At 46.9% G+C, this 144,179-nt stretch overlaps 3 protein-coding genes across 6 annotated transcripts; 1 reads left to right on the plus strand and 2 right to left on the minus strand.

The window, feature by feature from the left end:
• Positions 1-3,012: 3,012 nt before the first annotated feature.
• On the minus strand, positions 3,013-6,523 carry DNAJC28 (DnaJ heat shock protein family (Hsp40) member C28). The gene is made up of 2 exons (XM_088461668.1): positions 6,473-6,523; positions 3,013-4,993 (listed from the first exon to the last, which is right to left on the minus strand). Exon 2 carries the CDS (start codon positions 4,954-4,956, stop codon positions 3,814-3,816), a length of 1,143 nt encoding a protein of 380 aa, XP_088317794.1. The 5' UTR covers positions 4,957-4,993; positions 6,473-6,523; the 3' UTR covers positions 3,013-3,813.
• A 5,967-nt stretch (positions 6,524-12,490) lies between these two features.
• On the plus strand, positions 12,491-86,686 carry LOC148453795 (trifunctional purine biosynthetic protein adenosine-3-like). 3 transcript variants are annotated; one of them, XM_088461706.1, is made up of 22 exons: positions 12,491-12,574; positions 18,254-18,402; positions 26,003-26,098; positions 31,012-31,186; positions 35,442-35,553; positions 36,668-36,736; positions 39,692-39,805; positions 41,140-41,227; positions 45,780-45,865; positions 49,341-49,479; positions 53,528-53,717; positions 53,853-53,932; positions 54,528-54,646; positions 55,254-55,452; positions 57,395-57,649; positions 63,937-64,089; positions 76,125-76,328; positions 76,482-76,613; positions 82,480-82,610; positions 84,164-84,305; positions 85,136-85,239; positions 85,420-86,686. In XM_088461706.1, exons 2-22 carry the CDS (start codon positions 18,258-18,260, stop codon positions 85,615-85,617), a joined length of 2,931 nt encoding a protein of 976 aa, XP_088317832.1. In that variant the 5' UTR covers positions 12,491-12,574; positions 18,254-18,257; the 3' UTR covers positions 85,618-86,686. The 3 variants fall into 3 exon arrangements, with proteins under 3 accessions (XP_088317832.1, XP_088317833.1, XP_088317834.1); XM_088461707.1 differs by having other exon boundaries at positions 84,164-84,318; positions 85,420-85,507; XM_088461708.1 differs by lacking the exons at positions 12,491-12,574; positions 18,254-18,402 and adding an exon at positions 19,228-19,267.
• Positions 86,687-90,678: 3,992 nt separating this feature from the next.
• Positions 90,679-118,474, minus strand: GART (phosphoribosylglycinamide formyltransferase, phosphoribosylglycinamide synthetase, phosphoribosylaminoimidazole synthetase). 2 transcript variants are annotated; one of them, XM_088461669.1, is made up of 22 exons: positions 118,329-118,474; positions 117,813-117,959; positions 114,209-114,304; positions 111,726-111,900; positions 111,254-111,365; positions 110,412-110,480; positions 109,601-109,726; positions 107,991-108,078; positions 107,598-107,683; positions 106,947-107,115; positions 106,490-106,721; positions 104,746-104,840; positions 104,117-104,226; positions 103,589-103,787; positions 103,202-103,453; positions 102,614-102,766; positions 102,264-102,467; positions 101,315-101,464; positions 94,949-95,079; positions 94,473-94,614; positions 92,590-92,705; positions 90,679-91,579 (listed from the first exon to the last, which is right to left on the minus strand). In XM_088461669.1, exons 2-22 carry the CDS (start codon positions 117,955-117,957, stop codon positions 91,367-91,369), a joined length of 3,063 nt encoding a protein of 1,020 aa, XP_088317795.1. In that variant the 5' UTR covers positions 117,958-117,959; positions 118,329-118,474; the 3' UTR covers positions 90,679-91,366. The 2 variants fall into 2 exon arrangements, with proteins under 2 accessions (XP_088317795.1, XP_088317796.1); XM_088461670.1 differs by lacking the exon at positions 118,329-118,474 and adding an exon at positions 118,188-118,288.
• Between the last annotated feature and the right edge of the window lie 25,705 nt (positions 118,475-144,179).

Below are 144,179 nucleotides of genomic sequence, written 5' to 3' on the forward strand. Positions count from 1 at the left end.
TGTACCGCTGTTTTCGCAGACCTGCAAAAACAGCGTCCTTATGTTGTGCTGAGACTGCGTGCGTAATCGCTATTGCATTCGCAGTTGCGTTCCTTGCTAAATCAGGCCCGGAGTATGTGAATCACAGCCCCAGATGTTCCACTGGGGAATTGGCCCAGATCCGGTGCATGGAAGACTTTTCGGAAGAGTAGAAAGTACACAATACTGTTCTTGCCATGCTTAAATATATTTAAGTAGCAAAGTGTCGTTAGCTGAAACTCCAAGCTAGCTAGGGGCCTGGCAGCAGCATATTATAAAGGGAGTTATTGGTATTATAGCCCACAGAGACCCATAGTGTCATCCCATTCAGCGTAGGGAAATGCAGAGCTGGATTACAGGTGGGTTGAGGGGGAAATGAGGAGCGACGGTGGCAGGTGACTGTGCACATCAGTTGCTTCCTATTGCTCTGCACGAGCAGACCTACTAGGCTGCGCACATAACCCTCTTTGCCATGATTGCACTCACATAACAAGATGCAGTTATTATCCAGAATGGTGCAACTTGGGGTTGTCCAGCGTACATTGGCCGTGATTCAGAGCCACTCGCGAGCGGCTGTCCACTCGCAAGTGGGTCGATGGTATGCACTGCGCATGCGCACGACGGAGGGAGCTCCGTCATGCGCATGCGCGAGACGCGACGAGCGAAGGACTTTCCTTCACTCGTAGTGTCTCATCAAAGGGGGCGTGCTGTCGATGTTGACTGACAGCACACCCCCTTTGGTGGGCGTGCTGGGGGCGTGCCTGCCAGACGGAGGCGTTCCCAAGGGAACGCCTACCGTCTGAAGCCGGCCCCACTGACATTACTAGTGATGTCCGTGGGAGTGATTTTGGCTCTGATAGAGCCAAAATCACTCCTGGCCTTGCGGTTGAGAAACTCAGCCGCAGGCTTCTGCACGCAGTTTCGATGGTCGTGATGGTCAAGACCATCGCGATCATCATCCTGCACGCTCGTATATGCTGTGGGTGGTGACCCACAGCTATACGAGCGTCCAGAAGGACGCTCCATATTTATGGAGGTGGGCCCTGATCCAGAGCGAGCGCTCTGGTCAGAGTGTCCGGCTCTGAATCAGGGCCATTGTGTCTGCACCAATCCAAAAATATACTTTAGGTGAAGGAAAAAGAAAATAGTGCCAACACATTTTGCAGTTTAAACATTCACATCAGTCCTTACCACAATGGAGCTTACAATCTAATTTCCTCACCACACATACACTGGGGTGAGTCATTATCGTCCAAAGGCCAGTGCATTCTTTGGGACAGTGTAAGGACACTGGAGCACCTGGAGTAAACTCATGCACAAGAACATACAAACTCCACACAGATACTGCCCAGGGTGGAGTTCCATCCATGACCCCAGTGCTGTGAGGCAATCATAATCATCACTATGCAAACATGACACGCATTCATCACTATACAATGCAGCCCTGGGAAGAGGAGACCCTGGGGCTTATGTAGAGCTGGATGGAAAGAATTACTAAACTCCCAGGGGTAAATTTAGTAAGATGGGAGTTCTATTAAGCGGTGATGTTGCCCATAGCAACCAATCAGATTCCAGGTATTATCTTCTAGAAAGTGCTAGATAAATGAGAAGTACAATCTGATTGGTTGCTATGGGCAACATCATTTTTTAAATAGAACTCCCATCTTAGTAAATTTACCCCCAAGTGCTCCAGATAAAAATGACACATTTAGCCTATAGAGCCGGCTGTATACACACGATGCGCCCAGCCAGACGCTTTTGTAGCATATACATTACTCCAGGAGTGAACACTACTATATGTGCTTCATTTACATCAGGAGATGGGGCTTCAAGATGATATTAAAAAAGGCTAAAATTACAGTACACACTTCATACACAATATAGTACAAGGCTGGACACTGTTATACAGTAAGTAATAAAGTCGCATTTATCATGTAAAAAGAAATCTGATCAAGATGCACAGACAAAATTTTAGTTTTAATTAGATACAAACCAATACACACCTCCATTGCCTTCCCCTTTAAAAGACCAAATGGTAATATGCAAGAGCTACAGATCAATTGCAAATATCACTGTGATAATGCTGTTAGTGTGCAGCACTATAGTAATAAGCTGAAGGGATTCAGGGCCAAATTTATTAATTAGTAGAATGACACCCTCATTGCCGGCTTTTGTGATCCGATGCTGCATCTGAAGATGCAGAATCGGATCATCTGCGTGGACATCGGTCATCTGAGAAACCCTCAGGTTACTCAGGATTGCCGCAGTTTTCACGCTGCCTGGGCCAGTGACGCTACGTCCAAGGACACGGCACCTGGCCTCGCCACGCCCAGAAAATGGGTCCGCACACGCCGGAATGCTGGCCATCACTGCTTGTCCCAGCCCCCGAAAGGCCGCACGTCAATCTGCACACGAGCAGGAAAGACCCTGCGCAGATCGCTAAACATCGGAGATTTACGAAACCATCGGGTTTGCGTACATCTCTGAATTAGGCCCTGTACCCATATGGGTTTGTGTGCAGTTTGTATGTTCTCTCCATGTTTGTGTGGGTTTCTTTCATGTACACTCATGGTAGGTTAACTAAATTCTGACAAAAATTAATGCGTGTCTGTATCTGTGTATTAGAGAATTTAGGGGCATATTTATCATAATCCACATCTCAGACGCAGATTGGCTGTAATAAATTCACCCAATATCGCAGTGCAATGTTTGAATACATCACAAGCATATATCGCTGTACTGCGTGCTCTGTCCCTGCGAATCCACGTCACATACTTTTCCAGTGAGTATGCGTCCGCGCATGGGTCACCGACAGCTGCTGCTACCCCCCCCCCCCCCCCCCCTGCGATGCACCTTCCCCAGCTTACACTTACCTGATCGGTGCTCCGGTAAGGTCCTCTCTCTGGGACTCCAGTGAGCTGGTCTCCGGGCTCCTGCACTGTGACCCTGGTCAGCTACTCTATGCAGCAGCTGACCGAGGTCACAGTGCAGGAGCCCGGAGACCAGCTGACCGGAGCCCCAGAGGTCATCACCGGAGCACCGATCACCAGTCCCCACGTGCAGATAAATGTTTTTTTTTTAAGTGATCAGCTTGTAGTCTGTTTAGACCACACAACTGATCACAGGAGCCGGCTTCCCTGTTCTTCTCTGCCTGTCGAAGCAGACCAGGAGTCGGGGAACCGGGGGAAAGCCCTAATAACACCATCTGAAGGTGGCGTTATTATCACAGGGCTTCCCCCGGGATTTTTTCATAATATATTTTTAGTAAATCTCAGCAGATCACATTTCTCATTACAAGTATGGGAAATGCGATCTGTTTACTAAAAATATGTGAATTGAAGAGATTGGGGTAGTTTTTCACGAAAACTACTCCAATTGCCCTTTAATAAATTTATGTGACACCCATTTTCACATTATTTTATTTAAAATAATGCTAATAAATATGCCTATTAAATTGTAAGCTGCAATGGGCAAGAAATTATGTGAATGACAAATAGTCTCTCTACATTGCTGCAGAAACAACAATTATAATAATATTAATAAAAGAACAGTAATACAGAGTGCCCCTTTTTCAGTAGGCCGTGCCTTTAAAGTGCAGAAAATTGTGACTGTCTCTTAAAATCAGGACTGCAGGTACTCATCATAGTCATTATTAGGAGGAACTGCTGGTGAAAATAGTCTGCATAAAAGTCTTAGGATGACCGGACCTCACATCTAAAGCTTACTCATCTCTAATCCAAATAAATAGATCTTTGTGCTCCAAAAATAAATACAGCTTTGTCTATTATTACTTTATTACTTATATTGTTTAATGAAATTTCCCAGCTTTTTCAGCTGCACTATCCAACTGATTAATAATTCCCTAATGTCCACCTGCTTATTGTCCACGTGCTTATCATCTTCTACCTTCTTTACGGTCTGCATTTCCTCTCGCAGGCAAACATAGGCCTGCTCTGCTCGTGACAGCTCTTTATCCGCATTAAAATGGACCATTTGTCTGTTCAGTAGGGGTACGACAAGGTTAAAATCATTGATTTTCTTGTTCAGCTTTGTTATGTCTTCTTTGAAATGCTCACAGACCTCCGTCCATTGGTTCTCCTTAGCATAGGTCATGGGCTCTCCTAGTTTCTTGCGAGAGGCCACTAACTCGTTTCTCAGCTTATCAATAGTTTCTCGGATCTCCTTCTGCAAAACAATCCACTCGGGTAGGTAACCGTTATCTATCAATATCCTGTTGAGATTATGAGTCATGGGGTCGACATGTGGACAAGAGGAAAACTTGTCTATAGGTTTTCCTTTTCCGCGGAGGTTGTCAAAGTCTCCCTTTGCCATGGATTCCTGGATGAGGTCCTCTACCAAACGCTCAATGGCTTGAGTTATTTTCACCTTCTTGCTCTGCCTTATGTCTCTTGCCACCATTGAGTTCTCGGTGTACTGCTGCTCGAACTTCTGCTTACGAAAATCTAATACTTGGTCGGTGGCCCGATTGACACGGAACTGTACGTACTGTCTCTGCCTTTGACTCGGCGTGCCGTACCCAACTCCCTCATAACTCAAGTAATGTCTGTGCTGTGGCACTTTGTAGTTTGAGGTCTTCTCGTCATCATCATCAAGAACTTGTCCTTTCTTAGACTCTCCTTCCAAGTGTGTCAGCAATTCCCTGTAGGCCTCATCGACCTGCATGAACATGTTGACGTCGGCAGTGATGGAACCACTATCTGGATGGTATTTCTTTGCTAAAGTCCTATAGGATTCTCTGACCTCATCTAATGAGCAGCCCTCAGGAACATTCATAAGGCTGTAGCAGTCCGCGATGCTCCTATTGTGCTTATGGCTCGAATACGAACAGTCTGGGAACGGACGCCACGGGTTCAGGAGAAGTGGAAATCTAAGTGGCAATCTTAGATTTTGAGCTAGGAAGATTCTTGAACGTTTCATTCTGGTGGTGTTATTTTAATGCTAACAAAGAAGTAACCTGTTAAAAAAAATAAAAAGGAGGAAATGTAAACAAAAAAAAAAAAAATCACATAAAAAAAAGTGCAAGAAACAAAAAGTTAGAGGGATGGGAATTATATAATAGCATTAAAATGAGACCACTATTGCAAATTGGCATTTAAGCTGGCTCACTGGCATCCCAGGGGTATATATTGCCTCAGGGATATCACTGTTTTTGAGTGAATTTTTTACGCCATCATTATTATTGGTAGTACACACAAAATGGCTGTACTCTGCACCCCCCCGGGTATAAAGCGCCCACACTTTGTGTGTGGAACCAATATCAATTCTTAGCGAATTGATAAGGTGAATTCTCTTAGTCTGGACAATAACTGGTCTCCATGACAACTGAACACACAACCTAATAACATGGTCATGTCCCCACTTTTCACTCCACACGTTAACAAGACGGGTCCTGCTGCAATGCATGTACAGAGAATTGCTACATCATGGCGTGTATAACTTGCAGGCTTTTCTATTAAAGAGCCCTGGTCCCATATTATCCAGAAAGCTTGGCGACACCTTGACAAAAGGTTTCAGAGAGGGGGTTGACTTCTGTAATGAGAGTGATGTAGCTGTGGGTGGGGGGCACCCACCCATAGCTACATCACCAGCGTTGGGGGCACTGGCATATGAGAACTGGCCTTGGAGAGAGATAAAGTGGACAGAAGTAAAGTACCAACCAATCAGTTCCTAACTGTCACTTTACAGGCTGTGTTTAAAAAATGACAGCTAGGAGCTGATTGGTTGGTACTTTATCTTCCTCCAAGGCTTAGTACATATGAGTATTTGGGGCCACTACAGTGTGTTTAACACATCTGAGGTGCTGGGAGTATACACAGTATACAGTAACTGAATCCTAATTTGTACCAGTTTATCCAGGCGTGCGGGTGTCCAGAAAATGGCACTGTCCAGGGTATAGAGCTGTCACTAATTAAAGTTTTTTGACAGGAAGTGCCATTTGGGGGTGGTGACGGGGGGTTGGCTGGCGAAACGCAGGCGTTCCAGTGCGTTCGATCGCCGTTGCAGGGGCGTGCATAAGGTCTGAGCTTGAGCAAGTGTGCGTGAGGCTGCGATGGTACTCGATGTTACCGATGGTTTTGCAGTCTTGCTAAACATTACGGATGTGTGTAAGGTAAGGTGGGCGTCCCTGTGTAGTGCTGCGACGGCACACCGATCGCAATGGATTAGCATATCATCGCAGCCAGACTGCGTGCGCGATCACATTTGCGATCAGTAGTGAATCAGGCACTATGTGAATACTGACTGGCTGAGGATAACAGGTATGGGAGCTCACTAAATAATACTGTACAACCCAGAACTGGCAGGAGAGGGTCACAGTGACACTGGCAGAGCTCGCCATGCTAAAACCCACAGCCCTGTGGTAAAGTAGCAGAGCATGCATCTGATGATATACTCACAGCTGTGTGTGCCATACAACAAATCTGCAATCTCTTACCTTATGGTTACACAGTTCAGCTGTGTGAGTGTCCTCCAACAGACATATTTGTTGTGCAGTGAGGGATTCTGGGAGTTGTAGTTCTATATCACAGGTCACAGTGCCCTCTGCTGTCCACTATGTAAAAACTTATTCAGTTGATTCAGAACTTCCAGAAGCTAAATTACGGATTGTTACCATAATAAAATCATGTACTTCATTTTTTAATTTTTTTATGTATATTTCGTGTGGCTTTTGTTTTATTTTCAAATTTATTTATTTTTTGAGATAATAAAAACAATACTAACCACATATAACATAGTTGCCAACATTTATTTATTACCAGTTATTTATACAGCTTACAAATATTCTGCAGTGCTTTACAGAGAATATTTGTCCATTCGCATCAGTCCCTGACCCAGTGGAGCTTACAAACTATGGGCCTCATTCAGACCCACTCGCAAGCGGCTGTCCGCTCGCAAGTGGGTCGATGGTGTGCACTGCGCATGCGCACGACGGAGGGAGCTCCGTCGTGCGCATGCGCCAGACGCGACGAGCGAAGGACTTTCCTTCGCTCGTTGTGTCTGATCAAAGGGGACGTGCTGTCGATGTTGATTGACAGCACGCCCCCTTTGGTGGGCGTGCCGGGGGCGTGCCTCCCAGACGGAGGCGTTCCCAAGGGAACGCCTACCGTCAGAAGCCGGCCCCACTGACATCACTAGTGATGTCAGTGGGAGTGATTTTGGCTCTGATAGAGCCAAAATCACTCCAGGGCTTGTGGTCGAAAACCCTGACCACAGGCTTCTGGTCGCACTGGCGATGGTCAAGACCATCGCGACCATCATCCTGCACGCTCGTATGTGCTGTGGGTGGTTACCCACAGCTATACGAGCGTCCACTGAAGCCGGACCAATCGGCCAGCTAGCAGCACACTCCAGGTCATCGGGACCCGGAGTGCGCTGTTCTCACAGCAGGGTTTCACGGGCTACGCCCGTGTTAAACCCTGCTATTTACCTGGGTTGGATTGCCGGGTCACTCGATCCAACCCTCTCCCCTTTTACACCGGGTAGCTGCCTGGGTTAACCCTGCAATAACCCGGGTTTTAGCTCCGGTGTAAAAGGGGTATAAGTAAGCTGCCATGAACTACACGTTCCATACTGACATATTTTTCAGAACAGGAACAGATAATGGTGATTATAGTCAGTAAAAAGCAATAGTTCTCATTTATACTGTGCAGTTGGTAAATTTGTATAAAATAAATAAAAAAATTTCCAGGCAATAAAATTATTAGGGGCACTTGGTCATTGGGAAGATAATACGAACACAACAGAATTGTTCCAATGTAATACCCTTTCACACTAAAGCCCCGTGTCCAACCTGGGATACTGAACATGGGTAGAAGACGAGGCTTCAGATGACTTACCCCATTCAGACTGCCTGTTGGACACGGATTATTCCTGGGTCAACGGCCTTCATACAGGACACTTGGAGATGACGTCAACACCAAGCGCCCCTCAGCCGGCCAATCAGCAGACTTTTAGGCAAGAACCTTGTCAAATGACCTGGGTCATACCTTTCACCCCACCGGCTACCCTGCTAGCGTTCTTGGTAGCGGACTTGGGATGTACGACCCGGGTCGACCCTTTCACACCGAGCCAGCACCCTGGTCGAACTGGATTGCCATTGCAGTAACCCGTGTTCTCTGCTCGGTGTGAAAGCAGTATGATATTGATGCAGAGTGTACATTGACTGTAATGGGAGTTTAGAAAACGGTTGCTGAAAGCCATATTGTGTGCAATGATGTTATAAATGTATCAGGCATTAGATAATGGTCAGACATTAGGAGGTGGTCAGACATTGCATAAGGTGTTTTTGACAGACAAGCAAAGGACAAGGGAGCCAATTCAGACCCGCTCGCTAAGATGCATACTCTCGCTGCTGCCGATGGTGTGCAGTGTGTATGCATTGTGCGTATGCTCATACCTTAGCGAAAGTTCACAATGCATTCGTTCGCTACGCATAGACAGCCCAGCAGAGTGAGTGACAGGGGAAGCCGTTTGTAGGTGGTAACATGGGGCTGGCCATTAAAAACGGGGGAGTGGAGGTGCAAACGCAGGCGTGCCTGAGCATCTCAACTGCGTTTTAGAGGTGTGCATAATTATAAGACAGCATCATAGTACACGTCACCTGGCTGGTTTTACACTGAAGTGCTCGCAGTGCTTGCGGCAGGGTATGGTCAACCTCAAGCGCTGCGATAGCATCCGATGTACCAATGGTTGCATACACTTCCTGGACATGACGTGCACAAGTGGGCATCTGCATACACTATGTGATCGCTTACTGGGCGTGCTAATGCATTGCTGTGCGGTAGCACTGCCTACGCAATTTGCATACACATTGTGCGAGCGATCGCATGTAGCGAGCGGCTCTGAATCAGGCCCAAAGTTCTCTGTGGCCAGACATCCTTAATCCTGAGTCAACATAGTGTTACCTTCAGTTTATCTGAGTACATACACGATAATCACCCCTCATAAGTAGTTGTTCCAACATTCATAATTGAGGCAACAGTGCCCCCTACTGTCTATTAATATTTATGTATATTTCCAAACATGACCTTTATACTTGTTTAAATGCTGATGTAGGAGTTTTCCTCCTATATAAACTGTAATTTGTCAGTATACAATCAGCCTAAACCTATGCCTATGCTCAATGTATTGGAGAGGTGTTGGAGAGGCTCCTGGGAACAAGCAAGTTAAGTGTTTATTATATTTTACTCTTTTACTTTGTAATAAATGTCTTTTTAACTGATATTTGTTGTGTGGCTTGATTAATGTCTTTGGGCCGTATTCAATTAGCGACGAAAATGGCAGTTTTTTTCACCATTGGCGAAAACGGACGTTTTTGAAAAAAAAAAGGCGACATTTTCTAAAAAAAAAAAGCTGGCGACATTTTCGAAAAAAAAGGGCAAAATTTTCGCCAAAAAAATAGGCAATAACGGTAACAGGTGAAAACAAACTGTAGAAAAGTTTTCTCTATCCCAGACCATGTTTTTCTTCTTTTCCGCCCAATATTTGCGCAGACGTTTTTCGACAAAGTACACAATTTACAACTATTATCAGGTAATTTATCATTATGGGGGGTGTCCAAAGGGTTCTGAAAGAGATCTCAAAATTTTTAGCTAAAAATAGGGATTTTACATTTTATTTCGCCTGGTCTGGGATGGAGAAATCTTCTCTCCAGTTTTTTTTCTGCCTATTGCCGTTTTCGCCTGTTTTATAGCGAAAATTTTGCCTTGTTTTGGCAAAAACATCCGATTTCGCCATTGGCAAAAAAAAGTCAGTTTTCCCCGCTAATTGAATATGGCCCTTTGTGTTCAAAGAATCTTATCTCGTTCCACCGAGAACAATTGACCAATCTATTATATTCTGTAGCATCAATTATTCACATAAATGTAAGGAGGTTGCTTTGGTTATCTGAAATATTTAGCAAAGTAATAAATCTGAAATCATACAGAGAAATGATCAGACTCTATTATACGCCAATTGGAGCCTCCAAAACCACCATGAGACATTGACTATGTCAGTGGTTCTTAAACTTTTTTTGTTTTTAATACCTGGGTAGCCCTGGCAGCCCCTGTATGTTATTTGTTCCCTTCAATAATTAACATTGTCCAGAAAAATAAGATGCCTACTAATAGGTGACATTTTACAGAATCATGGGCCTGATTCAGAGCCGGACGGACGCAATTAGCGCTCGCTCATCCTGAAAATAGGGGTGGCTATTCAAATGAACTGTTCGCTGTTTGCGGTCTGTTCACGCCTCTAGGTCTGAACGAGCGAACAAAACTCGCGGTCGTTTTTTGGGAAACTACGCCCCGTGGCCGCTCGCATCCTACGTCATGTCCGCTATTTATTAGATTAATCGAGTACATCGAACAGGGTATGAGCTGCTAGCTATTCTTGTGGTTGGTTTTTGCTACCACAATTTTGCGAGCAGTTCTGGTTTAAAAAAAACCCAGTGACGTGGTCAATGACGCTGCTGTTTTAAATATGCACACCCATAAAACGCCCGTTTTGACCTTTAAGCACGCCTGCGATCGGATCTCCACTCCCCGTTTTCAAGCACCTTCCCCTGTTACCACCCACATACGCCTCATCCTGTCACTCATATTAGCAGGCATTTGCTATTTTGCGAGCACATGAATTTCGGCCGCACTGACTGGTTCGCGCATGCGTATAACGATCCGTATGCATGCGCAGTTGGGCAAACATCGCTCGGAGCGAACGAGCTGCCGCTTACGAGTGGCTCTGAATCAGGCCCCATTTGTATAATATAAAAGTGGTGATAAGATCTTAGGCAGACCAGTTACATACCCTGCTGCAGAATGCTTAAGCCGGGTACACACTAGACGATATATTGTCCACATCGCCCAGTGTGTACCGGCTATGTCACTGACAGTGCGCAAACAGGTCCGTCAGCTGGGGGCCATGCTGCGAAGTGTGTATGCACTTGCCGATACCGGCACCCCGCCTGGTCCCGCTGCTGCCAATATCGTACACACAAGACATCGTCTAGTGTGTACCCGGCATTAGACTCATATGTCCGCCTGAATGGAAAGCTACGTATGACCTCACCTGGCGAGGCCAAGAGCTCTTCGAGCCGTACTGCAACAACAGACAGGAGGAGTATGCTGCCTTCAAATTCACATCTCTCCGCCAGGGCCGCGCTCTTTAGGCTGGTCCTGGTGAGTACGGGCAGCCTGGCCCCATCCACCGTTAAAAATATACTTTTGAATACCCCGACCATTATTGCACACGTACACTAGGTTGTGTGAGCAGTTGGACTATGTGATTGTATTCACGGTCCTGTCGTAGTTGTATGATAATGCACAGCTGCTGCACCATTTGTATGCTGCGCTGTGCAATACCGTACAGCGAATATGCTAATACCGCAGGAGGAATCTAAGGGCAAAAGGCGTTTACTGCCGCCATCACAGATCCGAGTGCTGAATCCAAAGACGCAGCATCAGATCACCATTGGGACCACCAGTCGTGGCATCGGCCATCTTAGTAAGCCTAAAGGGGCCTATCCATTAGCAGATCTTTCTGAAAGACAAAAGATTTATCTTTTGAAAATTCCTGGGGCTGCGGTGACAGATATCTGTCATGTACATGACAGATTTTTGCAAACGACGAACGATATTGCATGACATCATTCTGGGAGTGGATTTTATTTTATGTTTCTATTCATTTTCATTAAAGAAATCGTTCGACGTTCGTCGTTCGCGACAGATATTTCTAATATCTGTCAGCGATAAACAATAATTGACCAACATGTTGGAGAGACAAAAGACCCAATTTGTCGGCCGCGGGAGTGCGCATTTTTATCGTTCAGAGCCTATCCATTAGCAGATAAATCGTTCATCGTTCAAGGGCGCCGGCCACTGGAGGGCGCCGCTGAGTCCACAAAAAAAAAAGGATGTCTCTTTCCAGTCTCAGACAGGTTGATTTAGTGTGGATGTGTGGCATAATGTATTGGGGGAACAAATGTGTGGCATATTATGTATTGGGGACACAAACATGTGGCTTATTATCTATTGGGGGCTCAAACGTGTGGCATATTATGTGCATTCATGTGTAGCATAAATATGAATTGGGGATACAGCTGTGTGGCATATAATGAATTTGTGGAACAGATGTATGCTATATTATGATTTGGGGGCAGTGTTATGAGGCACAGTATGATTTTGGGGCTCTGCTGTGTGGCATATTATAAATTAGTGTCACTATTGTGTGGCATAGTATGAATTGGAGGGAGCAGGGACGGTGGGTGAAATGTTGCCTAAGGTGCCCAGACACCTTGCACCGGGGCCCTGTCCTAACTTAAACTAAATGAAGAGTTTAAACCTAGAAGGCAGTTGCATAGGAGAGTGTGAGCCCTGAGTGAGCGTGGTATATCCCATTACCCCCAGGCTGTAATAGAACGGCTTCTAAAGGCTATAAAACAGCTGCAGTCAATTCTCTTCTGATATTTCCATCAGCCAAAGCAGAGCCAGTGAGTGACGGGCAGCTCTTCCCACTGATTATATAGAGGCACCTAGTGATGAGCTACTGAGAACCTCTGGTAAGTATATATGTCAGTCTGCCTGCGTCTAACCTCTGATTTTATTGAATTGCTCCTAAATTGCCCTGATTTCACCCCTAAATGTGGCATTTTCGTTTGCATCCCACATGCATATTACAATGTGCAATGTCGTTGCTACCTTATATATGTCTGATGTGCACTCTGCACTGGCATCATGGGCATGGCCCTTCATTGACCCCTTAGTGTATGAACTTCACCTTTCCATGTACGTGGCTGCATCTAACAGTGGCCCTGATTCAGAGCCGGACGCTATTTGCGCTCGCTCGTTCATTAAAAAGGGATGGCTATTCAAATGAACCGTTCGCACTTTGCGGTCTGTTCACGCCTCTAGGTCTGAACGAGCGTACAAAACTTGCGGTCCTAACTTTGAAAGAGACGCCCCCTGGCCGCTCACACCATACGTCATGTCCGCTATTTAATAGATTAATCGAGTACATCGAACAGCATATGAACTGCTCGCTATTCTTGTGGTTGGTTTTTCCTACCGCTATTTTGCGAGCAGTTCTGACTATAAAACAACCAAGTGACGTGGTCAATGACGCTGCTGTATTAATTATGCACACCCATAAAACGCCCGTTTTGACCTTTAAGCACGCCTGCGTTCTGATCTCCACTCCCCGTTTTCAAGCACCTTCCCCTGTTACCACCCACATACGCCTCCTCCTGTCACTCAAAATAGCAGGCATTCGCTATTTAGCGAACAAACGATTTTCGGCCGCACTGACTGGTTTGCGCATGCATATAAAAATCCGTACGCATGCACAGATGTGCGAACATCGCTCATAACGAACGAGCTGCCGCTTACGAGCGGCTCTGAATGAGGGCCAGAGGGCCTGATTCAGACCCGGTCGCAAGCGCTGAGCGCTCGAAACCGGGTCGATGGTGGCCCACAGCGCATGCGCACGACGGAGCCGGCTCCGTTGTGCGCATGCGCGAGACCCGGCTAGCGACGGGCAATCCGTCGCTCCAGGTCTCGCACCAAAGGGGGCAAGCTGTCGATGTTGAGTGACAGCTCACCCCCTTTGGTGGGCGGGCCGGGGGGGTGGCTGTCCAAATGGAGGCGTTCCCATGAGAACGCCTACTGTTCGGGGGCGGCCCCACTGACATCACAAGTGATGTCAGTGGAGAGCTTCCGGCTCTGTTTGAGCCGAAAGCTCTCTGGGGCTTGCAGCCACGAGACCCTACCACAAGGGTCTCGTCGCAAGCCCGATGGTCGCGATGGTCTTGACCATCATCATCATCATGGCCGCTCGCTATAGCTGTGGGTGGTAACGCTTTTTTTTAATGGGCCTATTTCAGAGATTTACGCAATTTTTACGCAGTTGAGCGTTTATCGTGGAGTGCGCTTGCATCAAAATGCGCATGCGCCAAGCCCCCTCAGCGATCCCCCGCGCATACCTTCAGGGATTGCAGCGTGAGGAAGGCACAATTGGGGGAGTCAACGGGGGAGTGGTTGACAAAAACCAAGGTGGATGGGTGCCGTTTTGGGGGCAGGTCGCAGCAGGCGTCTGCGATTCACTACGCACACAGGACGGCTCCAGCGTCTCATTCCAAGTACCCATGCTGCAAGACCATAGGGTTACTGACATCGGCGATTTTTCTGAGAACCTGCGTATGGGCTGCGAATGTGTGCGTAGTTGCGGAGCTATTTGTGACCGCTCCGGGGGAGCGTCTCAGTGCTGATAGGGGAGGGAGCTATTTTACAAACCATCTCATCTCCGCAGCTTTCAAAGTAGCAGCTGCGATTGCAACACCTTAGGTCTCTGAATAAGGCCCAACGCTATATATGTATATTCTGCTATGTTTATGTGTGGGCTCGCAAGCGGGTTGATGTTCCTCCACTGCGCATGTGCCGCCTCAGGCATGCGCGAGCCCCAGCGGGCAACGGTAGCTCTGTCGCTCCGGGGCTCACTACAAGACGGGTCGGCTATTGATGTTGATTGACTGCTCGTCCCATTTTGTAGGCAGGGAGGGGGGGTGGCTGCACAAACGCAGGCATTCCCTTAGGAACGCCTGCTGTTTGTGGGCGGCCCTACTGACATCACTCGTGATATCAGTAGTGGACCTCCTGCTCTATTAGAGCAGGAAGTCCACTCGGGCTTGCGGGAGCTGAGACCCTCCCACAGGGTCTCGACGCAAGCCCGATGGTCACGATAATCGCAACCATCGCCAGGCCGCTTGCAGTAGCTGTGGGTGATCACCCACAGCTTTGCGAGCGGCCTGGAGGCCGAAACAAAAAACCCCAGAAATGCCCTGATTCAGAGCGAGCGCTCACAAACAGCGAGCGCCTCTGAATCAGGCCCACTGTGCATAGGTACAAAAGGGGTTTTATTGTTATAGTCCGCTCTAGTCAATCAGTTGTATTATGTTATGATGATTATAGAATTAATTACAAAAAAACAACATACTGGTCTTAACTAATATAAATTAAAGTAAGACTTATTCTATAGTTGGTGGTGCTACCAGATAACATTTGTGAGAGTCACAATTTAAACTGTTTTTGCAAAGGAGCAGAAGAACAAATATTGGCCCTCATTCAGACCCGGTCGCAACCGGGTCGATAGTTAGCCCTGCGCACGCTCTCTACAAAAGGGGCAGCTGTCGATGTTGATCGACAGCTCGCCCCGTTTTGTAGGCGGGCCGGGGTGGTGGTTTCCAAAACGGAGGCGTTCCTTAAGGAACGCCTACCGTTTTGTGGGCCGCCGGACTGACATCATCAGTGATGTCAGTGGGGAGTTTCCTGCTCTTTCAGAGCAGGAAGCTCCCTGGGGCTTGCGGCTGCCGAGACCCAACCTTAGGGTCTCGTCGTAAGCCCCGATGGTCGCGATGGTGTTCACCATCGCGACCATCAACCTGGTCGGTCGCTAAGCTGTGGGTGGTAACCCACAGCCTACCTAACGACCAGGAGGCCGCACTTCAAAAATTAAGTGGCCGCCCTCATTCGCCCTCATTCGGAACGATCGCTCTCTCTGAATGAGGGCGGGCGCTTCTTTTTTTTTGTGCGGCCTCCTGGTCGCTAGCTAAGCTCGCTCCGGGGCTTGCGCACGCATAGTGCGGCCGCTGCGCGTGCGCAGAGGTAACCATCGACCTGGTTGCGAGCGCATCGGCGTTGCGACCGGGTCTGAATGAGACCCTATATTTGTTCTTCTGCTCCTTTGCAAAAACAGTTTAAATTTCCACTGTACATAGGGCCTGCTTCAGAGACGTACGCTAATGTCCCCACAGCTGCCAATTTGTATGTAACGGTTGTGCGATAAATGCAAATGTCGCAGATGCAGGGAATAGTACTGAGACGTCCACCGGCGTCATCACGGATCCAAGCGGCTCGCAGATCATTCGATTATCGGAATCCTGAGTAGCCCTATGGCTGTGAAGAATGGGCGCATGAAGATACCGGAGCCATATTATCGGCCATTATTTTTGCCACCACTCCCGTTACTCCCCTGCCTGTCAATCCCCTTGCAAAGAAATTATCTCTGAGGCCGCCAATACGCAAGACCATCGCGGCAAATGTGCTGTGGGATTCAGACGCATGCGCAGACCACCGATGATCTCTACATTTCATAAATATCGGAGCAGCGTACATCTTTGAAACAGGCCCATAAATGCGATATTGTTTGTTTCATACAATAAATATACAGTCAATATATAAAAGCTGTTCTGGAAATGAAGGCATTTATTTGAGCATGGAATTTGCATTACCCTTTACCAAAGTGTTAATAGGACACTAGTGATTTATCTAAACTGAGATTAGACACAGTGATTTCCGTGCAGCAATGACACCAGGGAGCAGATCATAAAGGTCACATTCATTAATATTTATTTACTGTGCTAGGCTTTGGTTCTTCTATGCAGAACATTCTCCCGTGACACTATATAAAGGGACAACATGCTGCAAGAATACGTGTAGCGCTCTCCTGAACTAGATGCAGAATGTAAAGCGTCTTGCAGTGGGTTATTTTTCCTGAGAAATGCTCTATTTACATACCAATGTTATACACTCTGCACAGATCACTTGCCCAGTAGGGCTAATGTTCCGCTGAAGCATGCTTTCCATTGTTTAAATGGCTGCAGCAGATCTCTGTGGGGGGCATAATGCCGCAGATCATGGGTCCGTTGAAAAGGTAAGAGGTAGGGTCTAGATGACGTGTTCCTCTGGGAATCAAACCCCCGCCAGACCATTTCCACACCCTGCAGCATGTCCCGTTCCGCCAGATACACAGTGCTCTGCTGCTGAACTATCTACTTCATTTATAATTGCCCTCACTCACCTGTGTTAAAAACACCCTTCTCATCACTTAAGCTGGCCATACACGCTACAATTATATGGGCGACCCGCCCGATATCCGCGGATCGCCACGATAATTGTAGCGTGTGGGGGGGTGGCAACCGAGGGTTAAATATTGCTCGGTCGGGCATGCCGGATTGTCCAGCATGCCCGTCCGATGCGATATTTACCGGTAAACTGTCGGCCGCATCGGGCAGTGTATGGCCAGCCACGGCCGACAGACATTTCCTGTGTTCCTTCCTACGGAAGGAACAGGGAAATGTCTCCTCCCCCGGGGGCGGAGCACAGATGTCAGGGCGAATACACTGAGAAATCTCACAGTGTATGCCGCGGACATATGTGGCTGGCAGGCTGCCAGATAAAATGTCTGTCGGTCTGACAGACATTTTATCTGGCCGTGTATGCCCAGCTTTAGTTAGTTCAGCACAGGTGACTACAATTATAAATAAGTGTGTGACGTCTAGGAGCAGAGCATTTTGTACTTGGTGGATGGGGTCATGTTAGAGGGTCTGCTTTTCACTAGGAAGTGGGCAGGATGTGAGACTGTAACCTGCTTTTCTGGGAGTCAGTGTAATGCCCCAAATATTTGTGAGTACCCTATTCTGAGAGAGTAGACAAGTGTGCACTGAAGTCTACTGGAAATATTTAGTTTTACACTGGTCAAGCAAAACTGCATGGAGAGAGGCCGCAACGGCGTCCGGAGGTGAAGGAGTTGGGTCACCACCCCCTCTGATGCCCCTGTTCCCCCCTCCCCAAACCTCTGCGGATGCCACTTCTGAACAGCGCTAATGCCAGATGTGCAAGCTCAATGCAGAGGAGGTTAGAGCCCCCTGCCCAAATTTTGCTATAGTACCCAGCGATGCACAGTTCAGCCCCTGAAATTCCAAAGCCGCCCGTGCTTATGTTAATAAAAGTAAATATATAGATGAAAATTAAATCTTAAGTAAGTTTGCGTCTCAATTTGTTAACATGGCAGAGCTCTTAGCCAAATGGAGGGGTGGGGTTGGGGTGCGGGTAATTTTTTAATTTTAATTTCTTAACCCATAATTCCATGCAGAGAACATGTGTCAGGAGATTTCTAAGAGAATATAATACACATGCTAATATTTATGTTACTTGTTGTGCTTACCACTCTGCCACCATGCTCACATTATGCCATCAGTGATCTGATCAGACCAGGCTCTATACACTGTGTGCATATGGCAGTTGTTTCAGATGAGCTGACTGATTGGTAAACATTCGGATCCTTAATGTACAATAATCTATGACAGTGTGGCCAGCTTTGGATATCACCTAACTGATGAACATAATAACAAGGGATGGGGTTTGAATGACCTCCTAAGCACCTTCTATCTACCTCTCACACACAGAAATATGGCGGACAGGATACTGGTGATTGGCAGCGGTGCCAGCGAGGAGAGTCTCTGTCAGAAGCTGGCACAATCTGATCACGTGAAGCAGGTGCTATTCGCTCCAGGGAAGAAGGCCACGACTGACAGCGGAAAGGTATGTAAATCAGGTAGGTAGGGTACCATCTTTAATGTATAATTTATGTTATTATTATAAACTAGTATATTGGATGTAAGATATGCCAGGCCACCCTCCGCCCCGCCCCCATTTTATCTGGCTCCGCCCCCGCGGTGCTGCAGCTGCTCTTCCTCTGCCTCACCCTATATGTCCAGCTCCACACTTACCCCATTCCTGGTGGCCTGTCCTCCTCCCCCAGGTCTGTTCATCTCCCTAGCAGTAAGAGCCATTGCCCAAGCTTCCACTGTGCACGCATTGAGGAAAGGGGACACAGCTTCTGAAATGATTATATAAATACTGTTATAAATGTAACAGTATTAAATGGAATCATTGGATTGCATTGAATCACCACCAGATATCTGGGATCTTCATTGCATCACTGCCAGAAGGAATGTTGCGTGGTGACTATAGCCGAGTCATATAATATGTTACTAATGCAATCTCCTACAATAAAAATTGAACAGTACTGTTTATACAATACTGTATATGCTATAGTTCTAATATAACGTTTGAGAAAACAATACCCAAAATATATAGATCTTTAGACAAGATTTTAATACCTTAACATTATTTTTCAATGTTTATATTATCTGTTTTCTGCAAAGCAATGTTATATTATTGGTCTCTGGTAGGAATAGTCTCTAAATGAGGAGTAACAACTATTGGAAATATTGTGCGTACAGGTGCAGTGGTATGGTACTCACCAGTGGATGCCCTGAGACAACGAACAGTCCAGTTACTTAAGCAGTGGAGTGGTTTATTGAAGGATAATGAGGTACAGCTGTACTCACTGTTACACACTGATTCTGGATGGAGAGGAGATTTAGTGGAGCAGGTGACATACAGCTCACCAGGCGGTGAGTGTATGTAGCTAGCAGGTAGCGGTGCAGGATGCTGGAACAGCGGTAAATACCAGGTCTGGATGGAGCTAACTAGGAGACGTCCGTGTCCCACCATGTTACTCTTACACAGTGACAAGATGGTGCCGCGTATGAGCAGTACTAACTTTGGCAGCCGTCTTGGTACAGGGAATGAAGCCTCCCTGGAACAAAATGGAGTCTGCGCAGAAGTGCACTCCACTTCCAACAAGAACATAGAAATGGAAATAAACTATACTTAAAATTGTATTAAATGAACTCCATATTCTATTAAAAAATGTTTTTTTTCTTTTTTTAAATAAGTCTCATGCAAATTAGCAGATGGAAAGTCCAAAAAAGCTATTTCATAATGTGAATTAAGCAAAGTGATATTATAAATGATTCTCAGCTGCAAAGCAACTTTTCAAGACCCCCTTACAGTTTAAAACAGATTTTCTACTTCAGGGTCCATAGGGGGTCCACAGGGTTGACCTTGGGGTATAGCTTGGATCTGGATCCACGGGCACCATACAGTTAAAGCTTTAGCTCCCAGGACGCACTTGGGTCCTCCTCTATACCCCGCCCCCGAGCCACAGGCACCTCAGTTTCAGTTTGGTGCCGGCCGAAGTCGGTTGCACTGTGCAGTGGGGCTGCAGGAGCAGCCCCTAAGCTTTATTTTTACAGAAGAAAAGTTTTTTATTTTTTCTCTTGTTTTACACTTAATGCAGCAGCATAGGACTGTCCTTCTGGACGTCCATGCTGCCGCTTCAACACCCCGCTGGCGCTGCGACGCCAGTACTGATGTGGCGATCGCAGCGGGACCCCGAAGTTAGTCCTAGCATGGCTCCGGGACCTCCCTCTGACTGCTGCCGGACTCTACGGGGAACAGGTAAGCCGCGAGCAGCGCTCTTAGCGCCGCTCGCGGGGGTAAATGCAGTCAGTTGCCGCCGGTCTCTGGGGACAGACCGGCGGCTCTAGTAGCGGCGGCGGGCTCCCCCTCATGCAGGCATACCCCGCGCTCCGCTGGACCACCAGGGTATAAGTTCCGGAGGGGAACCGGCATCCCTGGGGTTAAGTACTAGCCAGGGGAGGCAGCCTTCCCTGGTTTAGCGGCTCCTCCCCTCAGCTCAGCGCGCCTTTTCTCACGTGTACTGGCGTCGCTGAGCTGCTCCTCTGCTGGCCACTCCTCAGAGCTCTCCGGCTATAACGCAGGCTCCCAGGCAGGTGCATGGTCAGGTCCCCCTGTGTACCGCTCCCCTACCTAAAGGACAGTGTACACAGCGCTATAACTCCCCCCAGACACTGAATCTGGGTGGTTAAGGGTAGCGATTGGTGCAGTAAGTACAATCTTCCTGCATTGTATGTGACTTTGCTAGTGCTGCTGTCTGTACTCATTTTCTACTTGCTGTCAGCTTATATCTATCCCTTTGCTTCTCCTACAGCCCGAAGGTGTGTGGTGGAGGGGCGTTTTTCTATTAACCTCACTTTTATAAATCATGTATTTGTGAGGTCAGTCACATACTGTTGTGTGCTACACAGTACCATATTTTTGGGCCTGTTTGTGTTGCATGCTGGTGAGTGCGAGGGTGTTAACACCATATGTCCTCTGCTGATAAGTATTTATTGTATAATTACTGTATCATGTATGATAAGAAGACTGAGCACTCCGGGGCTCCTGTGTTGCTTTCCTGCATACGCTGTTCTGCTGGTGTTAATGGGAGGATTTATCTTAGGATGGTCTTTGCGGGCAGTGCCAGCTGGCACCAGGCCCCTCTATACCCCCTATGCAGCAGGACCCCCCTTGGGCGATGTTTTCACAAGTGCTGACATCTATTGCAGATGTCGATCCCTACAGTGACCCCTTCTGGGGCATTGTCCCAGCACTCTGTCTCCCATTCCCCGGATATTCCGCAGGTATTGCGGTCTCCCTCCGGGGCCCAGACTGTGAGACGGTATTCGGGGCTGCCTGTGTATGTCCAGCCTCCCCCTGTATCACAACAGTCTGTGGTGCCTTTTCAGGGCTTCCCTCAGTCGGCTCCTCCGCCTTGGGTGGATGTTCTCTCCAACTCGGTACAGAGTTTGGCGGTTTCATCCTCGGCTTTTCAGTCATTTTTGCAGGGTGATGTGCCACAGAAGGCGACTAAGCGGCCTGTTGTGAGTTTACTCACTGCGCAGGTATCAGAATCGGATCCCTCTTCAGATGATGGAGAGGTCAATGAGGATTCTGATTTGGATGCTGTGGGACAGGAGGTTGAGCCTAGGTCCTCCATTAATGTTCCAGCATTAGTTAGGGCGGTGCGGGCTATTCTCAATATAGAAGAGGAGGCACCGGTCCCTAAGTCGAAGTTTCCTGACTTCAAGAAAGCAAAGGTTACTTCTAATGTGTTCCCTCTGTCCGATCAGTTGGCGGATCATATGGCGGCGGCCTGGCAATTACCCAGCAAAGAGATTCCAACCACAGAAAGGGTTGGCTTCTCATTATCCCTTTCCTGAGGATCATTGCAGGAAATGGGAGACTCCACCGGCGGTGGATTCACATGTCACTCGCTTGGTTAAAACCGCTACGCTACCATTGCCGTCTATTTCCTCTTTAAAGGATCCAACGGACAGGAAAGGGAGACTTGTTTGAAGTCCATTTACTCGCTCTCCGGAGCGGTGGCGCGCCCGTCCATGGCCATTTTCTGCGTGGCTAAAGCCATTGAGAACTGGGCCAAAGCCTTGGAGGATTCTCTTACGGACGGTGTTCCGGATGTTCAGAGAGCATTAGTGGCACAAATGAGGGATGCCGATTCCTATATTGGGGAAGCGTCATTGGACGCAAGCATGTTAACCTCTAGAGTTTCGGCTGTGTCTGCTCGGAGATCCTTGTGGCTGCGGTCCTGGAGGGCTGATGCGGACTCTAAAAAGGGTCTGGAGGTCTCCCCTTTAATGGAGATTTGCTATTAGGTCCGGATTTGGACAAAATAGTGGATACCTTGGCTAAGTCCAAGTCGGTTTTCCTCCCTTCGGCTTCTGCGCCGGCTAAGGTGAGGAGCACTGCCTTTTCGGTCCTTTCGGGTTCAGGGTAAGGCCAAGGGCCAGTCCTTCCCGAGACATTCAGCGACCAAAGCCTCATCCAAAAGCAGGCATGGAATGCTCGTCGCCCCTCTTCCAAACAGGAGGATAAACCTGCTGCCTGACGGGACGGGCCTCTCTCTGGGGGACCCCAGAGTGGGAGGCCGACTTCTCAGATTCGCCCAGTCTTGGTTCAGTACCACCACGGATGCTTGGGTTCGAGAAGTAGTCTCTCAGGGGTACGCCCTGTCGTTTCGGTGCAGGCCGCCCCACCAATTTTTTTGCACGAGTCCTTCGCTGGACGAGTCCAAAGCTTCCTATCTCTGCTTCTGGTGCAGAAACCCAATGGGTCTCATCGCCCTATTCTGAATTTAAGGTCTCTGAACAAGTACCTCAGAGTTCCCAAGTTCAGGATGGAAACATTGCGGTCCATCATCCTGGAGATGGAACCGGGGGACTTCATGGTCTCCCTCGATATCCAGGACGCCTATCTCCATGTGCCCATAGCACCGGCACATCAGCGGTACTTGAGGTTTGCTATCCTAAACCATCACTACCAATTTCGGGCGTTGCCTTTCGGTCTTTCCACGGCTCCGAGGGTTTTCACCAAGGTGATGGCAGTCATGGCTGTCCACCTTCGGGGTCAGGGTATACGGATGCTGACGTACCTGGACGATCTGCTGCTGCTGGCGAGCTCCCCGGAGGTGCTTCTTCATCATCTCCACCTGACAATTGCTTGTCTTCAAGCACACGGGTGGTTAATAAATTGGAAGAAGTCGTCTCTGATCCCATCTCAACGGATGGTCCATCTGGGAGCACTTCTGGACTCCAGTCAACAAAGGATTTTCTTGACTCTGGAAAAGGTATCCTCCCTACAACTGAGGATACACGGTTGCTTGAGCAGTGGCAGGGTGTCAATACATTCACTGGGGTCCATGGTGTCGGCATTCGACATGGTGGAGTTCACCCAGTTCCATTCCAGACCCCTGCAGGGGCAGATTCTTGTGGAATGGAACGGGTTGTCCCGCCGGATACGATCCCAGATGCTGGTATTGTCCCCGGAAGTGCGCCGGTCCTTGGCGTGGTGGCTGCAGTCAGCTCATCTCAGCCAGGGTCGCCCCTTTTGGATTCCGGACTGGGTTCTGCTCACGACAGATGCCAGTCTCCGGGGTTGAGGGGCAGTGACCGGCTCGTTGTCTCTTCAGGGCCGTTGGTCGGTGGAGGAGGCCGTCCTTCCCATAAACATTCTAGAGCTACGGGCAGTGTACCGTGCTCTTCTGGCGTCAGGCACCGTTCTTCTCGGAAGAGCAGTTCAGGTGCAATCAGACAACGCCACCACGGTGGCATACATAAATCACCAGGGAGGAACTTGCAGTCGAGCTGCGATGTTGGAAGTGTCCCAAATCCTGACTTGGGTGGAGTGCCACCTTCCAGCAATATCGGCAGTCTTCGTCCCGGGAGTCCTCAATTGGGAGGCAGACTTCCTCAGCCGTCACGACGTGCATCCCGGGGAATGGTCGCTTCACCCAGAGGTGTTTCAACTTCTCGTGGACAGGTGGGGACTGCCGGAATTGGACCTGATGGCCTCTTGTCACAATTACAAGTTGCCCATATATGGCTCAAGGACAAGGGACGCAGGCGCAAGCCTAGTGGATGCGTTGTCAGTGAAATGGTCGTTTCACCTAGCGTATCTGTTTCCTCCAGTCTCCCTGCTCCCTCGGGTACTCAGAAAGATCTAACAGGACGGAGGCACGTTTCTGCTGGTGGCTCCAGCTTGGCCCAGACGTCCTTGTTACTCCGATCTCATGGGCCTGTCTGTAGACGCTCCGTACCTTCTGCCTCAACGTCGGGATCTACTGTCTCAGGGTCCCTGCCTTTACCCGGATCTGGGTCGACTGTCTTTGACGGCGTGGCTCTTGAGACAGCCGTCTTAAGGTCCCGGGGCTTTTCAAGCTCTGTCAACAGTACCATGCTTAGGGCACGTAAACCTGCCTCTGCACGGATTTACCACAGAGTGTGGCACACTTACTTTCAGTGGTGCGAGTCTAGAAGCTATGACCCTCGGGTGTTCAGAGTTTTCTAGGATTTTGGCATTTCTGCAGTCAGGTCTTGACCTGGGCTTACGGCTTGCTTCCCTAAAAGTTTATGTATCGGCCCTGTCAGTGTGGTTCCAACGAAGGATTGCCACACTGCCTGACGTTCACACTTTGTTCCAAGGTGTTCTGAGGATCCAGCCTCCCTTTGTGCCTCCAGTGGCTCCGTGGGACTTGGCGGTGGTTCTTCGGGTCCTGCAGGGACCTCCTTTTGAGCCTCTTGAGTCGGTTGACCTCAAGTGGTTAACACTTAAGACTGTGTTTCTCCTGGCTCTTGCTTCGGCCAGGAGGGTATCCGAGTTGGGGGCACTTTGCTGTATCCCCCCCCTTCCTGAGTTTTTGCCTAAAGTGGTTTCTAAGTTCCACATAAATCAGGAACTTGTGGTGCCTGCTTTTCAGGCTCCGGGTCTTACGGCTGGCGAGGCTTCGCTGGACGTGGTCCGGACTCTCAGAATTTATGTTGAATGGACGGCCTCTGTTAGGAAGTCCGATTCGTTGTTCATCCTCTTTGGTTTCCATAAGAGGGGTTGGCCTGCCAACAAATAAACTTTAGCCCGTTGGCTTTGTTCTGTTATTAGGGAGGCTTATATACAGGAACGTTTGCCTGTTCCAGCCTCGGTTAAGGCTCATTCCACTCGGTCTGTAGGCCCTTCTTGGGCTGCTAGACGTGGTGCCTCCGCTGTTCAGCTGTGCAAGGCAGCCACTTGGTCTTCAATTCAGACATTTTTGAGGTTTTATGCGTTTGACACCTTTGCCTCCTTTCTCCTTTCTGCTCAGGAGCATCCCCGCCCTTAGTTGAACTGCTTTGGGACAGGATTCTCCTTTCTGGATTCTCCTTTCTGCTCAGGAGCGTCCCCGCCCTTAGTTGAACTGCTTTGGGACATCCCCAAGGTCAACCCTGTGGACCCCCTATGGACCCTGAAGTAGAAAACAAGAGATATGGTAAGAACTTACCTTTGTTATCTCTGTTTCTACGAAGTCCATAGGGTCCACAGGGCGCCCGCCCTGACGCACCTGGCTTCAAATGGGCTGTGGTACTGGTCACCGGTATTTCCGTCTCCCATTTCTGTGAGTATGGTTTCTTGTGTGTTCCAGTCTTCCTTCTCTCTGTTTAGTCTCCTCCTTCGGCCTAGGCTACTTACCAACTGAGGTGCCTGTGGCTCGGGGGCGGGGTATAGAGGAGGACCCAAGTGCATCCTGGGAGCTAAAGCTTTAACTGTATGGTGCCCGTGGATCCAGATCCAAGCTATACCCCAAGGTCAACCCTGTGGACCCTATGGACTTCGTAGAAACAGAGATAACAAAGGTAAGTTCTTACCATATCTCTTGTTTTAAAACTCTTATCAACAATTTAATTAAGGGCGTTTCAACAAAACATTTTCTAGAATAAGGTGTATTTTAAAAACACTAACATCTAAAAAAACATCTGACCACATTTCATTACATTTGACCCCTTCTTCACTTTTATAGAATAATCCCACTAAAGCAAACGTTGGCCAGATTATGTTGTACTTTATGTAGAATTGTAAGGTGTGTAACTATAAATAGTGGGACATTTTCATTCTTTCTTGTGTTTTCTTTACCGCAGCTGTGCTAACCAGTAATCCGACCATCTTAAAGCAGTTCTGCAAAGACCATAACATTGGCCTCGTGGTGATCAGCCCAGTTTCTCTTCTCACTGCTGGTAAAATAATTGATTATATAATAATAATTAATACTTCTAATCTAGTGATTCTATTGTCTTTAACTTAAGATCTTTCTAGGAAACGTGTAGGATGTAGACAGCATAGCTATTAGAGGAATTCAGCTTCTGATTTCTGCAGAGCCCAGCACAGCACTATCATATCATAGAATTGTGTATCAGACTGGACCAACCCTCTTGTTATATATGCATATTAATTTGCAAATTATCTAATTACTAATTATTTGTTAAAAGCTGCAATATATCTTGACACCACAAGATGGCGCTTATATAGATACACTTTACTAATCATTTAGGGGGAGATTTAATAAAGCTTGTAGAGAGATACAATTGGAGATAAATGGCACCAACCAATCAGCTCCTAACTGTCACTTGACAGGCTGTGTTTGAAAAATGACAGTTAGGAGATGATTGGTTGATGCTATTTATCTCCAATTGTATCTCTATCCAAGCTTTATTAAATCTCACCCTTAGCTAGCACCTTCTAGAAGACAATAGCTAGAATCTGATTGGTTGCTATGGACAACATCTCCACTTATATAAACCCGCACTTCAGTAAATATACCCCCTCGGGTCTGATTTTGACCAGGGGGGGTATATTTACTAAAGTGCGAGTCACGCAAAGGTGCACGCATTATTTATTTATTTATTAGAGCAGGAAGTCCACTGGGGCTTGCGGCAACGAGACCCTACCGCAAGGGTCTCGTTGCAAGCCGGCTGGTCACGATGGTCTTGACCATTGTGACCATCACCTGGCCGCTCGCATAAGCTGTGGGTGGTAACCCACACAGCTATGCGAGCGACCAAAAGGCTGCAACTAAAAAAAGAAGCGCCCGCCCTGATTCAGAGCGAGCGCTCGCTTTTTGCGAGCGCCTCTGAATCAGGGCCTAAGGACATTAAGACGTGATACTCACTGGGCCTGATTCAGAGTTGTTCACTTATGCACACAGCACTGCTATGTACATATATGCTAATGCTGCAAGAGGCATCTGAAGGAAAAAGACCCCTCCAGGCAGCATTTCATATCCAATGCCTGCACCCGACGCAGGATCGGATCAACATTGTGACCATCGGTTGCGATGTTTGCAGCATCAGCCAGCTGCCTAATCTTACTCAGAATGGCCACCTCTGGCAGAAGCAAACACTAGCCTTGGCACTCCCAGAAAATGGGTCTGACACATATCAGTATTCTGGGAACGCAGGCCGCGCCGTCCCATCCCCACCCTTAAACGCACGCAGCATGTCAATCATGGGGGACTGCGACAGCTGTCATAGTCAGTGATTGGAACATTTGCAGTACAGATCCTGCACTTTCACCGATCATTAAATATCAGAGTTGTATGCAAACAATCGGGTTTACATGTAACATTGAATTAGGGCCAATATATACATATATATATATATATATATATATATAATAACCAAAGAAGAAAAGGCGACACTCACATATAGAAACCGTTGTAATTCCTACACCGTTCACCTGATTTGGATGTAATTACCCTCAAATTAAAACTGAAAGTCTGCAGTTAAAGCACATCTTGTTTGTTTCATTTCAAAGCCATTGTGGTGGTGAATAGAGGCCAAAATATGAAAATTCTGTCAATGTCCCAATATTTATGCACCTGACTGTATATTGTACCAGTTAAGCAGACATCAGGAGTGCTGCTAAAAATCCAATAGGTAGCACAAGGGTTAATATCTGACTTACAAACTCACTAAAAAAGTAGCGCAGATGTCAGCACTATCTACAGGAATGTGCACCAACACTATGACAGCACTATCTAAAGAAATGTGCACCAGCCCTATGGCAGCACTAGCTACAGAAACTCCCACAGCCCTAGAAACATGCACCAGCCCTATGGGAGCAATATCTACTGAAACGTGCACCAGCCCTATGGGAGCACTATCTACAGAAACTCCCACCAGCCCTAATGCAGCACTATCTACATAAATGTGCACCAGCTCTATGGCAGCACTATCTACAGAAACTTGCACCAGCCCTATGGCAGCACTATCTATAGAAATATGCACCAGCCCTATGGCAGCACTATCTACATAAATGTGCACCAGCTCTATGGCAGCACTAGCTACAGAAACTCCCACCAGCCCTATAGGAGCACTAGCTACAGAAACTCCCACCAGCCCTAATGCAGCACTATCTACATAAATGTGCACCAGCCCTATGGCAGCACTAGCTACAGAAACTCCCACCAGCCCTATAGGAGCACTAGCTACAGAAACTCCCACCAGCCCTAATGCAGCACTATCTACAGAAGCTTGCACCAGCCCTACTGTATGGCAGTACTATCTAAAGAAATGTGCACCAGCCCTATGACAGCACTATCTACATAAGCTTGCACCAGCTCTACTGTATGGCAGTACTATCTAAAGAAATGTGCACCAGCCCTATGACAGCATTAGCTACAGAAACTCTCACCAGTCCTATGGCAGCACTATCTACAGAAATGTGCACCAGCCCTATGGCAGCACTAGCTACAGAAACTCCCACCAGCCCTATAGGAGCACTAGCTACAGAAACTCCCACCAGCCCTAATGCAGCACTATCTACATAAATGTGCACCAGCTCTATGGCAGCACTATCTACAGAAACTTGCACCAGCCCTATGGCAGCACTATAAATAGAAATGTGCACCATCCCTATGGCAGCACTATCTACAGAAATGTGCACCAGCCCTATGGCAGCACTATCTACAGAAGCTTGCACTAGCCCTACTGTATGGCAGTGCTATCTAAAGAAATGTGCACCAGCCCTATGACAGCACTATCTACAGAAGCTTGCACCAGCTCTACTGTATGGCAGTACTATCTAAAGAAATGTGCAATTATATTACCAGACACTTAGTGAGTTATTTACCCCTAACACCTGAATGGGCAATATTCGGTATTATGCCCATGGGCACTAGAATGGCACAAGGGGTTAGAAAACTACTAGTTATTCTATCGGCAGTAGCAAAAAAATGTATTTTACAAATATGGCTGCAACCCAATGCTCCTACACTAGCCTTATTCTTGGGAAAACTTTTTAATATTTTCCGAATGGAATGGTTGGGAGCCTCGCTACAAAAAGAAAAATTCACAGAGAAGTTTTTTGAAACCTGGGAAAGTTACATAGACACATTGCCTCAGTCAATTAAAGACCAGGTATGGAAATGTTTCAGACAGACACTTTGGTATGAGACACGTGTTAACGAACAAGACCCCCCGATTTCCCTTAATGCTATATGATCTAGATATGGGAGTTGGTGTTGGGGACTCGGACTCGCACTATTTTGTTTTATCTCATTTTATTATATTTTATTTTATTTGTTTACCATTGTAAAGTAAGGGAATTCTCTGTAAAACATTTTATCTACAAATCTATGTGCTTATGTTTGACTTTCTGTCATATGTTTATTATGCTTCAATAAAAATTTTGTTGAAAAAAAAAAAAAAAAAAGAAATGTGCACCAGCCCTATGACAGCATTAGCTACAGAAACTCCCACCAGCCCTATGGCAGCACTACAGAAATGTGCACCAGCCCTATGGCAGCACTATCTACAGAAGCTTGCACCAGCCCTACTGTATGGCAGTACTATCTAAAGAAATGTGCACCAGCCCTATGACAGCACTATCTACAGAAGCTTGCACCAGCTCTACTGTATGGCAGTACTATCTAAAGAAATGTGCACCAGCCCTATGACAGCATAAGCTACAGAAACTCCCACCAGCCCTATGGCAGCACTACAGAAATGTGCACCAGCCCTATGGCAGCACTATCTACAGAAATGTGCACCAGCCCTATGGCAGGACTATCTACAGAACTCCCACCAGCCCTATGGGAGCACTATCTACAGAAACTCCCACCAGCCCTATGGCAGCACTAGCTACAGAAACTTCCACCAGCTCTATGACAGCACTATCTACATAAATGTGCACCAGCTCTATGGCAGCACTATCTACAGAAACGTGCACCAGCCCTATGTCAGGTACAGTGTCTCTGCCTGACCATCCTCAAGTGCTTGCGGCTGTGTGCCTGTAAATGCAGCCACTTTCACTGAGAGGCCCACGACACTCCCATAATACGCCCACTGAGAGGACTATTGTTGTCTGCACTACTAGCCACCTCCCAGTCACCGCTCATCACTATTCCACCACATTTCTGATGCCATCTGACCCGAGCGCAACAGCACCTCTGTGTGTACACTCTGGACCTCATTCAGAGCCGCTCGCAAAATGCGAGCGCTCTCTCTGAATGAGGGCGGCCGCATCTGTAAAAAAAGCCGGCCTCCTGGCCGCTCGCTAAGCTGTGGGTGACCACCCACAGCTTTAGCGAGCGGCCAGGTTGATAGTCGCGATGGTCAAGACCATCGCGACCATCGGGGCTTGCGACAAGACCCTTGTGGTAGGGTCTCGTCTGCCGCAAGCCCCAGAGAGCTTCCGGCTCTAATAGAACCGGAAGCTCTCCCACTGACATCACTGGTGATGTCAGTGGGGCCGCCCACAAACGGCAGGCGTTCGTTTGGGAACGCCTCCGTTTGTGAAGCCACCCCCCCGCCACACCTACAAAACGGGGCGAGCTGTCGATCAACATCGACAGCCGTCCCTTTTGTAGTGAGCCCCAGAGCGAGAGAATTTTTCTCTCGCTCCGGGGCTTGCGCACACGCATGTGCGGCCGCTGCACGTGCTCAGAGCCCAACATCGACCCGCTTGCGAGCGCTCAGGCGCTTGCGAGCCGGTCTGAATGAGACCCTATGTGTAATGCATGCACCATAGGATTTGTCAGAGTTTTTATCGTATGTGCACTTGCAAATAATGGCTGAACTATAAGAACATTGGCATTGCGTGCAACTCAGAATCAGGCCCATGATGTTTATACTTTGTTTTTATCTTCAAGGACTCATCGATGATCTGTCAGGATCTGGAGTGAGGTGCTTTGGCCCAACTGCGAAGGCAGCTCAACTGCAGGCTAACAGGACTATCGCCAAAGATTTTATGCACAGGCACGGCATCCCGACTGCAAGATGGAAGTCTTTCACTGACCCTCACAAAGCCTGCAGCTTCATTACCTAGTAAGATGCTGGTGTTTGCTACATAGCTATAGACAAAGTACTGTAACTATTCACTAACCAATGAAGTAACCACAAGCTCATGTGATGCCGCCATACATGATAAAGGAATAATTCAGCAGGGGGGGCACAGGGAAATGTTTACACTGAGGAAACACGTCTAGCGGTTTGTATAGACACAATACTATCGTCATTACCAGGGACGTACAATCAGGGTAGACAGAGCCGCCCCTGTCATACTCCCTGTCATGCTCGAGAGTTTTGAAATAAAATCTGTTTTTTTTATACATGCGTGCCTCCCCAGCCATTGACCTCACCACACGTGTCACTGGTAGTTACACGATAGACGGAATGGCTGAGTACATAACTGTCTGTACTCCTACATATGACATTACCCTACACAGACACACACTCCTCACAACACCAGAGAAATCCCAACACATTTCACTAATCTGTGTTCTGGTAGCAACTCCAATAATAGCAGTTGCAGGGAGTGGTGGCAGAGTAGGTAACACTAGCCCCATAACGCTGCTCTCAGAAGAGGAGGTAGTCTGCATCTTGGCGCACACAATGCCGGCAATCAGAATCACCGCACCGGAATCCCGACGGCTGCGATCCCGACGGTGGGTGTTAGGGGAGGCTTAGGTTTAGGGTTAGGGGGAGGGAGGATTATGCTTAGGCACTAGGGGGAGGGTTAGGATTAGGCTGTGGGAGGGGAGGGTTAGGCTTTGGAGGGGGTTGACGGTTAGGGTTAGGGGTAGAGTTAGGGGAAGGGTTTGAATACTTACCTGCATGTGTCGGGATTTCCACCATCGGGATTTCGTTGCCTGGATTTTGACCACCTGCATTATCAGCGCCATGATCGCGTACACAACCCCTCAGAAGTGAGAACACTGCCCTCTCCTGAGCATGTGCCGAGGAATGCACCCACAGTGTATTTATCAGAGATGAACAGTTCGGTTTTGCTGAACACACCCGAACTTTGGTGTTCCGTGTGGAACTGAGTCCCGGCTCACGTCTTCTTGCCAAGTTAGTAACTCGGATCTAAAAACTGGATCTTGCATGTTTTGAATTGCATTGGAGACTCTCCCTCATGATTTCAGGTGCTGTGAGGTAGTTAATATTGACTGGAAATGAAAGGAAATGAATGTTGTCGATGTTAATAATACTATAGGAACATAGGCCCTGATTCAGACCCACTCGCGAGCGGCTGTCCGCTCGCAAGTGGGTCGATGTTCTGCACTGAGCATGTGCACGACGGAGGGAGCTCCGTCGTGCGCATGCGCCAGACGCGACGAGCGAAGGAAAGTCCTTCGCTCGTTGTGTCTGATCAAAGGGGGTGTGCTGTCGATGTTGATTGACAGCACGCCCCCTTTGGTGGGCGTGCCGGGGGCGTGCCTCCCTGACGGGGGCGTTCCCAAGGGAACGCCTCCCGTCAGAAGCCGGCCCACTGACATCACTAGTGATGTCAGTGGGAGTGATTTTGGCTCTGATAGAGCCAAAATCACTCCGGAGCTTGCGGTTGAAAACCTCAACCGCAGGCTCCGGCTCTCAGTTTCGATGGTCGCGATGGTCACGACCATCGCGGCCATCAAACTGCACGCTCGTATAGGCTGTGGGTGGTGACCCACTGCTATATGAGCGTCCAGGAGGACGCTCCATTTTTATGGAGGGCGGCCCTCATTCAGAGCGTGCGCTCTGCTCAGAGCGTACGGCTCTGAATGAGGGCCATAAACAGATCCAAGTTACATGATTTTGTAGCCCACCTTTTTACCACTAAAGGTTACAATTTTAGCTGTTTTTATCCATTTTTAGAGAAGTCCAAAACCGAACCAGAACACTTTAGGGTGGTTTTACCAAAACAAAGCACAATGATGAGTTAGAACCAAAACATGGGGGTCTGCGCACATCTCTGGTCTTTATCTGCCCTGGGGAGGCGTCCACACTTCTGTTTTGAGAGCAGAGGCAGGTTATCATGGGCCTCCGAGGGGAAGGGACAACCTGGCATTGCTTGGCCCTCCATTTCCCCCAAACCCTCCGTTTCCGCCAATGTACTACTGTACCATGATACCATACGGTGCATTATAGGGGAGAATTACACCAGTGTTTGAGCAGCTTATTGTATTTAGTGTATTCCTTTCCTGTTTATTAAACAATATTTGTGGAATATCTTCCGAAGACACCTGTTTTTAGGGAACTGTACCTGCAAGTATTAAGGACCCCCTGGATTTACCATGGCGGGACCACAGCAGATATTTCCTATATCTGCCGCGCCCCCTCCATTTTTGATCTCAAAGCAGCCTCCATGGGTGTCTATGCAGCCGGATTTACCAAGCTTGGCCGAGGCAGCTAATGCCATCTGCAGATGGCGTTACTCTATAGTAGTCTATGGGCTACTTACCGCAGATTCATTTGGAGAGGATCCCTCTCCCCAATCCAGGGCCATCTGTTCCATTGGGCTTGTTGGGTAGTTGCCCAAAGGCCTGAAGCTTGTAGGGGTCCACCAACCCGCCTGCCTGCAGCCGTGGCCAGTTGGTAAATTTGTGATATTATTATAAGACAGCCGCCGGTGCACTGTATTCCGATCTAACCTCCCCCACACCATCACCCCTGTGACGAGTACTCACCTCAGTCCCAGTTTCACTTCATCCGCCGGCTTCAGACCAGTCAGACAGAGGACCTCATTCAGAGTCGGTCGTTGCGACCACTCGGTCGTACGCCACCGATGTTCGCTAAACTGCGCATGCGTAAAATTCGCAATGCTCGTGCGCAAACTAGCTAGTACGATCAGAAATTTCTCTCTCCTTCAACTTGGCCAGGTCGTTAGTTTGAGTGACAGGATGAGGCGTTTGTGGGTGGTAACGGGAAGGTGCTTGTGAACGGGGGAGTGGAGATCCGGACGCAGGCGTGCCTGACTATGCAAACAGCGTTTTATGGGAGTGCATAATTAACAAAGTAGCATCATGGCACACGTGACATGGGTGGTTTGTACACTGACCAGATCGTAGTGCTTAAGAGAGGGTATGGTCTACCTTAAGCTCTACGACCAGCTCCGATGGTTCCCGATGGTCTCGATTAATCCTTATATGCCCGGAGATGACGTGTATTGCGAATACGAAGGGGGCATATTTATTTTTAGTCTTCCGGCCGCATCCTCCCCTCGCTCGTCCAGCTAACGATCCCAACTTAACGGCGCAACTTGCGAGCGCTTCATTTGCATATCCGGCCCCTTTTACCTTACGACCGAGCGGCCGCAACGACGACTCTGAATGAGGTCCTGAGTCTCTCTGCATGTGTGGGAGGTCTGATAGGCATGCAGGAGGGTTTAATTTTATTGACCATTTACATGAATGGGTGGGTAGGGGCCCAAGTGCATTGCTTTGCCCAGGGCCCACACTGCTGTTAAGACAACCCTGCCGCCATCACCCACTGACGCATGCACTGGCCAAAAGCTATTACTCTGCTTCTAGCTCTTATAGGAGCCCATCTCCTGGCATCAGCATATTAGTAAATGTGTGTGAAAATATTAATTATCACATTGCGAATTTAGGCGAAAAATATTGATCAGGGCCTGATTCAGCAAGGAATACACGGATGCAGACACACGCACCCGGCCGCTGTGAGAATATGCTAATGAATGCATACGCACGGCAATCGCAGCAGAATAAGCAGACGCCCAGCACTACACAATACCACCCACTTCCCTTTACGTGCGTCCTCTAAACCTGGCAAGGCAGCAGAAACATCGGTAACATCGAAAACCATCGGACCCATACGCACAATAGTGGTCGACCTGACCCTCCCGCAGACATAGCGAGACTTCCTGCGTGCAACTAGACCTCAGGCTACGTCCGCTGCCGCAAGGGCTTAATTATGCACGCCCCTGAAATGCCGTCCAGACGCATCGGCATGCCTGCATTTGCCCGACCACTCCCCCGCCACCACCCACAAACGGCACTTCCTGTCAATCACTGTCCCTGGGGCTGCGGACTCCCTGCGTATGCATACTCCATCTCACTGGCCGGTTCGCGCACGCACACTCCAACGCATGCGCAGAGCAATACCATCGACCGATTGCGTGCGTCTGCATCCGTGCGTTCCTTGCTGAATCAGGCTCTCAGCTTGTTGGTGCTGGCAGTTAGAATGGTCAAGTAATCGCACAAATACAGATATTGTCATGAATGGATCTTGTGCATAAGCTGCAAAACTGTTGCTGGTAAACAGATGGTTTTGTGATCTTGCTCTTTCCTTGATAAAGTGCAGACTTTCCGGCACTGGTAGTAAAGGCCAGCAGCGTTACATCTGGCCGAGGCGTGCACGTCACCAGGGATAGAGATGAGACTTGTAGAGCTGTCCAGCACCTGACACAAGTAAGTTCGACAAATATATATTAATCAAATTGGGGTGAAATTATAATACGAAGGGGAACATATTGTTTAACAAATAATGATCAATATTGGGTTATATGGTTGTTAACCCTTCATGACCATCTAAAAATCATACACATGTAGTCACCTATAGCTGGGGTTATTTCCATTATCATGGTCTACAGCAAGGGTGGTTATATACTGATGACCCTAATGCTGAATACAGTAAAGGTTTTGCCACTTCTCACAGTTTAGCAAGTTATAATCCATAGATGGTGACATCACTACTTGATCATTTTATCACATCTTACTGTATGACATACTGGATAGTTTTGATGTATTACACCCCAATCGCAGCAGACATGAACACTAACATTAAAAAGTTACACACAGTAAACAAAATCATTGGTACATCGAAAATTATTGTTAATGTATAATTGTATATACTGTATGTTGATTTTAACCGCTAAGGAAAAGTTAGTAGATATAGAAGTTGTTTCTAACCTATCCACTTGTGAGCTACTCTCTGTTCACCTTCACTTCACTTCAGTGTTCACTTTCCCTGATTCAGAGCCGGACGCTCTGACAGAGCGCTCGCTCTGAATCAGGGCTGTCCTTCTTGATTTTTACAGCGGCCTCCTGGCCACAGCTATAGCGAGCGGCCAGGAAGATGGTCGCGATGGTCAAGACCATCGCGACCATTGGGCTTGCGACGAAACCCTTGTGGTAGGGTCTCGTTGCCGCAAGCCCTAGAGTGCTTTCGGCTCAAATAGAGCCGAAAACACTCCCACTGACATCCCTTGGGAACGCCTCCGTCTGGGTAGCCACGCCTCCGGCACACCCACCAAAGGGGGCGTGCTGTCACTCAACATCGACAGCACGCCCCCTTTGGTACGAGACCCGGAACGACGGTTTGCCCGTCGCTATCCGGGTCTCTCACATGCGCACGACGGAGCCGGCCACCATTGACCCGCTTGCGAGCGCATATCGCTTGCGAGCGGGTCTGAATCAGGCACACTGTTCATTAGGTTATTCAACCATTAACTTATTAGCAGTTTTGAGAAAAATTTGCATCAACATTTTGTTTAATGTAACTAAACATAAGTATTTCTCACAGGACTGGGCTTTCGGACAATCAACCGCAATGTTAATTGTTGAAGAGCGTCTGGAAGGGGAGGAATACTATGTAAGTTTAAATACGGTTTCAGTGTAATTTACCAGGATCTATTAACACTAAGGAGTATATTTACTAAAGTGCGGGTTTTTAGAAGTGGAGATGTTGCCCATAGCAACCAGTCAGAATCTACTTAACATTTATCGAGTACCTTATAGAAGAAAATAGCTAGAATCTGATTGGTTGCTATGGGCAACATCTCCACTTCTAAAAACCCGCACTGATTCTAAATCTCATACAATGCCGATGTATAGTTGAGCCATACATGCCTACTCTCCCGGGAAGGTCGGGAGGCTCCCGAATATCGGGTGTCCCTCCCGGCCACAGCGGGGGGATGGGGTGATGGCGTGATTTGCGCTGAATCACGTCCTCGTGGGCCCGCCCCTTTCTTCACAATGCCGTTAATCTCGGCATTGTGAAGAGAGGGCGGGGCCACAATGACACAACCGCGCGGTCATGCCCCTTTTCCGCCCCCAATATTACATCGTCTCCTTGCCACGCACCCCTATTGCCGCGTCACCCCCCTTGCTGTAGAAGCCTGGCTGCCCCTCACCGGAAGGAGGGAGCTGAATGTTGGCAAGTACAGTATGAGTTGAGCAATTATTTGCTACTGCACATAAAAAAATAAATCCCCACCTGCGCATGCATTACCCTAAGTGTACACACAGAGGCGCTCTTGCAATGGGTCAGACGATAGCAGAAATCCAGCGTCAAAGTGAGAGGCGGTGACTGGGAGGAGGTCTGAAGTAAACACAAAAAAATAGGTTTCACAGGCGTATATGGGAGTATCGTGGGCGTCTCAATGAAAGCATTTGCAGGCACACGACCACATACACAGAGGCCATGTTCATACAGGTGAACATCACCAGACATAGGGCAGGTGCATTTGTCGATGGTGCGCTGATGGTGGCATATCGAAAATCACCGGCGGTGTAGCGGCAAGCAGAGATGCTGATAGTGGGCATCTCAGTGATTGCACAATCGGGCGCACGCTAGAGCACCTGGTAAAGGCTGAAACTAGCATTTGCATATTTTCGCTCCCGCACCTCCACAAACAAGTACGGACGCAGCGGCGTCCACCTCTGGATCACGCCCTATGACCCATAGATTGCGCAAACATATTCTTGGTGCATAAAAAATAATTTAGGAAACTATTAAGAATACAGATATGTAATAATATAAAAGAGTAATATCAATAAATCACATTACCTAATTAAAATAATCATGCTGGGTTCTACTAGTTACTAGGATAACTCCTGAAACTTTTTGCCTGAAATCCCCTACTGAAGACTCTTGACCTCATTCAGAGCCAGACGCTATTTGCGCTCACTCGTTCAGAAAAAAGGGGTGGCTATTCAAATGAACCGTTCGCTCTTTGCGGTCTGTTCACGCCTCTAGGTCTGAACGGGCGAACCAAACATGCGGTCGTTTTTTGGAAAACTACGCCCCCTGACCACTCGCATCCTACGTCATGTCCGTTATTTATTAGATTAATCGAGTACATCGACCAGCGTATGAACTGCTCGCTATTCTTGTGGTTGGTTTTTCCTACCGCAATCTTGCGAGCAGTTCTGACTATAAAATAACCCAGTGACGTGGTCATTGACGCTGCTGTATTAATTATGCACACCCATAAAACGCCCGTTTTGACCTTTAAGCACGCCTGCGTTCGGATCTCCACTTCCCGTTTTCAAGCACCTTCCCCTGTTACCACCCACAAACGCCTCATCCTGTCACTCAAAATAGCAGGCATTCGCTATTTAGCGAACAAACGATTTTCGGCCGCACTGACTGGTTCGCGCATGCGTATTACGATCCGTACGCATGCGCAGTTGTGCAAACATCGCTCGGAACGAACGAGCGGCCGCTTACGAGCGGCTCTGAATCAGGCCCTCTGTTGCTGCCATTTGGGAGGTTGAGTATACTAGACCTTCCTTAGTGCCACCTGTAACCATGGAAACAAACTGGCCGGTACTGATTGTTTTACTTATTACAGATGTTGCTAGGGAGAGTATATGGACCTCATTCAGACTCGGCCGAAGCGGCCGCACGGTCGTACGGAAAAAGGGGCCGGATATTCAAATGATTCCCTCGCAAGTTGCGTCCCTAAGTTCGGATCGGTAGTTGGCCGACCAAGGGGAGGAAGCGGTCGGAAGACTGAAAAATACGCCCCCTTCTCGTACGCATTGCACGTCATCTCCGGGCATATAAGGATTAATCGAGACCATCGGGAACCATCGGCACTGGTCGTAGAGCTTAAGGTTGACCATACCCTCTCTTAAGCTCTACGATCATGTCAGTGTAAAAACCACCCATGTCACATGTGCCATGACGCTACTTTGTTAATTATGCACTCCCATAATCCGTATGCACTCCCATAAAACGCTGTTCGCATAATGAGGCACGCCTGCGTTCGGATCTCCATTCCCCCGTTTTCAAGCACCTTCCCCTGTTACCACCCACAAACGCCTCCATCTGTCACTCAAACTACCGACCTGGCTGTGTTCAAGGAGAGAGAAATTTCTGATCGTAGTGGCAAGTTTGCGCACGCGCATTGCGAACTTTACGCATGCGCAGTATAGCGAGCATCGGTGGCGTACGACCGTGCGGCCGCTTCGACCGGCTCTGAATGAGGTCCTATGTTCTTAAGATTCTATTTATCAAATGTCAGCAAGTAAGAGGAGTCATTCTAGGACCCAGTGTACTATTGTAATTAGGCATTTGTGACTCTGTGTTGATAGATAGCTGTTACATTGTTGGCCAAGTAATAGTATAGATAATGCTGTAACATGGTCACTTTCTGGCCCGTTGTATAGATGGACAGCAGCAGAAGCTTCTCTCACACATATGCACCTGGGTGTAGTGTACTAGCTATTAGGTGTAGTTCTCAGATTGAGTGAATTTAAATAGCTTGTTTTACACAGACATTTCCAATGTATCACTACGGTATTTTAATGTTCTTTATAGTGCCTATGTGTCACTGATGGAATTACACTCGTCCCTATGCCTTTTCTGCACATCCAGAAGCGTTGTGTTGATTTAAATGAAGTTCCACTACTTACATCTTCAGGAACCACCCAGGTAATGGGGCAGGCAATGCACAGGTAATCACCATTACATCACCTTTATTGCAGTGCAGCAGATGGGTATCCAACAGATATTGCTTCTCTGGCATGTTTAGTAGTGGGGGGGTTAGAGTGCCCCGGAACTGTCCATCCACGCCGACTACCACTCATGGCCACCAGTGATGACTGAAAAGCCATCAGTGTAAATGCTGTGAGTCACTGGGATGGTTCCCATTTATTACACCGTATTAATTCACCTCACTAAAGTTTTACGCTTACACCTGTACATGGGCCATATTTAATTCTTACAGGATAATACAATATGACAAAACGTCCGCAACACTTTCTCACTACACTAATCCCTAACAAAAGGCTTCCTACAGCTTCTCTAGGATATTTCTCTCTAGTCGGGAAGCACATTTGGGCAGCACGGCTGATGTAGTGGATAGCATCACTGCCTCACAGCACTGATATCTTGGGTTAGATTCCCACTACGGCCCTAACTGTGTGGAGTCCTTATGTTCTCCTCACTCTTGCATGGGTTTCCTCTGGGTACTTTGGTTTCCTCTTACACTCCTAAAATATATTGGCAGTATACTGGCCCCCAACAAAAAATAACCCCGATGTGTGTATGCGTGAGTACAAGTGAAAGGGAACGGTCTCATTCAGACCCGGTCGCAAGCGCTGAGCGCTCACAACTGGGTCGATGTTAAGGCCCTGCGCACGCGCAGCGGCCACACTGCGCGTGCGCAAGCCCCGGAGCGAGAGAGGAACTACAAAAGGGGAGAGAGCTCGCTACAAAAGGGGCGGCTGTCGATGTTGATCAACAGCTCACCCCGTTTTGTAGGTGGGGCGGGGGGGTGGCTACACAATGCCTGCCGTTTTGTGGGCGGCCGCACTGACATCAGCAGTGATGTCAGTGGGGAGCTTCCTGCTCGATCAGAGCAGGAAGCTCCCTGGGGCTTGCGGTTGCTGAGACCCAACCTTAGGGTCTCGTCGCAAGCCCCGATGGTCGCGATGTTCTTGACCATCGCGACCATCAACCTGGTCGGTTGCTAAAGCTGTGGGTGGTAACCCACAGCTTAGCTAGCGACCAGTAGGCCGCACTAAAAAATACAAGCGGCCGCCCTCATTCAGAACGAGCGTTCGCTTCTTGCGACCGCCTCTGAATGAGGGCCATAGATTGTAAGCTCTACTGGGGCAGAGACTGATGATAAATAACTGGTAATATATATATATATATATATATATATATATAATATATACACCATGCATTATTGTCGGTATAGTATTGTGATTCTACTTTGTATGTATGTACTGGAATAAATTGGAATAAACTCTGTTTGGCAGATGTCGGATAACGTTTCCAAGATGATTCACGATGGAATTCTCCAAAAAGCCGGAGACGCTCTGCGGCAGGAGGGCTGGAATTACACAGGTAATGTATTAGTCTGTATCCTTCCTAATTAGTGTTTGATATACTATCTGCAATAAAAGAGACACATGTAACAACAATAGGTTTGACGACCTTCCACCCTCAGGTGTTATTTAATCCATAATTAAGGTTAAACTGAGCAGTGGTTTGGGAATAGAGGTGAGTGCATTTAGGGCCTGATTCAGAGATGGACAGAATCGCAGAGCAGCACACAAGCGGCTGTGTCATTCCATTCATCTACCATACTAATGCAGCAGGAGGGGTTTGCAGGGAACAGATTCCTCCTTGGTGGCGCTGTGACCCAGATTGCAGCTTGGGATCACCCTCGGTCGCTATGGTGTGGACGCTGAGGCTTACCGCAGCCTGACGGGGTCCTGGTCACTTGCGAGGCCAGGATATCTGCCAGCCGCGCCCCCGCTCTGCCCCCAAATGACGCAGTATGTCAGTCATCCTGTGGCATCATGCTGCAGCTTGGGGGAGGGGGATCTGCAAGTGAGATTGCAGCACCCTTTCTGCACATGTGCAGACCTCATAACATTGGAGTTGTGCGCTAACCATCAGCCCTGAGAGCCTGATACCGAGTTGAATGGAGATTGGACTCATCTGATCCTGTATTGCAGGGGTGGGCGACATGCAGCTTTTTTGATTTTCCGATGTGGCTCCCCGGGTCGCGGTTCGACAGACCCCCACTAGTACTGAGACTGCTGGTCTCTGAAGTGATCTAAAGAAGCCTCTGATCGTTTCAGAGGCCAGCGTTCCCAGCGATGCAGTGCGCGGTTGACGTCATGATGTGAGGAGCCCGCGCACCTGCTGGATCCAGTTAGAGCCCTGACGGCATGGAGCAGTGCCAGCATGAGGACAAGCTTCTTCATAGGGGTGTGGGGGCGGGGAGGGGGAGCTAGTACTGGGGGCAATACCCTTAGGGGGCACGACTACAGGGAGCATTGCAGAAGGGGCACAACTACTGGGGGACATTGCATAATGGGCACAGCTACACGGGGTATTGCATAAGGGCCACAACTACTGGGGGCATTGCTTAATGGGCACAACTACAGGGGGCATTGCATAAGGGGCACAACTACTGGGGGCATTGCATAATGGGCACAGCTACAGGGGGCATTGCATAATGGGCACAGCTACAGGGGGCATTGCATAAGGGGCACAACTACTGGGGGCATTGCATAATGAGCACAGCTACAAGGGGCATTGAATTAAGGCCACAGCTACTGGCGGCATTGCTTAATGGGCACAACTACTGGGGGCATTACTTAGTGGACACAACTACAGGGGGGCACTGATTATGGGGCACAACTACAGGGGGCGCAGCATAATGGGCACGGACTTTCTCAATGTATTTTCTGTGGTTCTGGATTTCAATATATATTTTATGTGGATCTGGCTTGTTTCTGTGTATTTTATGTGAACGTGGCTATTTCAATGTTTGCTATATTGCTCTGGCTTTTTCTTTCAAAAGTGAAAAAATTGGGAACTTGTGTATTGTGTATTTTCAATGGCCGCCAGCGTGACTAAAAACGGGGGTGTAACACAAGGCCATGCACCTGCAAATGTCATACTAAAGGCGTGCGCACAAAAATGGGCTCTTCAACTTGACCACAGATATTTTTTGGCTGTACTGCAGGCACAGGAAAACGTGTACAGTATGTTCACCCCATATGCAGAGCTGTACGCATCCTGTAGTGCACTCTCCCCTCTCTGTACGCTTGTACATTTGTGGAGCAAACGCCATGTAGAAACGCATACGATACTCTCTGCTGGGAGGCGTCCGCTGACCTCTGCATCAGTCTCTTAGCTTAATATGTAAGCTGGGAATGGCCGGGAGGATCCCAAAAATCAGGTGGCGCTCCCTACTGCCCAGAAGAGTAGTCAAGTGTCCCAGAGCCAGCTGCTACCTCCCCCCCCCCCCGCAGCTGCCCACTTACCAAGCACAAGTGGACAGTCTGGGGGGGGGGGGCTGATGACGCGGACTGCGTTGCATCATCGTAGCCCCATCCTTCGCTTTACAATGCCTTTAATATCGACATTGTATAACAGGTACGCCCCCCGCTACGCCCACCTATGCCACTACACATATGTGAAAATCTGTAAAAACGCCAACGGTGCAAGCGTTACACAGTGTGTGCGCACAAAGGCGTTATTGCGGTTGAGACGCACGGTATCACAGATATCTTGCCGCTCCTAGGCAGTGACTGGGAGGTGGCTAAACAGACGCACGGAGGTGTTGCGTCTTATGGGCGTGTAATGGGAATGTCGCGGCGTGTCACTGAAGTCGTTGGGTACTCAGACGCTTCACCGCTCACATCGGAGGCCATACCCAGACGGTAAATCTGCACCTGCCAGGGGTCTGGTGCAAGTTTCAGTGGTGAAACCGATGGTGATGCCTAAAAACGCACCAGGCGATGTAACAGCGTCTGCGGGCGCTGAAAGCAGGCTCAGACCTTGCACACTCATATGTATGGATGTACACCCGGGAAGGGCTTTGTAGCTGCATTTACATAAAGATGCAGACGGACGACCGCCACAAAACAAAGCCGCTGCCGCTTCTGCGCCCCCTCTGAATCAGGACCAAGACCCTTTTTGTGCAAAAATGAGACAATCGTTATCATTAACTTCAAACGTTGCCCCCAGTTTATTACATTATGCAGTTAATGTTTTTCAACACAAAATGCATGCGAGAGGGACACGTTACTTATGTCTGCATGCCCTGAATATTCTGCACTTCATGATCCACCTCTCTAAGGGCCTGTTTCAGAGCCGCTTGTAAGCGGCCGCTCGTTCGCTCCGAGCGATGTTCGCACAACTGCGCATGCGTATGGGTTGTAATACGCATGCACGAACCAGTCATTGCGGTCGGAAATTGTGTGCTCGCAAAATAGCGAATGCCTGCTAATTTGAGTGACAGAATGAGACGTTGTGGGTGGTAACAGGGGAAGGTGCTTGAAAACTTGGAGTGGAGATCCGAATGCAGGTGTGCCAAACGGTCAAAACGGGCGTTTTAAGGGTGTGCATAATTAACAAAGCAGCGTCATCGACCACGTCACTTGGTTGTCTTTTAGCCTGAACTGATCGCATGATTGCGGTAGGAAAATGCTACCACAAGCACTGCGAGCAGTTCATACGCCTTTCGATGTACTCGATTAATCTAATAAATAGCAGAGATGACGTAGGATGCGAGCGGCCAGGGGGTGTTTTTTAAAAAATAGCGAGCACATGTTTTGTTCGCTCGTTCAGACATAGAGGCGTCAACAGACCGCAAAGAGCGAGCGCTCTATTTTAATATCCGGCCCCTTTTTCTGAACGAGCGAGCGCAAATAGCGTCCGGCTCTGAATCAGGCCCTAAGGCCACAAGGCCACAAGTGCAAGGTATGTGCAGTTGTATATGGGGACAAAAGCTGTGGACGCTGCCTGCAGGGCACTAGGACACGTGTTCAGTATACAACCCTGACTTAGGCCCTCAGTTTGCAGAGGCTGCTCCTGAGTACAGAGAAGAGAAGGCCACACTGATGTATGCAGGGCAGACCATCGCGCCACATCGGTGAATTATTTTTTTGCGGTGTGCATCGGGCGAGCTTTATAATATAGCCTTCTGTGGGGTATATTTACTAAAGTGAGAGTTTTTAGAAGTGGAGATGTTGCCCGTAGCAACCTATCAGATTCTACTTAACATTTAACTAGCACCTTCTAGAAGATAATAGCCAGAATCTGTTTGGTTGCTATGGGCAACACCTCCACTTCTAAATACTCTCACTTTAGTAAATATACCCCTATGTCTTATCTCATTTGGAGCCTTTACCATATCTGAGGAAATAACTCTTTTAACTTTCATTTTTCCAAAGCAAGCTTCCATCTTGTAATATTTTGCATTTATCCCCATAGCTGTTTTGGGGGGTGTAGTAGGTATTACCGCAGGCCGCATGGCCGGCGGTTCAAATCCTGACAGCAGTAGCCCGGCAAGGGTGAAAATCCCGATCGCCAAAAGGTAAGTATCGCTAGCCTATTTCTACCCCCTAACCCTCCTTTAGGAGTGCCTAACCCTAACCTCCCCCCCAAGTGCCTAACCCTAACCCCCCCCCCCTAAGTGCCTAAACCTAACCCCCCCTTCCCCGCAGCCTAAACCTAAGTCTCCCGGGGGGGTGCCTAACCCTAACCTCCCCACGGGGGTGCCTAACCCTAACCCTCCCTTCCAGTAGCCTAAACCTAACCCTCCCGGGGGGGGTGCCTAACACTAAATCCCCCCAGGAGCCCTAAAACCTAAACCTCACTCCCTCCCGCGGCTGTCCACACCTGGCGTATGCCGGCGTTTGGATAATGACAGGGATAGAGTTTTCAACGCCTGTCATTAGTACCATGCCGGGATTAGAGAGTCGGGAAGCCGGCGGTCGGTATTTAGACCGTCGGCTTCCTGACTACATCCCGTTTTGGGCATGCCGAAAAAAATAAATAAACTGACTTCAAATATGTCACCTAATATAATATAGACAATGTTCACATGCAGATATTCAGAAGTGGCTTCCTAACACTGTCCATGGCCTCACAGGTCTCTTTGGTGCCAAAATAATGGTGACTGAAAAGGGTCCAGTTGTTCTCGGACTGAAATGCACCTTTCAGGATCTGGAGAGCCAGGTGAAGTTTACTAAATTCTACAAAATATTGTTTATTTAAAGCACCTGTCGCCTAGACTCAGTAATGTACAACAATCCCAATTTATTGTGGTCAAAAGCTTCAGCGTTGAGCAGGAGATGGCACTGTCCTGACAAAAAGGCCTAGAGATGGCCTGGGTGTCCTGGCTCATGGGGGAGTTTTATCAAAGCTTCAAAAGAAGGAACCAATCAGATTCTACCTATGAATTTATAGAATGTACTAGATGATAGCCAGTAGCTGATTGGTTGCTATGTGTTACACCTCCACTTGCCCTCTTTAGAAAGTTTGATATATCTCCTCATATGGTATGATGTTGGGAGGTATGAGTGAATCTACAAGCTGGGAAATTGTCATGATAAGTAGGAATAAGTTCCTATATCTGTTTTAATATAGTTGGCTAAAATTATGGTAATCCTATTCACAGACTATATTACAATTTATAGTCTAATTAATTTTTGGCAATACCTACAAGTTGTTAGGTGCTTAGTGGATGTGCGCAAGATTAGTCCACACGTTGATTCCAAACCTAAGTGGGTTTTATTATAGATAACAGGATACAGGGGATAGGAAACAACAGCAGTCAATACGATAAGGTATCAATCCCTCTTGGGCCAAGTACTTTACAGCCGTACAGCACTGTGATGCTCCAATAACACAGTGACAAACTTATACACATGCAGATTATTTTATAGAGGCATATAAACAAGTCTTGAACCTGGAGTCTAGACAGCCTGCTAGATAATAATATTTACTCACAGGGGCTGGCTGGCAACTTTTAGCCTGGGGGGCAAATGCATGCAGGCGGCCCTGGCAGAGGAGTAGCGTGTAGCTACGGTGCCTGAAGAACATGCGTGCTACGGCTCCGCCCCCCCTCAAGTGTTTCATGGAGGAGGCGGGTCCATATGGGATTAATGTAAGGTAAAAATAAAGATTAGGGGCAGCCCCCTGTCGTAGTGCCCATATGCAGTGCCCCCATGTGCCACAGGAGATAACACCCTTATGCAGGCCTCCAGTAGTGCCCCCAGTAGTGATCCCCCCCTATGCAGTGCCCCTTGTGCCCCCAGTAGTGGTCCCCCCTGTTCAGTGCCCCTTGTGCCCCCAGTAGTAGGCCCCTTATATAGTGCCCCCAATAGTGGTACCCCCTATGCAGTGCCCCCAGTAGCAGTCCACCCCCCATGCAGTGCCCCCAATAGTGGTAACCCTTATGCAATGTCCCTTAAATAGTGGCCCCAGGTGTAGTCTCCCCCCCATGCAGTACCCCCAGTATTGCCCTTTATATAGAGCCCCCAGCAGTGGTCCCTCGCAGTGCCCCCAGTGGTAGTCCCCTCCCCCTATGTAGTGCCCCTAGTAGTAGTCCCCGCCCCCCTAAGCAGTGCCTCTAGTAGTAGTCCCCTCCCCTTGTAGTGCCCCCAGTAGTAGTAGTAGTCCCCCCTTGTAGTTCCCCCAGTAGTAGTAGTCCCCCCCTTGTAGTGCCCCCAGTAGTAGTAGTCCCCCCCTTGTAGTGCCCCCATAGTAATCCACCCCCCTGGTAGAGCCCCCAGTAGTAATCCCCCCCTGGTAGTGCCCCCAGTAGTAATCCCCCCCTGGTAGTGCCACCATAGAAATCCCCCCCCTGGTAGTGCCCCCATAGTAATCCCCCCTTGGTAGTGCCCCCATAGTAATCCCCCCCTTGGTAGTGCCCCCATAGTAATCCCCCCCCCTTGGTAGTGCCCCCATAGTAACCCCCCCCTTGGTAGTGCCCCCATAGTAATCCCCCCCCTTGGTAGTGCCCCCATAGTAACCCCCCCCTTGGTAGTGCCCCCATAGTAATCCCCCCCTTTGGTAGTGCCCCCATAGTAATCCCCCCCCTTGTTAGTGCCCCCATAGTAACTCCCCCCTTGGTAGTGCCCCCATAGTAATCCCCCCCCTTGGTAGTGCCCCCATAGTAAACCCCCCTTGGTAGTGCCCCCATAGTAACCCCCCCTTGGTAGTGCCCCCATAGTAATCCTCCCCTTGGTAGTGCCCCCATAGTAATCCCCCCACTTGGTAGTGCCCCCATAGTAGAGAGAGACTTAATTAAAAAAAAAAAAAAAAACACTTACCTGAAACCCCGCTCCTGGTCCCGACGCTTCCACCGGCTCCTCTGGCCGCTTTGCATTATGGGAGAGACGTCGTCATGACGACGTCTCTCCCATTACCCACTGCGGGAGCCGGAAGATGGCTCCGGCAGTGGGAGCAGCGGCAGCCGCTGAGAGTCTGACAGACTCTCAGCGGCTGCTGATTACAGCAAACACACAGTTGCCGGCTCCGGCGGCTGTGTGTTTGTGCTGTGTAGCGCTAACCGGACTCCGTCCGGTCAGCGCTACACACGCGGTGCAGTCTGTGTCACAGTGACACAGACTGCACCGGCCCGCGGCCCGCATGACGCTGCGGCCCGGGGGGCACATGGCACCCGGCCCCCTGGCCCAGCCCGCCACTGTTTACTCAGACGTGATATTATTTAGACACAATAACACACAGTTAAGAGACAGCACATAGCGATTAAACTACATTACGACAATTACATAAACAATTAACTACATAAACAATTAATAAATGGCTGCCTCCTCTCTTTGCAGGTCATGAAGGCAATTCAATTACAATGTGAGTTGCGTCATTATAATACAAAGCTATTTCTTGGCCTTACCTTAGTTTATCCGAGAATAGATTAATCCTAATTCAGTGTTTATATCATCCTTATTTTGATATTAAATATATCACAATAATAAGAAAACATTGGGGCTGCCTTTACTTCCAGCATCATATTTATTATTTTTAGGATTTAAGTATATTAGCCAGGGCCAGACTGCCCATCTGGCACTTCTGGCAAATGCCAGAAGGGCATATGGGCTGGTCCGGCGTAATACCACAGCCGAGCAGCTCTGCCGCCCGGCGCTCTGCTCGGCCAGGGATACTAAAAGATGAGGGAGTTCCGCGAGGCCAGGCCCCCATGTCTCGCGGGAACGCCCCTGTGAGGAGAGGACACACCCCTTTTTATTTGAGGCCACACCCCTTGTGTGGACGCAATTGCTCACAGGGGGTCCGTCCATGACATTAGCTATGCTTCACATAACTGTGCGTTTACATTGTCTCATGCTCATGTTATGAGCAAACCACAAAACATTTAAATATATTAAAAGTTTCAAACCAGCCAACTCTGAGGCAGCATGCTAAACCTCTCTGACGAATTATAAATTGGACAACACCATGGGGTATTATTTACTGGCCAGCGGCTGCTTCTCTGCTGGTTTCACAACAAAATTTCATGCACCACGCATATTAAGTGCGTAGTCCAGTGTGTTTTTAACGTAATATTAGAGCGTCTTTAGATTTTGATGCCAAACCCCCCCGAGAAGCTTAGCAAATATTCTCCCCATGCAAATCAGTGCACAGAGGAGTAAGGCAAGTTGTAATAATAGGTTTTTATTGTCCTCAACAGACCATTTCTCCACTACTGAAGTCTGATCTGTATGGAGTAATACAGGCAGCCACGGAGGGACGACTCTGCTCTTACTTACCAGTTTGGACTCTGGATGAACGTGTGGCTAGTGCAGCCTCCAGACAGCGAGAAATACATAGTAAGTGCCGGTTCTAGACATTGTGGAGCTCAGGGTGAAAGTTCCCAGTTGCGCCCCCCCCCCCCCAAAAAAAAAAAAAAACGGAAATGCGGCGTGTCCTTGCAGAACACCCCCAATTCATCACACTGTGGGGCGTGCCCAGCACTTACGAAGGTGCTGGGCTTCCCCCAAGCTCTCCCCTCGTGGCGAATAATTACACAGTATGTCTTACACAGTAATGCCCTTTATAACACATTATGCCACACGCAGTAATGCCCTGTATAACACATTATGCCACATGTAGTAATGCCCTTTATACACATTATGCCACATGAAGTAATGCCCTTTATACACATTATGCCACACGCAGTAATGGCCTTTATAACACATTATGCCACATGCAATAATGCCCTGTATAACACATTATGCCACACGCAGTAATAACCTGTATAACACATTATGCCACACGCAGTAATGCCCTGTATAATACATTATGCCACACTCAGTAATGTTCTGTATAATACATTGTGCCACAGACAGTAATTCCCTTTATAATACATTATCCCCAATTCAAATTACGCCACACAGAAGTCTCTTATTCATGTTATGACACAGTGGTGCCCCTTTTACACAATGCCCAAATTAGTACCCCTTATACACAAGGCCCACAGTAGTAGTGCCCCTAATACAATGCCCAGAGTAGTAGTGCCCCTTACACAATGACCCCAGTAGTGGTGCCCCCCATGCAGTGCCCTCATTAGTAGTGCCCGCAGTGGTAAGGCACACAGTGTTAATGCTCCCATTGGTAATGTCCCCTATAGTAGTGCCCCCCTATAGATGTGCCTCCAGTAGTAATGCCCCCCTATAGCCATGCCCCCAGTAGTAATGCCCCCCTATAGCCATGCCCCCAGTAGTAATGCCCCTTATAGCCATGCGCCCAGTAGTAATGCCCCCCTATAGCCATGCCCCCAGTAGTAATGCCCCCCTATAGCCATGCCCCTAGTAGTAATGCCGCCCTATAGCCATGCCCCCTATAGCCATGCCCCTAGTAGTAATGCCGCCTTATAGCCATGCCCCCTATAGCCATGCTCCCAGTGCTGGTGCATCTGAAAAAAACAAAAAAACAATTAAAATACAAACACAATACTTACCTTAAGCCCCGCTCCTGCGTCCGCTGCTGTCAGGTCTGACCGCGGCTCCACCACGTATCTATGGGAGAGACGTCATTACATCATGACGTCCCTCCCATAGTGCTCTCTGCGGGAGCAGGAGCTCAGGTGTGAGCTCTTGCTTTCGGCTGCCGCTGCAGGGAGGGAGCCGGGTGCCTGCTGATAACAAATATCAGCGGGCGCCCGGCAAATGTAGCCTCCCTGCGGCGGCGGCTAGCGGCGCTGTTTTTTTTTTTTTTTCTTGCCTCTCTCCTGGGGACTCAGTGGCACCTTCTAGGGGCCGGCGCTCCGGGCGAAAGCCCTGTTAGCCCACCCTTAGAACCGCCACTGAGTAAGTGATGTGAAAGTCTTAAGATACTTGTGCTGCCACCTGCAAGCAAAGGACCACCTAATCCTTTATAAGTTCCAGATGTATAAAATCCAGTGGGTGAAGTGTAATATTACTTAGTCCATGAGAGATAGGATCAACGTTGCTGTAATACTCCTTCCATCCACTTCAAAGAGTAATCCACTCATATATACAAGGGGAAAAGAAAACAACAACTCATGGTGTAGTACTGTATGTCCTACACAATTCAAACACCCATAGTGAATGTTAATAATCTTTGAAAGGGTGATGAAGTGTGGAGGAAGAAAATCCCAATCTCCCTCACGATCACAGGAAACAGCGTAGTACCCAACTCACAGTGGAGTGTGGTAGATGATGTATAAAAAGGTTTCTTTATGATCACCCCACTTCCACCTTGTGAGGAATAATCAGAGGCATTCTGCCCGATTTCCACAAATGAGACTTCGAGGGTGAATTCAATTAAGAGCGAATACATTCGACCGGGCAAATTTGCGCGCCAGCTGACGCACTTTACGGCAGCTGGATCTCGCTCAAAGGTGTTCGCTACCCCATAGGGTAGTGAGTACTTTTGAGCAAATCGGGCATTCGGGCCGGCCGGGCAAAGAGTGCGAGACGGACTGCCGTTGCTGGCGTTAAAACACTCGCGGGTGCCCCCCCTTCCCCTGCTCTCGGCTGGAACCTCCACTACTTGTACCACCTTATCCATAATATGTCCCTGGTGCCCCCTCTCCCCTTGGCCGGCGCCCCTGGCAAGAGCCATCCTGGCCAGGGGTAGATCCACCCCTGTCAGCCAGAGCTTCCATACAGAGCACAAAGATTATAGGGGATAGAGGACAGCCCCGTCGGGTACCGTTTCAAATAGGAAAATAATTAGAAGAGCTCCATTAATGTATACTCTTGCAGAGGGAAATCAGTATAGAGCAAGTATACGATGAAGACAGTGTGGACCCAGGCCCAAGTGCTCGAGAACACCCTCCATAAAACGCCAATTTATTCTGTCAAATGCCTTCTCCGCATTGGTGGACAGGAGGACCACGTGGATGAGTTCAATGATTTTAGTACTGTTATCTTTAGCTTCTCTACCAGTGACAAATCCCGCCTGGTTCCCATGAACCAAACCAGGGAGGAGAGGATCCATTCGATTGGTGAGAAGTTTAGCAAACAATTTTAAATCAGTGGTTTTAGAGGGAGATCGGCCTATAACCCGAGCATTGGGTAGGATCTATCCCATCTTTAGGAATTATAGAAATATGAGCCTCGAAACTCTGGGGGGAAAAAGTAGTGTTGTCCCAAATAGCATGAAAAGGGGCATGAAAGAGGCACTATATGTTCTGTAATAAGTAACAAAGCTATGAACTAATTGCTTTTTAACTATAAAATATAACTCTCAGGCATGAGAGTGTTATCCTTGTTTTGCTGTGGTGTCCAGGGCACATTAACCAGAGCCGCAGCACCATAGCTGGACATGCACACTAAGGGGTCTATTTATCAAGCAGTGAAAAGCATGGAGAAGTGGACCAGTGGGGTTGCCCATAGCAACCAAACAGCTCCTACCAGTTATTTTATAGACTGTACTTGATAAATGCTACTTCAAAGCAGATTGGTTGCTATGGGGAACTTCTCACTGCTTGATAAATAGACCCCTAAGGCTCCAGCACATGCCCTGTGTAAAATAAATAGGCCAACTGCAAAAATATTGCTCTAGCATCCACTTCTGAATCGGGCCATTAGGAGGAAATGCTTGGAGAGAGATAAAGTGGAGAGAGATAAAGTACCAACCAATCAGCTCCTAAGTGTCATTTTACAGGCTGTGGCCCTGATTCAGAGCCGGACGCTCTGACAGAGCGCTCGCTCTGAATCAGGGCCGTCCCTCTGAAATTTTAGAGTGGCCTCCTGGCCGCTCGTATAGCTGTGGGTGACCACCCACAGCTATAGCGAGCAGCCAGGAAGATGGTCGCAATGGTCAAGACCATCGCGACCATCGGGCTTGCGACGAGACCCTTGTGGTAGGGTCTCGTTACCGCAAGCCCTGGAGTGCTGATCTCCAGAATGTCAGGGAAGCTAGAAAAGACAGCAGTATAATTGTATTTAATTTTATAAGGGAACATAGGGCTGGACGAAATATGGTCATTGTCATCATGTGAAGGTAGGAGAGGAGGCAAACAACCAGAAAGAGACGGAGAGATGGTAAAAGGAGCAAGATACCCCAACAGCACAGCCTCATGGTCTGAGGAAAAGAACGAAGTTAACCGGGATGTTACTAGGAGATGCTGGAAGGTCAGGGTCCCCTATGAGATTTGAATCCTGTATCCCCTAAATGTCTCAGCCCAGCCGTCCCTAACACGCCTGGTGTCACCACCTAGACATAACTAACCACATGATCCACAGCCTGCCCACCATTAACCCAAAGTTGACCAGGCTGTGCGTGTCCATGTTCCTGTCAACCCTGCTACAGCAAAGTTCGTACATGCACACTGTTGATAGGATGGCCCCATTCTATGTATGTGACAGATAAATATGTATAATTCTAATGTACAATAAATTCTCACAGCCAAACACCAGGATCTGGAGATGTTCCACACAGATGCTGAGACAGTATCCGGTGATTTAGTGTCCAGCCGAGAAACTGTCATCTCTTCACCCAAGGAAGCCACCAAATGTACGGCACTTGTGGCCTTTCCAGGATCAGCCTACAGGAAAGATGGAGCTTCTATAGCTACTAGTCACCAGGGCAGACACAGGTGTGTGGCAGATGCAGCTGGAGGTGTATTGTTTCCTATTCATGTCTGCTTTCCCCTAACTAATGTACAGAAGGCCATATTCAGGACCTGTAACAAACTGCTGTTGGATTTTGCATTTCATGGTTTGTGTTTAAGCCTGGAGAACAGACGTAATGTACTTTATCCAGACCAGACCCAAGAATCAGCTTCTGGTGCAGCACGTGCTGGATCCACAGGTATTGTCTCCGGACGAGGGTAATGCAACACATGACAGTGTTCTCATTCGCAGGGCAACTAAATTGTGTGTAGAGCAGGAAATATGTCAGCACGGTTGGCGTAATGGTTAGCATTACTCACTGCACTGAGGTAATGATTTCATCTGTGTGGGGCTTGTATGTTCTCCCAGTGTTTGCGTTGGTTTCCTCTGGTTGTTCCTGTTTCCTCCTACACTCCAATAACATACTGGCAGGTATATAGATTCTGACATTATTAGCAGTAGTGTATATGCACTTGTGTGCTAGGGACTTGCCGCTGTACGCCCCAAAAGGGCAGGAACTGTAATAAATCATGTATATTCTCTGTACAGCGCTGTGTAAATTAGTTGTGATGCTGTATTATATATATAATAATAATAATAATAATAATAATCTGTTTGTACATTGGATGACCCTACTAGAAGCAATGGGACTGCATCAGTCCATACCCATTACAGGATTTGCCATGCAATAATCTCATTATCATATGATAGCAAGAAGTGCTAATAACTGTTTTAGTAGTAGTTATTTTCATATTGCTATCTCCTCTACTCTCTCTCTGATTTTACATTTGTAGCCAGGACAGACGCCCAACACTCACCCAGTAGATGTGTTAGTTATATTGAAGTCAATCTAGCCCAGTACAAGGACCCAATCTTGGTCTGCACAACCAGCAGCATTGGAGAAAAAATAAAGGTAAGTAGATTCCTGGGAGTAACATGTACGAAGGTTGTTTGCAGGAAGGTTCTTTGCAGTAAGAGCAGTACAGCTGTACAATGCCTTGTCAGAATACTGGTATCTGAGGATAGGTGTCACTATGTATAAAGGAAAATATTGTATGGGCTTTATGTATTACTGCAGACAGTGCAGAGTGTGTTGCGTGTGGCATTTTGTAATCAAGAAGGACGTAAAAATGTTACTTAAATTATACCAATCACCTCACACAATAGAGGCAGCCATTTTGTGGCCTGAAAACACTAATAATTCATGCCTCATGCCTCAGTGATAACTTGTTTCTAGTGAACTAATAAGCTGAATAATGGGGAGCCCAGTAAATGTCTGCCTTTCTGTAGTGTAGGTGACCATTCCCTTTTTAAATTATTATAATTATTTTCTGCCTATTGATCAAAATAGAGATCAGTGGTGGAGATGATCTTATGTTATGTTGCTAATTGTTGTACTATGCTATTAGGTGTTTTGATAACTATTAAAAGAATAACAAGAGAATAAACCATCGTCCACTTTTACATTATTGTTTAAGTTGATCTACACTGAGTTCTCATGTTGTCTTCTCTGCTTCTAGGTGGCCCAGGCGTGCAGTCTGCACAAGATGGCTGCTCAGGGCCTGGTGACCACCTGCATAAATGACCTTTTGTCCAAAGGAGCGCAGGCGACATTTTTCATGCCTTATTTTGCTTGCGGAAAACTTCCCGTGGATGTGACTGAAGCAATTGCTGAAGGATTAGCGGTGGGCTGCACAATAACTGGGAGCACTTTACTGGGTAATGTTACTGACGTTTACTAACATATAGTGAGGATTTACGTATTGTGTGATACTTCTATGAGCACGTGCTCCTGCCTTATTGCCAGCTGCTGTCCATGCTATCTGTATATGCATAGGTTCTCAGGAATCGTAGCTGCAGTAGATGTAAGTGAGTGGTGTGCCATAATGAAGAGCATTGGCAGGACCACTGTTTTGGCATCACTTGACTACCTGACTTTTGCTTTCGATCTTGTTTTATGTAGACCGTTTCCTGATAGTAACCAAACTCGCCTTCTTGATTGTGAATCTTATTGCCTGTCTGTCTGTGTGTACTGTTTGGTTAATTTTACTCCCAATTAATAAACATCACAGACTTGTGCCACAGACCAAGTTGTAGTAGCCACATTGAGCTGTGAAGCTGGGTACACACTGGAGCGATGTCGGGCCGATATGCCGTTTTGTAACTACGTATCACCTACATCGCTCAGTGTGTACACATGATTGCGCGCTCCCGTGTTCGCTAGCGATGGTCGCTAGGTTTGATGTGCTGCACATCAAACCTAGTGATATCGCTGGCGGCCAGTGCATTGTTAATGAATGATGTAATGGCGATCGTTCCGTCGTTCATTAAAGTTGTCCTGTGTGGACGCACAATCACTGTTCACAGGCATTCGTTCCAATGTCTAAACGAATGTCCATCACCCCAGTGTGTACCCAGCCTCTGGGAAATGGTGACTGCTTGGTTGTGCACCTAGATGTGACATAGGGGGAGATTTATCAGACCTTCTAAAGAGATAGACTCTGATTGGTTGAAATGGGCATGACCTGTACTTGTCCTCTACAGAAGGTTTGATTAATCGCCCCCATGATCATGAGTCAATATGTAAGCTGGTGGCAAACTATAATCATAGCCTGGCAGATTGAAGTAGAGTTCTAACTAAGGCCCTCATTCAGAGCCGTTCGCTATTTGCATTCGTTCGTTCAAAAACAAGGGGTGGCTATGCAAATGATTCGTTCGCACATTGCAGTCTGTTCACACCTCTAAGTCTGAACGAGCGAGCAAAACATACGCTCTTTTATTTCTTAAAAACACCCCCTGGCCGCTCGCACCATACGTCATGTCCGCTATTTATTAGATTAATTGAGTACATCGCCCAGCGTATAAACTGCTCGCTATTCTTGTGGTTGGTTTTTTCAACCACTATTTTGCGAGCAGTTCTGAGTTTAAAAAAAACAAGTGACGTGGTCATTGACGCTGCTATATTAATTATGCACACCCATAAAACGCCCGTTTTGACCTTTAAGCACGCCTGCGAACGGATCTCCACTCCCCGTTTTCAAGCACCTTCCCCTGTTACCACCCACATACGCCTCATTCTGTCACTCAAAATAGCAGGCACTCGCTATATTGCGTACAAATGATTTTCGGCCGCACTGACTGGTTCGCGCATGCGTACTAAAAACCATACGCATGCGCAGATGTGCGAACATCGCCCGGAACGAGCGTACTGCCGCTAGCGAGTGGCTCTGAATGAGGGCCTAAGTCAGATTCTGAGGGACATTTCAAGAAAAGAGAACCAACCAGTCAGAATGCTGACTTCCAAGTACAGATGAGCGGTTTGGTTCTACTGAAAACCAGACACATCCGAACTTTTGGGGTTCCGACTCGAACAGAGGGCTCGATTCAGACCCGCTCGCTAGATTCAGCCTGTCTTAAGACGCCCACTTATGCACGTCATCTCAAGGATGTGTATTCAACCATCGGTAACATCGAGTACCATCGGAAGCGATCGCAGCACTTGTGGCTGACCATACCCTACCGCAAGCACATATGGAATTGGGAACATCGATGGTTGCTAACCATCGGTTTCCGATGGCCATCGCAGACATGATGCCTATGCCCCTTGTGTTTTCTCTCTATGGTGATATGTTTTATTGTATCATGTTTTTTCTCTTCTCAGATTGGGAGATGACACAAGTGCCCGGTGTAAGCCCGGATGGGGGCTACAGCCTGTTTGGATGTGCGGTGAGTGTAATGGAGAGGGGACACAGACTACCACGGCTGGCCCAGATAAGAGAAGGAGATGTGCTGATAGGAATACCGTCACTTGGGTTACACAGCAGCAGCCTCGGCCTTCTGGGAGACATACTGCAAAATCACTCTCTACAATTCTCTTCAGTGTTGCCATTGGGCAATGGAGCCACCACAACATGGGGTAAAAATCTTTATTATTATAGTTTATGCTCACTATTCAACATGATGTAACCTATAATTCTCAGCCCTACGAATGGCAGCAAAATGGAGTGCAGCATCAGCGTCATCGAGTTTTAGTGAGAGAGCGGTAGGAGCAACAGATTGGCTGCAGCCGGCAAGACCAATAGACCGACCGAGCTTATATTGTAGTTGAATCAGTCAGTTTAGGCTTATCGGTATTGTTTGCTGTCTATAACTGCATAAATAAACAAATTGCTCTCTTAATTATAAAATACAGTATTGAGACTTCAATTTGAATCTGGAACTTACACATTGGTTCCAACAGGTAGAAAATCCTAAACCTTCTACGCGCCTCTTAAACCTGTTGTGCATGCCATGTGGTGCACGCTTGCCGACCCCTGTACTGGACCCTAGTGAATTGATAAGTTGCATTCTCACAAATATTGGATCAGAGTACAAAATGGCTGCACTACTGCGTGCAGGGGATGTACACACTTATAGTAATCTGCAGCCACCGGTTCTCAGCTGCTACAAGTCAGTTTTAGCCAGCAGAAAAGAGAAATAGCAGGAACAGTATAAAATCAGAATCCAGAAGCTGGTCTAGATTTGGGGTCTGAATCATTAGGGATCGCAACTGCGACAGCATACGCAGATCGGTTGATAGTGCGTACAGCGCATGCGTATGCTTGTGTACTCACTGCGTGCGACGAGGTTAGCCATTTCTCAGTCTGACCTGCAGTAATTGTGCATGAGGGGCCGATGTTACTCGATGTTCCCGATGTATACGCAGGACCCCAAGCCCCATTATTTAAAACCAGCACCGGACCCAAACCTTCCGGGTCTCCATGGCGAAAGCATTCACACCCCAAGCCGGTCAGACCAAGCCGGGGATCTCAGGGGAGGTGGGGATCCCCCCCAAGAAGGGGTCCCTCCTCTCCCGACACCCCAGGCTTAGGCTGAAGCCTGGGGCTCTTCCCCGCAACCCTGGGCTGTGGGTACGGGGGTAATAATGGTGAAAATATTTCAAAACTATTGTATTTTACAGTGGATGCCTGCCCTTTGGCACTTGTGGAACTACAAGTGCCAGCAGGCGGTCGGCACCCGTACCCCCACTGTAAAATAAATAGTTAAACAAACCACAGTACACACACACCGTATACAGTATAACTTTAATACATACACCTATCCCACTCATACATACTTACCTTAAATTAAGGGGGACTTTTGAAGGGGGGACAGTACGTCATTTTTTTAAAAGATTTAACCCTTCATTTACTATTTACAGGCAGAAACATACATGTATCACACTGATCTGTGTATGTTTCTGCTGAACTCGCAGCTCACAGGCAGTTTTGTCCGTTCTCATGAGAGTTTAGAAACTCTCATCTTGGTAAATTCCCGCATCCTATCTTCACTAGTGAAAATTTACTCGAGTTTGGCCGATGGTGAAGTGAAGAGAGGGCCTGATTCAGACCCACTCGCGAGCGGCTGTCCGCTCGCAAGTGGGTCGATGTTCTGGACTGAGCATGCGCACGACGGAGGGAGCTCCGTCGTGCGCATGCGCCAGACGCGACGAGCGAAGGAAAGTCCTTCGCTCGTTGTGTCTGATCAAAGGGGGCGTGCTGTCGATGTTGATTGACAGCACGCCCCCTTTGGTAGGCGTGCCGGGGGTGTGCCTCCCTGACGGGGGCGTTCCCACAGGAACGCCTCCCGTCAGAAGCCGGCCCACTGACATCACTAGTGATGTCAGTGGGAGTGATTTTGGCTCTGATAGAGCCAAAATCACTCCGGAGCTTGCGGTTGAAAACCTCAACCGCAGGCTCCGGCTCGCAGTTTCGATGGTCGCGATGGTCAAGACCATCGCGGCCATCAAACTGCACGCTCGTATAGCCTGTGGGTGGTGACCCACAGCTATACGAGCGTCCAGGAGGACGCTCCATTTTCATGGAGGCCGGCCCTCATTCAGAGCGTGCGCTCTGCTCAGAGCGTACGGCTCTGAATGAGGGCCAGAGTTTGCTAACTCTCCAGTATTTTCCCGTAGCAAAGGAGGTTTCTCTCCCGAGTTTGACATTTAGTAAATTTGCAAGTGGAAAAAAAATGCCCAAACTCTCCAGAAAATGCTAACTCGACCAAACTCGAATCTTAGTAAATTTACCCCTAAGCCTGGACCTATGCAGTAGAACAAAGTTGGCAAGCGAATTACACATGTATACGTGGCCCGGCTTCAGAATGACTGCGCTCGTATCTCCATAACAGACGTATGAATGATATGAGCAAAAAGAGAAAAACATAATACACGTGAGGCCTAGTATGGCACTGACTCTGCCTTAGGCATAGCTAGTGGTGGTGCACTAAATTAGTAATTGTATACACTCTGGGCCTGATTCAGCAAGGATTGCAGTAGGAAAGACGCATGCAATCTGTCGATTAATTTGCATTGCGCATGCGCAAACTAGCAATTGCAATGGGAAATGGATTTGCAGAGGCTACGCAGACCCCTAGCACACTGATTGACAGGAAGTGCTGTTTGTGGGTGGTGACAGGAGGGGGGCATGCATAAATTTGCAGGGGCATGCATAAATTATCCACTGCAATACCATATGCAGCCTGAAGCCTCATAGTATGTACTGTAGTAAGCAATTTCTGAGTGAGGTCTGACCTGCCTTAACTGTGCATATGGGTCCGATGTTACTCGATGTTACCGATTGTTTCGCTATGTATACGGATGTGTGTAAGGGGAAGTGGGCGTCCTTATGTTAGGCTGTGATCGCAATGAGATTGCAAACAGTTGCATTTCACCACTAATATCAGCAACTGCGATGTGTGCGTTCAAGCAGAATAGCGATCCTTGCTGAATCAGGCCCTCTACTTTCTTATCAGCTAATGAGCAATGAGGAACATAGGGCCTGATTCAGAGTTGGGAATAGAGAGAGAGATAGCACTTAACTGTGTACCTGGACAAACCATGTTGCAATGCAAGGTGTGTAAATACATCATTTTTTTTGCATGTGGGGTAAATACTGGCTGCTTTTACATGTAGCCCACAAATACTGCACAGCTTTATTATTACACTGCAATTTAGATGTCAGTTTGGACACCTCCCTCCCAAATCTAAATCTCTCTGCACATTATAAATCTTCCCCACCTGCAGTGCAGCATGGTTTCACCAAGATGATCAGTTGAGAGAGATATCTCTCTCTGGGCCTAATTCAGACCCGCTCGCGAGTGCTGAGCGCTCGCAAGCGGGTCGATGTTACCCCAGTGCGCATGCGCACGACGGAGGGGGCTCCGTCGTGCGCATGCGCGAGACCCGAATAGTGACGGCCAAGCCGTCGCTATGGGTCTCACACCAAAGGGGGCGTGCTGTCCATGGTGAGTGACAGCCAGCCCCCTTTCGTGGGCATGCCGGGGGCGTTGCTACCCAGACGGAGGCGTTCCCATGGGAACACCTACCGTCTGGGGCCAGCCCCACTGACATCACACGTGATGTCAGTGGGAGTGCTTTTGGCTCTGATAGAGCCAAAAGCACTCCAGGGCTTGCGGCCACGACGGTCTCGTCGCACATCGCGACCATCTTTTTGGCCGCTCGCATAAGCTGTGGGTGGTCAGGAGGCCGCTCCAATATTAGGAAGGACGTCCCTTATTCAGAGCGAGCGCTCTGTCAGAGCGTTCGGCTCTGAATCAGGGCCTCTATTCCCAACTCTGAATCAGGCCCATAGGCAGTTACTAAAGACCAAGGGCTCGATTGCTTTAGCATTTATTTCTGCTGCCGCTTTAAATCCACCAGCGGCTTTGACAGACCACGAGTTAGTAAATCAGGCCCCAAATTGCAAAAAGAAAGTAAAAAAAAAGGAATAGATTTCCATCTGGGGTCTGCCAAAATTGCATAGATCACACATGATCACCCAAGTTCCAATGCTGAACCGCCTGCTCCATGATCACCCTGATCTGGGATGTCCCACACGTTACTCTTGGTCTCTCCCACCAGAGATAAGTTTTTGTGGGAGGTAATGGGGAGCGTCAGTAAGGAACGCAGGCTGTCGCAATCATTTTGGGGGCGTGTCTCACCCTGCGACTGTGAGCACATATGCAAGTAATATGGCTCCGGCATCTCAATCAGGCGCAGAACTATGGGAGACAATGGAGGCGCCTGCCGCCGGGCTCCAGCTCTGAAGGGACATCTCCATTGTCCACAACATATTCACCCCACTTAGGGCTGTAACTATGTACTCAGAGTGTACAGTCACAGCCGCCCAATACATGGCACCACTTCCCGGCACCTCTTTCCAGCACCTGAGAAGCCAGCATACACTAGTGGAGAGATCCATGTCAGACGATCAGCTGCTGCCTTCCTCTATCTATAGTCTGTCTGCATGCGAATTGCTACATTACAGTGTCAGCGGCTGTGACGGGTGGGGCACCAAATTATAATTTGCATCCGGGTGTCTGGGATGAATTTACGCCACTGGTCTCCATTCCCATTCTGCGGGATCCAGTGGCGTCCCTCTCCGAGGTGTAACCTGGTGTGGGGAGGGACGGTGTGCGTGCGGCGCCACCACACGCCGCCGGAAAGGGGTCGTGGCCACATGGGAAGGGGGCGTGACCATGTGGCCCGAACCCCCGTGCCATTACTTGGGGGAAGAGCGAGGGGTGCAGGAAGTACCTGCGTGGAGACCTGGCCGGCTCCCTCAGTGTCAGGAGCCGAGTGCTGCACTTAATCCCACAGTGCAGCACCCGGCTCCTGTCACTGAGGGGGAGTATGGACCTTGGTGTCACCCCTCGGCGGGTGACACCCGGATGCAGACCGCACCCCCTTGTGACGCCACTGGCGGGATCATAGACTCACTGAGGACTGCGGCAATCAAATGATCTGCGACCGATGCTGCGTTTTTATACGTAGATGCTGCGTCTGTGTACGCAGGTGCTGGGATTTGCAAAGCCGCAAGTGGGCGCCTCAATATATCTCCCGGTGGCTGCAGCATCCGCTTATTTTCCCACAGCAGCTGCATGCACAGACCCAGCAGCAGCATCAGCGGACAACTGCGGATCAGGCCCATAGTACAAACATTACTAGGCTCCGGAGTAGAGTCCACAACATATGAAAGGTTTGTCCCCTGTGTTATCCTCCCCAAGATGTCTAAGTACTTACTAGGCAAGCTGATCTCCCAATTATTAGCGGTGGCAAAGAGTTTATTTGCTGAAACATGGGAGCCACCAAACCCAGCCTCCGTTTCCTCTCTCCAAGGGGGTCTATGTACTAAGCAGTGTTATGAGACAGAGTGAAAAGTGATGTCTGTGATAAGGTACCAGCCAATCAGCTAACAACTGCTATCTCACAGGCTGTGTTTAAAAAATGACAGTTGGGAGCTGATTGGCTGGTACCTTATCACAGACTTATCACTTTTCACTCTGTCTCCTAACACTGCTTAGTAAATAGACCCCCAAATGTCTTGTCTCATGCATGGAGAAGATCACGTATCACCCACTTGATAGAGACAACGGCCTTATTCAGACATGAACGCTATTTGCATCACTGCCTCGTCTTTGGACGCAGCAACAATGGGAAAATATGCTAATGCCATATGAGGGAGAAGCCGCCCACGGCCGGCATCGCAGATCCGTGTGCTGCGTCCGAAGACCCAGCCTCGGATCACCATCGCGATCATCAGCCACCTGAGTGAACCTAAGGCTATTCAGAATGACCTTCTGATCTCCGTAACCGAAGCCATTAAATCTGCCTCTGTAAAACGCAGACACAGGCCTCGGCATAACCACAAAACAGAGGCGACACGCCCTCATTTTGGGAAACGTACCCCCGTTGCCAACCTTTCCCCGCCCACAAGCGGCCACGGCATAGCAATCATGCTGCAGGTAAGGGGGCACCTCCAGCGGAAATCGCAGCTGCGAAAGCAGTAGCATAAACCTTTGAATATGTCCCTAGACCCCAAGTCACTAGATTTGTTGCCCTAAAGCATTTTACAGCTGAAAAAACAAAACGAGGACAAGCGCTCATATTTGGCCAAATAAAATTTTCTTTAATATAACTGGAGCAAGTGGCCCACCTCCCCATCCTCATCTGCTCTCCCCCAACTCCGCCCTTCCCCATTTCTTTCTCCTCTGACCCCTGCCTCCTTTTAGACAAAGTTACTAATTGTTGAAATAACTTTGTTTATATGGTCACACATTTGTACAAAGGTTTGGATTTTGTATACATAATATCTGTGTATTGTAGGGGTTATAGCACTGTGGGCATATCCCAGTAACCATCCTCTCTGTATATATGTGTAGGGGAGATGATAATGAGGTCTGAGGTGGTATACAGCCCATCACTACTCTGTGCTCTCCAGTCCCGGCACATCAGAGCCTGTGTTCCTATCACTGCTGGGGGGCTTGTGGGGAGTATTCTCCGATGTCTGCCAGAGTCCTTTGCCATTATGATGGGTAAGCTATGGGAATACTACGGGTAAATGTGATAATCCAGCCAAAAGACTTAACTGATGTCTGATATATACAGTTTAGCATCTGTCTCCCTTCAGTCAAACACAGTCACTATTTCTCATTGCTATAATGATAACATTGACATAGTTCAGGCTTTGATATGATAACCCTTATACAACAAGAGATTGAGAGCCATATGCGATGTCCGTGGCACCATCCTTATATTTACAATACAGACTTCTCATTTTTCATTTGAAACATGAACCAGTCTTTAAAATCTTAAGGCCCCCACACACTGTACGATTTGCAAACGATCCAATCTTGTTTGCGATTTCCCTTGAAGTCCTCAACACTCCCGGACAAACGATATTGTGCCTACACATGGAACGATTGTACAAACGACCAAACTATATAGATGGATCCTTAACGACTGCAAATCATTAACGAAATATAGTTTGGCAGTAAACAACCTCACGATGCATCTGCTGGAACATTTAAAAAATAGTGGAGGGGAGTGGCCAGGATCAGTGACGATAAATCGTCCATCGTTCATCGTGCACACACATGAAACAATGTGTGCCAAATCGTGAAAGATAGGTCGATATCTCTCTGCAGGTTCAATTGATCAGCGACCACAATCAGCGACATCGGGAGCTCGCATCGGCGTCGTTATCATGGCCATACACGGCACTTTTTAAACAATTTGTCATTCCAATCGGTCGAAAATGGACAAATCTTTAAAAGATCATACTGTGTGGGGGCCTTAAGGTTGAAGAATTGGCTTTACTTAGGCAACATCCTGCAATATACTGACTTGGGAAAAGTTGTACCACGCCCATTGACCATAAAGCCCTGTGACCTGTCTTTGGGCCCCATACTTATTGACCTCTCTGGGTAATCCGAGTGTGCAATCCTTGTATAGCATACCGCTAGGCCAATCCAATGTAGGCATTAGTAATAATATACCAATGGAAATTCATTATGGAAAATGGCACAGACAGAAATATTGTGGGCGTGAATCTGAGTCACACGCTGGGCCTGATTCAGAGCCGCTCGTAAGCGGCCGCTCGTTCGCTCCGTGCGATGTTCGCACAACTGTGCATGCGTATGGGTCGTAATGCGCATGCGCCAACCAGTCAGTGTGGTCGGAAATCGAGCGCTCGCAAAATAGCGAGTGCCTGCTAATTTGATTGACAGGATGAGGCGTTTGTGGGTGGTAACAGGGGAAGGTGCTTGAAAACGGGGAGTGGTGATCCGAACGCAGGCGTGCCAAACGTCAAAACGGACATTTTAAGGGTGTGAATAATTAACAAAGCAGCGTCATCGTCCACGTCACTTGGTTGTCTCTTAGCCTGAACTGTTCGCATGATTGCGGTAGGAAAATCCTACCACAAGCACTGCGAGCAGTTCAGACGCCTTTCGATATACTCGATTAATCTAATAAATAGCGGAGTGACATAGGATGCGAGCGGCCAGGGGGCGTCTTTACAAAATAGCAAGCGCATGTTTCGTTCGCTCGCTCAGGACATAGAGGCGTCAACAGACCACAAAGAGTGAGCGCTCAATTTAAATATCCGGCCCCTTTTTCTGAGCGAGCGCAAATAGCGTCCGGCTCTGAATCAGGCCCACAATCCACAGTCAATGCCGGTGTTTACATAGTTGAGCAATTTTTTCCAGTTGAGCATGCGTGAAAATTAGCATAAAACCCCTACGGCGCATGCTTCACACAGAGTGTGCGCACAGAGGTGCTGTTGCAATCATGTCAGGCGGTATCGGAAATATGACGGAAAAGTGATGGGCGTACCTGGCCTGTGACCGGGAGGTGGCCAGTAGTGAGTGCAAAAATGGTCCGTTCAGGTGGCATGTTATGGAGTGTCGTGCCCTAACCATCCCCCCTAGGGGTGCCTAACCCTAACCTCCCCCCCAAAACCTAACCCGGCTATGCTCACTAAACCTATCCCTCCCCTCCCCCATGGATAACTTCGGTGTTCCGGCGTCAGGATTAAGATAGGCGTCGGTTTTTCAACACCTATCTTAAGTGTCTTGTCGGGATTTCTTTGCAGGAATCTCATAACTACATCCCTGTATAATATTTCATTTACACATGTATAATACTTTATTTACACCTGTAAAATGCTTCATTTATACCTATATAATACCTCATCAATACCTGTAAAATACTTTATCTATACCTGTACAATACTTTCTCTATACCTGTATAATACTTCACCTATACATGACCAATACTTCCTCTATACCTGTATAATATCTCACCTATACCTGTACAATACTTCCTCTATACCTGTATAATATCTCACCTATACCTGTACAATACTTCCTCTATATCTGTATAATACCTCACCTATACCTGTACAATACTTCCTCTATACCTGTATAATACCTCACCTATACATGACTAATACTTCCTCTATACCTGTATAATATCTCACCTATACCTGTACAATACTTCCTCTATACCTGTATAATACCTCACCTATACCTGTACAATACTTCCTCTATACCTGTATAATACCTCACCTATACCTGTACAACTTCCTCTATACCTATATAATACCTCACCTATACCTGTACAATACTTCCTCTATATCTGTATAATACCTCACCTATACCTGTACAATACTTTCTCTATACCTGTATAATACCTCACCTATACATGACCAATACTTCCTCTATACCTGTATAATATCTCACCTATACCTGTACAATACTTCCTCTATACCTGTATAATACCTCACCTATACCTGTACAATACTTCCTCTATACGTATATAATACCTCACCTATACCTGTACAATACTTTCTCTATACCTGTATAATACCTCACCTATACATGACCAATACTTCCTCTATACCTGTATAATATCTCACCTATACCTGTACAATACTTCCTCTATACCTGTATAATACCTCACCTATACCTGTACAATACTTCCTCTATACCTGTATAATACCTCACCTATACCTGTACAATACTTCCTCTATACCTATATAATACCTCACCTATACCTGTACAATACTTCCCCTATACCTGTATAATACCTCACCTATACCTGTACAATACTTCCTCTATACCTGTATAATACCTTACCTATACCTGTACAATACTTCCTCTATACCTGTATAATACCTCACCTATACCTGTACAATACTTCCTCTATACCTGTATAATACCCCACCTATACCTGTACAATACTTCCTCTATACCTGTATAATACCTCACCTATACCTGTACAATACTTCCCCTATACCTGTACAATACTTCCTCTATACCTGTATAATACCTCACCTATACCTCTACAATGCTTCCTCTATACCTGTATAATACCTCACCAATACCTGTACAATACTTCCCCTATACCTATATAATACCTCACCTATAACTGTACAATACTTCCTCTATGCCTGTATAATACCTCACCTATACCTGTACAATACTTCCTCTATACCTGTATAATACCTCACCTATACCTGTACAATACTTCCTCTATACCTGTATAATACCTCACCTATACCTGTACAACTTCCTCTATACCTATATAAATACCTCACCTATACCTGTACAATACTTCCCCTATACCTGTATAATACCTCACCTATACCTGTACAATACTTCCTCTATACCTGTACAATACTTCCTCTATACCTGTATAATACCTCACCTATACCTGTACAATACTTCCTCTAAACCTGTATAATACCTCACCTATACCTGTACAATACTTCCTCTATACCTGTACAATACTTCCTCTATACCTGTATAATACCTCAACTATACCTGTACAATACTTCCTCTATACCTGTATAATACCTAACCTATACCTGTACAATACTTCCTCTATACCTATATAATACCTCACCTATACCTGTACAACTCCCTCTATATCTATATAATACCTCACCTATACCTGTACAATACTTCCCCTATACCTGTATAATACCTCACCTATACCTGTACAATACTTCCTCTATACCTGTATAATACCTCACCTATACCTGTACAATACTTCCTCTATACCCGTATAATACCTCACCTATACCTGTACAATACTTCCTCTATACCTGTATAATACCTCACCTATACCTGTACAATACTTCCTCTATACCTGTATAATACCTCACCTATACCTGTACAATACTTCCTCTATACCTGTACAATACCTCACCTATACCTGTACAATACTTCCCCTATACCTGTACAATACTTCCTCTATACCTGTATAATACCTCACCTATACCTGTACAATACTTCCTCTATACCTGTATAATACCTCACCTATACCTGTACAATACTTCCTCTATACCTGTATAATACCTCACCTATACCTGTACAATACTTCCTCTATACCTGTATAATACCTCACCTATACCTGTACAATACTTCCTCTATACCTCTATAATACCTCACCTATACCTGTACAATACTTCCTCTATACCTGTATAATACCTCACCTATACCTGTACAATACTTCCTCTATACCTGTATAATACCTCACCTATACCTGTAAATACTTCCTCTATACCTGTATAATACCTCACCTATACCTGTACAATACTTCCCCTATACCTGTACAATACTTCCTCTATACCTGTATAATACCTCACCTATACCTGTACAATACTTCCTCTATACCAGTATAATACCTCACCTATACCTGTACAATACCTCACCTATACCTGTACAATACTTCCTCTATACCTGTATAATATCTCACCTATACCTGTACAATACTTCCTCTATACCTGTATAATACCTCACCTATACCTGTACAATACTTCCTCTAAACCTGTATAATACCTCACCTATACCTGTACAATACTTCCTCTATACCTGTATAATACCTCACCTATACCTGTACAATACTTCCTCTATACCTGTACAATACTTCCTCTATACCTGTATAATATCTCACCTATACCTGTACAATACTTCCTCTATACCTGTATAATACCTCACCTATACCTGTACAATACTTCCTCTAAACCTGTATAATACCTCACCTATACCTGTACAATACTTCCTCTATACCTGTACAATACTTCCTCTATACCTGTATAATACCTCACCTATACCTGTACAATACTTCCTCTATACCTGTATAATACCTCACCTATACCTGTACAATACTTCCCCTATACCTATATAATACCTCACCTATAACGGTACAATACTTCCTCCATACCTATATAATACCTCACCTATACCTGTACAATACTTCCTCTATACCTGTATAATACCTCACCTATACCTGTACAATACTTGCCCTATACCTATATAATACCTCACCTATAACTGTACAATACTTCCTCCATACCTATATAATACCTCACCTATACCTGTACAATACTTCCTCTATACCTGTATAATACCTCACCTATACCTGCACAATACTTCCTCTATACCTGTATAATACATCACCTATACCTGTACAATACTTCCTCTAAACCTGTATAATACCTCACCTATGCCTGTACAATACTTCCTCTTTACCTGTATAATATCTCACCTATAACTGTACAATACTTCCTCTATACCTGTATAATACCTCACCTATACCTGTACAATACTTCCTCTATACCTGTATAATACCTCACCTATACCTGTACAATACTTCCCCTATACCTGTACAATACTTCCTCTATACCTGTATAATACCTCACCTATACCTGTACAATACTTCCTCTATACCTGTATAATACCTCACCTATACCTGTACAATACTTCCTCTATACCTGTATAATATCTCACCTATACCTGTACAATACTTCCTCTATACCTGTATAATACCTCACCTATACCTGTACAATACTTCCTCTAAACCTGTATAATACCTCACCTATACCTGTACAATACTTCCTCTATACCTGTATAATACCTCACCTATAACTGTACAATACTTCCTCTATACCTGTACAATACTTCCTCTATACCTGTATAATATCTCACCTATACCTTTACAATACTTCCTCTATACCTGTATAATACCTCACCTATACCTGTACAATACTTCCTCTAAACCTGTATAATACCTCACCTATACCTGTACAATACTTCCTCTATACCTGTACAATACTTCCTCTATACCTGTATAATACCTCACCTATACCTGTACAATACTTCCCCTATACCTGTACAATACTTCCTCTATACCTGTATAATACCTCACCTATACCTGTACAATACTTCCTCTATACCTGTATAATACCTCACCTATACCTGTACAATACTTCCTCTATACCTGTATAATACCTCACCTATACCTGTACAATACTTCCTCTATACCTGTATAATACCTCACCTATACCTGTACAATACTTCCTCTATACCTCTATAATACCTCACCTATACCTGTACAATACTTCCTCTATACCTGTATAATACCTCACCTATACCTGTACAATACTTCCTCTATACCTGTATAATACCTCACCTATACCTGTAAAATACTTCCTCTATACCTGTATAATACCTCACCTATACCTGTACAATACTTCCCCTATACCTGTACAATACTTCCTCTATACCTATATAATACCTCCACTATACCTGTACAATACTTCCTCTATACCTGTATAATACCTCACCTATACCTGTACAATACCTCCCCTATACCTGTACAATACTTCCTCTATACCTGTATAATATCTCACCTATACCTGTACAATACTTCCTCTATACCTGTATAATACCTCACCTATACCTGTACAATACTTCCTCTAAACCTGTATAATACCTCACCTATACCTGTACAATACTTCCTCTATACCTGTATAATATCTCACCTATAACTGTACAATACTTCCTCTATACCTGTATAATACCTCACCTATACCTGTACAATACTTCCTCTATACCTATACAATACTTCCTCTATATCTGTATAATATCTCACCTATACCTGTACAATACTTCCTCTATACCTGTATAATACCTCACCTATACCTGTACAATACTTCCTCTAAACCTGTATAATACCTCACCTATACCTGTACAATACTTCCTCTATACCTGTACAATACTTCCTCTATACCTGTATAATACCTCACCTATACCTGTACAATACTTCCTCTATACCTGTATAATACCTCACCTATACCTGTACAATACTTCCCCTATACCTATATAATACCTCACCTATAACTGTACAATACTTCCTCCATACCTATATAATACCTCACCTATACCTGTACAATACTTCCTCTATACCTGTACAATACTTCCTCTATACCTGTATAATACCTCACCTATACCTGTACAATACTTCCTCTATACCTGTATAATACCTCACCTATACCTGTACAATACTTCCCCTATACCTATATAATACCTCACCTATAACTGTACAATACTTCCTCTATACCTGTATAATACCTCACCTATACCTGTACAATACTTCCTCTAAACCTGTATAATACCTCACCTATACCTGTACAATACTTCCTCTATACCTGTATAATACCTCACCTATAACTGTACAATACTTCCTCTATACCTGTACAATACTTCCTCTATACCTGTATAATATCTCACCTATACCTTTACAATACTTCCTCTATACCTGTATAATACCTCACCTATACCTGTACAATACTTCCTCTAAACCTGTATAATACCTCACCTATACCTGTACAATACTTCCTCTATACCTGTACAATACTTCCTCTATACCTGTATAATACCTCACCTATACCTGTACAATACTTCCCCTATACCTGTACAATACTTCCTCTATACCTGTATAATACCTCACCTATACCTGTACAATACTTCCTCTATACCTGTATAATACCTCACCTATACCTGTACAATACTTCCTCTATACCTGTATAATACCTCACCTATACCTGTACAATACTTCCTCTATACCTGTATAATACCTCACCTATACCTGTACAATACTTCCTCTATACCTCTATAATACCTCACCTATACCTGTACAATACTTCCTCTATACCTGTATAATACCTCACCTATACCTGTACAATACTTCCTCTATACCTGTATAATACCTCACCTATACCTGTAAAATACTTCCTCTATACCTGTATAATACCTCACCTATACCTGTACAATACTTCCCCTATACCTGTACAATACTTCCTCTATACCTATATAATACCTCCACTATACCTGTACAATACTTCCTCTATACCTGTATAATACCTCACCTATACCTGTACAATACCTCCCCTATACCTGTACAATACTTCCTCTATACCTGTATAATATCTCACCTATACCTGTACAATACTTCCTCTATACCTGTATAATACCTCACCTATACCTGTACAATACTTCCTCTAAACCTGTATAATACCTCACCTATACCTGTACAATACTTCCTCTATACCTGTATAATATCTCACCTATAACTGTACAATACTTCCTCTATACCTGTATAATACCTCACCTATACCTGTACAATACTTCCTCTATACCTATACAATACTTCCTCTATATCTGTATAATATCTCACCTATACCTGTACAATACTTCCTCTATACCTGTATAATACCTCACCTATACCTGTACAATACTTCCTCTAAACCTGTATAATACCTCACCTATACCTGGACAATACTTCCTCTATACCTGTACAATACTTCCTCTATACCTGTATAATACCTCACCTATACCTGTACAATACTTCCTCTATACCTGTATAATACCTCACCTATACCTGTACAATACTTCCCCTATACCTATATAATACCTCACCTATAACTGTACAATACTTCCTCCATACCTATATAATACCTCACCTATACCTGTACAATACTTCCTCTATACCTGTATAATACCTCACCTATACCTGTACAATACTTCCTCTATACCTGTATAATACATCACCTATACCTGTACAATGCTTCCTCTATACCTGTATAATACCTCACCTATACCTGTACAATACTTCCTCTATACCTGTATAATACCTCACCTATACCTGTACAATACTTCCTCTATACCTGTATAATACCTCACCTATACCTGTACAATACTTCCTCTATACCTGTATAATACCTCACCTATACCTGTACAATACTTCCTCTATACCTGTATAATACCTCACCTATACCTGTACAATACTTCCCCTATACCTGTACAATACTTCCTCTATACCTGTATAATACCTCACCTATACCTGTACAATACTTCCTCTATACCTGTATAATACCTCACCTATACCTGTACATTACTTCCTCTATACCTGTATAATATCTCACCTATACCTGTACAATACTTCCTCTATACCTGTATAATACCTCACCTATACCTGTACAATACTTCCTCTATACCTGTATAATACCTCACCTATACCTGTACAATACTTCCCCTATACCTGTACAATACTTCCTCTATACCTGTATAATACCTCACCTATACCTGTACAATACTTCCTCTATACCTGTATAATACCTCACCTATACCTGTACAATACTTCCTCTATACCTGTATAATACCTCACCTATACCTGTACAATACTTCCTCTATACCTGTAACAATACTTCCTCTATACCTGTATAATATCTCACCTATACCTGTACAATACTTCCTCTATACCTGTATAATACCTCACCTATACCTTTACAATACTTCCTCTAAACCTGTATAATACCTCACCTATACCTGTACAATACTTCCTCTATACCTGTACAATACTTCCTCTATACCTGTATAATACCTCACCTATACCTGTACAATACTTCCTCTATACCTGTATAATACCTCACCGATACCTGTTCAATACTTCCCCTATACCTGTACAATACTTCCTCTATACCTGTATAATACCTCACCTATACCTGTACAATACTTCCTCTATACCTGTATAATACCTCACCGATACCTGTTCAATACTTCCCCTATACCTGTACAATACTTCCTCTATACCTGTATAATACCTCACCTATACCTTTTACAATACTTCCTCTATACCTGTATAATACCTCACCTATACCTATACAATACCTCACCTATACCTGTACAATACTTCCTGTATACCTGTATAATACCTCACCTATACCTGTACAATACTTCCCCTATACCTGTATAATACCTCACCTATACCTGTACAATACTTCCTCTATACCTGTATAATACCTCACCTATACCTGTACAATACTTCCTCTATACCTGTATAATATCTCACCTATAACTGTACAATACTTCCTCTATACCTGTATAATACCTCACCTATACCTGTACAATACTTCCTCTATACCTATACAATACTTCCTCTATATCTGTATAATATCTCACCTATACCTGTACAATACTTCCTCTATACCTGTATAATACCTCACCTATACCTGTACAATACTTCCTCTAAACCTGTATAATACCTCACCTATACCTGTACAATACTTCCTCTATACCTGTACAATACTTCCTCTATACCTGTATAATACCTCACCTATACCTGTACAATACTTCCTCTATACCTGTATAATACCTCACCTATACCTGTACAATACTTCCCCTTAACCTATATAATACCTCACCTATAACTGTACAATACTTCCTCCATACCTATATAATACCTCACCTATACCTGTACAATACTTCCTCTATACCTGTATAATACCTCACCTATACCTGTACAATACTTCCTCTATACCTGTATAATACATCACCTATACCTGTACAATGCTTCCTCTATACCTGTATAATACCTCACCTATACCTGTACAATACTTCCTCTATACCTGTATAATACCTCACCTATACCTGTACAATACTTCCTCTATACCTGTATAATACCTCACCTATACCTGTACAATACTTCCTCTATACCTGTATAATACCTCACCTATACCTGTACAATACTTCCTCTATACCTGTATAATACCTCACCTATACCTGTACAATACTTCCCCTATACCTGTACAATACTTCCTCTATACCTGTATAATACCTCACCTATACCTGTACAATACTTCCTCTATACCTGTATAATACCTCACCTATACCTGTACATTACTTCCTCTATACCTGTATAATATCTCACCTATACCTGTACAATACTTCCTCTATACCTGTATAATACCTCACCTATACCTGTACAATACTTCCTCTATACCTGTATAATACCTCACCTATACCTGTACAATACTTCCCCTATACCTGTACAATACTTCCTCTATACCTGTATAATACCTCACCTATACCTGTACAATACTTCCTCTATACCTGTATAATACCTCACCTATACCTGTACAATACTTCCTCTATACCTGTATAATACCTCACCTATACCTGTACAATACTTCCTCTATACCTGTAACAATACTTCCTCTATACCTGTATAATATCTCACCTATACCTGTACAATACTTCCTCTATACCTGTATAATACCTCACCTATACCTTTACAATACTTCCTCTAAACCTGTATAATACCTCACCTATACCTGTACAATACTTCCTCTATACCTGTACAATACTTCCTCTATACCTGTATAATACCTCACCTATACCTGTACAATACTTCCTGTATACCTGTACAATACTTCCTCTATACCTGTATAATACCTCACCTATACCTGTACAATACTTCCTCTATACCTGTATAATACCTCACCTATACCTGTACAATACTTCCTCTATACCTGTATAATACCTCACCGATACCTGTTCAATACTTCCCCTATACCTGTACAATACTTCCTCTATACCTGTATAATACCTCACCTATACCTTTTACAATACTTCCTCTATACCTGTATAATACCTCACCTATACCTATACAATACCTCACCTATACCTGTACAATACTTCCTGTATACCTGTATAATACCTCACCTATACCTGTACAATACTTCCCCTATACCTGTATAATACCTCACCTATACCTGTACAATACTTCCTCTATACCTGTATAATACCTCACCTATACCTGTACAATACTTCCTCTATACCTGTATAATACCTCACCTATACCTGTACAATACTTCCTCTATACCTGTATAATACCTCACCTATACCTGTACAATACTTCCTCTATATCTGTATAATCCCAGACGCTCTGTGCTGGAAGATCCCGGCTATCTTCTCCTGGCTGTACATGGAAGGAGGCCTCTCTGAGCAGGAACTGGTCTGTAACTTCAGCTGTGGTGTAGGAGCTGTGCTCATAGCACAGGGGGCTGCAGCCCAGGACATCCTGGCGGAGGTGCAGTATGAACAGGAGGCATGGCTGATGGGGGCACTTATGCGGCATCACCCAGGTTAGTGTCCTTGTACTGTTTCCTTATTACTGTTAAAGGAGCAAATGTGCACGTATATGTGAATATATACATAATCAGGTCCAGACGATATTTCACTCCTTTACCTTAGGCAAAACATACCTGAGAATGTGTCTAACCTCTGTATTTTCGCAGGTTCTCCTCGTCTACGAGTCAGCCATCTCTTAGAAGCTTTGAGACTGAACACTTTCCAGTTATTGAAAACCGTAATTGTAAACAAATCACCCGATAAGGTTTCAAACGTGGCTGTGTTACTATCCCCCACAGGTAAACACCTTACATTTACTGATCAATTAGTCTATAATGTGCCATTGTTATCTGCTATCAATCACTAAATGGCTCTAGTAAGGGGTGCTGCCATACTCCCATCATTTTCCCTATACGTGGGTTTGGTATCCAACCCCATTCATACATTTCAGCCAGTGGAGTCAATATCTGCGAGAATGCAACATTTCAATTCAATAGGAACCAGTGTCTCATGAACAATGGTTATGAAGACCATCAGTGACACATACCTCCCAACCTTATATCAACAGGATAGTTCTGATTCAGGGGACTTTTCTGACGTCCAACTATTCCCCCCCCCCCCCCCTCCCCCCCCCGGCGCGGCTGTCCGCACCCGGCATCACTTCGATCAGAATTCCGGGCATCCGTCTTCCGGAGTCTGTCATTAGTACCACGCCAGGATTACAATTTCTGGAAGCCGGCGGTCGGGATTTAGACTGTCGGCTTCCAAACTACATCCCCTGTACATTTGTTCTTGATTTGTGGCAGGTTGGGACGTAGTTCCATAAAACACCATGAAAATAGTGTTTTGCGTGAAAACGCAGGCGCAGGGGTATAACCATGCTCACTATGATGTGGTTCCATCCCCAACATGTCATAGCCTCCATCCCAAATTAGCCTATGTCAGTGTTTGGAGGTATGGTGAAGTCACTGGTTCCTAGTGAATTGATTGGTTGCACAATTCTCACAAAATGGCTGCATCCACTGTCTGGAGGAGGCCAGTGCTCATGAAGCAATGAGCCCTGGGGGTATACTTTTTCTATGCACACGACACTTGCTGTCTGGCTCATATTGAGGTGGTGGGAATTTGCGTCTACATAATAAGCGCAGAATGCACCTATGACCCCTAGAAAAGGCGCATTTGCTAGGCTTGCTTAGCTGGACAATTATCACACTTGCTAACGCTCTCAGATTGTCTGAGAGACTTACAATTTTTGGGGTGTCCCACAAACTTTTGGAAAAGTTAGGTCGATTACTGTATCCAGCCCACTTCCTAGTGAAATTGGCAGACCGGCGGCATGATGAGGTGAATCGCAGGGGAATGCCCGGAAGGGGATTTACACACTACTGGACAGTGACCCTGATTCAGAGCCGGACGCTCCGACAGAGCGCTCGCTCTGAATCAGGGCCGTCCTTCTTCATTTTTAGAGCGGCCTCCTGGCCGCTCGTATAGCTGTGGGTGACCTCACACAGCTATAGCGAGCGGCCAGGAAGATGTTCACGATAGTTAAGACCATTGCGACCATCGGGCTTGCGACGAGACCCTTCTGGTAGGGTCTCGTTGCTGCAAGCACTGGAGTGGTTTTGGCTCTATCAGAGCCGAAAGCACTCCCACTGACATCAATTGTGATGTCAGTGGGGCCGGCCCCAGACGGTAGGCATTCCCATGGGAACACCTCCGTCTGGCCAGCCACGCCCACGGCATGCCCACCAAAGGGGGCGTACTGTCACTCACCATCGACAGCACTCCCCCTTTGTAGCGAGACCCATAGCGACGGCTTGCCCGTCGCTATCCGGGTCTCACGCATGCGCACGACGGAGCCGGGTCCTTGGTTGAATTTTTTTTGGGGTGCCTTGCTTCTCGGACATGAACCCCTTAATGCTAGGGACGCCAGTATAGAGGAGCCTTGACGATTGGCCTGGCGCTTATTCATATATTTGCAAATGTATGTAACTAATACCTCTGAATAGCTATTATCATGTAGGATTTAAGTATTGTTTTTGCTGCAGTGTGCTGGGGGGCAAATCTCTCTTTTTTCTGTGTTCAGAGTAAACCCCGACCTTTACAAGCACCTGTGTTATGCAATTAAGCTGATCTGAGCAACTACCAATTTTTTTTGCAAGTTTGGAGAGGCATGAAGGCAGTCAGCATTAGGAGGATGTGCTGATGCTTATAGTGCCATGTGGAGGTTTTTTGGGGTACCTCCAAGGTAAGTTAGCTCTCAGCTTTTATATGTACTGTTATCATGCAGTACATCAATTGTAATTATATGACCCAGAGTGGGTGCTACTATTATGTAGCAATAATTATTTTGGGGTGAGCGTTTGGGAGTGGGGCCCCCGGGGGGGTTCTGACTGGGCCTTTCTCATGGCATCACCACTTAATTCACATAGAATACTTTTATCACTTTTCTATTTGTTTGTATATTATTTATGTAATTTTAATTCTTTCTCATTTCATTAACACTTATTGATTTATACTTACACATATTTTCTTTATACTTCACTATAACCTTTTTCCCTTTTTCGTGTGATGCCCTGGGGATGGCCCTTGGTTGAATTTTTTTTTGGGGTGCCTTGCTTCTCGGACGTGAACCCCTTAATGCTAGGGACGCCAGTATAGAGGAGCCTTGACGATTGGCCTGGCGCTTATTCATATATTTGCACATGTATGTAACTAATACCTCTGAATCGCTATTATCATGTAGGATTTAAGTATTGTTTTTGCTGCAGTGTGCTGGGGGGCAAATCTCTCTTTTTTTCTGTGTTCAGAGTAAACCCCGCCCTTTACAAGCACCTGTGTTATGCAATTAAGCTGATCTGAGCAACTACCAATTTTTTTTATTTATTTTTTTTGTCGTGCACATGCGCACTGGGCCAACATGGACCCGCTTGCGAACGCTCAGCGCTCGCGAGCGGGTCTGAATTAGGCCCAGTGTTATTAATGCCTAGGAAAGTCGCCATGCAAAGCGCAAAGACAAACGTAAAGGTTTAATTAAGTCCGAATAAATCAACACTTTCACATACTTTTGTATAAATTAAGTGTAGGGCTAGTTATCATCAAGTTATGAATTTATTTTTGTTCGGGACTTGGCAGTCTATTTTTTTTACATAGAAAATGCGGAAATAATAGTTTCCACATATTTTAAGTAAGTACACTATTCCGCAATGGGTTAATGAAGAAGATAACGCAGTTTTCACGGCAGCCTGTGAAGATTTACATGGCAGAAAATGTAGCCAGCAGAGGGATCTATTCAGATTCCTCCCTGCTGTAACTGCACGGCAGGGCACCGGGAGCTGAGAGCTCCGGGGCACCGCAGACCTGTGTCTGTGCAGCCCAGACTGCCTTCTGCTCTGACTCACCGTCAGAAGACAGAAGGCTCCGGTCCAGGCTTCTGGTGGCAGCAGCAGGTAAGAGGGAGCGGCGGAAAGGAATGCTCCCATACAGGCTCCTGGTGGTGGCAGCAAGTGGGGGAAGGAGCGTGGAGATTGCTCCCGTGCAGGCTCCCTGTGGCGGCAGCAGGTAAGAGGTAATGGGGGGGGTGAGAGATTGCTCCCGTGTAGGCTCCCGGCGGCGGCAGCTGAGAAGGAGTGGGGGGAGATAGCAGGTGGGTGGTAAATGAGAGAGCAGAGGGAGGAGAGAGGACACAGAGGTTTGACTGCATGCCCCATATGCACCAAACTCTGGAAAGCAAAACTTTCCAGAGCTTGTACCCCATAGGCAAAGCCATCTCCGTATGCCTTTGCTTAATAGCAGTTTGTGGGCTTTGTACTGCATCATTCCCCGAGAGGGAATGTCCCCCTTGACTCGCATATGACCTGGCCGTTGGCCATGCATGAGTGCAAGGACTCTCAGCTCTTAACCCCAAAACTCAGTGGGGTAAGTAACTAGGGTATATGGAGCCCAGGGCAAAATAAAAAATGGAGGGCCCCCCCTATGTGCACAGGTCAAAAAATGGGCGTAATAAGCACATGCTACAAGGGGCATGGCCACTGAAAAATGGGGCGTGTCAACATGACTCAGACCCATTTCTCGTCACTCTGGGAACATTCCTTTCCATTACATATGCACCTTAATGCTCTGAGTAGTAGTGCCCCTTATGCAATGTCACCAGTAGCAGTGCCCCATGTAGTAGTGCCCTTTATATAGTGCCCCCAGTAGTGCACCCCTATACTGTGCCCCCGGCTAGTAGTCGCCCCCCCATGCAGTGCTCCTTATACAGTGCCCCCAGCCAGTAGTGGTCCCCCTATGTAGGGCCCCTTATACAGTGCCTCCGGCCAGTAGTGGTCCCCCCTGTTCAGTGCCCTGGGCCAGTAGTGGTCCCCCCTATGCAGTGCCCCTTATACAGTGCTCCCGGCCAGCAGTGGTCCCCAATATGCAGTGCCCCTGGCCAATAGCGGTCCCCCTATAAAGTGCCCCTTATACAGTGACCTCGGCCAGCAGTGGTCCCCCCATGCAGTACCCCCCAGCCAGTAGTGGTCCCCCCCTATGTAGTGACAGACACAGACAGACATAAAACACTGACACTGACTTACCTGAGTCCCCGCTCCTGCCGCGGTCTGCTCCTCTGTCCTCTCGCTCGGTCCCACTCGGTACTATGGGAGAGACGTCTTGACATCTCTCCCATCACCCACTGCAGGAGCCAGAAGGCGGAGCTCATGAGTGAGCTCCAGCCCGGCTCTGGCAGTGGGCGCAGCAGCCAATGAGAGTCTGTCTGACTTTCAATGGCTGCTGAAACACACGTCGCCGTCAGCGCATGATATCCGCACTTTCCTTCAAGGGGTCCTTCGCATTCAGCCTCCCTTTGTCCCTCCTGTGGCACCTTGGGATTTGGCTGTTGTCCTTAGGGCCCTCCATTTGAACCCTTGGACTCGGTGGATCTCAAATGGCTTACTGTAAAGACCGTTTTTCTTCTGGCTATTGCTTCTGCCAGAAGAGTGTCTGATTTGGGGGCTCTCTCTATTGTCGTTCCCCATTTCTGTTTTTTCACCAGGACAGGGCGGTGCTTCGGACTCGCCCTGGTTTCCTTCCTAAGGTGGTTTCTAGTTTCCACATTAATGAGGAAATTATTGTGCCTGCCTTTAATTCCCCAGACCTCTCGGCAGGTAAGGCCTCATTGGATGTGGTACGTGCCCTCAGGATCTATGTGGACCGTACTAGTTCCCTTTGGAAGTCAGACTCCTTTGTTTGTCCTCTATGGTTTCCACAAGAAGGGATGGCCAGCCAATAAGCAAACTTTGGCTAGGTGGCTTCGCATGGTGATCTCTGAGGCTTACACTCATGAGGGCCTTCCAGTGCCGCCCTCTGTTACTGCTCATTCTACTCGATCTGTGGGTCCTTCGTGGGCAGCCCGCCGTGGCGCCTCGGATGTTCAGCTTTGTAAAGCAGCCACGTGGTCCTCTGCCCAGAGGACCACGTGGCTGCCTTTGCATTTGATACCTTTTGCCTCTCAGGATGCATCCTTCTCCTCTCTGCACAGGAGCATTCCCACCCTTGAGGGTACTGCTTTGGGACATCCCCAAGGTCACCCTGTGGACCCTGAAGTAGAAAATGAGAGATATGATAAGAACTTACCTTTGTTATCTCTCTTTCTACGAAGTCCATAGGGTCCACAGGGCACCCACCCTGTCGCACCTGTGCTACAGATGGGCTTCGCTCTGGTCACTGGTTTTCCGTCTCCTTCTGTGTGAGAATGTGATTCTAGTGTGTTCCAGACTTTCTTCTCTCTCTTTTATCCTCCTCCGGCCTTTGGCTTGCTACGAAACTGAGGTGCCTCTGGCCCGGGTGTCAGGGTATGGAGGGAGACCCAAGTGCATCCTGGGAAGAAAAATTGACTGTGTAAGGTGCCCGGATGACTCGGCATCACCTATACCCAAGGTCACCCTGTGGACCCTATGGACTTCGTAGAAAGAGAGATAACAAAGGTAAGTTGTTTCCATATCTCTCATTTTATCACTAGAAAAAGGAATCTTAACCGAGCAATTTAAAAGTGTGGTCTATTGGCTGTTGAGGTTTTGTCAAGTATTTTGAAGGGGTCTCTAAAATTGCCCTGATTTTCACTTGGAAAATGTTGGGACATATGGATTGTGTTGTTGTCCTGTCTCAAACCTCCCTTTTATCTTTGAGGTACTAAACTGAAGCTCATGATGGACACAGCCAGACAGCTGGGCAGCTGTGTGAGACTGGCCCTTATGATCTCCGATAGGATTGCGGTGGATGAACTGAGGAGGGCAGCTGGGGCCGGGATCCCTACACGAGTAAGTATTACACTTTACTAACAAAAGATAGATGCCAGAGATCCTTCACCTGATCTGGGCACATCTAGCTGGCAACTCCTCGTTTTAGTAATTGAAAATATCCATGAGAAAAAAAAATATTTCACCCACTAAGACTAAGACCATTTCCGTACTGTGGGCTTGATTCAGAGATGGACGGATCTGCACAGCAGGAACACAAGCGCCTGTGCAAATTCGTCCATCTTAGAAGCAAATACAGAAGGAGGTCGTCAGACACCTGCATCTGCGTGATCCCAGCACTGCCACCATCCCTTTCATATGGGCATATTCAATTGAGTGCTAAACTAACAAAAGTCCAGCACCTGTCAGGTTTTTCCTGTAGGTGCGGGATTTTTGATATTTAATTAGGTGCGGGGGTTTTTTCTTTTGCCATGTCGGGTGGTTTTTTTTCTTCGCACCTCCAGAGCAAGTGTGATTTTTCCTAAAATTGTTAATTGTAGGAAAAAAAATCAGTGAGACTTGCTCTAGGACCCCAATTACTTACCTTCTGCAGCGCTGTGTTCTGCATTCAGCGTCGGGAGACTGTGTGTGTGTGTGTGTGTGTGTGTGTGTGTGTGTGTGTGTGTGTGTGTGTGTGTGTGTCTGTGTGTGTGTGTGTGTGTGTGTGTGTGTGTGTGTGTGTGTGTGTGTGTGTGTGTGTGTCCCCAGAATGGGGGCAGAGAGAACTACATCTCCCAGCAGCCCTTGCTCCTCCCACCAGCCCCTGGCACCTCCTCTCCAGTAAGAAGATAGAGGGGAGACCACAGGGCAGGTAAGTGGGGTTTTTTTTTTATGCGGTGCAGGGTTTTCAGAGCTAATAACCCCGCAACCACTATTTTTTTAATTGGATACAGCGGGTATCGGAAGCGTGCATACCCGCAGTATTCCAAAATGGGGCTCAAGGTTTTTTCCTTGGTAAACCTTGCGCCCAATTGAATCTGCCCCGTAGTCTCCAATACTATATAAACAGGCCAAGCTTTTATCTACAAGGAGAGGATGAGAAAGAGGCGGCCGTCAGCCCTTGCAGCCTATAAGGTTAGAACCCGCCAGCCTTTGGTCCAGTTAGTGGTGGTGACTGATAGTGAATTAGAGATTATGGGGGAGATGTATAAAACAGTGTAAAGAGAGGAGGATGTGCCCATAGCAATTAATCAGCTTATACCCTTCATTTTATAACATGTACTCGATAAACACTACCTCAAAGATGAGTGGTTGCTATGGGCAACGTCTCCACTTTGTATACTGCTTGATACATCTCCCCCTATAGCAGAGGTTCCCAAACTCCGCTATTACAATCCAGGTTTTAAAGGAGAGCCATGCTTGAGTCTAGATGGTTAAATCAAATTATCCTTAAAACATGGACTGTAATGATGGAGTTTGGGAACCTTTGCCCTATAGTGTGGTATAAAAGGGGACTCTCCTTGTGCAACTGGGGAGCCCTGACTATGTCCTATACACGAATATTAATACTGAACACATGCTAGTGCAGCACATGCCTGTATTGAGAACACAGCACCTTGTCATGTCTCGCCCAGGTGATTGACCATACAATGTTCGGGTGCCAGTCAGAATTCGAGAGTACAATCTGCAAAGTGCTGGAGGAGTTCTCCATTCACCTGATCTGCCTCGCTGGGTTTGGATGGCCGTTGTCTAAGCAATTCCTTAATAGATGGAAAGGTAAAGAATGCAGGTACTTTGTGCCAGGCTGTTTTGCTAACTGGGCAATAGGAGGATTCATCCTGGACCTGTCAAAGGTGGAGGCTTACCAGAGGTCATTATACCCTAGTAATGAAGCCTGGATAGGAGACAATAAAATATTTCTAGCTTAGCCCATGATTAGAGATGTTCAAATGAATCAAAATCGAAATTGGGTACAATGTGGTCTGTTGGACGGCCTTGAACTTTTTCACTATATTGTTGGGATTTTTGTGCCGACTCAAATACATTCAACTGTCCCAGATAAATTAATTGTTTTGAAGTTTGAGTTTGCCGTAATAACAAAAGGTAAATGAAGATAATAATTCCCATTATGATGAGCACAGCTGAAATGTTCTGATGTCTAGTTGTGTAACCAAACGTGGCGGCCATTTTTAATGGTGGATATCATTCAAGGTCGTGGTTTATGTTGAGTAAAAGCTCTAAATAAATAAAACAACATGGCTGTAACACCTCTGCAAGGGGAGTAAAAGTTTGCATTACCTGGTGGGGGAGAAAGGGCAGGAATATCCCTACGTTTGCCAACACGTGTGAATGAGATTTCGCTTTGTGGGAAAAGATTATTTAAATTAAATATAGTGGATGAGACTGTGGAATTACACCTTTCACTTGCAGACTAGCGAAACCATAGATTTTTAGGAGAGAACATTAACCAGTGTGAATAAAATACATACACAAAACAGTAACACTTAATAGACACATTACTATAGAGCATTACTATTCAAATAAATTGGCTGACCATACATCCTTATTGCACTTATAATGTAACGTATATAACATTTGTTGTTTAGGAAAACTTCTGAAACTCTATACAACACTTTTTCCATCGTCCAAAGGGGAGCAGCTGCCTGCGACGGATGCAAGAGTCTGCGGCTGTACAGTCTGTTTCATGCTTGTAAGTATTTCCAAAGTAGGGACAATTGCAGCGAAATACATTTTAGAAAGTTGGCACGGTCCCTGGAAATTATGGACATTTGTCATATGGGCTAAAACACAAGCAATGTGTCCTGACGTACAGATAAGTACGGTGCTTTACCAACTGAGTATGTAACTTGGAAGTCACCTCTCATTGTAGGATGGCTCTTCTGCTGGACCTATAATCCTACAAGAGACCATCACAGGAGACTCGGAGGTCCCATTGTGTGAGCAAATGGAAGAAGCGGAACAGAGAGCAGTCAGCAAAGCTCTTTACCTGGTGGCCAGCGGAACACTAAGCTTAGGGGTGGATGGCCACATCTCCTGGAAGAACGAAGACGGAACTAGTCATAACTAAAATATTGTCACTGTCATGTTCAGCCTGAGCTACGTTATACCGTGCGCCGCTCCCTGCCTGCGCTACGCTGTGCCGTGCGCCGCTCCCTGCCTGCGCTACGCTGTGCCGTGCGCCGCTCCCTGCCCTGCGCTACGCTGTACCGTGCACCGCTCCCTGCGCTACGCTGTACCATGCGCCGCACCCTGCCTGCGCTACGCTGTACCATGCGCCACACCCTGCCTGCGCTACGCTGTACCATGCGCCACACCCTGCCTGCGCTACGTTGTACCATGCGCCACACCCTGCCTGCGCTACGCTGTACCATGCGCCACACCCTGCCTGCGCTACGCTGTACCATGCGCCACACCCTGCCTGCGCTACGTTGTACCATGCGCCACACCCTGCCTGCGCTACGTTGTACCATGCGCCACACCCTGCCTGCGCTACGGTATACCATGCGCCACACCGTGCCTGCGCTACGGTATACCATGCGCCACACCGTGCCTGCGCTACGTTATACCATGCGCCACGTTATACCATGCACCACTCTCTGCCTGGGCTACGTTATACCATGCGCCACTCTCTGCCTGGGCTACGTTATACCATGCGCTACTCCCTGCCTGGGCTACGTTATACCATGCGCCACTCTCTGCCTGGGCTACGTTATACCATGCGCTACTCCCTGCCTGGGCTACGTTATACCATGCGCTACTCCCTGCCTGGGCTGCATGCTATATCAGACGCCACTCCCGGCCTGGGCTGCATGCCATACCAGACGCCACTCCCGGCCTGGGCTGCATGCTATACAATACCCCCTCCCTGCCTGGGCTGCTTCTATACAGATTGGCTGTATTACCCTCCCGTGTTGGTTTTTGGAAACAGAAAGTGACATACCCTCATTTGTGATAGTTGCCAAACGGTAGAAGTTTGTATAAAGTTTAAACTGGAGCGATGTTAAAATACAGCGTTATATCTAGAATCGTGCAATGGTTGGGAATATACTGCTCAGTATAATTTATTTGTGTGTATATATTAATATACACACCATGTATATATTATAGAATATATATATATATAGTCTATATCATCATTTACAAATCAATAAAAGTTCTAACAAGTGTATAATGCGTATACTTGATAATAGAATATACGAAATTATAACAGCAGTAATGCTAGACATACACTATACAATAATCTGTCAGATATCTGTCCAATGTGGCTGGAATGAAAACCTAGTAATGTATGGGAGCCAATGACCGTTGATCATATGGTTTTAAACACTGGAAAACGGACAAAAAAAAAAACCCAAAACAATTGTTCAAATTGGTTTTATTTGTGTTTTAACCAGTTTGTCTGAACGACCATTTTTGTCTGTTTTCCAGCGTTTGTGAGCAAATGGACGATTGTCATTGGCTCCCATACATTACCAGGTTATCATTCCAACCAGCCAGAAAGGACAGATAATGTATGTCCAGCATAAGGAACATCAGGGGTGTGTGTGTCCACTTTGGTTCACCAATAAATTTAAGACAAAGTAGAAAATAATAGCGTAGTAGTAAACATTAATATTACTTGCAATAAGACTGAAGTCATGTACATAAAATATTGGGAACATCTGTACCCCATTGATATAAACCAATATTAAAAGTTAATTTAACACCCCCCCCCCCCCCCAGTAATCAGAGAAATATTGGACGGTGCCGGATGTCCCTTCGTTAGCTTCCAGGATGAGTCTATTTGCTGTCAGTGATAATCCACCTCAACAGGGAAACGCAGGAGGGGGCCTTACTACTAGCACCTAGTAAGGATGTTAAACAGATCAGTATTTATATGCAAGTGCCCCAGGCTCCTAAACCTGTAGTGAAATTATGTACAGTGCCTCCGAAAAGTATTCACAACGCTTCACTTTTTCCACATTTTGTTATGCTACAGCCTTATTCCAAAATTGAATAAATTGATTCTTGTCCTCAAAATTCTACACACACTACCCCATAATGGCATGTAAACATTTTTTTTTTTAGATTTTTGCAAGTTTAATTAAAGACAAAAAAAAACACACTGAGAAATCACATGAACATAAGTATTCACAGCCTTTGCCATGAAGCTCAAAATTGAGCTCAGGTGCATGCTGTTTCCACTGATCATCCTTGAGATGTTCCTACAGCTTAATTGGAGTCCATCTGTGGTAAATTCAGTTGATTGGACATGATTTTGAAAAGGCATACTGTCTATATAAGGTCCCACACTTGACAGAGCATGTCAGAGCACCAACCAAGCATGAAGTCCATGAAATTCTCTGTAGACCTCTGAGACAGGATTGTCTCGAGGCACAAATCTGGGGAAGGGTACAGAAAAATATCTGCTGCTTTGAAGGTCCCAATGAGCACAGTGGCCTCCATCATCCATAAACGGAAGAAGTTCGGAACCACCAGGACTCTTCCTAGAGTTGGCCGGCCGTCTAAACTGACCGATCGGGGGAGAAGGGCCCTAGACAGGGAGGTGACCAAGAACCCGATTGTCACTCTGTCAGAGCTACAGCATTCCTCGGTGGAGAGGAGAACCTTTTAAAAGGAAAACCATCTCTGCAGCAATCCACCAATCAGACCTGTATAGTAGAGTGGCAAGACGAAAGCCACTCCTTAGTATTAAAAAAAAAAAAAAAAAAAAGCAGCACATGGCAGCCCGCCTAGAGTTTTCCAAAATGCACCTGAAGGACTCTCAGACCATGAGAGACAAAGACTGAACTCTTGGTGTGAATGCCAGACGTTATGTTTGGAGGAAACCAGGCACCGCTCATCACCAGGCCAATACCATCCCTACAGTGAAGCATGGTGATGGCAGCATCATGCTGTGGGGATGTTTTTCAGCGGCAGGAACTGGGAGACTAGTCAGGATAGAGGGAAAGATGAATGCAGCAATGTACAGAGACATCGTGGATGAAAACCTGCTCCAGAGTGCTCTTCACCTCAGACTGAGGCGACGGTTCATCTTTCAGCAGGACAACGACCCTAAACACACAACCTGATGGAGCTTGAGAGGTGCTGCAAAGAGGAATGGGCGAAACTGCCCAAAGATAGGTGTGCCAAGCTTGTGGCATCATATTCAAATAGACTTGAGGCTCTAATTGCTGCTAACGGTGCATCAACAAAGTATTGAGCAAAGCCTGTGAATACTTATGTACTTTTTTTTTTTTTTTTTAAATTAAATTTGCAAAAAAAAAAAAAAAAAAACTTTACGCGTTGTCATTATGGGGTATTCTGTGTAGAATTTTGAGGACAAAAATGAATTTATTCAATTTTGGAATAAGGCTGTAACCTAACAAAATGTGGAAAAAGTGACGCGTTGTGAATACTTCCCGGATGCATTGTATTTATCAACGAGGATTGGCAGATAGGTTACACTGAAAGCCAGTACCCCAAGATTGGTCAGTTCTTCCCATCTGAAAGTAGACACTCCTAAAGATATACAATATCAATATTATTGACCCTTACACAGAATGCTAATTTAGTCACTGTGAGGGAGTAATACGTGTGGCTCATACAGTGCCTATAAACAGGTATTCAGCACCCTTGGGCTTTCACACGTTGCTGTGTACAACATGGAACCACAATGGATTTAAATGAAATGTATTCCCACTAATCAGCACAAAGGAGCAGATTCCAGCTCGCAGCTCGATAATTCGGGAGCAGATATCAACTAATGGGAGGTAACACGCGCTAAGTGTCTGGAAGCAGGTGTGGTGGCACATATTGCATCGCCCCCAAAGTACTCAATGTGTAAACAGAAATGTTTTTAATCCAAGAATCAGCAAATAAGGGCTCTAGTCAGTCATTCTGTACATCTGGGGAGCTTTGGAAGAGCTAAGAGGGAAGATGGGTGTAATCTTCACATATTATAAAATTAGAGCAAACTAAAGGGTCTATTTACTAAGCCTTGGATCAAAATAAAGTGAACAGAGATAAAGTACCAACCAATCAGCTCCTTTCATTTTTCAAACACAGGCTGTGACATGGCAGTTAGGAGCTAATTGGCTGGAACTTTATCTCTGTTCACTTTATCTCCATCCAAGGCTTAGTAAATAGACCATGAAAAGGATTGGAAGCTGTAGAAGTCAGTACAATCAGTATACAGGATAGAACCCATATGGTCTGAGCAAGAGTTCAATGCATGATGCATCTCTCTCATAATGTGATGGAAGAGGATACGATGCTCAGCACAACCAATCAGCTCTTAGCTGTCAGTTATATAGCACAGGCTTTGAAATGTGTTAGAAGCAGATGAGTTGCTTCGGGGAACGTTCCCACTTTATCTCTCTCCAAGGCTTGACACATCTCCCCCTATCTGTCCTAACTATCAGTAATAGAGGACATTTTGCCAGCGGGAGACTCCCTGATCATCGCCATGGCTACCTCTTGCTGTATTGCAATTTTTGTTAGATAATAACCCCAGCTCTTTACAGGAAAGGGAATGAGGAGTCGCAGAGAAAGAATTGCTCGGCCACCGGCCATCTGGCATGCCACACATACAGTAAGCCAAGACAGATTTACGTGGCAGGTGGGCAAAAACCTATTACATTATTAAAAGCCCCCCCCCCCATAAAGATAACCAGTGTCTCATGGGAGAACGTCAGAAGAGGCATTTATTTGTTTTGTACTTTGCTATTGAATTAACAAGGGGGGGATTCACAAAGCGTTCTGTAGAGTCTCTGTACCTGTGCTTAGCATGGAGCAGAACAGTTTCCAAATATAATGGGGGAGATGTATCAAACCTTTCAGAGATCATTTGGAGGAAATTGCCCAAAGCAACCAATCAGCTTCTGTCATTTTATAGACTGTGCTAGATAACCGATAGCAACCAATAAGCTTCTAGCCATCATTTATCTAGTACAGTCTATAAAAAAAGTCAAAAACTGGTTGGTTGAGAGAGGTTAAATGGAGAAGTTGCCCATAGCAAAGGATTGATACATCTCCCCCCAATGTGATAAAGTCCCCTTGAGAGAAGGTGGTTAGATACTTGGTTAGCCTAGTCACAGGCTTTCCTTCATAATAGATATTCAGGAGAATAAACATACATACAAAAGTATACAGAACATGGCTTTATTAGGGAAATGGGGCCTTAGAGGAGGACACAATATAACATGTAACAGTAATATCAAAATGTAAACAATGCTAAGCTAGGCTTAATTACTGCCCACATTCACCTTCTACAAGATCATTAATCCTCCTATTACGATGCAATGAACCTTCAGGATCCATCTTGTGCTGCAGGACCAGGCCAGGCCATGGCTACTCGGGGGGTAGACTTGCCCATTGGTTGGGGTATATTATTATACAACAGCTGGAGAAGGCACCAGATTAGACCCCTGTTAGCTACATTGGCTATAAGTACTAATGCAGCATCATTTCCATATAGACCAGTAAGTGCTGGATGAAGGACTACAAGAATACAATGATGTGCCTCACCCTGGTCCACGCCTGCACACTCTTCCCAAAGCCCTCTACTCACAGCCCATTGCCGGCTTATATGTGTACGCGGTCAGTACTTACAGTATAACAGCCTTCAGTGCAGTTAGCAGCTGGACATTTATCAATTACTGTGCCTACAGCAATCCAGTGTGTTCTGGAGACCATGTAGAGCACAGGATCTAAGCTGTAGGTCCTAGGCCCAGTCTGTTTGAATCTTCCCATCATTTGTCATTTTAAAAAGGCACCAACATGGGCCGACAACTGGGAATGATGAGGATCGCAGTGCAATACGTGGCTTTAGGACATTATTCGGCCAAGCTCGGGTTAGACTGGTTCTTCTTCCAGCAGAGCTTGCCGTCTGTTCCTAGCTCCACGGCCCCACTGGCCACAAGCTGCAGGGCGGCTGGGAAGGCTTTGTGCTCAGCCTTCTTTACCCGCTCAGACAAGGTGTCCTCTGTATCCCCAAGCTCCACCGGAACAGGCTCCTGAAAGATGATGGCCCCGGCGTCAACTTCCTCCTATAAGAGAGATTAGGCGTTAGACAAAAAACTTTTCACAGGAGCATAAGCTGCACAGATGTACAAGCTATTATACCAGTTACTGCCTTTTTTTTTTTTAATTCTAATTATCTTGTTTCTAATTCATATTAAAATTATTTTGCTTAAAGATTGTGACGCTGCAGCTCATCAACCCCCCCCCCCACCCCCACCCTACAGCGAGTGGCAATAAGTGAGCGGGAGAAAGGAGCACACTGCGGTCACCATCACATTTGTTACTGAACTCAAAAGACTGCATCAAACTCTGCAATTTAGTTTCAGGTGACGTTCACAGCGTCAGAGGCTGTGCTAGAGTGGGAGGGCCCACGTGCACCTCTGCCCGATGCGCCTCCCCCGCCCCCTTTCCTCTCACCAGTGCATGTCCTCAGTAGGCGCTACCATTGTCTAGTGCGTATGTGCCGATCTCTAGGAAAATGCTGCCGTCGCCATTCTCTGCTGCTGGAGGGTTTCATTTTATTTTTCTATTTTTTTTTTTTTTAAAGGCACAAGTTAAGCGACAGAATCTTTGCACAGAGAAGTCTCAGATCATCCCCCCTCCCTACATCACCCACCACTCAGACAGAGAACCGGGCAATCGGGTCTTTGGAGACAAATGTATTAAACCTTCTAAAGAGTGGCGAAGTTGCAAACAGTCAGCTTCTAGCTAACATATAACAAGTACTATAAATTCTATAAAATGTAAGCTAGAAGCTAATTGGTTGCTATGAGTAACTTCTAAAGAGTCAAGAAGCGGACAGATGTAGAAGGCTTGCTACATCCCATAGCAACCAATCAGACCCTAGCTATTATATACTAAAAGGTGCACACAGTCTCTCTCTGTAAGGGGGGGGGGGGGGGGGGTCTCCCCACATATCTCTCACCAATAGAGGAGCTCCAGCCCCCACAGGAAGCGACGACTGGCCTCTAATCACTTAGGAGACATAATAAAAGCAAGTTGCTAGTGGTAACAGTACAGAGGCAGTGATACTTACAGCCACAAAATGCACAGTACAGCCAGTGACTCTCACTCCGGCTTCCAGCACCAGTCTGTGTGCATGGGCTCCTTTAAATGACGGTAGCAGGGACGGATGAACGTTAAGGATCTTCCCTGGTGAGAGGCAGGAGAAAAGCGTCACTACACTTCAAGTGAGAAATAATCTGAGAGAAACCACTAAACCGAAGTTAAATGTTGGGTTAAATAAAATAATCATTTTCTAAAATAGTTTTGTATACAGTGCATCTGGAAAGTATTCACAGCGCTTCATCTTTTCCACATTTTGTTATTTCACAGTCTTAATTCCAAAATGGAATAAATTAATTTTTGTCCTCAAAATTCTACACACAATACCCCATAATAACATCGTGTAAAAAGTTTGAGATTTTTGCAAATTTAATAAATAAAAAAAAAAACTAAGAAATCACAAGTACATACAGTAAAGCTGCATATATACATATATATATATATATATATATATATATATATATATATACACACATATATATACACACACACACACACACGATTTAGTAAATGAACGATTTTAGTAAACGATTGTTCATTTTTTCAATGTAATGAATGATTTTTTTATTTTTTTTTTAACTACAAATTTTTTTTGCATATTCCCCTACTGAAAATCGTTGAGTTGGTCAGTCTGACTGAACTACAAACGTGAACGCGCATGAACGATAATCGTTCGTTTTAACTCAGAAAGTGAACGATTTTTTTACGATATCGTTAAAAGAATCGTTGTGTGTATGCACCTTTAGTATTCACAGCCTTTGCCATGAAGCTCAAAATTGAGCTAAGGTGCATCCTGTTTCCACTGATCATCCTCAAGATGTTCCTACAGCTTAATTGGAGTCCACCTGTGGTAAATTCAGTTGATTGGACATGATTTTGAAAGGCATACACCTGTCTATATAAAGGTCCCACACTTGACAGTGCATGTCATAACAAACCAAGCATGAAGTCCAAGGAATTGTCTGTAGACCTCCGAGACACAAATCTGGGGAAAGGTACAGAAAAATATCTGCTGCTTTGAAGGTCCCAATGAGCACAATGGCCTCCATCATCTGTAAATGGAAAAAGTTCGGAACCACCAGGTCTAAACTGAGCGATCGTGGGAGAAGGACCCTAGTCAGGGAGGTGACCAAGAACCCGATGGTCACTGTCAGAGCTACAGCATCCTCTGTGGAGAAAGGAGAACCTTCCGGAAGCAATCCTAAAGCAATCCACCAATCATGCCTGTATGGTAGAGCGGCCAGACGGAAGCTACTGCTTAGTAAAAGCACATGGCAGCCCGACTGGAGTTTGCCAAAATGCACCTGTAGGACTCTCAGACCATCACTATGCGAATAAGAAGCATTTGAAGGTACAAAGTCACAGGAAAAGACTCTCGGCACTACAGAGTCACGCCATGGCATGTCATGACTAGAAGGGCTGTTTAGTGCGCAAGGAGGCTAGATGTATGTGGACACATCTGTACAAATAGAGGAACAATTCCTACAAGGGTCCCCACACGGTAGATTTACACCCATAGCTCTCCGCACCCTAAAGTGCTGTACTTAATCAGAATGGGATCACTGCCAATGGCTAGTGCAATTTGTCACAGGAAGGAAGACAGAGTCACACGGAGCTCCCGCGTTGTGTGTGGCGCGACTTGTAGCGCACGGAGGATAGATCATGTGGACACATCTGTATAAATGATTTAAGGATATTACAGATGAGCTGGACAGGTGTATCCAATCCAATGCATGCATATACGTCGGCTCATGTACTGGTCGTTTACAGAACACACACACACACACACACACACACACACACAATAAGCTAATGATAATGTCAGGTTTAGCTGACCACTAATTGTGCACTCACCGTTCCACTGTCTGACAAAGGGTCCAGATAAGATTCTCATAAATCCGGCCAGACATACAAACTCAATGGAGAACTCATTGAGGACTTTGTCCACTGCGCTGTCAAATTCTTCACGACTTTTGTACTGTTTGTGGTCGATGACCTGGAACGTAGGCAATTAAAACTCACACTTGAAAAAACAAATGTAAAAAAAAAAAAAAAAATTACCCCTCATACATAAACTGTGTGGTTCTACCTAAAACCCAAAGTTCTAAAAGGTCTGCTTTTTTTCCCACTGTGGTTATAAAATTTAGCTGCTGTATCTGGCAATATAACAAGTAATGTAACCCAGCAAGAAGGCATCAGCAGGAACAGCCCAAACAAACCCTGGGTGCAATGCGTGAGGACCAGCACAATGTGACAATCCAAAGGGTTTGGAAGAATAAAGCACAAACACCAAAACGATGAATATAAAATATAAACATAGAATATATCACCTTTGTTGGAATATTGGCCGCAGCTGCTTTCTGCAGTCCTCCCACCCCAGCCTTGTTGGATATTACCAGGGCAATATAGGCGGCACTGCTCAGAGTCTTGGTGCTCTTAATTAAAGCTTCAAGATTTGTACCTGGCATTAAAAAGCAGACAAGCCAATTTTATCATCATCTATTATTTATATAGCACCACAAATGCCGCAGCGCTGTACAGTGAGAGTAATGGTCTCTCACATCGGTGCCTGCCTCGTTAGGGAATTTACACTGTAAGCTCCAACACACACACACACACACACACACACAGCTAACTGACCTGGCAGCAGGGTTTTTGGAGTATGAGAAAACCGGCACAGACATGGGGAGAACGTACAAACTTCACACAGCTAAGGCCCTAGTCACGAATATAATTTGTGACTCTAGTGCTGAGGCAGCAATGCTAACCACTGTGCAGCCCCAATAATTGGTCTACACCAATATTCCTAATTTGGCTGCATTTGCAGCGTGTACAAGATGGTTGCTGCATTCAGCTTTTACAGCTCAAAAAAAAACATTACTGGTAAACCAAGATTTTTGTACTTACCAGTAAAATCAATTTATCCAATTGTGTGGGAGAGACTGAAGTATACTGGTGTATAGATGGTGTTGTGTGGAGCCTGGCATATTAAATCTTAGCCGTTTTGAACATTGTTCTTTTTCCCCCTCTAAACCCTACCTGACGTCAGTTAAGTTTTAGCAAACCCAAGCAGATACGAAGAGGCGAGAGAAACAGAAAAGGGGGAGGAGAACCTTCCTAAAAAGGAAAGGACGGAACACATCCCGACAAATACACAGCAAACAACCAAACAGCCGGAACCCGAACAGAAGATAATCAAAACACCAGCAGAGGGAGGACGTCGAGTGCCCGTAGAATTATAGAAAGGATTTTTGTACTTACCAGTAAAATACATGTTTCTCCTTCATCCACAGGGTGACAGTGGGTACATTCCAAAGTTGTCCTCATCGGAGGGAGAGCGCTGTGGCTTCAAAAAGCATCTGCTGACAAAACCAGCCTCTTTGGACGAAAAACTGCAGAATTTTTAAGTGTTCATGGAAGACCAGGTGGCAACCTGAGAAGTAGATAGAGGCCCATAATAGGCAGCCCAAGAGGCGTCTAGAGACAGAGTGGAATAAGCCAAAACCCTGGAAGGCACTGGTTTGGCGCAACCAATGTAAGCCTGCTGAATTACCACCCGAACCGACAGAGCTACAGTTTGCTTCCAGGCCAGCCAACACCGGTTATGGGAATCGGATGATAATAAAGTAATCTGTTTTGCACAAGGCCGAAGTTAGTAAAACCGAAGGGTCCGTACCATATTCAAAGGGTGATCAGTGTTCTTCCCAGGCTGTTTTATGCAGGTGCACCACCCGGTAAGAAACAGCCTACCATCCGGAACTTTGGGAGCCTGCAAGTGGGGACAGTATCTGGGAGCTGTATAAAAAGGACCAGATCCTACAGACTTTGCAGCTTTTTCATAATCAGACGACTGGGCCTTTAATTAGAAGAGAATTAATATATAAAATGTTATTTCAAGTTTAAATCATTATAAAAGGTCAGGGTTTAAAACATATTATTGGGAAGGCCCCCACCCAGCTACTTGTTGATACCACCTGGCTGGAAACAATTTCTGGGGAGGACACTGATGACCAAAAAAAATCTTTGCTGGGAAGAATCGGAACCACAATAGGTTGATAGATGTGGAGACGACAGTCGGCAAAAGTAAGGTTATGTACGGAGCTCTGCCCGGTTGTCATGAAAAACCAGATAGGGATAGCGACAGGACAAAGCACTTCGCTTGGACACCGTCCTGGCGGAGGCAATCGCTAGGAAAAACACCCTCTACCAAGTAAGGTATATCAAGCCCATCGAGTCAAGCGGTTCAAAACAGAACACATTGCAAAAAATACTCCTCAAGTCCCACGGAACCGTGGGAGAGAAATAGAGGGGTTGGAGGTGGAGGGCCACCTACATAAACATCTGCAACTCAGGAAGCAAGGCCAAGCGACGCTGGAAAAAGATGGATAGTGCCAATTCCTGCACCTTTAAGGATCCCAGGTTCAGACCTGCCTCCAGAAAACAAAGACAGGAGAGACTAAACCCATTCCGCTTGCATCAAGCAACATAAACCCACCAAATGCGGTGGTAATGTTTTACAGAGACTGTCTTGCAAGCCTTCAGCATGCACAGAAACCGAGAAAAGAAGACTCTTTGTTCAGGGCAGTCATATGTGGTCGGAATAACAGCCTCTAGAATACCCTTCTCCCTCAAAAAGGCAGTCTCAGCCACTCTGTTAAATGCAGACGAGGTAAGACGGGGTGGACAAATGGCCCTTGTTGCAGCAGATCTGGGTAATGTGGAAGAGGCCATGGGTCATCTATCAGAATGCCTTAAGTCAGAGTGCCCCGATTGACGTGGTCAATCTGGAGCCACCAGAATCACCAGTTGTACGTTCCCAATTGATGCATTTCAGAACCCAAGGAAAAGGCAGGAAAAGGAAGACCTGACGAAAAACACATGGCACAGAGCATCTGCTACCAGAGCCGCTGGGTTTCTCGTTCTGGAGCAGTAAAGAGAAAAGTTTGTGGTTGTATTTGAGGACACCATAAGTTCAACTTTAGACAACCCCCATTGAGCCTGGAAGATGTCTTGGTGAAGATCCTGATGGCTGAGGTAATCTGCCTACCAATTTTCGACCCCGGGAATGAACACTGTCACTATGGTCGAAACATGACTTTCTGCCCATCAAGAGGACGCGTGTTGACTCCCTCATGGCCAAGGGACTCTTCGTACGCACTTGACATTGTCAAACTGGACTTTTACCAGATGCACCTGCAGGAGCTGTTGAGCTGCCACAAAGCATTGAATATTGAGTTCCAGGACTTTGATGGCCAGCAACGCTTCCTGCTGAGACCAAAGGCCTTGAAAATGATAATGGAGAAGCACAGCGCCCTAGCCTCGAGACCGGCGTCCGTCGTGACAAACACCCAATCCCAGATCGTGAATGGGCAAATGTCAAAGACGTTTAATTTCCAACTAACAGAGAAAGGATAGGCGAACTACTTGGGACAGGTGGAGGAGAGAACCCTCCAACTTGGAGAGAAGGTCCAATTAAAGATCCAGAGAGTGGAACCTGCCAACAGGACTGCCTAAAAGGAGACAAGCATCCCCAGAAGTGGCAGGCAGAAGTGGACGGAAACAGCTTCCCCCCCCAAGAACCAGCAATACAAGAGACTGAATGACCCAAAATCTTGTCTGGTGGTAGAAAAATCCTCTGCAAGGTCATATCGGACAAAATTCTTAGTAATAGTCTCTGAGAGAGTCAGATTGCACTTTTTAAATTCACATCCACCCATTAGATGAATGTGTGATGTGTTAGAAGGACAGGAGAGTAAAGTATGTTTGAAGTTGGGGCCTTTACCAAGAGATCGTCGAGCTAAGGGATGGTCATTACACCCAACTAGCCACCATTACCACCATCAATTTGGTAAACACCTTTGGGGCGGGAGAGAGATCGAAGGGCTCTCGTACCCTACAAGAGGATACTCCAAACACAGGTATCAGAACAAGTTTAAAACTAGTTTGTTTAAGAAACAAATATGATGCACGTCCACATTAGGGGTCCCTATGTGGGTTGGTTTCCCTGAAGGTCCGATATCCAGGTGATGGTAAGGCCAAGACTAACCACACCCTTGGAGTTGCCATCCCTGGTGGACGACTGATCCCAGTGCCCTCAAAACTGCAACTTATCCAAGGGTCAAAAGGAGCAAAGAAAAAAAAAAAAAAAAAAAAGAAGGACAGAAGACTACCTTAAAATTGACAGAGGGAGGTTAAAAAAATAAAAAAAACAACACAACACTTACCACCTGTGGCCAAAACAATTAGATCAGCTCTGGACCAAACAAAACCTCTCCTGAAAAAGGAAGGGCTTCTAGAGGACACTTGGATTCAGCATCCACCTGCATGCCAGTTGCCATAGGGCCTTTCCAGGAGCAATGGCTGAAGAGCAAACCCCTGGAGCAGACCAGGCTTGTCTCTATAGCTACCTCCTCCAAAAAAGTAGTGGACTCCTTGATGTTCTCAACCAGAGGAAGAGGAGTGATTGAGTGAAGGCCATGTACAAGGAAATCCACCACCTTACAAGTATTTACCCAGGTCGAAACCAGAATGGAAGCTCCCGCAGACACATAGCTCGACTTAAGATTTTGATCCTACCTGTCCCAGAGCAGTAGTAGAACCCGGCACTAGGAGGGTAGTCTTTTTGGACAACTGAGAAACTATGGGATACTAATGGGGTCGACTCCCACTCGGATCGGTTCATGGTCAGCAGGGAAATCTAACATCTGCATATCTGGAACTTGCAATTTGGATGCATCCATGCGGTGGACAAGTCCTCCAACTGAGGAGAGGAAAGAAAAGTAACAGGTTGTTTACGCTTCCTCTTGAAGAAAGACACCTCCTGAGTGTCAATGTTGGAGATGTTAAACACCTGGCGGACACCTTGAGCATCACCTGCGTCGTCTTCTGCAAAAAGATAGATCCAGGACCGATTCCTCCAGAGTACAGGTTCTCAAACTTGGTCCTCAGGACCCCAAACAGTGCATGTTTTCTAGGTCTCCTCACAGAAGTGAAATAATTAGCTCCACCTGTGAATCTTTTAAAATGTGTCAGTGAGTAATGAATGTACCTGTGCACCTGCTGGGTGACCTGGAAAACATAACCTGTGTGGGGTCCTGAGGACAGAGTTGGAGAACCACTCCTCCAGAGGTTCCTAGAAACTGACTCTTGAGGAGTGCACCATCTGGACGGCTTACTTGAGCCCCTGGAGGAAGAGCCCAGTAGTCTCTCAAGAGAAGAGGGGCCCGGTACCAGACTGAACAGAGTTGGCCAAACCTTGAGCCCAGGATGGCTCAGTCATCTGAAAAGGAAGGCCCTGCTTGTGTAGGGATCCCAGAGGAAATAGATAAGGCAAGAGAAGCAGGTACTGACATACAATAATGACAGAGTTCCTAGTAGGTTAGACTGTACAATAACAACCATCTTGCTGAAATAAGCGGTCCCGTGCCACCTGGCTAGCTTAATAGACAATGTTGAGTGTGACTATACATTAAAACATCCATCAAGTAAAACACACAACCCCAGCGCCATATAGGAGGAGTGGAGGGTAGAGGAGGAGGAGTGGTAGCCAGGCTCAGGGTGTCCGTGATGAGTGGGGCTGCCGGGAGTCAGAGCTACATGAAGCTGTTGCTGCTCATACATCCTGAAAAGATGGTGAACAGTCTGCAGGCAGCTGTGCACTGAAGAGGGGGGAGGCTAACCGACAGGCTGCTTGTCCAATGGGAGCCTCTCCCTTCCTGCGTGGCTCCCAGTGCAGTCCCTGAGCCTGCCAAGATGGTAGCCAATGCTAAGCCTCGCTCCCAACTCAGCTATAAGCCAATATGTAAAGGCCGCTTCCCCGCGGCCAAACTGTAACTTTAATAGTGTGCAGAGCCGTCCTTCACTAGCCACAGAGCGGATCCTACTCACCGCTGCTGTTCTGCTTCCGGTGTCAGCGCTCAGGGACCCAGACACAGACCTGTTGCAGCTGTGGCAAGTCCCTCCAGAGGCTCACTCGATGCAGGCAGACTACGGCAGCACAGAGCCTGCCAGACTGCTAATAGGATACTGCAGCCCCTGGAACAAACGTCAGGGCTCCAACAGGCACTTAAACTAAATGCAGGTCAAATGGGGTATAATGGGGGAGGAGCCTTATTCAAATCAACTACTGCTGGCCATACACGGTAAGATTTTCTGTCCAACCATCCAACTAGTTGAAAATCTGGTGCTGTATGAAACCAAATGACAATCAGCAATTTGCTCCCAAACACAGGAAAATGGACAAAAACTGTTTGTTAAATATTTGCTCTAAACAATTTGTTCAAACTTGTGTGAACAACCATTTTAATCTATTTTATGGCATTTAGGAGCAAATTGCTGATCATCAGTTACTCCCATACGTTACCAGATTTTCATTCCAACCAACCAACTAGTTGGATGTTTGGACAGAAAATCTTACCGTGTATGGCCAGCATAAGTTTTTAAGTGCCAGGCTCCACACACCATTCATCTATACCCCAGTGCACTCCAGTCTCCCCCCAGTGGATGAAGAAGAAATTACCTCTATAGGGAAACTATTTGTGATCAGTCAGCTCTCTAATAGCTCTGTCCCCCCAACATAAGCCCTACTAGCAACTTACACAGATACATTTCTGCTACTAGGGAGCTTTCAGAGAGCCACAAGTTGGAAGCATAAGAGTCATACAGCCAAATACAGTGCAGCCAGGTTAAGTCTTTACCTGTGCCGGAGATGAGGACGGCCACTCTCACTTTACCCTCCCCGGCCTTGTCCGCTCCATCACAGGCAGATGCAGAGACATAGTTTTGAGGCTGCGATTCTGTCCTGTGCAGAGCCGCCATCAGATTCTTTACTTCCACGCTGCAGGAGTCTAACGAAAAAATAAAGTTACTTTAGGGGTCACCCAGTGGAAATTATGAAGGTCAAAAAACACCTTCATTACATTTCTCTATGAAGGTCACCAGTCAGATCTGGTCTATGGCTACAGCGACAACATAAATAAGCAGCAATAATGGTATTCAATAACCGGAAACCATCAATGCTTTGGGTAACTTTCTCTCTAAGGCTTGATACATTTCCCCCCCAAGACCTAATCAGATCGGACCCCAATCTCCACCAAGCATGCGCATGGATTACAGATTAGGTGGATCCATCAAATAATCCACCTGGGTTCCCTGTAGATGTACATGAACACAGTTTAAAGGTCTTTATATTGAAAGCTCAGAATAGCTGTCCAATTGGATGAGACAAAGGGAGAATAGGCAGCCAGTATACCCCCATGTCAGCCCCACCGTCTGCTCTCTCCATGCGCTGCTCCGGGGCAGATAACTCTGCTCCTTATCACATTGGTTGAGGACTTCACAGAATCATGGAACCCAGCAGTGCAAGAGTTGTCCTTGGGAAGGGACCACATAATATAGGGGAGGAGGGAGAGAACACCATGGTAACATTTCAAGTATTCGACAATGTTGTAAAAAATAAAATGAAAAAAGGAAACAAAAAAACATTAGATGAAGCCTTTTACAACAGATTAAAATAAAATATCCTTGTCAGCTTGATCTTGTGTTGGAGACGGGGGAAGGATTCTTTACTGATGTATACAGATAAAAAAGGAACCCAACGTACATGGTGGATGAGTAAAAGGAAACACTTATACTGAGAACGCAGACCTTTAGGGCATGGGGTCACTTCCCCGATAAGCCACGCTTCTTCTGCTGCCTGCACCTCCTTCAGAACCTGCTCAGCGAGTCCCTTCTCCACCATCAGTACTGCGCCAATCCCACAGTTAAAGGTCCGTGTTAGCTCCTCCTCCGACAGGCCTCCCTCTTTCTGCAGCCAGGAAAATATTCCCGGTATCCTCCAGCAGAGGGCGTCTAAAAAACAATACCAAGAGTTACGTACAAGAGCCTGGAACACAGAAGCTGCAACACTGGGAGCATCGGTACATGGAGAGCAGCAGCCCTGTGTAATATCAGGGGTTCCCTGAGCAAACCTCAGCCACTGTGCTCCTCTCACTCACCCAAAGTGACTCCAAGAGATGCGGGCAGGATCCTGGGAATGTTCTCCAGGAGCCCACCCCCAGTGATGTGAGCGTAAGCCTTTACACGGCCGGATTTAAGAATGGGTAAGAGGGTCTTGCTGTAGATTTTGGTAGGGGTCAATAAAAGTTCTCCTGTAAGAGAATAGAATAAAAGAAACGCATGGCAGATTGGGGAGACCATCACAGGGCAAATGCTCTGCAAGTAACATATCGAACAGGGCATCATTAGAATGACTATTAAAGAGAGAGCACATTTCCAACAGTGTCTGGATAGAAGCCAGACTGCAATTACAGCCAAGGGCAATGGTATGGTATGAAACTGTATCTAAAACTATGGGGGAGATGTATCAAGTGATGGAGAAAGATAAAGTACCAACCAACCAACTCCTAATTGTTACTTTACAGTCGGTTTGAAAAATGACAGGAGCTGATTAGAACATTATCTCCATCCACTCTCTCTCCAAGGCTTGGTACATCTCCCCCTATGTATGTGAAGAAATTCAAAATGTGTCATGTTATTCAGGGTAACTGGGAACCACTGCACAGCGGAGAATGACAAGGCCTCACCCAATGTCCTGTCCCCACACCCAGACGGTGCTGGTGAGGAAAGCTCCAGCCCAGACTTCTCAAGCACTTTCCGGACCAGGCTGAAGCCGTTGCTATGAACACCCGAGGAAGAGACGCCGATAACCAGGTCCCCTGCCGTGATCCTCTCCAGATGCGGCAGCATGTGGCCCCTCTCCACTGCACCCACAGCAAAGCCGGCTAGGTCGTAGTCGCCGGGGGCATACATTCCCGGCATCTCGGCTGTTTCGCCACCTACAAAAGGCAAAAACGGTATGTGAAGAGCTTCCATGTAATACGGGCACAAATAAAGTATTAAAAAAAAAAAAAATGAAAATAAAATATGGGATTTTAAATGCACTAGGGGGGGAATTCAATCTATAGCCTTACCGAGAAGAGCACATCCAGCTGTTTGGCAAGCTCTGGCTATACCGGAGACCACCGATCCAGCCACAGTCACGTCTAAGGCCCCACAGGCAAAGTAATCCAGGAAAAATAGAGGCTCGGCTCCCTGCGCCAAGATGTCATTCACGCACATAGCCAGTAGGTCCTGCCCGATGGTGTCATGCTTATTACATGCTTGTGCAATCTGCAACGACAATGCATTATAGCAAGGGTTTGATTTCTGAAGAAAATAGAAATAAAAAAGGTACTGGAACAAGGGGAGGGGGATGAGTCAGTAATACCCCCAGAGAACACACATCTGCACAGCATAGTGTCCTATTCACTCTCCTATTTAGGCTCTCCACATAATAGGGATGTATGTGTTACTGACTATTGTATCCTGCCTCCCCCATATAACAAGAGAGGATGGAGGTCAGAGATCTACTTTTTGAGCGCCGGAGTTTCCATGGACTTTGCTTTAAACAGATTTACTGTAGCTGCCAGTTACCATTGGCCAATTCATTACCGCTTTACCTTCACTTTAGTTCCTACGCCGTCTGTCCCGGACACTAGTATGGGGTCGGTAAATCCTGCAGCTTTAAGGTCAAACAGGCCGGCAAAGCCTCCAAGCTCCGCATTGCAACCTGTTGGAAGAGATTAGGTCACAGCTACATAATAATAACACTACAAACAGCCGCATACATCATTAAATTAACGGTGCATTATAATATACTAGTCTTTAATACAACAGTCTTCCAGCCACGGGGGTTGCACTTGTGTTGTGGCTCTGTCACACACACACACAAAGATCTATTGATGAACAGAACACTGTCTGTACTCTGAGAACGGATAGTGAGCATTACCCTAAAGCAAGGGTAAGCAACGTGCGGCACTCCAGCTCTGTAGAACTACACATCCCAGCAGGCCCTGCCAGTTTTAGCATGCCCTGTGAGCAAAACTGTGGCAGGGCATGCTGGGACATGTAGTTTCACAGCAGCTGGAGTGCTGCACGTTGCCTACCCCTGTACTAGAGTATGCCCGCATCTCTCCCAGTGCAATGATGGGGGCTTTATGTTGAATGCACAATAAAACAGGGCAGGGACTAACTTGTCTGTCCAATCTAGCTGCAGTCACTTAGCTCACGTACTGTACTTGAACCATACCTGGTCTAGCTGTGGCTTTAGCAAAAGGTTTAATTCTCTGCACAAGATTGTTCCCAGCCCCAATATCCACACCGCTGTCTTTGTATGTCAGGGACCTGGCAATAGAGAGAGCACACACTTATAGGATACTTTCCTCTAGTAACTGTCCCACCACCCTTACAAAACCTGGAGAGGTGCAGAAATAATATGGCGTTTGTATAAATTCCGTATATTACAAATATATATTTAAAAAAAAAAAAAAACGCAAGACCCCTGTCCATTGCGCCATTTGGCTTCTTCATAGGTTGCCGGAGATCTAATCACCAAACAGGTAATGCTACCAACGTTGTGGTGAGAAGGTATCGCCTCGGGTTCCCAGTTACACTTCGTTGACCATATAATGGACCCTGCCCAGGCTTATTGAGGTCAGAAATAACCAGCAACCATAGTATTATAAATGCCGGAAGTATGGAACCAATCCTAAGGCTCTGTCTGCTGAATGCTAAGCAAGCCATTGATGAGACTCAGCCAATCCAGAAGCAAACCCTGTATTTGATGCATCTATAGAGCTAAAATTAGTTCAAAAGGGCACTAATGACAGACATCAGGTGGTGACTATCCTTGAAGTTAATACCCTTGTAAACTTTCATATATAAAATCGGATGAGCTGTTGATGGAATAATGCCCCTCAGTCACCTGCTGGCTGTTCACCCAAGCACATGGAATATACACAATACTCCTAATTTACCATTGGCCAGATTGTTATCTAGTTTTATTTTTCCTATGAATTGGAAATTGTATCACATTCGCCATTATTGCACCACCCCTGATGAAGTCCAAGACGAAACGCGTTGGATGTACAAAAATCAGTGTCCACAATACTGTAAAGCCATAACTGGTATGAGCTTGTGTGTCTTTTTGGAACAGTAGAAAGGGTCCATTTACTAAGCCTTGGATGGAGATAAAGTTCACAGAGTACCAGCCAATGAGCTATCATTTTTCAAACACAGCCTGTGATATGGCAGAAAGGAGCAGATTGGCTGGTACTTTCTCTGTTCATTTTATCTCAATCCAAGGCTTTGTAAATAGACTCCACAGAGTGGCATTACTCCATCAAGCAGTCAAAGTGGTATCAGATCGCCAGCTAAACAGTGTATATGTGACTATGATAGTGATCTGTATTGTTGAAAACTAATAAATTTTTATGTATCACATTGAGTATAAAGTAATGGGAAGTTATAATATATATAAATATATATATATATATATATATATATATATATATACACACACACACACACAATCTCTATATATACTGGCGTATTCTACTGTTTATCACGATTTCTTCCATGTTCATTTTTTATGCCCCAATTAAAAAAAAAAAAAAAATCTTAATTTTATTGAAATCTAAAATAGTAATTTAATGAAAGGTTAAAAAAAAAAAAAATTGTGTAGTAAAGACAATTAATGTAGAACTTACATGATTTAATAAATAAAACCATGAGTATAAGAGAATTGGGTCACGACTTCCTATATACCGAAAAGCACATCACTTCTAATCCCAGGAAGTATGAGTGTTTCCCCATACGTGTCACCTCAGGGAGCTTAGCGAAACGCATTAGTCAAAATGAAAATCCATTTTTGTTTTTAATCATTTATTAATTTAAAAAATTATACAGCTGCACCGACCACCACTACAGTACATCAGACCACGTGTAGACAGGGTCACGAGATACAGTTTCATCCCCGGTCCTCCAATACACACCTGTGCTGCTTGAGATAATCTATAGCTCGGTAACCTATATCCTTTCTATAAACTGAGCCAGAAAACTTTATGGCTTCCACGCCTTTGTTTGCTCCTTCCAGAGCAGATACCAGAGACTTCCCAATAGAAGTAACCGTAAGAACACGACCACCGCTGGTGACCACCTTGCCATCCTTCAGCGCTGTACCAGCATGGAAGACCTCCAAACCCAGGTCTCTGGCTTCAGCGAGTCCTGGATCAGAAACCAAATGAATGAGCCACATAGCTGAGAAAACACAACTTTCTAGAAATACACAATACAACAACACCACAAACGAAAATTAACCATCTTTTTCTGATCACAACAACTTGTTAAAATAAAACACACACAAAAATATATAAAAATAACTAATCAACCTATGCATAGCAACAAATACACAGGTCACAGAACATTGTAAAAAAAGACACCAAAACTTACCAGTGATTTCCAGGCCCTTGGCATAATTACCAGGATAACCCCTGCTGGCAATAACCACGGTAACCGCAGCGTGGTCCTCTAGCCAGACAGGCATAGACATGGCAAGCCGGCCATCAATGGTGGCCTGGATAACCTCATACAGATCACTCTGAAGCAGCGGCAGAATTACCTTTAAACGTTAATTGATACAAAGTATTTATGAGTTTATTTCACACAAAAGCTTTGATATGAAGAACAGGCCATGTAGCACCTGCCAAAGATAGAAAGTGTAGTTCACTACAGAGCAGGTCCCACTTCAATGCAGGTTTTTGTGCATTAAGTTACAGAAGTAAGCGATGGCCCAACACAGAGAGACCAGTGGTACTATGGTGCCCAATGAATGCCCATCGCTAATCTTAGTCCACAGTGATAGTGCGTTCAGAAGGGTGAATGGGCAGGGGACTATCATAGCGAACAGCATTGCCTAGAACTCTTCTAGCCACAAATATGTAAATAGTATTAAAATAAAAAGTTATATCCTCTAGTCTGCAAGTTCCCCGGATACCCCGAACCCTAAACCCAAAGACTGCAAGGTTAGGGTGTTACAAGCACATTAATACTGCTCTAGTTCAATCTGGCCACATAACCCACTCAAAACACCGTGCCACGTACCTGACATTCCGGGTCCCCAAATCGGCAGTTAAACTCAAGAACCTTAAACCCCTCCTTTGTACACATGATACCAGCATAGAGAACGCCTGAAAAACACATTATGCACAGGCTCACTCACAAAGACAAACTCATTTAGCTGAACTCGATTTGGTATGTACACAGCCACACACACACACGATACCCAAGTACTTATACAGTATAAAACAGAAGTACAAGCGCGGGCTACACTATTTAGCCCTCACATTTTTGTGCTTTGCCCCCATTCTCTCAGACACACTTATGATGCCAACAGGTAGGCTGACCCTGCGATGGGCTAGTGCAGAGGGACCAGCTCGTTTGCGCTCACTCAGACTTAAAGAATGACCCCCGCGACACTCAAAAGGAAAAACTCACCGATATATGGGGAGCCTTCTTTGCGGATTCCATCAACTGCTGTTTGCAATACAGAGTCCCGGATCTGGTCTAGTAATTGCTTGGAAATCTAGCGTGGTAAAGAAAGAAAGTTAAGCTGCAAATCCACTGTACTAGCTGAAAACGACTGCACGGCTACGACATTGTAATGGTTGTTTGTCAGTCTGTGATGAGCCTGCACTGAACGAGCAGTCGTTCAGTGCAGGCTCATCCATCATCTGCAAACATGCATTTATAGTCAGGTTGTCCAGCTTGTTTGTACGATGATAGATGTAGGAAACGACCAGAGGGCGCGCGCATCACTTGTAGTTTCCGACATAAATGTGCACGATTTGCAAGCGATTGCACGATAACGCTTGCAAATATCGCTATGTGGATGGGCACCATTAGAGATACTGTAAATCATTTCCCATATCTGCAGACAAACACTATTCCATAAGTTCAGTCCATCTCCACACAGGGGGCTTATGTAATCGGGTGCGACTTGCAGCCGCTGCTTGAACTCCATATCTTCCCATATTTCACACAAATACGCTATTATCTGCTATTACACCAAAAAAAGCTGCTGGGTATTCAATGCAGCTATAATAATCAGCTTGTCAATTCGCTCAATAGGACAGAAGAATTCATGCTATGGATAGGAAAAATGATACTTTGATATTTATTTTGATACCGGCCGGGGTTTTACCATTGTATTTTCTATGTTTTGAATAAAAAAAATTTGTATTTGTATGTTTTTTTCGTAATGTTTATTGAGTATTCCCTCCAATTAGAAAGCAGCAATCAGGTTATTGCACAGAGTATTTGATGGGCGCCAGGTTTCTTGTGCGTTTTACTCTTGTACGGAGAACACACAGAACTGAACACAATGGAGTATGAGGATTATGGCATAGGACAGTGTTGGCTAACCTTGACACTCCAGCTGTTATGGAACTACATAACCCAGCATGCACTGCTACAGTTTTGCTATTAGGGCATGCTAAAACTGTGGCAGGGCATGCTGGGATATATAGTTCCACAACAGCTGGAGTGTCAAGGTTAGCCAACACTGGCATAGGAGGACACAATTTGTCAGACAACCAAATGAAATATTATTTAAAAATAAAGTTGCCTCTGTAAAACACATAGGGGGCGATTCAATTCAGCGCAAATTGAATAGCGTCGGGGGAGAGCTTCCAGAACTATTCAATTCAGTGCACTGTGTGGTCGGAGAATGCCGGTTATCGCGCCTTAACAAGGGTGTTAAGGCGCGTTAATCGGCATTCTCTGACCAAAGTGCCGGGCACAAGGCTGTTAGCGCTGCGCTAAGAAGTAAAACAGCTGCGCGCCCGGCACTTTGGTCGGATTTCTCCTCGCTTCCCCGGTGAGGTGCGAGCAAAAATCCTTAGCGTGGCCAAACAGCGCGGTGTATTGAATAGCTGCGGGAGCTCCCTCACGTCGCTATTCAACATCGCGCTGAATTGAATTCCCCCCCATAGTCTGGGCTGTAAGGTCTATAAAATCTCAAACACAGAAGACACGGCCTAGACGAAATCTTCTAGCTCAAATTACATTGCATCATTTCAGCAACATATTCCAGAGCTAGGACATACCTGAGGGGCTGGACAATAGGCTCCCATTCCCCCTGTGTTGGGACCTTTGTCTCCATCCATCAGTCTCTTGTGATCTTGGGCTGGTGGCATTGGGGCAACAGTGACCCCATCGGTGAAACACAGGCACTGCAGGGGGCAAGAGGCAGAGTTAGAGATCCCACTACAGAATGGACGGGAAGCAGGGAGAAAGTTTGGGATCAGCTTTAGAGACCACAGTAACACCAAAGGCTGGTTCTGTGGCTTCAAGAACACAAGACAGGTTGTAATAGTGTGTACAGCAGGAGACAGGACTACTTGTACTTTTGCACGTCTATACCTAGTGCACTGCGTATGTATGTATGTATGCACAGAGCCGTAACTAGTCTTTTTGGTGCCCTGTGCCAGAAAGAGCATTGGCGCCCCCCTCATTTTTCAAAGGGACATAATGCACCCAAAAAAGGGCCATGGCTTCATGGGGAAGGACCAAGGAAGAGATAAAAGGGGCCAGGAGATGCTGGGGATAAAATAAGAGGAAGCTACAAGCAAGAATGATAATATACATAAAATTTGACAGGCCGAAACAGTGCCCCCTGACCTGTGGTGCCCTGTGCGATGGCACCGGCCGCACTACCCTAGCTACGGCCCTGTGCATGCATGCATTTATACACACACACACCTAGTGCATTGCACGTTCATACAAGGCCATATATTAGGTTACTGATCAGACAAGTTCCAGAACTAGGAGAATCAGACAATGATGACATTGGCAGTGACTCTCGTCTCTATGGCAGAGGAGGGTCGGGGGCCAAACGCAGGCAGCGATGATACGTACAGACACTTCTTCGCCATCCAGCAGCTCTTCAACAACCACAGTCTCCCCAGCTTCTCCAAACGCCTTGTCCTACATTAAGAAGCAGGGATTATGTCAGCCATGTTATCTATAGCAGTAGAAAGCCACGTTTCCTGCCTCAGCATATCTGATTGCCTGCCTAGGACAAAGCTTCATTCTCTTTGCTGGTAAATGGAGACATTGGTGAAGATTAGTTCAGTTTCCGACACCTACAGAGAAGATCCCAATAGTGTTGGACCGTATATATAGCTTTAAGACATACTGAAGCAAAGGATTAACCTTACACGAACATATGAGATGTCTGCCATTAACGGTTTTATTGGTTGATATGCAGGATATGTTCTGCCCTTATTAATGATAGATTAAACATGAACATGTGTCAGTTACATATATCTCCCCCTGGTAACCTATTCAGGTTTAAAAAGCTACATAGTGTTCAAAAAGAAACTTCCCTATTATTATGATAATCCTTTATTTATATAACAGTGTTTCTAGAACAGTCTATGTCCATATAAAGTGCCAGTTGCCCATCTTAGGGGGTATAATAAATAAAATGCAGGCTTTTAGAAGTGGAGTTTTTGCCCATAGCAACCAAATCAGATTCTACCTATTTTTCCATCACCTTCTAGAAGATAATAGCTATAATCTGACTGGTTGCTATGGGCAACATCTCCACTTCTAAAAAACCCGCACTTTAGTAGATATACCCCTTAGGGTTTTTGCAGAGGAACCCTTTGCCCCATGCGTCAGGCAATGCACGAGGTTACTCTCTGCAGAACATCCAGGCAACTAGACGCATGTAACCTAGAGGCCTAAACACTCACCTGCATGATGTCATGTACAGCTTTACAGGCCTCCTCCTTGCTGCTGGCTACAATCACACCCTTCCCAGCAGCCAGGCCGCTCGCCTTCACTACCAGAGCTGGGAAATCAGCGCTAGAGAGAGATAACTGAGATAAGCAACCGAACTGCCTGCACGATGCCCTAACCCTTTATAAATGGACGTCTTAGTCAAATACAAGATTACATTTAAAAATTACAGGAACACAGTTATCCTCATGAGTTACTAAAATTCTGGGCGCTTTTTTTTTTTTTCATTTACGTAAGCTGGATTGCACACCTTTTTTATGGACTTGTTTTATACATACACACAAATTTGCTTTATTATTACATCCTGCTTAAATGGAAAAGTGCTTTTCCCTGCAATAGTGTGGACCATGGTCATTACACTACACTTACAGCCATTTATACCAGCAGACTACATGCCATGCAGCAATGCTTAGTAGTACTGATCACCTAGTAATAAAGTTGCAGGCTTTCTTTGGATCGGTGAAGGATTTCCACTTGGCTGTTGGGATGCCATGACTGTCCATAAAGTCTTTGGCAAAACTTTTACTGGCCTCCAGCTGGGCAGCTTTTGCACTGGGTCCAAAACATCTCACACCGGCCGCTGTCAAATCATCAACAAGACCTGGCATAGAAGGAACATTCCATTATAAATCAGTGTATACAGACAGAAATATGGCTAAGCTAGACAATAAAAGTGTGCGTTTGTCCATTATGCGTTTTGTACCTAGCACCACCTAAATTTGGCATGGTGGTGTAATTTGACCAGGATTAGGTTTTTGCCTAGGTTTGAACTTCCTCATGCCCACACACTGTCACACAATCCCATAAAACCGGGACATTCTTAAATTACACAGGTTCTAGGGCTGAGGGGCTGGCTTCATACACTGTCACACATTCTCATCTCGTTCAAAGTGCTGTGTTATATCACTTTTCTAACAGTGTGATGAGGCCATGATCTCCGTTGGCTGACGAAGATTTCCTGGCCTCTTTTACTCATCTGCCGTGGCCGGCTTGCGTGTCCCCGTGTTAGCTCAGCCAGACCGAAGGGATTGCAGATGATCCGATGCAGAGTCCTTGGATGCAGCTCGGATTAGTAATGCACGCAGGAGGCATGACACCAGATTACAGCTGATAACATGTTAGCAGCTGCGATAGCATATCTGTCTGCAGATGAATCACCCCCTCTGTCCAGCAGAGAGTACTGTAACGCAAGTGATTTGGTAGCTATACCGATTTCTGTTCAGATTTCTGTTCAGTAAGTCTGCTCCCAATATACCCCAATCCCACAGTATGAGAATACGCTGCCTGCACGGTCACTTACTCCTAATGTGCATAGTTATAGGCAAGGATAAGGTAAAGAAATGTAGGCTGCAGATGTATTTCAGGGTCCAGTCTTGAACCTGGGCAATGGCAGGTATCCCAGCTGGCAGTGAATATAAGCTGCAGATGTGTCCTCATACATTCTTGCTGCAGTTGTGCCAAACAGTCCCTCTTGACACGCCAGGTCCTGAGCAACCCTGCTAAATATGTCTAAATCGCAATGTGATGCACCAGGAGACTGTGCTGATTAACATGATATGCGACACTCGTATATCTGTGTGCGACTAAGGGCCGTATGCAATTATGAGTGAAAAGTCCGCTGCTGGACTTTTCGCCGTCATCGGAGGTTTTACCGGCCAAAAACTTATCGCGCGCTTCCCCGCATATCCCCGTATTCAATTGCAAATGTGCGAAAACGAGACCCGGCGAAACGTAAATCGGCGAAAAGTCCAGTCATTTTTGGGGAAATCATCCTGACACCTCCCTAAAGATGCTCTGATATTGGGGTTCACTATAGGTACCCCCGATTAGCCCTGCTAAAGGTATTTGGGGTTTTTAAATGCTGTCATAGGCGCTATTTACAGTCTTTGAGCAAGGGGTGAAGAATAGCATTTTGCAACCTTTTTTTGGGAAAATAAGTAGTCCCATCAAATTTGGGGTACATGAAAATGGGTGCAAGCGTATTTAAAAATGGCTAATGTCAAGCATTAAAAAAGCGCCAAAAACGCACCTTCAACAAGCACCTGCCATCAAAAATACTCCTCCCCCATACTAGCAGACCCCCCCCAAAGACTATTGCGCTAGTTTTTGAGTTTGTACCCCCACTTTGATTTTTTTCCGCTCACATTTTCAAAGTGCTTTTTGGTGGTGTCCGTTGTGGGGGGGAGGGAGGGGTTTGTGCTCTTTTACGCAGTTTGCATCTAGGGGGGTGTACAAAGGGTACAGAGGGGTTTCTGCACCTCTTCATCCCAATTTTGCATTTTTTTCGGCCGGGTATTCATAGGCGAAACTGTTTCGCCTAATACATTGTATTGTGTTATTGCACTGGCGAAAAGACGCCAAAATTGAATACGGTGATAAATGAAATAAGCGAAAATTACGTCATCGGTGACAAAGTTTCGCCGAAAACGGGATTTCGCTCCTAATTGAATACGGCCCTAAATAACTGAATCAGCATGCAAAGTGCTACGATGCAGCAGCCGCGGATTTTTTCCACGCCAAGTTCAGTTGTGCTTCATTTACAGACCCAGTCTCGCAGATATACAAGTGTCGCATAGCAAACCAATCAGCACGGTCTCCTGGTGCGTCCTATAATATCACGACAAATGTATTTTCAGGGGAAAGAAACGCTCGGTGCTAGCAGTTGTATAGGACCTGGCGGCTCCCTCGCACCAGGAAACTTACGCCACATAGTGTATGCAGGCTAGTTGGATGAGGAAATATCTATTCTGTATGCCCTTCAGATAAGCAGTTTATGGGTTCTCAATAAAGGCTCATGCAAATGAAGTTCATGGTGAAGCAGCAACTGCCAGTAAGTAAAGCTTTCTTCTTTATTACAGGTCACCTTATTAGCACTAAGGAACAGCAGGTCAGTATGAAGGCACAATTACCTGCAGCTAGAGGAGCTTCTGGACCAACCACCACCAGTGTAACATTCTTGCTCTTGCAAAACTGGATGAGTTGGAGATGATCACTGGTCGGGACATCTACAGAAGAGGAAGTCAACAAAATCAAAGCAGCAAGTCACAGTAACTAATTGTAAGGATGCCTCAGGAACGCTGGTTATTATGAAGCACTAGGTAACACAGCCTCCAGCCCATGTATTTGGTGTAGACACGCTCCAATGACATGTCTCGGGATACTTAGGTGATCTTACACAAGACAAGCTCAGCAGCACATTGGATGAGGAGGAAAAGCAGTGGAGCTTACCCTGACTATGTGAGCAGGGAAGGAAAATATTTGCTAATTATGTGAAGGATTTGGGGAGTGCCAGTGTGTGGGGGACATGTGCGAACATGCCTCCCACCTTTCCCGATTCACGGATATTGGCGTGGGGCTTCTTTTGCTTGGAACTTTGCCTTTAGAAATTTTGGCCGGTATGCGAGCGACATGAGGGCAAAGTCTAAGTGCATTCTGGGAGTTCTAAGGGGCATGTGAGGGGAGTAAAATGAGGGGGGGGGGTCTTAATAGCATGCGGGATGGTCTGTGTGACATGTGAGGAAGTCTGAGAGGTATGGAAGGTGCTATTAGAAAAAAACTTGGCTGCGCTCAATTCATCACACTAGGTATATTATGAACCACATTATACTGAAAAATATAAAAAAAGATATTTAATATGGCAATATTGTACACAGATAAAATTATTCAAAAACTATGTGGAACATGTATGTGTTCCTAATAGAAAATACATACATACATATAAACAACATATAATTAATATCAAAAAAGAATAAAACAAATTGAATGAATAAAGTCAGTATTCCTGGTCATATTATTTCCAGAAAAGGAATGAATAAAATGTTTCTCTTGAGTATAGGTACACTGTATCTGTGGCAGCTTTAAAATAGTGCAGCAATTAGATAGAATGTTGCTATTATGGTAACACGGAATGAGCTCACCCGATTCTGGTAGAGATAGTCTGTGATCTGCAGATCAGGAGTCTCAGTATTCCACGTGTGATGCTGTGTATGTCCTAATACTTGCAGCGCGTATTCTTCATGTATCCGTCACTGGATATCAGAATATCTCCCTCTCGTCGCAGGAGCTCTCAGTAGTATTGCTCCGCTCCGTATCAAGTGGTATGTAGCTACTGATGGAGCCGCCGGCCGGCCCAGTTGTATGATCCAGAATTAGACCAACTTTAACCACAAGCTGCTTGTGGACTTCCAGAGAAGAGCAAAAAGACAGCAGGTGTCCCACTGAGTCACAAGCTGCTTTTGCAGACAAGTTGGAGCCACACACAGCAGGAGCCTGCAAATGAGCAGAGGCCTGGGTGAAGTCCACAAGCAGCTTCTGGTTAAAGTTGGTCTAATTCTGGATCATTAAACTGAGCCGGCATACACAGGACATATTAATTATATGTTGTATGTATGTATGTATTTTCTATTAGGAACACATACATGTTCCACATAGTTTTTGAATAATTTTATCTGTGTACAATACTGCCATATTAAATATATTTTTTACTATAGTGTAAAGACAGTGTGATGAATTGAGCGCAGCCAGTTTTTTTTCTAATAGTATCTGAAGTAATCACACAAATTCTTCTTTTTGGCAGCAGTCTCTTCTCACACATCAGATCATCTAGGAAGCGCTATCTTCTTCAGTTTTTTATATAGGTATGGAAGGTGGTCTGAATGGTATTCAGGTTAGTCTGAGGGGCATGATGTGGGGTGATCTATGTAATATAGGAGGTCTGAGGGGCATGTGGGAGAGTTTTATGGGAAGTGGGAGTCATAGCACATGCAGGGGCATTTCCTTTGCAGACAGTGCAGCATGATTACACAATGGGCAGCACAGAGGGTGTAATGGTTAGCATTACTGCCTCACAGCACTGAGCTTGTGGGTTCGATTCCCACTACGGCCTTAACTGTGTCTGCGTGGGTTTCCTCCGGGTGCTCCGGTTTCCTCCCACACTCTGCAAATATCCTGTTAGGTTAATTGGGTCCCAAAAAAAAAAAAAAAATACTAATGTGTATGTGGTAGGAAAAATAAATTGTTAGCTCCACTGGGGCAGAGACTGATGTAAATGGTCAAATATTGTCTGTAAAGCGCTGCGGAATTTGTGCGCACTATATAAATAACCAAATTAACAAAATATCCCGAAAGCATCCTGCAATAGGATTGAATATGATCATTCAATAGGATAGAAGAAAAAGGGTGGCTCTAAAATGAAAAGGTTTAAATCAAAATATACTCAGCCCTTCATCCACTAATTTACATAAAGATTTGTGGAACTACAAGTTCCAACATTGCAGCTGGGGCACTCGGGGTTCAGACCAACTGACAACTTCGTATAAATAAAAAGGTGATTAAATGAGGGGGTGGCGGAGGGAGTCTATTGTGTTCTTCATTTAAATATTCTTAGATGTATTCTCTATGTATAATTTTAAATACTTTTATACCACAGATCACAGGACGCAGTAATTAAGAAATTAATGGGAATGTGACCCGCACATGTCCGCAGCAGGATGCAGGGCAGCTAATCTAGTTAGCTTTAAGTTTTCTCCAGCACCCAGGAAATCTAGTACATGCACTGTAGGAGTTAGGTGGGCTGATCTCATGCAAAGTCCAGGAGTTTCCAAACAAAGGATTTACTTTTTATTTTGTAAAATTTCCCTTTTCAACTGTCCCAGCATCTTTACTGTACCAGTCAATCCACAGCAATCTGTTCCAACCCCAATATACAAAGAAATTTGTGCAGCAAGACAGCCAAAGCACAGGGGGTCAACTTTGAACACAATGGTGTAGCTGAAGAGTCAATACATAAATGGGGAGTGAGCAAACCAACAGGAGGAAGCATGACCCCAGGGGATATATTTACTAAAGTGAGAGTTTTTAGAAGTGAGGTTGCCCATAGCAACCAACCATATTCTACCTAAACATTTAACTAGCACCTTCTAGAAGATAATAGCTAGAATCTGATTGGTTGCTATGGGCAACATCTCCACTTCTAAAAACTCTCACTTTAGTAAATATACCCCCAGGAGTGAACGAGAATAAGAGACGTGGCGTATTTATCAAAGCATTCAGGAGAGATAAAGCACTAATCAATCAGCTCCTGTCATTTTCAAATACAGCCTGTGAAAATGACAGTTAGGAGCTGATTGGTTGGTACTTTATCTCGCTCCACACTTTGATAAATACCTCCCTTATATTGATTCAAATCACCAACACTCCATTTATTGTATGCAGGTCAGTAATAAAGAGTTGAAAAAATATATTTAATTTAAAAATCAGCTTTATGCGATCTTGAATAAAACAGTGCGTATGTTCAAAGTGATGTCACCACGACAACCGCACAGTGCAGCTGCAATCTGTCTAGCGCTGCCTAAACCAATAAAAGCAGACACCTGATTGGTTGAGGTCACACAGCACTATCTGCACATTGCAGCAGGTATTTAAATAACTTCCAATGAGTCAAGAGACTGATCAGCCCTTAGTATTGGACTAGAGAACAATTAAACACCAGACTGAAGGGAATGTGACGCTTACCTGTATTTGAGATCTTTCCACTGCCAGCAGTACCAGCATTCCCCGGCGCTACAAGGATCTCTTTGACGTGGGCAGACTGTGCCAGTTTCCAGACTAGTGCATGCTCCCTGGCTCCGCTGCCAATCACCAGAACAGTGTCAGCCATCTCTGCAACACAGGACAATACTTTATGAGGAGCATGAGGAGGCAGGTCACAAGGGGGAAGCATGATGGGTGATGTACTCTGTGCATGAAGAGTTACATTAGTGAATAAAGTCTATAATAGATTAGCACAAATGTGCATGTAGTTACACAGCTGAATAAGGTCTATGACTGACACACTCAGAACTATTAATAATTTATATGCTTTTAATTTCAGGGGAATGCAAGTTGCACCTTGTGCACTGGTTTACTTTGCCACAGAAGGTTATGACAAGTAGCAGGAATAGGAGCCTGGAGCAAAGTGCCCGGTGCACAGAGTCTGGTGAGTCAGAGTGGGCTGCAGGGAGAATAATAGTATTTAAATGGGATCGTTACCTGGGAAGACAAAACTCCAACTCTATCACTGAGCAGAGACACAGGGAGACCACGTGGAGCGCCCGACCTAGATATTCAGTTTAAACCCCAGTCCAGGATCCTCTGCGCCCCGTGAGAGCTGACGTCAGGGCAAAGCCCTGCCTCCTGTGGCCTCCGGGGATGCACTGCGCATGCGCGGGCCCGGCACGGAAGACACGCATGTCCACGGAGGAGTACCGAGAATCCGGAAAGCGTTCTACCTCAAGGACACGCCCCCGCACATGTCATTGCGGAGGGCGGGGACAGACGGACTTGCTCCTCCCACTTAGCTAATAACTATACATAAGTACAGAACTTAATCATAGTTGCCAAGTCCTCTTATAACAAGCGGATTGGGACGAGGCTGAAATTGGCTTCTTATTCGGCCAGCTTCTTATTCATTTCTTATTCACTTCTTATTCATTTCTTATTCAAGCTCCAGCTTCTTATTCACTTCTTATTCATTTTCCAGCTTCTTATTCAGAAAATGTTACATTAAAACATTTAAATAAAGTTAGATCACTAAACTAACACTATGTAAACAAAGAATTATGTCCCCTACACAGTCTACAATTATTATTTTCCTGGCACAATAAGGATTTGGGCATGAAAAGGGCAGTAAAGCGGGCACAGGCACTATATTTTGTCATTTTGAATAAGAAGCTGTAGTTGTGCAGGGGTTAACTAGCTTCGGTCATCAAATGTTACACTTGAAACCCACAGAGGGTGGTCTGGTACATATGACCCACTTGTCATTTGTCTTGACCAACAAGGATTTTGGCATGAATAGGGCAGTAAACGGGCACAGGCTCCATAATTTGTCATTTTGAATAAGTATGTGTAGTTGTGCAGGGGTAAATATCCTTGGTCAATAAATTTGAGTCTTGGAACCCACAGAGGGGGGTCAGGTACACATGACCCACTTGCCATTTCCCTTCACCAACATGGATTTTGGCATAATTAATTTGGGGAATGGACAAATGATCCGGATCTCGGTACCTGCAGATAAACACAAAACAACAGCCACCTACACGGCTTCACTATACTGACTTCTTTAGTGTTTACCACACACACTGGCATCACAAGGGGGGTGCGGGCAGGGCCAGTTCTAGACATTGTGGAGCTTAGGGCCAACTTTTAGTTGCTAACTTTTTTTTAGAAGACGTTCCTCAGCTTGCACTGAAAGCGCATGCGCTTCCGGAAAGGGGGTGTGTCCTTGCGGATCACCCCCAATTCATCACACTGTAGGGCGTGCCCAGCACTTACGAAGGTGCTGGTCTTCCCCTCAAGCTCTCCCCTCGTGGCGATTAGATGCCATGTGCAGTAATGCCCTTTATAACACATAATTCCACACACAGTAATGCCCTTTATAAACACATTATGCCACATGCAGTAATGCCCTGTATAACACATTATGCCACATGCAGTAATGGCTTTTATAACACATTATGCCACATGCAGTAATGCCCTGTTTAACACATTATGCCACACGCAGTAAGAATTTGTATAACACATTATGCCACACGCTGTAAGAATTTGTATAACACATTATGCCACACGCAGTAATGCCCTGTATAACACATTATGCCACACGCAGTAATGCCCTGTATAACACATTATGCCACGCGCAGTAATGCCCTGTATAATACATTATGTCACACGCAGTAATGCCCTGTATAATACATTGTCACACGCAGTAATGCCCTGTATAATACATTGTGCCACACACAGTTATGCCCTCTATAATACAGTATCCCCAATTCAAATTACGCCACACATTAGTCCCTTATTCATGTTATGACACACAGTGGTGCCCCTTTTACACAATGCTCAAATTAGTGCCCCTTATACACAAGGTCCACAGTACTGAGTAGTAGTGCCCCTAATACAATGCCTACAGTAGTGGTGCCCCTTATAGAATGCTCACAGCAGTGGTGTCTCTTACACAATGGCCCCAGTATTGGTGCTCCCCATGCAGTGCCCTCAGTAGTACCCACAGTGTTAATGCCCCCATTGGTAAAGTACCCTATAGTAGTGCCTCCATTGGTAATGCCCCCAATAGTGGTACCCCCTATAGTAGTGCCCACATTAGTAGTTCCCCCAGTAATAATGCCCCCTGTAGTAGTGCCCACAGTAGGAATGCCCCCTATAGTAGTGCCCACAGTTGTAATGCCCCCATTAGTGCCCCCAGTAGTAATGCCCCCTTATAGACATGCCCCCAGTAGTAATGTCCCCAGTAGTAATGCCCCTTTATAGACATGCCCCCAGTAGTAATGCCCCCTTATAGACATGCCCCAGTAGTAATGCCCCCTTATCGACATGCCCCCAGTAGTAATGCCCCATGTCTCCCTTCTGAAAAATAAAGCATACAAACATAATACTTACCTTAGGCCCCGCTCCTGCGTCCGCTGCCGTCTGGTCCGACCGCGGCTCCACCACAGATCTATGGGAGAGATGTCATGACGTCCCTCCCATAGTGCTCTCTGCTGGAGCCAGAGCTCAGGAGTGAGCTCCGGTTCCACGGTTCTATGGGAGAGACTTCATGACGTTAGGACGTCCCTCCCATAGTGCTCTATGCGGGAGCCGGAGCTCTGGAGTGAGCTTCGACTGCCGCTGCAGAGAGGGAGCCGGGTGTCCGCTGATAACAAATATCAACGCGGGGGTGACTGGCGCTGTTTTTTTTTTAATTTTTCTTATGGGATTTTTATTTTTGCCCTCCTGGGGAATCAGTGGTGCCCTCTAGGGGCCGGCGCTCTGGACGACTGCCCTGTTAGCCCGCCCCTAGAACTGCCACTGGGGGCGGGCCGCACTGGGTGACACCATCCGAAGGGTTTGACACCAAAATAGCAGAGCTGCTCTGCTATTTTGGTGTCACCCCGTCGGATGGTGTCACCGTGATGCCAGGACGCGGAGAGAGGCAGGGAGAGAATGTGGGCTGCCCCAACAGCTGCAGGAGCACTGGGGAAGCCCACTGTGTGACGAGAACGGGAGGCGGTAACGCACCCAAGATCGGCTCACATAAGGGGTGTCGCTTCACGGGCGAGGTCACGCCCCTTCCTGCGAAGCCACGCACCTTCCCGGAGCACACGCCTATGGCGCGCAGGAGGACTCAGAGCATCCGCACCAGGTGACACCAAGGTAGGTGACGCCTCTGACCACACAAACCAACTTGACTACTCATACATACATCAGCACCCTGCCAACAGCAATACAGGGTGGATGTAGTGCACTGCATATCACCATGCTACCCATATGCTCCCCAACAATGCATCTACACCAATAATGTAATAATTGTTACAGGACAAGGGAATAATGCAGTTACAAAGCATTACAATAATCACAAACAGGTACCTTACTTCAGCCTACCTTTTAATGGAGGCCTGATTTTAGTAGCTGAGATGACGAGTTAACAAGGTTACAAACCTCAATACATTCTTATCAAATCAGAATAACAGTACTACAGGGCTTAATCATCTTCTGCTGCCTCAGGCCTAGTGCCTGCCTTCTAGGGGATCAATGACACCTAACAATGGGTTAATGATGTGGATCCCAAATTAACCCTATAGGGCCTAATGCCCCTTATACCTTGTGGGTGCCCTCTCTGGCTCAGGCTTATTGTCCGCCTAACAAAGGCCGTCCCTGCTGGTTAGGGCTTAACGCCCACAGTGGCCATGGGCCTAATGCCTGACAATTAAAATAGCATGCAATTGAATGAAAATAAAATGCAATTAGATTTACCAGTCCAGTAGTCTTTGGCTGAACTAAGCCTAGTTCATCCACAATTACTATGTGTTCTTTACCCGAGGTGGGTTGACTCGATATCAGTGCTTCCTGTAGTCTTCACCTTGAGCTGGCAAACTCCCACTGCCACAGCAGTCTTCACCCAGGTAGCAGTGACCAAGGTCCAGGGGAATAGCTATGATGTTTGGCACCCAGGGCAAGATGACAAGTTGGCACCTCACTTATTTATGTGACCTGGGCCTATTGCCCAGGGTCAATTATAGCCTTAGGAGCACGGGCCTAATGCCCACCTATTTGTGTCACAGGCTTAAGGCCTCATGACCCTTACGTGCCTACTGCCTAACAATCTGATCGTCTAGGGAGGGGTTAATGATGGTAAGGCCTCAAAGAGGGTCTACCTGTCGGGTGGGAGAGGATGCAGTGAGGATCTTCATTCGCTCTTTTACTTCCCAACCACTGCAGTACTCTCCGGTCCTCAGCCGCATTTTTCTGTCGCTGGCCCATTCTGGCCAGTAGCGGCGCTGTCAGAGCTCTTCTCTATTGAGCCCAGTGTCTCCTAGCGTCTTCTGCAGCCGCTGGAGCTCTTCTCTTTTGAGCCCGGTGTCTTCTGGACTCTTCCACGGCTGCTGGAGCTCTTCACCCATTTCCGCCAAATTGACTCTTCCTCCCAGAGACATCTGACGCTAGACGCCACGGGCGTAGCCAGCCATGATGTGGCTTACAATGAATGGCTCACTGTGGCCGATTTCTATTGGCTGCCGGTGGACGCCGTGATTGGCTCAGATTGTCAAAATTGTCACCACTGTGATTGGCTCAAATTCAAATTGTCACCCCTCTTCAATGGCCGGCGGTCAATGAGCTGCACTCAGCTATTAGCTGGCGCCACATGTCAGCCGCTGCTGGGCCTTGACCGGCACTGAAAACAGACATACTGGGCCTGATTCAGAGCCGGACACTCTGACCAGAGCGCTCGCTCTGAATCAGGGCCCTCCTACCTAACATTGGAGCGGCCTCCTGGACGCTCGCATAGCTGTGGGTTACCACCCACAGCTTATGCGAGCGTCCATGATGATGGTCGCCATGGTCAAGACCATCGCGACCATCGGGCTTGCGACAAGACCCTGCGGTAGGGTCTCGCTGCCGCAAGCCCAGGAGTGATTTTGGCTCTATCAGAGCCAAAATCACTCCCTTTGACATCACTAGTGATGTCAGTGGGGCCGGACCCAGACGGTAGGCGTTCCCATGGGAACGCCTCCGTCTGGCAGCCACGCCCCCGGCACGCCCACTCACCATCGACAGCACGCCCCCTTTGGTGCGAGACCCCGAGGTCCCTCCGTCGTGCGCATGCACCCTTAGGCACCATCGGACACTTATGTGTCCTGCTGGGGATACATCTCACCGGACTGCAGGACTAAGGCGCTGGGATCAAGCATTTGGTCACAGCACTGGCAGTGGCTTAACTAGGTTATATGGAGCCCAGGACAAGTTTAAAAATGGACCCCCCCTATGTGCGTGTGACAAAAAATGGGCGTGGACACTTAAAAATGGGGAGTGTCAACATGACACACATCCCTATCTCGTCACTCTGAACATTTCTTTCCATTCCATATGCACCTTAATGCAGTGCCCCTTATACAGTCCCCCCTCTGCAGTGCCTCCAGTAGTGGTCCCTCTTATGCAGGCCCCCAGTAGTACCCCTTATACAGTACCCCAAGTATACAATGGCCCTCATTCAGAGCCACTCGCAAACAGCAGTACGCTCGTTGCGTTCCGATGTTGACTAACCACGCATGCGTCGGTGTTACACTGCGCATGTGCGTACGGCAGATTGCGAGCTTTTTTTCTGTCGTTCCTAAAATAGCGTACAGGAAGTGACATGTCAAATGTGATTGACAGAACAGGGCGTTTTTGGGTGTTGACGGGGGTGGAGATGGAAAAACGCAGGCGTGGCAAGGCGTTTTTGGGGCGTACATACATTAGCAGATGCGAACGTCAAATGTGTTCGGACCGTCACATACGTCACTGGAACATCCTCTTTCCCTTCAAAATGCTCCCACAGCTTAGGGTCTGGATTACTCGACCACATTGGCGATGGCCTTCTCCTCCGTCCCGGGACTCCATGATGTTGCAGCGATTAATCGCGGGTGGTCACAAAAGCAATTAGTGTTGTATTGAAAACCGGCTTGGTATGTGTTTGGAAAGCAGTTTATTGGGATAGCACAAAACCGTACGCAGGTGGAAATCATACCTGCTAATGTCAGGATTACACAATCAATTGGCGTACATTTTTTGGGGGTTTTTTTGGCCTCAATTTGTTGTTTATGGCCTATTGTGACAATAATGTCATCATGTTTTAATTAGCTCCCCTTTTTTTTTTTAATGTGCAATTTGCATCGTTATGTGATTTTTTAAACGTTCCTTCAAGAGGCCTTTTTTTTATACAAATGAAATGGTTTTTGGTGTCCTTTTTTGCCTTTAGGGCCAGGATTAAATGTAACACATTTGTACAATAATGTCACAATACAATGTCAGATTTTTAACATAAATTTATTGTTTAAACACAAACCAATTGGCATAATATTTTTTTTTTTTTTTTTCTGCCAAAGATACTTTTTATCCAAAAAAATAATCAATAACTGATAACATAAACGTACAAAAATAACTTAAAAACATTTCACAAGAAAGGAGAGGGAAGTTTTGACCAGAAAGGAATATGAGCCAAGCACAGAAGGAGTGTGGGAAAAGTCGCCATTGCTGTCACCGTTTTTTCGCCCGTTTGGATGGGGGAGGGTGGGCGCCAGACCGGGTCCGGGATGCCATCGGGCTGGCCTGTCCAGAGGCAGATGTTGTGGCCTCTGGACTAGGCACAGGGCTAGGCACATTTGGAGGATTGGCTGATGTTGTGCCAGAGGTGGAGGATCCTGATGTTCCGGCAGGAAGGGAGGTCGGCTCCACCATGTGCTGGCGAACGAGCTGCTCCAGGGCATCGGCGATGCGGATGTTGGCCCTGGTATTTTCCGCCAGGGCCTGACCAATGGTCACGTTGGCCGCAGCATTTTGCTCCAGGGCCTCAGCCACCCGTATCAGACTGGCGTCCATCCTCTGCAGAATCTCCGTATGGAAATCCGATTTAAAATTGAGTTCTGTGAGGAGGCCCACTGCCTGCGAGGGGGCACGCCCTGGACTGGCTTCTGCAGGGTCCTCAGCCGGATGTACTGGTTCCTCCCCTGCAGAGCCAGCAGAAATTCTGCGGCCAAGGCTTCCCTCTGGAGCAGACTCATCCGCCTGTGTCTCTGTTGGAAAAATGAGAAAAGAGTCACATTAGAATCTACATATTGGCACAATAGCATTTCAGAGTTGGTGACATCACAATACTTACCTGGGCCAACATGAGGAGCCGCAAAGTCTGGCATGTCCGTATCCATGTTGGACACGCCAAACACCTCCACAGGCTGCACACACCCCTGTGCCAGCTCTTCTAAATCCGTCAACTCCAATGACACAGGGGTGGGACCCCCACCTGTCCCCCTTGCATGCCTAGCCCTGTCCGCGAGTTTTTGCTTTAGGCGATATTTGAAGTCGCCCCATCTGTGGGGAAAAATGGAAGCCATTATCCTTTGGTTTAAAATGGGGTTTGTTTTTAGGGGGGGCAAGGGTTTACTTACCGCCGTTTGACATCCCGGGCTAGACGGACATAATCACCCACTCTATTGACAGCAACGGCTACCTCTTCCCACATTCTCCACTTCTGGCTTAGACTCATATTCCTGTCTGCCTGTGGCAGGATGTCCACACACTTCTGGATCAAAACCTCCATCTCCTTTCTTGTGAAATGTGGCTGCCTTTTTTTTTTGGCCGCTTTGGCCGGAATACTGGGCCCAGCAGCCTCTTCCATGTCATCCTCCTCACCTATTTGTGTAAATTTACAGAATTCACAAAATCACAACTTGCCTAATCTTATGTTTCAAATTAATCGTTGATAGAAAATGCATGAAAGACTTACCGCCTGACTCTTGTGCATTTTTTCCCTGGTCTGTCGCCATGTCTGAGGTCCAAACAAGAAATACACCAGAATTTGAATGTGTTTTCGTGACGTATTTATACATGCGTCCTTATTTTGCGGCCGCATCATTGATTGTGCGGCCCTATGATCCCTCCTTAATTTGTGCGGGAAACGAAACACTATTTATGGCTTGGTGTGTCTCAAGTCGAGGTGGCGTTTTTGGATTGTTGGAGGTTATCTTGGCTGGAGTTTATTGATTGCGTAGAAAGGAGTTGGAGGTTGGAGATTCGTTTGTTGGTTAGATTTGCGTTTTTTTTTCCGTTATCTTTGTTGGTTTATATTTTTGGGACCTCGTTTGTTGATTTGGTAAGTTTTGTGAAGTCTAACTTTTGTTCAATTGTTGTTTCATTGTGTTTCGTATATTTTGTAATTTTTGGATACCTAATTTATTCTATTTTAGATTTTGTTTATTTTCGACCCCAAAGACCTTTTGATTTTGCATCTTAGATATTTGCTCTTGGTAAGTCCATTTTTTATCTTGTATTAGCGAACTAATTAGCACATTTTTAGTAGTTACTCTTGTGACTTGTATTAGCGAACTAATTAGCGCATTTTTAGTAGTTACTCTTGTGACTTGTATTAGCGAACTAATTAGCGCATTTTTAGTAGTTACTCTTGTGACTTGTATTAGCGAACTAATTAGCGCATTTTTAGTAGTTACTCTTGTGACTTGTATTAGCGAACTAATTAGCACATTTTTAGTAGTTACTCTTGTGACTTGTATTAGCGAACTAATTAGCACATTTTTAGTAGTTACTCTTGTGACTTGTATTAGCGAACTAATTAGCGCATTTTTAGTAGTTACTCTTGTGGCTTGTATTAGCGAACTAATTAGCCCATTTTTAGTAGTTACTCTTGTGACTTGTATTAGCGAACTAATTAGCACACTTTTAGTAGTTACTCTTGTGACTTGTATTAGCGAACTAATTAGCGCATTTTAAACAGCTTAATAATCATTCTAACTTTTTGATGGTTTAGCTTTCGCTTTTTGAGCCAACATTTCGACCCGTTTTGATGTACTGTGTTAAATGTCGCTTTGCGGTTTTGCTAAATGGGTGTTTGGCATATTTGAACTTTGGTCTAGCACAAAATGTATCCACAAAAATGCACAGAGTGAAATGTGTCAAGTAATTTTGTTGTTTATTTTCAGTTTGGACGTATCATGACAATACCCCGGCATGTAAGCAGCAATGGATGGTATCATCAAGCTAAGTTGTTTTAATATAGTTTTGGGGTGGGTCAAAAGCCTTACTTTGAAATTTTTGAATTTCAGGTTGATCTGGGGCGGATTGTTCTGGCCATGCTCCCGGAAGCCGACCAACCTCAATCTCATCCCAGGCGTAGGCATCGTAGGCATGCAAGGCCCCAGATATTTCGAACACGTGTCACCCTTTTTGGAATGCCCGATGATGAGGTTTTAAGACGCTACCGTCTACCTCCCAAAATCATCATAGACACTCTCTCATTAATAGAAAGTGATCTTGAGCGGCAAATTGACAGTCCAACAGCAATACCACCACTGACGCAATTTATGGCGGTGTTACATTTCTGTGCCTCAGGATCGTTTCAAACAACGGTGGGAATAGTGGCGGGCATCTCCCAATCCTCCTTTTCCCGGATCCTGAGGGCAGTGATGGAGGCACTTTTCAAGCACCTCCATCATTTTATTCAAATGCCTTTGGATATGGGTGCCCTTAGTGTGCTTCCCACACATCATAGGGGTTGTGGATGGTACTCACATACCACTTCAGCCTCCAGCACGGCTGGAGGCAATATTTAGAAACAGGAAACACTATCACTCCCTGAATGTAATGGTGGTATGTGATGCCTCCCTCCAGATCCTGTCCCTGAATGCTAAGTTACCAGGAAGTGCACATGACTCCTTCGTCATCCGGCAATCAGGGATATGGCAGAAATTAACCAACCTACAAGCTGGTGATGCGTGGCTTCTGGGTAAGTGGAGACCTTTAGTACATAACAATGTTAAGCTTGATACACAGTGTTCCTGATGTTGTCTCTTATTTTTCACAGGAGACAGTGGATACCCTTGCATGTCCTGGCTGCTCACTCCTTATTTGGCTCCCACACCAGGCCCACAAAGTGAGTATAATTCCGCACTTACAGCCACCAGGCAAGTGGTGGAGCGCTGTATCGGCCTTTTAAAAGGCCGATTCAGATGCCTCCACCGCTCTGGTGGCGAGCTCATGTATTTGCCGGATATGGTGTCGAAAATTGTGGTCCTGTGTGGGATATTTCACAACATCGCCATAAGGAGTGGTGTCCCAATGCAGCCAGAGGATGCCTTACCTGAGGATGGCCCCCCCGAGGTTGGTCGGAGGTCAGTATGTGGGGGGGCCATACGCGATGATGTGGTGGCCAGATTTTTTAGGTAAGTTTGACCCAAACTACAGTGTTTATACCTAATGTGTTTGTGTTTGTTTGCGAACATCTAATTTATTTATTTTTTTTCACCATCTTCTGTTTGTTCACATAATCTTTGCCACTCCAACGCTCACTACTTCCTGCTACCCTTACCAAACCTGGATCTGGTGATTTTGTCCATATATTCTGGAACCCATATCGCAACGCCATGTTTGTGGAATCATGTTGGCATGGTCCTTCGTCAACCAGTTCTTGATTGTTTTTTTTTTATTAAATATTTTATTTGTATGTGTTGTATTTGAGATTATCACTGTTTTTTTTTTTTGGGACTGACCACTTTGATTTCTCATTTATGTTGTGAATAAATGTTTGGAGAGTGAAATGGTCTTCCTTTTTTTGGACGTTAACAGCAAGTGTAACCAGGTTAACACACCTTACATTTGACTAAGGGGTAATCCAGTACTGACACCAGTTGATGTAAACTGAAATATGTTAGCAGGTTCCCAACCCACACCAAAAGGAAGCCTGTCCAAACCTTTGGATTTTGAAGATTGGCCTAAGCAGCTTGCACACCAACTAGGAACCTGTAAAATGGCGAAATATCTAATTGACACTACACCCAAAAAGGGAAATGACATTGTTACTGTTATGTGTTTCTTGTGGCTGTTTAACATACAAATACAAAATACAATCTAACTTTTAAAAAAGGGAAATCCTTGCAGGAACAGTCTACTTATGTCAGGGAAAACTATTTTTTCTACTTCAGGGTCCATAGGGTATCCACAGGATACCTTGGGGTATAGGTGTGACGTCAGTCGCAGGGCACCAAAGAGTTAAGCTTTCAGCCTCCCAGGATGCACTAGGTCCCCCTCCTATACCCCGCCCCCGGGCCAAGGCACCTCAGTTTAGTTTGGTGCCCGGCCGGAGTCGGGTGCACCTGTTGGAGTGGGGGCTAGAAGAGCCCCTGAAGCTTATTCTTCATGCAGCTGTGGCTGCACATCTGGATGAACAGCACGGACAGTCAGTCCTGACGTCCATGCTGTCTTCCCTACACCCCGCCGGTACCAGAACGCCGGTACTGATCCGGGGATGCTGGTGGGCGTCTGGGGTCACAGCTAGCGGTGACCCCAGATGCTTCGGACCATGGCCGGATTCAAGGGGGACAGAGGTAAGCAGCGGGGTCCCGCGGTGGGTCCCCGCTGATCACATGGTCCTAAGTCCCCAGGCAGGGGGCTCCCTGGGGACTGGCTGCAGCGTGGAGCCAGGCGACCAACCTGCGCTTCCACTACCCCCTGGGACAGCGGACCGCAGCAGAGCGGTAGCGCTGCGGCGTCCCAGGGGTTAAATGCATGCCAGGGGAGCGCGCCTTCCCTGTCTCACAGCCGGCGCCTCCCCCGCTGCACACAGCCCTCTCTGCATGCTGCCGACTGGTCCTGTGGCAGCGCTCCTCCCCCAGGCCAGCCTCCTCTCTGCTCCTCGGCGGCCATCTTCTCCAGAACGCATGGTGAACGCTGCTGGAAGCGCTGGACGGAAGCATCGTGGTCTGGGTCCCCCCGCATACCTCTCCTCCGCTGTGGTCAGGTCTGTGTATGCAGCGCTGTGTCCTACCAGGCCCTGTGTCTGTGTAGTTGAGTGATCAGCGCTGTTAGTGCAGGAATTGTTATTTCTCTGCATTGTATGTGACTGTGCTAGCGCTGCTGCCTGTAACTTTTCTTCTCTAAACTGTCAGCTTTATTACTGTCCCTGTTCTTCTGCTAAAGCCCTTGCGGTGCGGTGCTGCAGGGAGGTCTCTCACCTATTTAAATACTTAATTGGTGAGAGAGGTCACATACGTGGTGCCATCATGTCTGAAAGTGATTTTCCCCTCCGGCTACAGTGTACCACGTGCAAAGTACCGTTAGCGGAGGGGGAGGGTAGCGCGGAGGGCCTTTGCCGGCAGTGTTTGTCCATGGCGCGGCCTATTACGGTTACAGCACCGGTACAGGAGCCGCCCTGGGCTTGTTTCGCTCAGGCGTTAACAGCTTTAGTGGGCCAGTTAGCTCCGCAGCCCGCGTTTACTCCGAGGGGTTTGTCCCAGCAGTCTGTGGTGTCGTCACCCATGCAGGGGTTCCCACGACAATTGGTGGTACCCCACAGTCTCCCTATTTCCCCGCTCCCGGGTTCTCAGGAGCCAGCGTGGGTTAACTCCCTGACGAGTTCTGTACAGCACTTGTCGGATGTGTTGCAAGGGGAGTCTGTGATGCGGCCTCATAAAAGGCCGGTGGCGTCTCTGTCCGCTCCTTATGAGGATGACGAAGGGACGTCTGATGATGGGGAGATTCTTGATCCTTACGATCAGGAACCTCTCCATACTAAGGACGCTGATGCTAAGTCCAAAGTATATATTCCTGGACTTATTCGGGCGGTCCGCACAGCCTTGGTGATTGAGGACGAAGTTCCCCCAGCGGCTAAATCTAAGTATGCCTTTTTCAAAGATGTGAAGGGCGATGCCACAGTCTTTCCTCTTTCGGGTCAGTTGGTGGACCATTTAGAGGAGGCGTGGAAACAACCTGGCAAAAGATACCAGCCGCAGAGACGCCTGGCGGTGGCTTATCCGTTCGCGGATAATTATTTTGCTAAGTGGGAATCCCCTCCACAGGTGGATTCTCACGTGACCCGTCTTGTCCGTAGTGCCACATTGCCGATGCCATCCATGTCCTCCCTTAAGGATGCTACGGACCGCAAGGTAGAAATCTGCCTGAAGTCCGCTTATTCCCTTGCAGGGGGGGCAGCACGGCCGGCTATGGCCATTTGCTGGGTTGCCAGAGCGATGGAGCGCTGGGCGGATTCATTAGAGGCTTCTTTTGAATCCGACTGTCCGGCCGAACAGGCGGAGTTGATTGGCAATCTCCGTGATTCGGCCACCTACATCAACGAGGCGGCTCTAGACATTAGTACTCTGGTGTCTAGAATTTCTTCAGCAGCGGTAGCTGCTCGTCGCACCTTGTGGCTGCGATCCTGGAAGGCGGACGCAGATTCCAAGAAAGGTCTGGAAGCGTTGCCGTTTACCGGAGAAGTTCTCTTCGGTCCGGATCTGGATAAGATTGTGGCCACGCTGGCGGCAGCCAAATCTGCTTGTCTCCCGTCGGCCGCTGCTCCTTCTGGTTCGGGACCATCGTCCTTTCGGTCATCTAGGGCCCAGGGCAGGCCCAAACCACAGTCGTTTCCTCGACAGGCTGGCCCTAAGAAATCGGTCAAGCCCCGGAAGCAGGCATGGAGTACCAGACGTCCGGCCCCCAAGCCAGATGACAAGCCTGCGGCCTGACGGTCCGGGCCTCCCTTTGGGGGATCCCAGGGTGGGAGGCCGCCTGCTACAGTTCGCCCAGTGTTGGTCGACCACTACGACAGACACTTGGGTTCTGGAGGTGGTTTCCCACGGATACGCCCTCTCCTTCCGGCACAGACCCCCGGCTCGCTTCTTCACCACGGGTCTCCCATCAGACCGGAACAAGGCTACGGAGCTGCGGAAGGTATTGCACACTATGGCCCTCATTCAGAGCCGCTCGTTAGCGGCAGTACGCTCGTTCCGAGCGATGTTTGCACATCTGCGCATGCGTACGGTTTTTAGTACGCATGCGCAAACCAGTCAGTGCGGCCGAAAATCGTTGGTACGCAATATAGCGAGGGCCTGCTATTTTGAGTGACAGAATGAGGCGTATGTGGGTGGTAACAGGGGAAGGTGCTTGAAAATGGGGAGTGGAGATCCGAACGCAGGCGTGCTTAAAGGTCAAAACGGGCGTTTTATGGGTGTGCATATTTAAAACAGCAGCGTCATTGACCACGTCACTTGGTTGTTTTATAGCCAGAACTGCTCGCAAATTTGTGGTAGAAAACACCAACCACAAGAATAGCGAGCAGTTCATACGCTGGTCGATGTACTCGATTAATCTAATAAATAGCGGACATGACGTAGGATGCGAGCGGCCAGGGGGCGTTTTTAACAAATAAACGAGCGTATGTTTTGCTCGCTCGTTCAGACTTAGAGGTGTGAACAGACTGCAATGTGCGTACGGATCATTTGAATAGCCACCCCTTGTTTTTAAACGAACGACCGCAAATAGCGAACGGCTCTGAATGAGGGCCTATGCTCCAGGCTGGAGTTATAGTGGCGGTTCCATTCTCCCAGAGGGGCCAGGGTTTCTATTCAAATCTATTTTTGGTACAGAAACCCAATGGGTCATATCGTCCGATTCTCAACCTCAAAGCACTCAACAAGTCTTTGCGGGTCCCGAAGTTTCGGATGGAGACCCTACGGTCCATCATTCTGGCGCTGGAACCTGGGGACTACTTGGTGTCATTGGACATACAGGACGCTTACCTGCATGTCCCTATTCTTTGGCGCCATCAACAGTTCCTCAGGTTTGCAATCCGCAGCGACCACTTCCAGTTTCGGGCGTTACCTTTTGGCCTGGCAACAGCACCACGTGTTTTCACCAAGGTGATGGCGGTCATGGCGGCTTCTCTGCGGCTGCAGGGAGTCTGCATGTTGCCGTATTTGGACGACCTGTTATTGGTGGCAGGATCTCCAGAGCTCCTGTTACGCCACTTGGACCTGACCATTGCACTGCTGCAACGGCACGGCTGGCTAATCAACTGGCAGAAGTCCACTCTAATCCCGTCTCGGAGGATTCTGCATCTTGGAGCCTTATTGGACTCGGGACAGCAAAGGATCTTCGTGACGGAGGACAAGATCTCTGCTTTACAGTCAAGGGTGCGCAGTTGCCTGCACAGCCGCCGGGTGTCCTTACACTCGGCGATGAGGTTACTGGGCTCCATGGTGTCGGTGTTCGACATGGTGGAATACGCCCAGTTTCACTCCAGACCTCTGCAGCACCTGATCCTGTCCAAGTGGAACGGGCTGACTCAGTCTCTGAAGTCCCAGATGATTGTGCTCACCCAGGAGGTTCGCCTGTCCCTTACGTGGTGGTTACAGACGACCCACCTCAACAAGGGACGTCCGTTCTGGGTTCCAAATTGGGTCCTGTTGACAACGGACGCCAGTCTTCGGGGCTGGGGAGCAGTTTTGGGTCCACACTTGTTCCAGGGCAGGTGGACGCCGACAGAAGCGGAGCTTCCAATAAATATCTTGGAACTCCGTGCGGTCTTCAATGCTCTCCAGCAGGCACAGCGGTTTCTCCAGGGTCGCCCGGTGCAGGTCCAGTCGGACAACGCTACCACCGTGGCCTACATAAACAGGCAAGGAGGAACTCGCAGTCGGGCGGCTCTCGTAGAGGTCTCTCGGATCCTGGTTTGGGCGGAGCGCAATCTTCTGGCCATATCAGCGGTCTTCATCCCGGGAGTGCTCAATTGGGAGGCGGACTTTCTAAGTCGCCAGGACGTTCATCCGGGGGAATGGTCCCTGCACCCGGACGTTTTTCAACTACTGGTGGACAGGTGGGGTCTTCCAGAAATCGACCTCATGGCGTCCCGGCACAACAACAAGTTGCCGGTGTACGGGTCTCGCACAAGAGACGAAGGGGCGTCTCTGGTGGATGCTCTGTCCGTCCGGTGGATGTTCCGGTTCGCATACCTGTTCCCTCCGGTCTCCCTTCTTCCACGGGTAATCCGGAAATTCAAACAGGAAGGAGGGACGCTCCTGTTGATAGCTCCCGCGTGGCCCAGACGGCACTGGTTCTCAGACCTTCAGGGTCTGTCCGTGGACAGTCCTCTGCGGTTGCCGCTACGACCGGACCTTCTGTCTCAGGGTCCTTGCCTTCACCCGGACCTGACTCGGCTGTCTTTGACGGCGTGGCTGTTGAGACGGCCATGCTGAGGTCCCGGGGGTTTTCCAGCTCTGTGGTGCGTACCATGTTACGAGCTCGGAAACCGTCTTCCGCGAGGATATACCATCGCGTGTGGCATACGTTCTTCCAGTGGTGTCGACCGAGAGGTTATGCACCGCGGGAGTTTCGTCTGTCTCGGATTCTCGCCTTCCTGCAAGCGGGACTAGATCATGGGCTTCGCCTTGCTTCTTTGAAGGTACAGGTTTCGGCCCTATCTGTCTGGTTTCACCGTAGGATTGCTACAATCCCGGATGTGCGCACCTTTATGCAGGGTGTTCTCCGCATTCAGCCGCCCTTTGTTCCACCTGTGGCGCCTTGGGATTTGGCTGTGGTCCTGAGGGCTCTCCAAGGACCGCCGTTTGAACCACTGGGCTCAGTGGATCTTAAATGGCTAACAGCTAAGACTGTTTTCCTTCTGGCCATTGCTTCGGCCAGACGTGTTTCTGAGTTAGGGGCTCTTTCTTGTAGACCCCCTTTCTTGGTTTTTTATGGGAACAGGGCAGTGCTCCGCACTCGGCCCGAGTTTCTTCCCAAAGTTGTTTCCCAGTTTCATGTTAACGAGGAAATAGTTGTTCCGGCCTTTAACTCACCGGGTCTTTCCGTGGGTGAGGCCTCTTTGGATGTTGTGCGGGCCTTAAGGACTTATGTTGACCGCACTTCTTCGTTTAGGAAGTCGGACGCTTTGTTTGTCCTCTATGGCTTCCGTAAAAAGGGTTGGCCTGCTTCAAAGCAAACTTTGGCAGCCTGGATCCGTATGGCTATTTCTGAAGCTTATCTTCATGAAGGCCTACCGGTCCCTCCTTCTCTGAAGGCTCATTCCACTAGGTCTGTGGGTCCTTCGTGGGCAGCTCGACGTGGTGCCTCGGCAGTTCAGATCTGCAAGGCTGCTACGTGGTCTTCTGTCCATACCTTCGTGAGGTATTACAGGTTTGACACCTTCGCCTCTCAGGATGCTTCCTTCGGGCGGCGGATTCTCCTTTCTGCACAGGAGCGTCCCCACCCTTAAAGGATACTGCTTTGGGACATCCCCAAGGTATCCTGTGGATACCCTATGGACCCTGAAGTAGAAAATATGAGATATGGTAAGAACTTACCCTTGTTATCTCTATTTCTACGAAGTCCATAGGGTTCCACAGGACTCCCGCCCTGTCGCACCTGTGCTGCAGATGGGCTTTGCTCTGGTCACCGGTTTTCCGTCTCCCTCTGGTGAGAATGTGATTCTTGTATGTGTCCAGATCTTTGTTCTCTCTCTTCCTTCTCCTCCTCCGGCCTATGGCTTGGTAACTAACTGAGGTGCCTTGGCCCGGGGGCGGGGTATAGGAGGGGGACCTAGTGCATCCTGGGAGGCTGAAAGCTTAACTCTTTGGTGCCCTGCGACTGACGTCACACCTATACCCCAAGGTATCCTGTGGAACCCTATGGACTTCGTAGAAATAGAGATAACAAGGGTAAGTTCTTACCATATCTCATATTTTTTTTGAAAAAAAAGAATGAGCCAGAACGTATATTAGAACTACAAAATTTATTTACAAAACGAAAATAAACAAAAAAAACTACTGGCGAAGGATGCCAGACAGCCGGTCAAGGGCCACAAGAATGCCAATGACATGTTGGCGCATCTGGCCAACACAATCGTCCACCTCTTGTCGACGCCTCTGTTCCTCTGTGGGTGAGAAAAGTGTGTGGATTAATAAAACAATAGGGAATCCACATTAAAAAAACAAAAACACAACAAAATCACTCCTAAACCGAAAAAAGAAAAACCAAAACAAAAAGGGGGTGCTGGCAAAAATACAAGGCCTATGTACAAATTCACACAGGTGTGATATGTGTATGTTGAAATCAGCAGGAAGAGGTAAAGGCAAACTGCTAAATCACCAAAAGTAAACCAAACAAGCACGAATAAAGGCACGACACATGATTACATACAAACAGTTTGTGGTTAAAAAAAATGAGAAAGAAAAACATACCGGGAGCCAAAACGGGAGCTCCGGAAGTCCCTCCATGTTCCTCCTCGGAGGAGCCTTCATTCCCCAAAGAACGGGGAGGGGTAATGATGGACTCCGGGGAGGGGGTAATTGGAAGAGGGGTGGGTGGAGGAGAGGGGGAAGTGGGACGGAGGGGAAGGAGGCCCGACAGTTCCGGGAGAGGGTCTGGGAAGGCTGGGGAGGAGTGGGGTATAGGGGAAATATTTGGGGTGGAGTGTTGGCTGGGGGTTGGGGATAGTGGCCGGGAACGCCGTCTGGCCGGACGGTGACGGCGTAGTCTTGGCTGTCCTCCTAAAATATGTCAAACAAATTGAGGTTAGTTTCTGGGCAAATCCGGGGCCCAAATAAAAAAAAAAAAACCAGCAACAAAAAACATGCAAAAAGGAGTAGAATGAAAAAAACAGAAATAGAGGGAAAACAAGCACATGCTGATATGAGGACAAATAATTAATAGGACAGACAGGAAAACATGCACACGCAGATATGAGGACAAATAATTAATAGGACAGACAGGAAAACATGCACACGCAGATATGAGGACAAATAATTAATAGGACAGACAGGAAAACATGCACACGCAGATATGAGGACAAATAATTAATAGGACAGACAGGAAAACATGCACACGCAGATATGAGGACAAATAATTAATAGGACAGACAGGAAAACATGCACACGCAGATATGAGGACAAATAATTAATAGGACAGACAGGAAAACATGCACACGCAGATATGAGGACAAATAATTAATAGGACAGACAGGAAAACATGCACACGCAGTTTGCCCCACAAACACAAACATGAAAACCACAATACATAACACTTACTTTCAAGGATCTGCATGCGAAAGCATGCCAGCAAGCGGGGCGTTCGCCGTTGCAGGTCTGACCACCTGCGCTCAAGCTGCCCGATGTTGCGGCGAGAACCCAACGACCGCAGGCGGGACCGTGCCTCCGCATACGCGGAGCGCTTCTGCCGGTTGGTGATGGGTGGAGGCTGGCTGGTGATCCGCTTATCCATCACCTCCGTAAGCACCAGCAGCTCGCGCCTGGTGAATGCGGAGGCTCTCATGATGGCAATGGAGTTTTTCATACAAAACATTTTTGATAAAGTGTGGCAAAAATTTCTGATTGGCTAATGTATTTTGGAAATTAACAGGAGCAATTTTATTGGTTAGTGTATGAGTCATGTGTTCAACAGGGCCAGAAATCTCTGGAGAGTTATGATAGGCTTGATGCAGTGACATGCGTTTGCAAATTTAAATAAAGAAATGAACCCCGGAAAATATGCGGGGATCCACAGCAATAGAACAATTGTTTAATTGTGGTTCACATGTTTTTTGAACAATAAAAGCGAATGTTCCATCCGTACGTATTCTGCGGGTAAACACAAACACGGACAAGAGTAAAGTTTCTTGCATTGTGTTGAAAAAAAAAAAAAAATTAAGCTAATTGATACATTGATTGGCATGATACGATTGAGGGAGGTAGGCAGAATAAAAGAGCAGGTAATCGACATCTGACAAGGCCACTTCCGGTTTCACTTGTGCGTGCGTTCCCTTCAAGCCATTTCGGGGATGTACGCTCGCTATTTCGCACGCTCGTTAGTTAGAGGAGGGGTCGCCTGAGTTTAGGGAGGAATTTTAGATGCGAACGAAAATACGAGCGAGCCATTGAATTTAAATAATTTTGTACGTACGCCTAACGTACGTGCGCCCGCTTGCGAGTGGGTCTGAATGAGGGCCTATGTCCCCAGTAGTGATCCCTCTTATGCAGGCCCTTAGTAGTGCCCCTTATACAGTACCCCTAGTAGTGGTCCCCCTTATGCAGTCACCCATTAGTTCCCATTATACGGTGCCCCCAGTAGTGATCCCCCATATGCAGTGCCCCTTACACAGTTCCCCCTGTCGTAGTCCTTCTTATGCAGCCCGCCATTAGTTCCCCTTATACGTTGCCCCCAGTAGTGGTCCCCCTTATGCAGATCACAGTAGTGGTCCCACTTATGCAGGCCCTCAGTAGTGATCCCCCTATCCAGTAATAGTCCCCAGTACAGCCCCCCCGATGCAGTGCCCCCAATAGTAGTTACCTCCATACGTTAGTAGTAGTCCCTAGTAGAGGTCACCTCCCCCCCTGATGCAGTACCCCCATTAGACAAACACACAAGTAAAAAAACTAACTTGAATCCCCCGCTCCTGCTCACGCCGCCGTCCGCACCACCGCAGTCCTCCCGGGCTGGCGCACTCTGCATTATGGGAGAGACGTCATGACATCTGTCCCATAAACCACTACAGGAGCTGGAAGGCGGAGCTCATGAGTGAGCTCCAGCCCAGCTCTTGCAGTGGGCGCAGCAGCAGACAATGAGAGTCTGTCTGACTCTCATTGGCTGCTGTAAATGCACTGGCGGCTCTATGGGCTATCCTGAGCCCGCCTTCCACCCTTCGCCTGGCGCTATTAGGTAAGCGCTCAGGGGGAGAGAAGGGGCGCGGTTGTGCAGCACAGGACAGTGCTGGGCGCAGGGAAGCCTAGTGCCGGTCCTGAGTAAATGCTGACCGTACTCAGGAGCTCACTCAGAGCCACTCGCGAGCGCACAGCGATCGCAAGCAGCTCGATGTTTGCGTATGCACTGCATCCAGCAGGTGCATGTGCGAGACCAGCTGAGCGACTGAAGGTCAGTTGCTACGTGGCTCACAACAAGACGGGACGGCTGTCGATGTTGATTGACAGCTCGCCCTGTTTTGTGGGCAGACAAACGCATGCGTTCCCTTAGGAACGTCTGGCATTTTTAGAAGGGGTTACTGACATCACTAGTGATGTCAGCAGTGGACTTCCTGCTCTATTAGAGCAGGAAGTACACTCGGGCTTGCGGCAGCTAGACCCTACCCCAGGGTCTCGTCGCAAGCCCGACGGTCATGATAATTATGACTGTCTCCAGCCCGCTTGCACAAGCTGTGGATGGTCACCCTCAGCTTTGCGAGCGGCCGGAGATAAAAAAAAAAAAAACACCTGCCCACATTGCAGAGCGAGTGGCCACCAGCAGCAACCAACTCTGAATGAGCTCCTCACTGCGGTCGACACTACACTGTTTAACTAGGATGAGCCAGTACCATGGCCGGCGGTGCGGGGGCGTCACCGGCCCTGCCCTAGTTACGCTACTGAGCACTGGACATCGCCCTGGACATCAGCTCCCCCCTCTGCCGGGCCTGTCAGATGGTGCCCAGGGCAAGGTGCCCCACACGCACCCCCTTATTACGCCACTGCCGGTGTACCAGCTTTCTGAGAGATTCCAGAAACATGCTGAATAGTCTGGGGCTGGTTAATGTGATGGCAGGAGGACACCACGCTAAGTGTATCTCTCTGCTATAGTGTTACCCCCTCCTCCCTATAACCAGCCTTGTGCTGGATAATGTGATGGCAGGAGGACACCACGCTAAGTGTGTCTCCCTGCTATAGTGTTACCCCCTTCCTCCCTATAACCAACCTAGTGCTGGTTATCGGAAGAAAAGGTGAACCCCACACAGATTTTTTTTCCTGTATTCCAATACCAGACCATGCTCAGAGGTTTAGGGAAAGACCCCAATTGTCAAATTTGTTGACCAACGCTATTTAACCCTTGAAAAACTACAGATAATTATTCAAAATTAAGAAACCTGGTGCATGTGCCCATATTACTGCCCTATTTATGCCAAAATTCTTGTTGGTCAAGGCAAATGACAAGTGGGTCATATGTACCAGACCACCCTCTGTGGGTTTCAAGTGTAACATTTGATGACCGAAGCTAGTTAACCCCTGCACAACTACAGCTTCTTATTCAAAATTACAAATTATGGTGCCTGTGCCCGTTTACTGCCCTATTCATGCCAAAATCCTTGTTGGTCAAGACAAATGGCAAGTGGGTCATATGTACCAGACCACCCTCTGTGGGTTTCAAGTGTAACATTTGATGACCGAAGCTAGTTAACCCCTGCACAACTACAGCTTCTTATTCAAAATTACAAATTATGGAGCCTGTGCCCGTTTACTGCCCTATTCATGCCAAAATCCTTGTTGGTCAAGACAAATGGGGGCGAGATTAGCAAAAATCCTGCACCTGCGAGGTTTTTCCTGCAGGTGCAGGATTTTTTTTCGCACCTCCAGCAAGTCTGATTTTTCGTAAAATCATTATTTTTAGCGGGGACACGCTCTGGGACCCCGGCGGCACCCCCCTTGAGGACTTATTACCTCCTGAGGTTGTTTCCAATTAACTTAATTAGTCCTTCTGCAGTGCTGTCTTCTGTATTCAGCGTCGGGTCTGCAGCAGCGGTGAGTATGCAGTGTTTGTTAGTGTTTGTAAGTTGTGCCCCCTTCCTGTATTGGGCGCCGGGACTACATCTCCCAGCAGTCCTTGTGCCTCCCCCAGTGTGAAGATGGAGGGGAGGCCACCAGGAGCCGCGGAGACCCCCAGGCAGGTAAGTGACTTTTATTTTTTTTACACGGGGCGAGGTTTTCAGCTCTGAAAAGCCCAAACCACTTCTTTTTTAATTGGATACCGCGGGTATCGGGAGCGCACATACCCACGGTAACTCTAAAATTGGGCGCAAAGTTTTTTCCTCGCTATACCTCAAAACCCAATTGAATATGTCCCCATAGGGGCAGATTTATTAACGCACATAACTGGCGTTTTAAGAGAGGAGAGGACCCATGTGCAGCCTCCTTTTGGGCCCCCTCTGCTCTGGTAGCGGATTGAGCGCAGTATGCTCGGGTCTGCGGGAAAATGGTGCCCGTGCTTAATTCCCGGGGACATCTTTTCTGCGCATGCACTGGTCAAAACTTCCCAGCGACACCCGCAGCAGATTGATTCCCTTTCTTCCGATATAACCCTGGCATACTGAAGTAAAAGGGGTTCATTGTAACTCACATCTCCATATATATTTGTGAGGGCTATCACATGCTACATATCGCTGTTGCGCACTACACTGTGCCATATTGCATATACATCTGGGTTGCTAGCTACACTGTGTCAGATTGTGTGTTATATTATTTTTGTAGCATTGTCAGGCAGAGGAAGAATGGCAAGCAGCCCACTCCCCCCACTCTTTGTCTTGTAAGTTTTGCTCAGCAGGCTTAACTTCAGTGGACTTAGGACCTGATTCAGACCCGCGTGCGCGAGCCCCGGCGCGATCGCAAAAAGCACTCGCTCCGGCGCTCGCATCCAAAAGGGGCAGCTGTCGATGTTGATTGACAGCTGCCCCATTTGGAAGGTGGGAAAGGGGGGTGGCTGAGCAAACGGAGGCGTTCTTGCAGGAACGCCTGCCGTTTGCGGGCGGCCCTACTGACATCACTAGTCACTAGTGATGTCAGTAGGTGGACTTCCAGCTCTAATAGTGCAGGAAGTCCACTGGGGCTTGCGGCAACGAGACCCTACCGCAAGGGTCTCGTTACATCATGGCCGCTCGCATAAGCTGTGGGTGGTATCCATGGAGTCCACCTTCGACATGGTGGACTTTGCTCAGTTTCACTCAAAGCCCCTACAACAAGGGCTGGCAACAGAAATCATGGGGCCCTGTACATCCCTTTTTTTTAGGGGCCCCCCATCCCCGGCTCCTCTTCCCTTATTCACATCCCGTACTGCGCTCCCCTTCCCCTATCCACATCCCGTACTGCGCTCCCCTTCCCCTATCCACATCCCGTACTGCGTTCCCCTTCCACTATCCACATCCCGTACTGCATTCCCCTTTCTACATCCCATACTGCGTTCCCCTTCCACTATCCACATCCCGTACTGCGTTCCCTTCCCCTATCCACATCCCGTACTGCGTTCCCCTTCCACTATCCACATCCCGTACTGCGTTCCCCTTCCACTATCCACATCCCGTACTGCGTTCCCCTTCCACTATCCACATCCCGTACTGCCTTCCCCTTCCACTATCCACATCCCGTACTGTGTTCCCCTTCCACTATCCACTTCCCGTACTGTGTTCCCCTTCCCCTATCCACATCCCGTACTGCGTTCCCCTTCCCCTATCCACATCCCGTACTGCGTTCCCCTTCCCCTATCCACATCCCGTACTGCGTTCCCCTTCCACTATCCACATCCCGTACTGCGTTCCCCTTACACTATCCACATCCCGTACTGCGCTCCCCTTCCACTATCCACATCCCGTGCTGAGTTCCCCTTTCTACATCCCGTACTGCGTTCCCCTTCCACTATCCACATCCCGTACTGCGTTCCCCTTCTCCTATCCACATCCCGTACTGCGTTCCCCTTCCACCATCCAAATCCCATACTGCGTTCCCCTTCCCCTATCCACATCCCGTACTGCGTTCCCCTTCCCCTAGCCACATCCCGTACTGCGTTCCCCTTCCCCTAGCCACATCCCGTACTGCGTTCCCCTTCCCCTAGCCACATCCCGTACTGCGTTCCCCTTCCCCTATCCACATCCCGTACTGCGTTCCCCTTCCCCTATCCACATCCCATACTGCGCTCCCCTTCCCCTAGCCACATCCCGTGCTGCGCTCCCCTTCCCCTAGCCACATCCCGTGCTGCGCTCCCCTTCCCCTAGCCACATCCCGTGCTGCGCTCCCCTTCCACTATCCACATCCCCTACTGCGCTCCCCTTCCACTATCCACATCCCCTACTGCGCTCCCCTTCCACTATCCACATTCCGTACTGCGCTCCCCTCTCCCAATACAACATGCCTCACTGTCATTGTGCTCTCCAAACCTTCCCCCTTGTGCTCCACTGCGCTGCCCCTCCTCCTATTTCCGCAGCTCATAGTAACCACACCCCCACAGGCAGGAGCAAACCCCCCCATCACCTCTCCTTGGAGTGCACTGCTCCCACTTACCTTACAGAATGTTGCCAGCTGGGAAGAGAAAGTTCCATGCTGCAGTGCTGGCTGCTGCTCTGTGCTGGGCGGTACTGGTGGAGACGCTTCCTGGGTGAGTAGCAGCACTAAGGTGGGGTGGAGCTGCATGATGACTTCTTGGGTCTCTCTCAGCCAGTGATCCAAAGAGTCACTTCAGACTCCTCAGACCACTGGCTGAAATATCCAAGGAGTTATCGGGTAGCTCCGCCCCCACTGCTGTGCTCAGCATCACTCGGGACTGGCCCTGTTGCTGCATGTCTATTCAGCGTGGGGCTGCAGGAAACAGGCGCCCCCCCAGGACTTAAATCAGCACCTTTCCTACTACTTACCCTGCTCCTGGGTGCCGGGTACAACACAGTGGCTGCCTGCGTTGTGCTACAATGATCAGCAGGGGCCCTGTACATGCCTGCCTGGTGATCACTGCAGCAGCGCAGGCAGAGGTTACACTTCGGGGCCCCTTAGGATCTTGGGGCCCGGTACAGGTGTGCCCCTAGTCCCCCCCTGTTGCCAGGCATGCCTACAACACCTGATCCTCTCCAGGTGGAATGGGCTGCTTCATCTGCGCAGATCACAGATGATGAGTCTATACCCAGAGGTTCGCCTGTCTCTGGCCTGATGGCTACAGACATCCCACTTGGACAAGGGATGCCCCGTTTGGATCCTGAACTGCGTAATCTTAACCACAGACGCAAGCCTCCAAGGGTGGGGCACTGTGACTGGCTAGCACTCCTTCGAGGGCCACGGGACTCAGACTGATGCGGTCTTACCAATCAACATCCTAGAACTCAGAGCCATCTACAGAGCTCTCACTCTGGCTCAGGATGTCCTTCAGAGCAGGTCGATACAAATACAGTCTGACAATGCCACGGCAGTGGCCTACCTCAATCACCAGGGAGGCACTCGAAGTCCAGCAGCAATGGCCTCGAGACACAACCATAAACTTCCAGTGTATGGAGCCAGTTTAAAGGGAGCCCATAGCGGCCTTCTTGGA

This window comes from Taudactylus pleione, unplaced genomic scaffold (assembly GCF_031769625.1).
Source record: "Taudactylus pleione unplaced genomic scaffold, aTauple2 ptg001086l, whole genome shotgun sequence".
Classification (NCBI taxonomy): domain Eukaryota; kingdom Metazoa; phylum Chordata; class Amphibia; order Anura; family Myobatrachidae; genus Taudactylus; species Taudactylus pleione.

Excerpts from the sequence above, each read along its gene's own strand:
- LOC148453795 (XM_088461706.1), top strand. The coding sequence starts at position 18,258 with ATGGCGGACAGGATACTGGTGATTGGCAGCGGTGCCAGCGAGGAGAGT. Across the intron at positions 26,099-31,011 it reads AGTTTCTCTTCTCACTGCTG|GACTCATCGATGATCTGTCA; the intron begins GTAAAATAATTG and ends TTTATCTTCAAG. Across the intron at positions 64,090-76,124 it reads GTCCTTTGCCATTATGATGG|ACGCTCTGTGCTGGAAGATC; the intron begins GTAAGCTATGGG and ends GTATAATCCCAG.
- GART (XM_088461669.1), bottom strand. The coding sequence starts at position 117,957 with ATGGCTGACACTGTTCTGGTGATTGGCAGCGGAGCCAGGGAGCATGCA. Across the intron at positions 103,788-104,116 it reads GCGTAGGAACTAAAGTGAAG|ATTGCACAAGCATGTAATAA; the intron begins GTAAAGCGGTAA and ends TTGTCGTTGCAG. Across the intron at positions 95,080-101,314 it reads CGTCCTCATCTCCGGCACAG|GTACAAATCTTGAAGCTTTA; the intron begins GTAAAGACTTAA and ends TTTTAATGCCAG.
- DNAJC28 (XM_088461668.1), bottom strand. The coding sequence starts at position 4,956 with ATGAAACGTTCAAGAATCTTCCTAGCTCAAAATCTAAGATTGCCACTT.